This window comes from Oncorhynchus mykiss, chromosome 24 (genome assembly GCF_057628025.1).
Source record: "Oncorhynchus mykiss isolate SJ-2025 chromosome 24, ASM5762802v1, whole genome shotgun sequence".
Taxonomy (NCBI): Eukaryota; Metazoa; Chordata; class Actinopteri; order Salmoniformes; family Salmonidae; genus Oncorhynchus; species Oncorhynchus mykiss.
The window spans coordinates 7,461,164-7,597,523 of NC_143045.1; the positions used below are offsets into that span (position 1 = coordinate 7,461,164).

General features: G+C 43.5%; 2 protein-coding genes across 4 annotated transcripts; both read right to left on the reverse strand.

Annotated features, from left to right (window-relative positions):
• Positions 1 to 7,297: 7,297 nt before the first annotated feature.
• Positions 7,298 to 77,948, reverse strand: LOC110503601 (RNA-binding protein Nova-1). Of its 2 annotated transcripts, XM_036961329.2 has the most exons (5): positions 76,661 to 77,948; positions 74,716 to 74,790; positions 65,450 to 65,593; positions 37,140 to 37,306; positions 7,298 to 12,787 (listed from the first exon to the last, which is right to left on the reverse strand). In XM_036961329.2, the coding sequence occupies exons 1-5, from the start codon at positions 76,815 to 76,817 to the stop codon at positions 11,759 to 11,761; spliced, it is 1,572 nt and encodes a 523-aa protein (XP_036817224.1). In that variant the 5' UTR covers positions 76,818 to 77,948; the 3' UTR covers positions 7,298 to 11,758. The 2 variants fall into 2 exon arrangements, with proteins under 2 accessions (XP_036817224.1, XP_036817225.1); XM_036961330.2 differs by lacking the exon at positions 74,716 to 74,790 and having other exon boundaries at positions 76,661 to 77,550.
• An 11,751-nt stretch (positions 77,949 to 89,699) lies between these two features.
• On the reverse strand, positions 89,700 to 120,221 carry LOC110503602 (G protein-coupled receptor 4-like). Of its 2 annotated transcripts, XM_021582018.3 has the most exons (3): positions 119,670 to 120,042; positions 112,275 to 112,452; positions 89,700 to 91,887 (listed from the first exon to the last, which is right to left on the reverse strand). In XM_021582018.3, the coding sequence occupies exon 3, from the start codon at positions 91,387 to 91,389 to the stop codon at positions 90,244 to 90,246; it is 1,146 nt and encodes a 381-aa protein (XP_021437693.3). In that variant the 5' UTR covers positions 91,390 to 91,887; positions 112,275 to 112,452; positions 119,670 to 120,042; the 3' UTR covers positions 89,700 to 90,243. The 2 variants fall into 2 exon arrangements, with proteins under 2 accessions (XP_021437693.3, XP_021437692.3); XM_021582017.3 differs by lacking the exon at positions 112,275 to 112,452 and having other exon boundaries at positions 119,670 to 120,221.
• Positions 120,222 to 136,360: the final 16,139 nt, after the last annotated feature.

Below are 136,360 nucleotides of genomic sequence, written 5' to 3' on the forward strand. Positions count from 1 at the left end.
CGTGCCATTGGAACACAGTAGTGATGGTTGCCGATAACGGGTCCCTGTACGCCTATGTAGATATTCCATAAAAAATCTTTCAAAAACAAGGACATTTCTGTGACCCCAAACTTTTGAACGGTGGTGTATATGTGAATTTGTTGAGCTTCACAATCAATTTTAAAGACCTTGGATGATTTGGACATGATGAGTGAAAAATGCTAATACTGGTCCCATGACTGGAATGGGATTTGTGCCACAAATTCTAAAACGTAGAGCATGTATTGCTGTCATACTTTGTCCATAGACTGCATACAGGGTAAGGAAACCAATGTGTAATGTTGTAATTTGGGTGAACAATCCCTTTTAGGTTCAGTCATTCTCCATTAATCTCATAACTTACCTCCTTTCAGTTCATTGACGCTCTGGAATGACTACAAAGCTATCAAGGAGACAAAACAAACACATCTACTGCAGTGCCTAACAAAAGGTGCATCAAAGTTCTGACATTGCTCTATTACGAAAGCTCAGGGGCTCATTACAACTTTTGGCTTCATATTGTACCATAACGTTATTTTAGCTGCCTTACAAATTGCCTCGATTTAATGACTCTGCTTCATTCTGAACCTTGGAGGTACTTCTTTAATGTATGGAAGGTTTGTGAGACAGGTTTGGTTTTCAGACCATGCCGTGAATGTTGATAAACCTGGGGACTCTGCTGTGCTGCAGGTCAATAAACCAATAGCCAATGCATGGAGAGGTCTAAGCCCATTGGCCAGAAGTTGCTTGGATCTGCCTACATCCACAGATCCTGATAGGTTGGCTGTGGAGACATGGTGAATGCGGGGGGTGGTGTTTGCTGGCTGGATGAACTGGTTGGTGCACAGTGATAGTGGGAGGATGAAAATGTCAAAGAGCAACATAGCCTCCATCTTGATTGTGTCATTTCTATTGTATTGGGTGTACTGGATGAGGTGAGACGAGTCCCAACCTTTCCGATCGTCTCATAACCTCTGATTGCTATGCTGCTTGTTCAGCAAAAGCATGGTAATGTCCAACATTGTCATTCATGTCCTCCTTAAATACCTAAACCTTTTTGAAATATTATTTCTGCCTCGGGTAAACATGTGTGTTTGTGAAACACCGCAATATCATGTGCAACGTTGTTTTACAGGACAAGGGGTGTTTAACTTACCTCTTTTGGGGTTTGGTTATAGTAAGAACTGTATTCTGTCCAATATCAACTGTTTTTCAAGCACCTCTTTGAGTATTAACATGGTAAACCATTGTGTGGGCCTTGATGAATTAATTAGTAAGACTAATGATGTCTACCTGACAATTAGCTTCAATGGTTTATTTGACCCATTATTACCATGTACAAATGAACAAAACCGTTACAACATTTTGCATTCATTGGTCCAAAACCTCTCCTGATGGTGACATTAACACGGACACCAATGTTTGTTTTATTATTAGCGTCTAAATGTTGCACTAATTTGACAATGTACCATCCATTCTAACAGTTCAAAAAAAGATGTTTTCATTGCAAAAAATAGTAACATGCAATGACTCATAATTACATTAACTCATGTCACACAAATTGTTGTTGAAATGTCATCATTTTGCAATACGTATAATTTTTTTTTGTCCTACACATTCCTTTTCAACAGCGTTGGTCTCATTTAGGTTGTAAACAATACAGCATTTGCTTGCTCCTTTAAGTGGGTGCACATCATCCCTCAGAATAATTGCTAAGCAACCATTAACATGAGCATTGGAAATCATCGTCGTCTTTGGGCTCCATAGAAATCATTAGGGCAGAATAAAGTGGGACAACCGCAGAAGGCAGGATATAAAGGGAGATCAAGAAGATACCCTGAGAATCACTATTTCTCTGTCTGTCTATCCTCTTGTTTTTAGACGAATGGGCCTGGCCCCGGCAGCTAGAGAGGATGGTTGAGTATCATGTGGGAAGCAGGTTGACTGGCAACGTGCTCCTTTTGGAAACATGGAGGAGACATGTTAATGTGGATCTGGTCGAGTAGTATGTTATCGATGGAGAACATCACATGGTGCTGGCGTGTGGTAGGGGATGACTCAGGGATAGGGTAGTGGTGGAGAGTGGTTGGGTGGGAGGGTTATGAACGATAGAGTCGGCTCAGGTCACATGATGAAGTTCCAGCTATAACGTCAGGGGATTCCATTGGTGAATGGAAGCCCTCCAGGTTTTAGCTTTGGTGGACATTGGACAGAACACCCACCCACCAAGGTTCAGACAGCAGCCTTTCCATTCACACACTCTCTCCCTCATACACACACACACACACGCACTCACATACACACACGCCACTCATACCATATGGCCCCGCCCCCAGACCAAGCACATGGTTTCAGGCACAAACTTGCAATGTGTTACTTGGATGAGACTGAGTGTAGTGGGAGGTGAAGAATAAGACAACAGAAGACAGGTGATGCTAAAATGAACATTTATAATGACTGTTGTTGCTGTCGGAAAAGAATAATCCTTAAAAAAAGATTAAATATATATTAGCACTAGATTGCTGACTTCACTGGTAATCCACAAGTCAATAAACACAGCTCACTACTTTTTTAAACTTTTTTTTTTTACAAACACAATGCTACAATTACATTAAATATTCAATACTCTTTAAGTCAGTTAATGAATGGTGTTAAAAGCAACCACTAAAATACTAAAAAACAAAACAATAATTCACCTTTCCAGTCATTCCCTTTTTCTTGTTGTGTTGTCATTTATTAATAGTATATAATAGGTTGAAAATAAATAGCTCATGAAGTGTTATCAGAAAATGAGGCTGGCAGCATAAAGCATTGTGAGTGGAGCCCAAAGCTAAGCAATGATATGGTCAGTCCAGTCTAGCTGTGTCAAATGAATACTTTCAGTCTTCTTCGATCTACTAAACCCACTGACCGAGATATGTCTCAGTTGGCACTACGGGCACCTTTGTCATGTTGGCATTTACATTCAGCAACGCCCACCTACAATATGCCCAATTAACATAATCGTAGTTATAAACGATATCACTTTTACTCTATTGCACTAAAGAGGGCTCAACTTCCTTTTTGTGGTTTGGGAGCGACACAGGTTTTCCCTAGTCTTGTGTGTCCCACATCTAGTGTAAGGTGCCGAGTCTAGCAAGTTCTCCACATTGATATGTTCTTCCAACTACCAAGCATTTACAATAACTACGACTCACACTAAGCAAAACGAAACCACCAACGAATACAGCTACGGTAGCAAATGTAAACAATTCTATCATGAGGATGATTTTCAGCTCCAGAACTGAATTCTCTTTTGCGTTTTTACATCCTTTTATCTAAGTGGAGCTAGCATGGAAATAAACAACAACAAATACAGCAGGTCACACCAATGTCAATACAACAAGCTACTGTAGCAGAACAAATGAGTAGATGTATGGGGTGCCTCTTTCTTTTCCTCTTTCCACTAGGTGGGTTTTATGCTGCCGGCCCCATTCTGTTGAACACGCCTCTCTTTACAGCTCAACAAAATCTGACAAAAATATTTACAATGAGAGAAAAAATGAAATTGTGGAGAAACAGTTGTTTAGTTTTTTGTTGTTGTTGTTTGTCTGTATTTTTTTGTGTGGATGATTTTTCATTCTTTATCTCTGAGAATTGCCCCAGTGATGAGAAACAAGCAAAAAAAAATCCAATCATTTCAACTAGAATTGCACAGTCTCAAATAGTTTTGGTGATGGAATGGAGATTTAAGTCCAAACAGTTTGATGAACATAGAAGGGGAGGAAGAAGGTCAATAAAGTTCATGAGGGGTGAAAAGTTCAAAGTTCAGAAGACAGAGGATGGCTGCGCAGCTGACGATTACACTCCTCACACCATTCTGAGTGTGGTTTAATGTTAAAGAAAAAGAATCGTCATTAGAAATGGATTTTTTTATTTTTTTTTCCCATCGAAAATCAAATGGAGAGACTTGGGGAGTGAGGAGAGTGACAAGTGCCCCCAACACTATGGCACACAATCAATGATGTCCTGGAGGTTGAAGAGATGGTAGAGAATTAGGAAAAGCAGTTTATGAGAGGTAGCCAGCCTTTACCGGGTTAATCCAGGTCTGCTTTTAGCTCAGGGTTTTTTGATCTGTTTCTTTTGGGTAATGTTGAGGCGTCATGACTGACATCATGTTATGGAGGAACATGCTGGCTTCATGGGTGCGTCCAATGGATGTCCAACATACAAGAAAACTCAAAAAGTTTGGAATGGTACTGTTTTTGTTTGGCACTCGGGAGAAACTCGAGGAGGAGGAGGAGGAGGAGGAGGAGGAGGGGTTTGGTGGTGTGGCGGGATCGGAGCAGAAGTGTGGGGGAGTGGTTGGAAAAGGGGGGCAGTGAAAGTGCAAAAAGGAGAAAAGGGGGAGTAAACAGGGTACATATGAATGGCATTTTGTTATAATTGGTCTAGGTTAGAGAGCGTAGTACAAATAAAAAACAGGAAAACAATAAAGAGGAACTGAACAGTGATATGACAAATGCAGTCTAAAATTGCTGGTGCTTCGATGGGGTACAAGCTCAAGAGTGGGACCCTGGGTTCCGTGAATGTCTGGCTAAGGGTGGTGGGAGTGGGTGTGAGCGAGGAGGGCGGGGGTTGGGGCATTGTGAGGTTTTGGAGTTGAGCACTAATAGCCACACACCTACTGAAAAGCAATGATGTCACCTACAGCAGGTGAACCATAAGTTTGCATTCCTCTGCACATCACAAAACAGATCTGTTCACCCAGCGACATGGAGACGACACCACGATGCTGACCTACTGCAGACACACAGACACGGGAGAGCCAGACAATAGCACATGCACAGCTGTACAATAAGGTACTACACTAATGCACAAACCCCCATCTCAGCTTACTCTACAGGGCTATACAGTATACCTCATGCTGACATTGTATTGCAACTGAGGCATCGCTAGGAACAGGAATGTCAATTTGGTTAAAGTTTAGACTGAGTGTCCCTTTTTGACACTGTTATTAAAAGCTTCAGAAATATACATAAGTCCAAATTCTGTGTTAAGTGAGGAAAAGCTATGTTTTCTTGTGGCTGACCAGCTTTTGTCATTTACAATCCCATTTTGAGCATGCCAACACCATTCGGTTGTCTAATGGTGAAACTGAATGACAGTTGGGCAATGGACAACATGGGGAATATTGGCAATATATACAGTGCCTTGCGAAAGTATTCGGCCCCTTTGAACTTTGCGACCTTTTGCCACATTTCAGGCTTCAAACATAAAGATATAAAACTGTATTTTTTTTGTGAAGAATCAACAACAAGTGGGACACAATCATGAAGTGGAACGACATTTATTGGATATTTCAAACTTTTTTAACAAATCAAAAACGGAAAAATTGGGCGTGCAAAATTATTCAGATTTCCCAAGCTTTAAACATCCCAAGGAGCACTGTGCAAGCGATAATATTGAAATGGAAGGAGTATCAGACCACTGCAAATCTACCAAGACCTGGCCGTCCCTCTAAACTTTCAGCTCATACAAGGAGAAGACTGATCAGAGATGCAGCCAAGAGGCCCATGATCACTCTGGATGAACTGCAGAGATCTACAGCTGAGGTGGGAGACTCTGTCCATAGGACAACAATCAGTCGTATATTGCACAAATCTGGCCTTTATGGAAGAGTGGCAAGAAGAAAGCCATTTCTTAAAGATATCCATAAAAAGTGTCATTTAAAGTTTGCCACAAGCCACCTGGGAGACACACCAAACATGTGGAAGAAGGTGCTCTGGTCAGATGAAACCAAAATGGAACTTTTTGGCAACAATGCAAAACGTTATGTTTGGCGTAAAAGCAACACGGCTGAACACACCATCCCCACTGTCAAACATGGTGGTGGCAGCATCATGGTTTGGGCCTGCTTTTCTTCAGCAGGGACAGGGAAGATGGTTAAAATTGATGGGAAGATGGATGGAGCCAAATACAGGACCATTCTGGAAGAAAACCTGATGGAGTCTGCAAAAGACCTGAGACTGGGACGGAGATTTGTCTTCCAACAAGACAATGATCCAAAACATAAAGCAAAATCTACAATGGAATGGTTCAAAAATAAACATATCCAGGTGTTAGAATGGCCAAGTCAAAGTCCAGACCTGAATCCAATCGCGAATCTGTGGAAAGAACTGAAAACGGCTGTTCACAAATGCTCTCCATCCAACCTCACTGAGCTCGAGCTGTTTTGCAAGGAGGAATGGGAAAACATTTCAGTCTCTCGATGTGCAAAACTGATAGAGACAAACCCCAAGCGACTTACAGCTGTAATCGCAGCAAAAGGTGGCGCTACTAAGTATTAACTTAAGGGGGCTGAATAATTTTGCACGCCCAATTTTTCAGTTTTTGATTTGTTAAAAAAGTTTGAAATATCCAATAAATGTCGTTCCACTTCATGATTGTGTCCCACTTGTTGTTGATTCTTCACAAAAAAATACAGTTTTATATCTTTACGTTTGAAGCCTGAAATGTGGCAAAAGGTTGCAAAGTTCAAGGGGGCCGAATACTTTCGCAAGGCACTGTATATGTTTTGTCGTAGAAAGTGTAATTATGTAATGAGACCAAATTCAGTGATTATAGAGTCAAACACACTTTTGTCCCAAATTCTGGAGAGAGACCCAGGATTTTGAGAAATACAAAAGCTGAACAGCAACAGAGTGTGAAAAATCATGGTGCCTAGGCACATCAAAATACTTTTCCTAGTTTCCTTTCAGGAGATGGGGGTTTAAATGAGAAAGTTGTCTAAATGAGAAATATAAAGTGCATATTTACATCAAGACAAGAGATCAAACTCAGAGGGAGCCGAAAGGGTAAACAGATGGTTAGAATGACACTAGGGCCAGATCTGGCCTTACCTGATGTTAGTTATTCACACAAAACACATGGACACTCAAGCCCTGAAGTCATGATCGAAGAGTGATATGCAAACTTATGCAGAGGTGAGTACACTCCTGGACAATATATCCATATCTATGTAAAAAGCATTCAAATTCATTCAGGATTAAATAACTCAGTTTTAGAGTGTTAGTAAAAGAAGCACAACCAGCAAAAAAAAAAAATTGCTTCATGTTTGATTAAATGTTTGTTCCTATCTCTCTAAGAATGTTTTAATGCCTAGACGAAGTTCTCACAAAATACTCATCCAGTCATACAATCTAATTATATTGTGGCCTTGCTCTACTGGACGATGTCCCTGCATGTTCTTAGTGAAAACAACACAGGTTTGAAATTGTGTCACTGAAAATGAAAAGGCTTTTCCATTGTTGGCATGCAACGATTTGTCTTCAAAATGAAGAATACACACCGGGCCAAAAATGTTGTAGGATATTTTTTTTCTAACATTTTTTTTGTTGTCCACGCTTCACTTTGATATCATGCAATATAGACGTGCAAAAAAGATAACATCTATCTCCACAAAATACATTTTCAGAACTATAAAAGGCTGTATTAAGAATGTTAATATCATGTGTATCATTAACCATGCTAATCTATCTCTACGTTGATTCTTCTGGCCCCGGAGTCTAAGTACTGTAATATTCAAGGAATTCTGGATTACTAGCTAACAAGATGGCTCCCTTCCTCCACAATCCCTTATTTCATGTCATATGGTAAGTAAAGGGGGAATTAAAAGTTGAACTAAAAAAAAAAAAAATTCAGCGATTTTTACTCAACAACAAAAAAGTCACTTGTACCATTTCCTTCTATTTACAATTATAAATATGGTTCGTTTGGCACTTATCACATTTTTTTTCTTATAAAAGTATGTTTCCTTTCATGTAATGTTTTTTAAATCACGCGCATTTTCAGTTTCAGTCTTTAAAGATCTATTTTGGCACAGGTTTATTTGTTGAGTTTGTCTTTACAGTAATTATTATCTTATCAGCATGTATAGCATTTAGTACACCTCTGGGAACTACAACATCCTGCTAAACGACCAATCAGATATGTTTTAACTTTATTTTTAGTACATCACTTATTAAATAGCAGCAATTTCACAAATAAAAAAAAAATCGTAATTATGTAAATCTATTCAACATCTAGGTAAATCCTAAGCTTTTACAACGGACAGAACGAAAAGACAATATAAGGACAACATGCTACTACGTATATTGCTTCCAGTACTCATCACATTTTATCTAGATCCCCTAAATTACAAACCAGCCAAAAATGGACACCCTAAAACCCCATCAACATGGGGTAATTTTGCTGAATTAGATAAAAAGATAAGCCGTGCTTTGACAAACTTTGTTGGCACCTTCCCGTGATCTCCAACTACAGGTATTTGATATTGTTCTATTTGATATCATTCACATTGATTTGTCACAGTTGTAGTATCGCTGATATCCAGTAATTTCTGTCATTTCTTAATGATTTCAACAAGCAGTATTTCCCTTATTCTACTCGCAATCTATGTAAATGTGTTTATGAATGTACTGTATGTATCTGGGCATGTGTACCAAATGTAGCATAATGTTTTCACTCCTATCACTAACATACAGAATAAGATATGGTTTCAAACCACTGGCCAGGGGATTGACAGAATGAAGTCAGATAGTAGCTCTCTCTCTCTTAGTTGCCTGGTTGCAGGTTCTCTTTCTTACTTCCACTGCCACCTACTAATTTGTTCTCACTGCTGCTGGTAAAATGGTCACTAACTAGACTCTAATGCTCAGCTCTACAACCAAGGGAACTCTGTCCTCTCTACCCTCATAGCATTAAGAGACTCAGACAGTCATTGTTTTGGAGTAGTTGTGGTCTGGAAGGGCAAGCAGACATGCATCGCAACACCAGACACTATCACCCATGGAGAGATGTGAGAGGGGGGCTCTGGGTTGATGTGTAAGAATGGGGTGCACGGAGGTACAAGGGTTGGGGGGGTGAGGAAAGTGGATGGTATTAGATGGAAATAAAGAAGCCTCCTTACCAATCTGTCGAGATACGCGCTTCACTGTCGCTCCAATAGACAATAGAGAAAACGTTCCAATGGCGAATACTAGTGAGAGCTCACCATTGGATAGATTTCCTTTACATTACAATGTCTAAATGCCCAATTGGGGAGATAGGTTCCCAAAGATACCCACAGACCAAGTTAGATTCCCCCCCCCCTCCTTTGGCATTTTAGAAGTAATCACATTTAGGTTAGCCCGCCATTTTCAGTTAGCTAACAGAATACATCAATTTCAACTGTTTATGAAAACAGCAAATATGAAAAGGGAAGTCGGACGATTAGATTATCTTAAAAAAAAGAGCAACCCGGTCAAAATTGGGATAAAACTCCACATACCTCCCAACTGTTGTCTTTGAATAGCAAAAGCTGAACATGCACACCTACCACTCCCCCCCCCCCCCCCTCCCCAATCCCATCCTCCAAATAGAGACCGTTTCTACAACCACATTACTTTCAATGCCAAACTGAGTCAAAGCGCATCCAAAGCCTCAATCCAGGATCCCGGTCTCAGCGTAGTGTTTAGAAACATGAATACTCTTTCCTCGTCTTGCATGTCTAACTGAGAACTGATATTGTATGCAAATAGAGTTTTGTTCATGAGATATGATTACCGTAGTTGCCTGGTATTTTCATGTGTACATTTTCCCTGACATAATAATAACAACGCATATGCCTGTGACCAAGCTCCTACAGCACACAGCCCTGACCTCATGGGCAGAGAAAAAAGATACCCACACTTCACAGTGCATTAAGATGGACTTCAGTGTACTCAGATTGCAAAAAAAAAAAAACAAGGTAAAACAAACCAAAACATCTTTAGCAGCTTATAGGTTAGTGGGTAGTATCCATTGCAGGGAGTGTGTAGTGGGAGGTCCCTACAGTTTTCCAAAATCAGAATAACCCACAACCATTAGACTTGTAGTTAACGCCCAACAGACCGTACGTACCACCTTACATTCCCCCCGTTCATCGTGGACAGAAGAACACTGCTTGATAAGAGCAAGTATTAGGGAAAACTACTTCTAAATATGAACTACCTTGAAATAGATCTGTTTGCAATGAGACGGGGCCTGGCAATCTGGTTGGACCCTAGTGAGATCGTTCCAACTATCAACTTTCTCATCTTCAGTGTTTGCATTTTTCAGTAGTATGTACGTATCCTGGCGGGGCCACCACCTCTAGGTTCTAAGTCCTCTTGTTCCTAGTGTCTCGCCTGGCCTGTCTAGACAGTTAGAGTTAGAGTGCCACAGGCAGAAGAGCAGCGCTCGCTGGATATCTCAGTGGAGACGGCTATGGCCCTCCAGTCCCAACAACACTTTGGCTTTTCACAATGTTGAGGGACACAGGCTAAGCTGGAGAGAGAGGAGATAAATCTGAGCTCACACAACATTGAAACAACTTCGAGGGTTGACGTTATTAGAGAACTTCGTTCCTGCAAGAATGTGAACGCTGCTCTTGGGCCCGTTGCGCAAGTGGCATTTTTCATTGTGCAGCTATGTATGTATATAGAGACTAGTCTGCTTGATTTCACCGTAATCTGCCATGTAGATATGTTATAATCCTTTTTAGCACTGAAATGGGAGTGTTTGTGTGTGTGTGTGTGTGTGTGTGTGTTTTAATGTGAATATTTACTGTCCTGCTCTTTGCTGGATATCAAAGCTAACCCTTCCTCTTCATCACTGTAGTGGTCCCTACGGCGCAGTTTTTACTGGACTTAAATAAGACATACTGTATATTACACTACGTGACATACTATTAAATCCACTTAAATTAAACAAATCAAATCAAAAATAGTCTTTACATTCATGTCAACCTGAATTCACAGATTTAAAAAAAACAAGGAAAATACCGAACTTTATGGGTGAAATCATATGAATAAATAATGATGATGATATCTATAATAATCTTAATAATAATCATAATATCAGACTGCAAACCTTGTTGAGAAAAATGCCCCAACCTCTATATGTACTCTTGCGCTATGCTAGAATTCTGACCCAATGAGATGCACCACGCGTCTCTGCCTTCGTCCTACATACGAAACACGAGCATCCCATATATAAATACGGAGCGTGGCATAGCATGCATCTGGCTAAATCAGAACCTAAGGCGCGAGGCAATAGGGATAGGAGGGCACATCTCTCAACCTCCTTTGCCCAAAACAGGGGGGGGGTCTGTGAGAGGGGCGAGGGATGGGGGAAAGGAGGGGGATGTCATCAACTACAGGGATTTTCCTTAGATCTCAAACCAAGCACTTGTTAGGGGGAGGGGGAGGGGGGCAGGGTAAGGGACAAATTGAAACTGAAGGCAAATCTGAAGAAAAAAAATCTGTGAGCTACACAGGAATGGGGGTGGGGGTGGGGAAGGGGCTGATTCCATGGGGGTCGGCCCCCAGTACCCCCACCGCCCCCCTTTTCCAAACTGCAGCGCGGCAGCATGCCAGTTTAAAATCGCATTCACCACTGTCCGGAGAATACCCAAACAAACAAAAGAACAAAAAAACAAAACAATAAAAAATCCCGAAAGATCAAGACTTAAGTAATAAAACCGTATTTACATTTTACACCTTATTTTCATTTGTATTCCGCATTACACTTTCTCCTCTCTCCGAGCAAATTCTTTGCGTCACATCATTTTTACAATACTGAAACACGAAAAAACGTGTGAACGATTCCTTCCAACATTCTTGCTCTCCTCTCCCTTTCTCTCTCACTTTGCATTACTCCCCAAGCCCCCACTCGTTTTCCTCCATTCCATTCCCTTTTTCTAGCCCACCTTCTGTGGGTTGGTGGCGCGCACACCCTGCTCATACGTGATCCGTTGGCTGATCAGATACTGAGCTGCCTGCGTTGACGCCGGAGAGCCGGTTATGGTAACTTTACGGTTCCGGGTGCCGGGAATGAACTCTCCCTTTTTGGAGATCTGGATCCGGGCTCCAGTCAGCTCCTGGTACTCCACTAGCGTTTTCCCTCCTTTCCCCAAGATGGCTCCTACCAGGTTTTCGGGAACAGCGATCTCCACCACGTCCTTGGCCCCCTCCTGCATCTGCTTCTCAGTGGCCATCAGGGATTGTGCCATCAGCGGGGATGAGGCGCTCAGGTAGCCGTTGGTGGCCCCAGTGGCCGCGGCCAGCGAGCCCAGGGTGAAGCCTCCCAGGGAGGCGGCCTGGTGGCCTGCGCTGGTGGAGGCATCGCTGGCGTAGGATGCCAGGAGGTTTGCAGCGGCAGCCGCGGCGGGGTTAGCGCTAGCCGCTACGGCGGCCAGGACTCCTGAGGCTGCCGCGGGGTTGAGCCCCAGGCCCAGGGAGTTGGTGTTGTAGCCGTAGCTGGCTAACGTGTTGAGGGCCGAGGTGATGGTCAGGAGGTCGTTGCCTGAGAAGCTGGGACCCATGGTGGTGGGGAAGCCGCCCATACTCTGCATGGTGGCCTGACCCAGGAGGCTGGAGGCTGTGGCAGCGGCGGCAGCAGCAGCAGCGGGGTTCACCTCGGCTGAGTTGGCGTAGGGGGAGCCGGTGGGGTTAGAGTTGGCCACAGGGCCAGAGATGTTGGAGTAGCTGATGTTGAGGCAGCTGCTGCTCTGGGGGTCCTCCTGAATCTTCTGAACAATGATCTCCACGGCTTTACGGTTCTGCTCGGGTTCTCCGCTAATGGTGACCACGCGCTCCTGCAGGTTGATGCCCTCAGGTTTTTGGGAGAGCTGCACCCAGGCGCCTGACTGCTCCATGACGGCCTTGACTGTGGCTCCACCTTTACCAATGATCAGACCTGCTGTGCTGTTTGGTACTATCAGCTTGGCCTGGGGAGAGGAGCAGAGAGAGAAGACATAGAGATGGTTACTGCACTGATTTCACACTGCCTTAACATTGTATCTCTACATGACAGAAGTGTGATATCAATTGAATAGAGGAAGGGACTGGGCGAGGGAACGGAATAAAATAGATAACCAAGATAATAACTTGAAACAACCCAGAACAATAGAGAAGGGCGTAAGATAACAAACAAAGAGTGCGAATAGGGAGTATGTTAGAAATAACTGGCAGACAGAGAAAAAGAGAGTGAATCGAGCTTGAAATAAAGGGGGCTAGAAAAAGGGAATAGAAGTATAAAAATGGTTATATTCTCCAGATCTTTTTTCAATGCTGTAGCATAGGGGAGAAATAAGAGTGAGCTGTTTTTACTCCTTCGACAAACATTGCAACATTGACAGAGAGAGAGAGTAGTTTCTGGACAAAAAAAATAGGGAGAGAGAAAGAGTGTATTTTTCCCCCTTTGTTTCCGAGCTGTGAATCCATTATAAAGAGGCTCCTGGTGAAAAGCATCTACTCCCAGGGGTCAGTGTTACCATGGAAACAGCTCCAACATTCAAGGGGTACTGAAAAGGAGTTGAAGCGATGCGTAGCAACTAGACCCCCCCCCCCACCTCCACCCGAATTCACACAAGCGTGCCCACACACACATATACACCCTAAATAATTCTCGATACAACTATGTATATACACGTACTGTATACACAGTATACACACTCACATAAACACAGATATTAAAACATATGCACGCCTTCACTGTCCTTTGTCATTCAACATTAGAAAAAAGGTGCCAGCTGGGGAGAGTGAGGAGGCGGATTCTTTTTCTTTCTTAATAAGTATGTACTTGATAAGGGCCACAAACAATTTATGACGCATTAAATGTGCTGTAGTGGTATTTTGAACAAGGGTAGTTTTGCACCAAAGCCAGTCACACAATGTTACAAATGAACCTACTACGCGAGGATGATCAATGAGAGGAGTCTCACAGGGATGCTAATGGTTACCTACAATCTGTCCATGTCGTGCGATGTGGAAACAGTTACAAAACTCTTTTTTTTATTTGAATATTTGAAAATCCATCTTGAAATGGTGAAAGAAGAAAAGCAAGTGAGTGTTGGTCGGAGGACAAGGGAAAGAAAGGAAGGAACAAAGAGAGAGAGAGTGTGTGTGTGTGTACAGGGGAAGTATGGGGCTAGTAATTAGCATGGCCTCCATGTTTTTCGCACTGGGTGGCTGGATTTGATCTTTACACTTTCTCAATGTTCGCTGCAGTCCTTCTAAAGACATCAACATTTCTTTACAGAGGCGCTGCTGTGACCTTGATTCTGTAGCCTTGCTGGCCGTGGTACACTGCAGTGAATTTACATAGAAATGGGAAATTAACAGAAGGCAGGGACAGAGAGAGATCAAGACTTGACTTCAAACTATTAAATATAAAATATTATTTTTGAGTATTTGTAGTAAAGTATTTTATTCAGATATTTATTTGTGACAGTGACGGAGAATAATCATGCATTGGAATTGAGGAATTGTTTTGGTTTAGTCCCCATATGGATAAGTGCCATCTAAATTGGTCATCCAGTTTCTCACAACCCATTTTTACCACATTCCCCCTAATTTTCATACAAATGTGTGTGGTTCAATGTTGAGGCAAAAATATTTCACTCTTTTTCACAAAGCACGCATTAGAGATGGGTTTGAGGATCAAAACACCTGAGTGGGGGAGAAAGAGGTGAAGATTCTCCTCTTTTTCACAAAGCACGCATTAGAGATGGGTTTGAGGATCAAAACACCTGAGTGGGGGAGAAAGAGGTGAAGATTCTCCTCTTTTTCACAAAGCACGCATTAGAGATGGGTTTGAGGATCAAAACACCTGAGTGGGGGAGAAAGAGGTGAAGATTCTCCTCTTTTTCACAAAGCACGCATTAGAGATGGGTTTGAGGATCAAAACACCTGAGTGGGGGAGAAAGAGGTGAAGATTCTCCTCTTTTTCACAAAGCACGCATTAGAGATGGGTTTGAGGATCAAAACACCTGAGTGGGGGAGAAAGAGGTGAAGATTCTCCTCTTTTTCACAAAGCACGCATTAGAGATGGGTTTGAGGATCAAAACACCTGAGTGGGGGAGAAAGAGGTGAAGATTCTCCTCTTTTTCACAAAGCACGCATTAGAGATGGGTTTGAGGATCAAAACACCTGAGTGGGGGAGAAAGAGGTGAAGATTCTCCTCTTTTTCACAAAGCACGCATTAGAGATGGGTTTGAGGATCAAAACACCTGAGTGGGGGAGAAAGAGGTGAAGATTCTCCTCTTTTTCACAAAGCACGCATTAGAGATGGGTTTGAGGATCAAAACACCTGAGTGGGGGAGAAAGAGGTGAAGATTCTCCTCTTTTTCACAAAGCACGCATTAGAGATGGGTTTGAGGATCAAAACACCTGAGTGGGGGAGAAAGAGGTGAAGATTCTCCTCTTTTTCACAAAGCACGCATTAGAGATGGGTTTGAGGATCAAAACACCTGAGTGGGGGAGAAAGAGGTGAAGATTCTCCTCTTTTTCACAAAGCACGCATTAGAGATGGGTTTGAGGATCAAAACACCTGAGTGGGGGAGAAAGAGGTGAAGATTCTCCTCTTTTTCACAAAGCACGCATTAGAGATGGGTTTGAGGATCAAAACACCTGAGTGGGGGAGAAAGAGGTGAAGATTCTCCTCTTTTTCACAAAGCACGCATTAGAGATGGGTTTGAGGATCAAAACACCTGAGTGGGGGAGAAAGAGGTGAAGATTCTCCTCTTTTTCACAAAGCACGCATTAGAGATGGGTTTGAGGATCAAAACACCTGAGTGGGGGAGAAAGAGGTGAAGATTCTCCTCTTTTTCACAAAGCACGCATTAGAGATGGGTTTGAGGATCAAAACACCTGAGTGGGGGAGAAAGAGGTGAAGATTCTCCTCTTTTTCACAAAGCACGCATTAGAGATGGGTTTGAGGATCAAAACACCTGAGTGGGGGAGAAAGAGGTGAAGATTCTCCTCTTTTTCACAAAGCACGCATTAGAGATGGGTTTGAGGATCAAAACACCTGAGTGGGGGAGAAAGAGGTGAAGATTCTCCTCTTTTTCACAAAGCACGCATTAGAGATGGGTTTGAGGATCAAAACACCTGAGTGGGGGAGAAAGAGGTGAAGATTCTCCTCTTTTTCACAAAGCACGCATTAGAGATGGGTTTGAGGATCAAAACACCTGAGTGGGGGAGAAAGAGGTGAAGATTCTCCTCTTTTTCACAAAGCACGCATTAGAGATGGGTTTGAGGATCAAAACACCTGAGTGGGGGAGAAAGAGGTGAAGATTCTCCTCTTTTTCACAAAGCACGCATTAGAGATGGGTTTGAGGATCAAAACACCTGAGTGGGGGAGAAAGAGGTGAAGATTCTCCTCTTTTTCACAAAGCACGCATTAGAGATGGGTTTGAGGATCAAAACACCTGAGTGGGGGAGAAAGAGGTGAAGATTCTCCTCTTTTTCACAAAGCACGCATTAGAGATGGGTTTGAGGATCAAAACACCTGAGTGGGGGAGAAAGAGGTGAAGATTCTCCTCTTTTTCACAAAGCACGCATTAGAGATGGGTTTGAGGATCAAAACACCTGAGTGGGGGAGAAAGAGGTGAAGATTCTCCTCTTTTTCACAAAGCACGCATTAGAGATGGGTTTGAGGATCAAAACACCTGAGTGGGGGAGAAAGAGGTGAAGATTCTCCTCTTTTTCACAAAGCACGCATTAGAGATGGGTTTGAGGATCAAAACACCTGAGTGGGGGAGAAAGAGGTGAAGATTCTCCTCTTTTTCACAAAGCACGCATTAGAGATGGGTTTGAGGATCAAAACACCTGAGTGGGGGAGAAAGAGGTGAAGATTCTCCTCTTTTTCACAAAGCACGCATTAGAGATGGGTTTGAGGATCAAAACACCTGAGTGGGGGAGAAAGAGGTGAAGATTCTCCTCTTTTTCACAAAGCACGCATTAGAGATGGGTTTGAGGATCAAAACACCTGAGTGGGGGAGAAAGAGGTGAAGATTCTCCTCTTTTTCACAAAGCACGCATTAGAGATGGGTTTGAGGATCAAAACACCTGAGTGGGGGAGAAAGAGGTGAAGATTCTCCTCTTTTTCACAAAGCACGCATTAGAGATGGGTTTGAGGATCAAAACACCTGAGTGGGGGAGAAAGAGGTGAAGATTCTCCTCTTTTTCACAAAGCACGCATTAGAGATGGGTTTGAGGATCAAAACACCTGAGTGGGGGAGAAAGAGGTGAAGATTCTCCTCTTTTTCACAAAGCACGCATTAGAGATGGGTTTGAGGATCAAAACACCTGAGTGGGGGAGAAAGAGGTGAAGATTCTCCTCTTTTTCACAAAGCACGCATTAGAGATGGGTTTGAGGATCAAAACACCTGAGTGGGGGAGAAAGAGGTGAAGATTCTCCTCTTTTTCACAAAGCACGCATTAGAGATGGGTTTGAGGATCAAAACACCTGAGTGGGGGAGAAAGAGGTGAAGATTCTCCTCTTTTTCACAAAGCACGCATTAGAGATGGGTTTGAGGATCAAAACACCTGAGTGGGGGAGAAAGAGGTGAAGATTCTCCTCTTTTTCACAAAGCACGCATTAGAGATGGGTTTGAGGATCAAAACACCTGAGTGGGGGAGAAAGAGGTGAAGATTCTCCTCTTTTTCACAAAGCACGCATTAGAGATGGGTTTGAGGATCAAAACACCTGAGTGGGGGAGAAAGAGGTGAAGATTCTCCTCTTTTTCACAAAGCACGCATTAGAGATGGGTTTGAGGATCAAAACACCTGAGTGGGGGAGAAAGAGGTGAAGATTCTCCTCTTTTTCACAAAGCACGCATTAGAGATGGGTTTGAGGATCAAAACACCTGAGTGGGGGAGAAAGAGGTGAAGATTCTCCTCTTTTTCACAAAGCACGCATTAGAGATGGGTTTGAGGATCAAAACACCTGAGTGGGGGAGAAAGAGGTGAAGATTCTCCTCTTTTTCACAAAGCACGCATTAGAGATGGGTTTGAGGATCAAAACACCTGAGTGGGGGAGAAAGAGGTGAAGATTCTCCTCTTTTTCACAAAGCACGCATTAGAGATGGGTTTGAGGATCAAAACACCTGAGTGGGGGAGAAAGAGGTGAAGATTCTCCTAAGAATTATTTTCATCTTCTGCATTGCACATACGCACGCACGCACGCACGCCCACACCCACACCCACACACACACACACACACACACACACACACACACACACAGCTTTTGCATGATGTTGGATTGGATGTGTAATGATTCAGTTGGGACTTGCCTCCTAAAGATTAGAAGCAGCGGAATAAATAGCTGAATAGTGCGATGTATAAAACCCATTACTGCTAATGATGAGTCTCTAGGACCACATTCAGCTCTTTAATATTTAATAGATGTTCAAAATTGTAATTGTCTTTCTCTCATAAGTCCTTTACCCCACATGCACTGTTTCGAAAGCATTCCTTTTTTTGTTCCTGGTTGCCGTTGAGTTTCCCTCGCTATGTCAGGTTTGGCCATTTTAATCTAAAGTAATCGTCCTCATCCCCAAGAGTTATAGCTGACAATCAGATTTTTTTGTGTGTGTTTTTTTTTTATGAAGGGGAGAACATTTGGCCTGTGCGTCGGAGCAAGCTGATTAAAATGTAGGCTCTTTAGAGTGTGGTAAGAATAGAGCAACGTCGGTGGATACGCCAGGCTAAGTTTGCTGAATGTGTCTTAATGCAGGAAGACTGAGAATGAAGCCTCCTACCTCTTCCTTCAAAGACAGAGAGCAAGAGAGAGAGAGAGAGAGAGAGTGAGAGAGGGGGGAGGAGGGGGGGGGGGTTGTGAAGGAGGATTGGGAGAGGGTATGGGGAGAGGCGAGAGAGAAAGCGAAGATGAGAGAGACCTGCTGCTGTTTCATCAGCCGTGGCTAGTCGTTCATTAGGTACTGTGGGTTGGGGTGTGGGGCGGGAATAGGGGTGAGGAAGGAGGTTGGGGCTGCGCTCATGGGGACCAGGGATGGGGACCATAATAGCCACGGAGGGTGCTGAGCCATGGAAATATGTTTGAACCAGTTTTCGGAGATAACAAACATGAAAGCAAACAAACAAACAAACCACAGAAGTTAACAAGGCCCGTAGCCATCAAAGAGATAAAACCGCGTTGTTTGCTAGGCTGCCGCCGCCCCCGATATAGAAACCACTTATTTTTTCGGTTCCAGGTTTCCATCAAGTCCATAGCTTGACAGAATGTATTGCTGTAGCAGTACTACACACCCACTGTTCATCACCCCCCTCTCCTGGTTTCTCTCGCCATGCTCAGGGATACTGAGAGTCTCAGCTCATGTCATCTCTATGTCAAGGGCTAAGGCTAAACCTAAACCCCCCCCATAGTATTGTTTCAGCAAGGAGCCCAAAGGGTGTTATTGTCTGTGGATGCCAGAACCACACCCCACCCTCCTCTGCCCTCCCCAGCACCCCCCCCCCCCCCCCAGTTACGTACGTGTGGGGACACGGAGCAACTGTTTCCCCCTGCTCCCTCTGTCCATCCTTTAGACGGGACCTGATCCGTGAGCAGAGGGCTGTTTGTACTTTGAAGTTCTAAGCACCAGACTTTAGGTTAATCGCCTGTCTCCTGATCCCCGGGCTTAGCCGCTCCTCTCTGCCTCGTCTGCCTCTCAGTGTGTGGCTCTCTCTCCGAGGCTGGGGGGAGGGGGGGGGGACCTGCTTAAAAATAACACAGAAGCATCACGCTGCAGCCGACCGGCCGCTCCGCTCCAAAGGTTGACAAGAACGGTCCCGAGTGATGGACCTTCTTCAGCCCACCGCTCACGCACAATCCAAATCAAATGATGAAATTTTAAAAAAGAATGCGCGCCTAGAACGATCGCTGTTGCATGAACTCTGGGCCGATAGCCTGATGTAAAAAATAGTCTTTTTTTTTGTTTTTTTGTGGCCGTAAGGATTATCCCTGGTGGTCATCTCATCCCATCCCTGTGTCAGTAATGTCAATCCACTCATTCTCCCTCCATTTCACTGCCTATCACACTAAGAAAGCTGCATTTAGACACGCTGGTGATATGAAGGGAGTGTGTGACTTTCTTTCTTTCTGATGACATAGACAAACACAATAGGGTGGAACTGATATCTAAACAGAGAGATACAGTATTTGAGGGGAGGACTTAAAGTGGAACAGACAGCGTTTAAGCTACTTTGCAGATATGAAACAAACAGACAATCATAATATTAGTCAAAAATATCAAATTCCCAGTTTATGCTACAAAACCAACTTCATAAGAGGTTGAGAGAATAGATTGGATGCAGTTCAAAGCATGATTTAGTGCCTTCAGACAGTATTCAGATCCCTTGACATTTTCCACATTTTGTTACCTTACAGCGTTATTCTAAAATGGATTAAATATATAAAAAAGCAATCTCAGCAATCTACACAGAATATGCCACAATGACAAAGCGTAACCAGGTTTTTAGAAAATGTTGCAAATATATTAAGAATACAAAACAGAAATACATTATTTACATAAGTATTCAGACCCTTTGCAATGAGACTCGAAATTGAGCTCAGATGCATCTTGTTTCCATTCATCATCCTTGAGATGGAGTCCACCTGTGGTAAATTCAATTGATTGGACATTATTTGGAAAGGCACACACCTGTCTATATAAGGTCCCACAGTTGACAGCGCATGTCAGAGCAAAAACCAAGCCATGAGGTCGAAGGAATTGTCCGTAGAGCTCTGAGACAGGATTGTGTCGGGGCATAGATCTGGGGAAGGACACCAAAAAATGTCTGCATCATTGAAGGTCCCCAAGAATACACTGGCCTCCATCATTCTTAAATGGAAGAAGTTTGGAACCACGAAGACTTCCTAGAGCTGGCCGCTCAGCCAAATTGAGCAATCGGGGAAGAAGGGCCTTGGTCAGAGAGGTAATGTTATGCGGTGAGTGAGGACCCAAAAGCGGTTTAACATAAACAGAGTTTCTTTAATAACGAAACACACGTAGGCTCAGATGGACAGGCAGATTCCGACAGGACAGGACAAGGTAAAGCAAACACGACGATAGTCTGGTTCTGGCATGAGATACACAAACGAGAATCCGACAAAGACAGAAGCAGAAACAGAGAGAGATATAGAGACCTAATCAGAGGGAAAAAGGGAACAGGTGGGAAAAGGGGTGAACGAGGTAGTCAGAGAAGACAAGGAACAGCTGGGGGAAAGAGGGGAAGAAAAGGTAACCTAGTACGACCAGCAGAGGGAGACAGGGTGAAGAGAAAGGACAGAAACAAGACACAACATGACAATACATGACAGTACCCCCCCACTCACCGAGCGCCTCCTGGCGCACTCGAGGAGGAAACCTGGCGGCAACGGAGGAAATCATCGATCAGCGAACGGTCCAGCACGTCCCGAGAGGGAACCCAACTCCTCTCCTCAGGACCGTACCCCTCCCAATCCACTAGGTACTGATGACCACGGCCCCGAGGACGCATGTCCAAAATCTTACGGACCCTGTAGATAGGTGCGCCCTCGACAAGGATGGGGGGGGGGGGGGGAAGACGAGCGGGGGCGCGAAGAACGGGCTTAACACAGGAGACATGGAAGACCGGGTGGACGCGACGAAGATATCGCGGAAGAAGAAGTCGCACTGCGACAGGATTAATGATCTGAGAAATACGGAACGGACCAATGAACCGCGGGGTCAACTTGCGAGAAGCCGTCTTAAGGGGAAGGTTCTGAGTGGAGAGCCAAACTCTCTGACCGCGACAATATCTAGGACTCTTAGTTCTACGCTTATTAGCAGCTCTCACAGTCTGCGCCCTATAACGGCAAAGTGCAGACCTGACCCTCTTCCAGGTGCGCTCGCAACGTTGGACAAAAGCCTGAGCGGAGGGGACGCTGGACTCGAACTGAGATGAGAACAGCGGAGGCTGGTACCCGAGGCTACTCTGAAAAGGAGATAGCCCGGTCGCAGACGAAGGAAGCGAGTTGTGGGCGTATTCTGCCCAGGGGAGCTGTTCTGACCAAGACGCAGGGTTACGAAAAGAAAGACTGCGTAAGATGCGACCAATAGTCTGATTGGCCCGTTCTGCTTGACCGTTAGACTGGGGGTGAAAGCCGGAAGAGAGACTGACGGAAGCCCCAATCAAACGGCAAAACTCCCTCCAAAATTGAGACGTGAATTGCGGACCTCTGTCCGAAACGACGTCTGACGGAAGGCCATGAATTCTGAAAACATTCTCGATGATGATTTGTGCCGTCTCTTTAGCAGAAGGAAGCTTAGCAAGGGGAATAAAATGAGCCGCCTTAGAGAACCTATCGACAACCGTAAGAATAACAGTCTTCCCCGCTGACGAAGGCAGTCCGGTGATAAAATCTAAGGCGATGTGAGACCACGGTCGAGAGGGAATGGGAAGCGGCCTGAGACGGCCGGCAGGAGGGGAGTTACCGGACTTAGTCTGCGCGCAGACCGAACAAGCAGCCACGAAACGACGCGTGTCATGCTCCCGGGTGGGCCACCAAAAACGCTGGCGAATGGAAGCAAGCGTACCCCGAACGCCAGGGTGGCCGGCTAACTTGGCAGAGTGAGCCCACTGAAGAACGGCCAGACGAGTAGGAACGGGAACGAAAAGAAGGTTCCTAGGACAAGCGCGCGGCGACGGAGTGTGAGTGAGTGCTTGCTTTACCTGCCTCTCAATTCCCCAGACAGTCAACCCGACAACACGCCCCTCAGGGAGAATCCCCTCGGGGTCAGTGGAGGCTACTGAAGAACTGAAGAGACGAGATAAAGCATCAGGCTTGGTGTTCTTAGAGCCCGGACGATAAGAAATCACGAACTCGAAACGAGCGAAAAACAGCGCCCAACGAGCCTGACGCGCATTAAGTCGTTTGGCAGAACGGATGTACTCAAGGTTCCTATGGTCAGTCCAAACGACAAAAGGAACGGTCGCCCCCTCCAACCACTGTCGCCATTCGCCTAGGGCTAAGCGGATGGCGAGCAGCTCGCGGTTTCCCACATCATAGTTACGTTCCGACGGCGACAGGCGATGAGAAAAATACGCGCAAGGGTGGACCTTGTCATCAGAGGGGGAGCGCTGAGAAAGAATGGCTCCCACGCCCACCTCTGACGCGTCAACCTCGACAACGAACTGTCTAGAGACGTCAGGTGTAACAAGGATAGGTGCGGATGTAAAACGATTCTTGAGGAGATCAAAAGCTCCCTGGGCGGAAACGGACCACTTAAAGCACGTCTTGACAGAAGTAAGGGCTGTGAGAGGGGCTGCCACCTGACCGAAATTACGGATGAAACGACGATAGAAATTCGCGAAGCCGAGAAAGCGCTGCAACTCGACGCGTGACTTAGGGACGGGCCAATCAATGACAGCTTGGACCTTAGCGGGATCCATCTTAATGCCTTCAGCGGAAATAACAGAACCGAGAAATGTGACGGAGGAGGCGTGAAAAGTGCACTTCTCAGCCTTCACAAAAAGACAATTCTCTAAAAGGCGCTGGAGGACACGTCGAACGTGCTGAACATGAATCTGGAGTGACGGTGAAAAAATCAGGATATCGTCAAGGTAAACGAAGACAAAGATGTTCAGCATGTCTCTCAGGACATCATTGACTAATGCCTGAAAAACAGCTGGAGCGTTAGCGAGGCCGAAAGGAAGAACCCGGTATTCAAAGTGCCCTAACGGAGTGTTAAACGCCGTCTTCCACTCGTCCCCCTCCCTGATGCGCACGAGATGGTAAGCGTTACGAAGGTCCAACTTAGTGAAAAACCTGGCTCCCTGCAGGATCTCGAAGGCTGAAGACATAAGAGGAAGCGGATAACGATTCTTCACTGTTATGTCATTCAGCCCTCGATAATCTATGCAGGGGCGCAGAGACCCGTCCTTCTTCTTGACAAAAAAAAACCCCGCTCCGGCGGGAGAGGAGGAGGGGACTATGGTACCGGCGTCAAGAGCTACAGACAAATAATCTTCGAGAGCCTTACGTTCGGGAGCCGACAGAGAGTATAGTCTACCCCGGGGGGGAGTGGTTCCCGGAAGGAGATCAATACTACAATCATACGACCGGTGTGGAGGAAGAGAGGTGGCCCTGGCCCGACTGAACACCGTGCGCAGATCGTGATATTCCTCCGGCACCCCTGTCAAATCACCAGGCTCCTCCTGTGAAGAAGAGACAGAGGAAACAGGAGGGATAGCAGACATTAAACATTTCACATGACAAGAGACGTTCCAGGAGAGGATAGAATTACTAGACCAATTAATAGAAGGATTATGACAAACTAGCCAGGGATGGCCCAAAACAACAGGTGTAAAAGGTGAACGAAAAATTAAAAAAGAAATGGTTTCGCTATGATTACCAGAGACAGTGAGGGTTAAAGGTAGCGTCTCACGCTGAATCCTGGGGAGAGGACTACCATCCAAAGCGAACAAGGCCGTGGGCTCCCTTAACTGTCTGAGAGGAATGTCATGTTCCCGAGCCCAGGTCTCGTCCATAAAACAGCCCTCCGCCCCAGAGTCTATTAAGGCACTGCAGGAAGCTGACGAACCGGTCCAGCGTAGATGGACCGACAAGGTAGTGCAGGATCTTGAAGGAGAGACAGGAGTAGTAGCGCTCACCAGTAGCCCTCCGCTTACTGATGAGCTCTGGCTTTTACTGGACATGAAGTGACAAAATGACCAGCGGAACCGCAATAGAGACAGAGGCGGTTGGTGATTCTCCGTTCCCTCTCCTTAGTCGAGATGCGGATACCTCCCAGCTGCATAGGCTCAGCACCCGAGCCGGTAGAGGAAGATGGTAGTGATGCGGAGAGGGGGGCAACGGAGAACGTGAGCTCCTTTCCACGAGCTCGGTGACGAAGATCAACCCGCCGCTCTATGCGAATAGCGAGTTCAATCAAGGAATCCACGCTGGAAGGAACCTCCCGGGAGAGAATCTCATCCTTTACCTCCGCGCGGAGACCCTCCAGAAAACGAGCGAGCAAAGCCGGCTCGTTCCAGTCACTGGAGGCAGCAAGAGTGCGAAACTCAATAGAGTAGTCTGTTATGGATCGATTACCTTGACATAGGGAAGACAGGACCCTGGAAGCTTCCTCCCCAAAAACAGAACGATCAAAAACCCGTATCATCTCCTCCTTAAAGTCCTGATACTGGTTAGTACACTCAGCCCTTGCCTCCCAGATTGCCGTGCCCCACTCACGAGCCCGTCCAGTAAGGAGAGATATGACGTAGGCGATACGAGCTGTGCTCCTGGAGTAAGTGTTGGGCTGGAGAGAAAACACAATATCACACTGGGTGAGGAACGAGCGGCATTCAGTGGGCTCCCCAGAGTAACACGGCGGGTTATTGATTCTGGGCTCCGGAGATTCGAAAGCCCTGGAAGTGGCCGGTGGATCGAGGCGGAGATGGTGAACCTGTTCTGTGAGGTTGGAGACTTGGGCGGCCAGGGTCTCAACGGCATGTCGAGCAGCAGACAATTCCTGCTCGTGTCTGCCTAGCATCGCTCCCTGGATCTCGACGGCAGAGTGGAGAGGATCCGAAGTCGCTGGGTCCATTCTTGGTCGGATTCTTCTGTTATGCGGTGAGTGAGGACCCAAAAGCGGTTTAACATAAACAGAGTTTCTTTAATAACGAAACACACGTAGGCTCAGATGGACAGGCAGATTCCGACAGGACAGGACAAGGTAAAGCAAACACGACGATAGTCTGGTTCTGGCATGAGATACACAAACGAGAATCCGACAAAGACAGAAGCAGAAACAGAGAGAGATATAGAGACCTAATCAGAGGGAAAAAGGGAACAGGTGGGAAAAGGGGTGAACGAGGTAGTCAGAGAAGACAAGGAACAGCTGGGGGAAAGAGGGGAAGAAAAGGTAACCTAGTACGACCAGCAGAGGGAGACAGGGTGAAGAGAAAGGACAGAAACAAGACACAACATGACAATACATGACAGGTAACCAAGAATCAAGAGCTCTGTAGTTCCTCTGTGGAGGTGGGAGAACCTTCCAGAAGCACAAACATCTCTGCAGCACTCCACCAATCAGGCCTTTATGGTAGAGTGGCCAGACGGAAGCCACTCCTTCGTAAAAGGCAAAAGACAGCCCTCGTGGATTTTGCCAAAAGGCACCTAAAGACCCTCAGGCCATGAAAAACAAGATTCGCTGGTCTGATGAAACCAGAGAATTTGGCCTGAATGCTCAGCTTCACGTCTGGTGGAAACCTGGTACCATCCCTACGGTAAAGTATGGTGTCTCATCATGCTGTGGGGATGTTTTCAGCAGCAGGGACTGGGAGACTAGTCAGGATCGAGGCAAATATGAATGGAGCAAAGTACAGAGATCCTTGTTGAAAACCTGCTCCAGAACAATCAGGTTGTCAGACTAGGGTGAAGGTTCACCTTTGAACAGGACAACAACCCTAAGCACACAGTCAAGACAAGGCAGGAGTATCTCCTGGACAAGTCTCTGAATGTCCTTGAGTGGCCCCGGACTTGAACCTGATCAAACATATTTGGAGAGACCTAAAAATAGCTGTGCAGCAATGTTCCCCATCCAACCAGAGAGAGCTTCAGAAGATCTGCAGAGAAGAATCGGAGAAACTCCCCGAACACAGGTTTGCCAAGTTTGTCTTATCATACCCAAGAAGACTCGAGACTGTAAATTCTGCCAAAGGTGCTTCAACAAAGTACTGAGTAAAGGGCCTGAATACTTATGTAAATGTCATATTTCCGTTTTTTTAATTTATAATAAATTAGCAAAAATGTCCTAAAACCTGTTTTTGCTTTGTCACTATGGGGTATTGTGTGTAGATTGATGAGGGGGAAAAAAGGATTTAATCAATTTTAGAATTAGGCTGTAACATAACAAAATGTGGAAAAAGTCAAGGGGTCTGAATACTTTCCAAAGGCACTGTAATTCACCAATATATTTCTTGGTAGTCCAAAAAATATTGCTATCAGGTTGTAAATCACAGCTGGCCTGATACATTGTTTGCTGCCTCCACCCATTCAGGATGCACTGTTTTAGTTTCAACTAGTCAATATTTTGAACAAATACAGACTGGGAATATCAATACAATCAAACTAGCAAAGGCAATGATCCCAAGTCAGTCGTAACATGGCTAATAGGCTAGCGCACATGTGTCAAGGCCCTCGGGCCAAATATGATACACAAGCGATTATAAATGAGTCAACCGTTGAGTCATGAAGTATTTACAGCCTGGTGCGTGCGCTCACATAGGTGAATTCGACTTCAATTGCGCTGGTTTCATGTGTCCTGTTTACAGCATGCAGCAGAGGGGAAATGTGCAGACACATGCCACAGTCCTAGCTAGGCTACTAAAATGTTGCAGTCTGGCATCGTTTTTTAACGCTTGACAATGAATAACCAAAAAAACAAAACATGCAACAAAACACCATGCAAAGGAGAAACATGTTGGCCTGTTACAGCAACATTTGAGCAGTAGCCTAGGCTGGCTACTCAACTACATTGCATGTGGAGTGCACCATACAACAATGATGCATTCAACATCACCAGTGATACATGCAGCGCATTTTAAAAAAATTAAAAAACATGTTCCATGTTTAAATATGTTGTTTAAACGTTACAACAACCTATAGCTACGTTTTTGTTATTTGGAGTTATTAAATACTTTTCGATTAGGGTCGCAGCATATTATGCACATCTGCAAGCATAGCAGCAAAGGCTGGACAAATACTATTTATCTCTTTTGTTTTAATATGTTAAAATTCTATATACATGTGGACATTATAAAGGGCCATATCTTTTTGAATAAAACATTGGCCCGCAAATTCGTTGTTTTTCAATACGGCCAGTGCGCCCCTGGGCTAGCGTATCTATTCATTTTGCTAGCTATTTTAGCGAGCTAAAAACATGGAGCCTAACGTTTGCCAGCTAGCTGCTGGGAGGAGTGGGTTATTGACTGACTTTTCCCCTTCATATTATTGTCGGTGGTTGACAGCTAAAGATTCAGGTTTCATTTCATTTGGTTGGCTACCAAAGAAATGTGAATCGCTTTACTAGCTAGCTAGCTATGCTGAACTTGATCGACTGTTATCCACAGTTAGCATATCTCTTTGTTGTCAAATAGATTTTGCATCAAGGGTTTTGTCGGGTTTGAGAACTAGGTAGGACGGAAGATGGCGGAAACCAAGGTTTTGTTTGAAACTGCTTGTAAGTCGAGTGAAGCTAATAGTACAGGAAGTGAGAATGAGTGGGTTACAGCGGCAAAGAGAAAGGGAGACAAGACAAGTAAAGCTATGTTGGAAAATAGGAAACCACTAGACTCGTTTTTGGTCGAAGTCAGGGTTTTGGGTCAATGCTACTAGGGAAATACGTTTAATGTCTCTTAAAAAAATCTGTCATGTGTGGAGTCGGTGAGAGTCACAATAAGTGGTCTTGTTTACTTTTTTGTGTGTGTCTGCGGTGCAGAAGAAGCGTGTTTTAAGACTCAAAAAGATATCGGAGTGGGAATGTCGTAGCATGGTGCCTATCAAGGGGGTTATTTCTGAGGTGGCACAAGAAATAAAGGCAGAGGATTTAACTGAAGACATCGATGGAGTGGTTGATGCACATCGACTGACCTGTATGGTGGACGGAGGAAAAAAAAAAAACTTCATACATGCTACTGTTCTTTGATGAAGCGTTTCTCCCTTCTCATATAAAGTTAGGATTCATGCGATACCCTGTAAGAGCTTTTGTGCACAAGCCTCTTCAGTGTCATGAATGTCAAATATTTGGTCATGTGTCAATTGTGTGCAGAAGGGAAGAATATCATATGCCAGATGAAAGGAAATGCTGCAACTGTGGAGGTGAACATGTGCCTGAATTCTTGGGGTGCCCTGTTAGGGTGAAGGAGAATGAGGTGGCAAGGGTAAGGAGTGCCCTGTTAGGGTGAATGAGAATGAGGTGGCAAGGGTAAGGAGTGCCCTGTTTACTGCAGTGTCTATTAAATGTCCAAACGCACGACCGCTCTCCCAGTCTATATTGCTATAGAAATTTCACAAATGCCATACTAGACGTCATTCCCAGACATTCTATGCATTTATGAAACCGCTGAAATGACCATATCTAAGTGCTCGTGTGTCAGAAAATGTTAAAAAAATATATATATATATTCTTCATGGGGGTGTATATGAACAGATTTTAATAAGACTTCATGTTGCTAAAAGTTCCACTTTAACTATATTAAGAAAGCAGTGAATTTGATATGGATTGTGATCTAAAATAGGATCTTAATTACATTATTTGGATCAGTATATTCACATATACTCTAATGTACAGTACATGAACATATGCATGTGTGTTGCACACCAACTTTGCTCAGATTCGTGGCTGGCTCTGACCCCAAACCTGGGCCCTCGATCATGCATTAAGTGACCTCATGAGGCCTGCCATCTAACAAGTGCTGATGAGGGCAAAAATAGCCTGTCCTTGTGGGGCTGAGGTGGGGCCACGTCCGTCCAACCGAGAGGAGCCTCAGTGTGCTGCTGAGCCGGGCTGATGGGCTGCTCCACCAGGACATGTTCACTCACAGACCCTAACACGCTGTGACAACATGGAGCGGTTAAGAGAGAGAGAGAGAGGACTGAGAGGAAGACCTTCTCCTTCCAGTTCCAACGGAAACAGGGCTGATGCTGTGTTCAGGCTTTTAGCCTTGGAAGTACCATTCAGCCTTAAGTAATACAACACCACTGTCCACTTAGCCCCCTCAAGGCTTTCATTAACAGGAGAATCCTGAGCTGGTAGAGGATTTGAAGTCACTAGGGAATGGCAGCGTGTTTTGAGGCTGGGCTGGGAAGCCCATGTCAAACACTAGCCAACCAGAGGAGGCGATGGATGACACGTTCAGAAATGTTGGCGACCACAATCTTATCGGATTGTTTGTACAGACATCTCCTCTCACAGTGGATTACAATAACTCAGAACCCTGGTGTGCTACTGGGAAGGAAAGTTGCTCTTTTCTCACGCATATTTAATAAAAGGGGATTAGTAATGAATTGTTCTAGTATCCATGGCAACTGCTGACCTCCATCCTCCATCTTGGTCCCATTCCCAGTCCAAGCCTTGCAGACAGACATTAAATTGTGGCTACACATTTATTAATTAAAAAAAATGACAATACAAAATATACACATACAAACAGCATACAGACGCACACAAACATCAATGACATCACACCTGCCCAGACCCACCTGCTCACACCCCCATCCCCAGCACCCGCATCACTCTCCACCACATGGCCTCAAACTGCACCATTTTGTTTCTCTCCACGCCCACGTACTTTCAACATTTAGATAATAAATAAAGCATTTGAACTTTCCATTGTGTTAACGATTGAGGATTGGTTAATTTCCCGTTTTTAAGTATACGTTTAGGCTATACATTTAAAATGCTGGACATATCACATACACACACATACAAATACAAAATGAACACCAGACGTTAGTGTCGCTTCCACAAACGCCTGATCTAAACCTGATCTAATATTCCTCTCCACACATACTGTAAAGCAGCAGATGGATAAAAGTGTAATTCATAAACATAAAACACTCTCCTTCAAAGGACCTCTCCCGCCCAACTACACACACGCATGGAAGCACGCTTCACACACACATCCATACACAGTGGCAAATGCGTCCTTCCTTCCTAAGAGATTTAACCCAACATTAACGGGTGCACATCCTTGTCAAACAACAAATATATTGTAGTGCCTCTCTCCGCCGGCTTTCCTACGAATGGGATCGATACTTGGCGGAGGAAGTGACCTTTTCCTGAGCCAGCTGATGCATCTGAAGGTTAAAAACGGCATTAAACTATTTTCTGCTGGCCATCGGTCCTCCTGAGACAAGGCTGGAGAGCGAGGGAGGGGGGGGTGGAGGGTTGTTGGACAGGTTGCACTGCTCTGTTTTCTTTTTTCATACCTTACAGCGATTTTCCCTGATGTAGCTTTTAATTTAGGAGACGAACGGTCCACTCTGCTTGCGCTAGGCCCGGTTGTATGGATTAGCCGGCGCTGTGTGCTGTTCCAATGAGAACCGTTATTAGATACAGGATGCTGGTTAATGAAATAGACTGGGCTTGGTGGTGTTGCGGAGGTTGGGCTGAAACGGCGCAGCCACTTAAAGCAATCACTTACAGTGATGTCATTACAATGAAAGAGAACCTCTGCGTCACCACAGAGCGAGGGAGCATTTTAAGAGTTGAGGTTTATGGCTCACTAAAGCTTTTGAGAGATTAGGCCAAAGAAAGATAGTTTACTGCGTAGCATCTTCATGGTCGCTTAAATGTTAATTTTCTGAACCGTTAAGAATATAAATGTTACTGTTTCTGACCCACAAGAGAAAGATCTAACTTTCAATCCCTAAAGAACTAAATCCCTAAAACACAATTCCTTGTAATTGAACACCCAACCTCAGTTACAATACCAGTCAAAAGTTACTCATTTGCAGGGTTTTGTTGATTTTTACTATTTTATACATTATAGAATAATAGTGAAGACATCAAAACTATGAAATAATACATATGGAATCCTGTAGTAACTAAAGAAGTGTTAAACAAATTGAAATATGAGATTCTTCAAAGTAGCCACCCTTTGCCTTGATGACAGCTTTGCACACTATTGGCATTCTCTCAACAGGCTTCATGAGGTAGTCACCTGGAATGCATTTCAATTAACAGGTGAGCCAATCAGTTGAGTTGGGACAAGGTAGGGGTGATATACAGAGGTTAGCCCTATTTGGTAAAATACCAAGTCCATATTATGGCAAGAACAGCTCAAATAAGCAATGAGAAACGACAGTCCATCATTACTGACATGAAGGTCAGTCAATGTGGAAAATGTCAAGAACTTATAAAGTTTCTTCAAGTGCAGTTGCAAAAACCATCAAGCACAATGATGAAACTGGCTCTCATGAGGATTGCCACAGGAAAGGAAGACCCAGCGTTACCTCTGCTGCAGAGGACAGGTTCACTAGAGTTAACTGCACCTCAGATTGCAGCCCAAATAAATGCTTCACAGAGTTCAAGTAACAATCACATCTTAACATCAACTGCAGAGCAAAGGAAAAGCAGCCAACAAGTGCTCAGCATATGTGGGAACTCCTTCAAGATTTTTGGAAAAGCATTCCTCATGAAGCTAGTTGAGAGAAAGCCAAGAGTTTTCAAAGCTGTCATCAAGGTAAAGGGTGGCTGCTTTGCAGAATATTAAATATAAAATATATTTTGATTTGTTTAACACTTTTTTGGTTACTAAATTATTCCATATGTGTTATTTCATAGTATTGATGTCTTCACTATTATTCTACAATGTAGAAAATAGTAAAAATAAAGGAAAACCCTTGAATGAGTAGGTGGAACAACACACATTTGAGAGAAATTCCTTATTCCACATTTCCACTCACTCACATCTAACTCGAAGTTAACCTGACTCCCGAATTCCAATACATTTTTAGGCTACTTTCTGTGTGGCCAGGGCAATAACAGGAAGTAGGAAGCAGGTGTTCCTGCATGGGGTGAAAGGTCACAGGAAACTGCGGTTGGCCAGAGGAAATCTGGAGGGCGGATTCTGAAAACATTTGAGACCAAAGGCAGTGGGGCACAGCTCAAAGTTGACACAACTCACTGTCATTGTGTTATTGTAGACGTCACAGTCTTGCCATAGTGGGCAGTTGTTGCCTTGCAATGCCAGATCAGATCAACGTTAGCTAGCATAACAATGCTATTTAGCATTTCAGCTAAATTAGTCATGTATTAGCCTAGGTATCAGTTTTAGTACTGAATGTTGCTCCATGTTAAGTGAGATTCAGTGTCAGTGGGTGTGGTGTGGATGCTTTTTGTGCCTGCCTGTCTGTCTGTCCTGAGTGAAAGATTTGGATTTGATTGAGTTAGGTGTTTGCTGCCTGTGCTCCTACTTGTCCCGTCTCCATTTGGCTGGTGGAGATTAGCGGCTGTAGCTTATAGAGAGCCAGGCTGGCAGCTGTTGCTTAACATGACTTCACATCTTATCTTACATCTCTCACTCACTCTGCTCCCTGGGGAAACCAATAATGAGACACATGCCACGACAGCTGTGCTCGTGACAACAACCAGGACAAAAAAATAACCACAGACACACACACAACCAAAATAGGCTCTGAAAGCGCATGCGTTTTGCCTTTGAGTTGAGTATGGAGTATGGAAGTCCATTCATCAGAAGACCTCCCTTCTCACTTGTTGTTTTGGTTACAACCGTTGTCTGAGCAATGTCGACCATGCTCTGCAGAGTCTAGAGTAGGGTATGGACCATTGGAGTTTGGAGAATAGCTTACGTTACTAATAGCCCAGCAACCAACAGGCTACACTGTCTGTCTCTGTGTATCTCAAACACAGAATCATTCCAAACAACACTCTCAAACTCATTATTATTAACAGTTAAAGAGAGGCACAGGAATCATTTCTGTCTAAAATAACTGCCCTTTATCTGATGCCATAGGAGCTGTTCCTTTTTCCGGCTTCTCCATCAATCCATCGTTCACTCAAAAGCTTAAAGCAAAGAATCACCCATTTTGAATGTTCTATCAATTCCCGGGGTCATTTCATGTTTTCATGGTACATCTGAGCTTATTGCCATTCAAGCAGGCAGAAATACAGCTGGTATGTCAACTTTTGCATCGAGATGCACAAAAACCACATACCATTCAAAATGAGTGAATCTTTACTTTAAATACTGGTTTGTGTATAAGAGTGCATTAGTTTCGATATACAGTTGAAGTCGGAAGTTTACATACACCTTAGCCAAATACATTTAAACTCAGTTTTTCACAATTCCTGACATTTAATCCTACTAAATATTCCCTCTTTTAGGTCAGATAGGATCACCACTTTATTTTAAGAATGTGAAATGTCAGAATAATTGTAACGGTATTCGTCGTCTGAAGATGAGGAATCATCGGACCAAAGCGCAGCGTGGTAAGTGTTCATGCTTCCTTTATTAAAACTGAACACTATAACAAAATAACAAAGGGAATAACCGAAACAGTCCTAAAAAGGTGGAAAACATTAAACAGAAATGAACTACCCACAAAAACCCTGTGGGAAAAAGCTACCCAAGTATGGTTCCCAATCAGAGACAACGATAGACAGTTGTCCCTGATTGAGAACCATCCCCGGCCAAAACAAAGAAATACAAAAACATCACATTCCCAGTGGGTCAGAAGTTTACATACACTCAATTAGTATTTGGCAGCATTGCATTTAAATTGTTTAACTTGGGTCAAATGTTTCGGGTAGCCATCCACAAGCTTCCCACAATAACTTGGCTGAATTTTGGCACATTCCTCCAGACAGAGCTGGTGCAGCTGAGTCAGGTTTGTGGTCCTCCTTGCTCGCACCCGCTTTTTCAGTTCTGCCCACAAATGTTCAATTGGATTGAGGTCAAGGCTTTGTGATGGCCACTCCAATACCTTGACTTTGTTGTCCTTAAGCCATTTTGCAGCAAAGTTGGAAGTATGCTAGGGGTCATCGCCCATTTGGAAGACCCATTTGCGACCAAGCTTTAACTTCCTGACTGATGTCTTGAGATGTTGCTTCAATATATCCACAGAATTTTCCTCCCTCATGATGCCATCTAGTTTGTGAAGTGCACCAGTCCCTCCTGCAGCAAAGCACCCACAACATGATGATGCCACCCCTGTGCTTCACGGTTGGGATGGTGTTCTTCGGGCCTGCAAGCCTCCCCCTTTTTCCTCCAAACATAACCATGGTCATTATGGCCAAACAGTTCTATTTTTTTTCATCAGACCAGAGGACATTTCTCCAAAAAGTGCGATCTTTGTCTCCATGTGCAGTTGCAAACAGTAGTCTGGCTTTTTTATGGCGGTTTTGGAGCAGTGGCTTCTTCCTTGCTGAGTGGCCTTTCAGGTTATGTCGATATAGGACTTCTTTTACTGTGGATATAGATACTTTTGTACCTGTTTCCTCCTTTGCTGTTGTTCTGGGATTGATTTCAAAAGTACGTTCATCGCTACGAGACAGAACACATCTCCTTCCTGAGTGGTATGACAGCTGCGTGGTCCCATGGTGTTTATACTTGTGTACTATTGTTTATACAGATGAACGTCGTACCTTCAGGCATTTGGAAATTGCTCCCAAGGATGAACCAGACTTGTGGAGATCTACAATTTTTTTCTGAGTTCTTGGCTGATTTCTTTTGATTTTCCCATGATGTCAAGCAAAAAGGCACTGAGTTTGAAGGTAGGCCTTGAAATACATCCACATGTACAACTCCAATTGACTCAAATTATGTCAATTAGCCGATCAGAAGCTTCTAAAGCCATGACACAATTTTCTGGAATTTTCCAAGCTGTTTAAAGGCACAGTCAAATTAGTGTATGTAAACTTCTGACCCACTAGAATTGTGATACAGTGAATTATAAGTGAAATTATCTGTCTGTAAACAATTGTTGGAAAAATGACTTGTGTCATGCACAAAGTAGATGTCCTAACCGACTTGCCAAAACTATAGTTTGTTAACAAGAAATATGTGGAGTGGTTGAACAAAGAGTTTTAATGACTCCAACATAAGTGTTTGTAAACTTCCGACCTCAACTGTATACTATATGTGTTTGTTCCTAGGATACGTGTGTGAGTGCATGTGTGTGCCCGTATAATGTGCGTGTAAGTGTATATTATGCATAAATTCCTGACTATTCCAGAACCGCAGTGTTCACTCTGCAGTAACTTTTTCCCAGTGGAGTATTCTTTGCCTAGCAGACGTGTGTAACTTCTCTGATAAATCCTATAATTATACACATTAATAATCAGGCTGGCCTCGCGGCAGAAGGAGCAGGAGCCGCCATCGGCAGGCCCGCGTATTGTGTTCCACAAATAAATTTAGGTTATGGCCTGCCATCACTGAGTCTGCTCAGTAAGCACGAAAGGGACAATGCCGCGAGGGATTAGCACAGCACAGATACCAGAAAATAACTAAAGTTCTGAATTATGAATACCCAACATGTGCTCTTTGTCCTAAGAGGTAATTGAATTAACGGGACGATAAATAGAATGTTGGGGTCAATGTTGCAGCTGAAAACAATGCAGGTCCTCCCCGAACAATCAATGGGGTGTAATCATCAAGTGACCATAAGTGATAATCACTTAAAGAGATTGGGAGGGGGAATCAATGGCGTGGCTAACTGAGCCTGTTCTGTGTTGGTATGAACTGGTGGACTCTGAAAGGCCAAACAATAGAGTTATACATGACAAAATACAGTGACAATTTGTCTTGTCATTTTCATTCGATAGTGCTGCCATGGTTGATTTTAAAGGAAGTGGAAGGGGAGAGAGGGTGATGGAAGGAGCAAATCATCTGGATAGAATGCCGCAGCAAAAATGAGCTGAAAGTCTCAGCCCTGATGTGGGACAATGTGGATTTTGGAGGATGGCCTTTTTCACTTCTAACACCTCATCTATGTGTTTTAGCTGGACAACACTTATGAGCCACACTTCCTTTGCGGTGCTGGTGGAGCTTCCTTCCAGACCCTGGTCTGTGTGATAGCTGGTGACAGGTTGAGGGTAGTGAGGCTAGCCATCCATTGTTAATGTCACATGTGTGGGTTTAAGGGGGCCTATCTGGAAGAGCAAGAAACCCCACACCCCAGACGCCATATCCTGTCTGGGTGGATTATATCACAGCCGGAGGATGTCTCTTTCTGTCTGTTTACATGGAAGCTGGGAACACTCCCTCGAGCCTCGTGCAGACACAAAATCAGAGCTTGGCCACAAACTTACACTGAAAACATTTATTAGATTGGCCGTTCTTCGAAAGACAAATAATCATGACTTCCACCCCTTGTTGTGAGATGGTAGCAGCCAACACATAGACAATGGGGTGAGGCTATATACAAACTAATGACTGGGATTAGAATCATCCATTTTGGTATGACTAGCTCAGGGGTCAACATTTTGGCTCAACTACCGCAATGACGCTCCTCCATAACGGTTCGGTCCAGGATTGTCAGTTTGCTAAATCATATTCAAACCTACCTACCCCAACACACATCTACAACCACACACTCACGTGCAAACGCACACAGGCACTTTCATTGCCTCAGTTGGGATAAAATAGGTACAAAAACACGTGGAAAAATCCCTTTTACATTCACTATTCACTCTCAGGTTGAACTCTCATTTTGTCCAGGGAGAGAATGTAGTCTCAGTCTCAACACTAGAGGGTCTTGAGAGAAAAGAAGCAGGGGTTGGGATCATGGTAATGGGCTTCACCTGTTTGATGCGGTCAGGGTTGACGGTGGTCTGTGGCTGCATTACGCTGACCGGTTCGGATTTCTGGGTGCTCTGCGGCATCTCCCGCACCTTTTCAGCGATGAAGTTATGGACTCCATTCAGAGCTTCCACTGTCCCCTGGATCAGACACACCCGCTCTGTCGTGCCTGGAGAACAGACGGAAACACATACAGAACATGACTTACTAACTTAAGGCTTTTGGTTCCTATAAAGAACACTGGTTGTTGACAAATACATACAGAACATATGCAACTTTAATTAATGGTAATGTACTCTCATTACCAATCAAGCATCTCGAGAGAATGTCATTTTATGGGGATGTGTAAGGCCTAATAAAACATAAAAAAACCACACAACACACAATACTGTATTATTGACTGTATGTTTGTTTTACTCCATGTGTAACTCTGTGTCGTTGTATGTGTCGAACTGCTTTGCTTTATCTTGGCCAGGTCGCAATTGTAAATGAGAACTTGTTCTCAACTTGCCTACCTGGTTAAATAAAGGTGAAATAAAATAAATAAATAAAAATCAGTATGTGTATTTCTTTAATGTCCAGTGACTCCCTCTTTTCCCAGATTTCAAAAGTTTCACTTCTGGTCTTTCCCAAGATGGCGGTCAACATAGGAATTGGTTAATAATATTTGCCATCCAATAAAATACAACCGTGTACGTTCTAACTACAGCCTCTTCTAATTGGTTCCCCTTAGCAGACAGTATCTATGCAGTGACTCAATGTAGTTTGTTTCTATGAGCATTAAATGTAGCTATTGTGCAGATTGTTTGCCGTTTCCTGACTTTCACATCTCCCATCTGTGAAAGTCATATCAGTAACGCCTGGTCAAATTCCATCAGTAACGTCATACAGAGTCAGCAGGATGAATACAGCCTGGTCCCAGATCTGTTTTGTACTGTTTTGCCAACTCCTATTGTCATTGTCATGTCACATTGACCATATAGGAGTTGGGTATACATCACAAACAGACATGGGGCTAGGCTAGGAATGTCAGGTCATTTGAAATGTACACAGTGGTGATATACCTAATGAAGCCTGTTAGGCAAAATGATTGCTACCGAGTAATTAACATCACCCCAGGTCAAACTGTGCTTACAGAAATACAGCAGATTAAGGAAGCTATATGCACTGGTCCTCTATATATATTTAGGGGGTGATGTTAATTAGTCCCATATCTGTTAGTGATGTATACCCAACTCATATATATATATATACTAGGAGTCCGTCTGCTACATTCATCCTCAACCATTTGGTATCACTATTGCATGTCTACAACCATGATTAGCAGGGAGAAAAAAATGTTTAAAATGTCCACATGGCCACATCTGTTCAGTGTTACACTGTACTGTGATCCCACGACAGGATGAAGTTGTGAGCACAGCTGAAAAAACAGCCACACGGCTATGGAGTGTCTTGTTATCCGGAGCGTGGGCTACAGTACATGATGACTAGTGTGGGACAGGGAGTCTACTGAAAGACTCCGTATTGGAACTAATTCGATAGTAACACGAGTCATTGACTGGTCTGACATTGGAGTCTCCCTCTGGAGGGGAATTGGACAATGAAAGGGTTTATTTACAATGTCGACCTCTGCATTACCAGCACTATACAGTAAGCACTTAATTTTTAAGTCCAGATTCTATCAGTCTGGCTACAGACCTTGGTTAATTATGTTCCTCTACTGCCGTTATCAGGTGCATTGGCGCCACGCATCCAAGACAAACACAACTTCTCTCTGTGTAAATATATCATCACCATTCTCTCTGAACATGAGTGTGTTTAGACCATGAAAGGAAAACAACCCGCCTAAAAGCCCTCATAATGTGGCAGAAACTAGGCCAGTCCCAAACCGAGCCGTCTCCCTCTCTCTCTCCCTTCCTACCTCTTTTTCTCCCTCCCTCTCTCTTCTGTTAGGGCCGGACTGAAATCTGTCCTTATCGCCTCCGACCAGTCGCAGCTTCCTGCTTCACGCTTTCCCTCCATTGTTTTCTTGGGCCAATGGGGTTGAGTTTGGCCCTGCGCAGTACCAGTTGTGGCGAGCTATTAATACAGGGACATTTAGGAATTTCAGACTATGGGTTGGGGTGAAGAGCATCTGTGAGTTTCTGACAACTGGTATCCCAGGGGTAATCTGGGCCCAAAAAAATCAGCCAGTGTATTATTAGGGCAGATATGGCCATTGTCTTGGCATGGGGATGTGGGTAAGGGGGGTGGGGAGGGGAGGGCAGACTGGTTAAGCAGCAGCAAAGGCCATCCTATCAAATTGTACCCTTTTTTGCAACACTTTTTCTGTATTTCAATTGTACACAGGAGGTCATTTCTATAGATAGACTGTCTGTCTGAGGTTTGATATTCAGCAGCACAGTTGAACATTACTAGTTAGATGAAGGCCTAGGAAAGCGATGACTATTGTAATGTAGCTAAAGGGGAAAAGTGTTTGTGTGTGTGTGTGTGTCTGTTGAAGCACCTTTGGCAGCAATTACAGCCTTGAGTCTTCTTGTATGTGTGTGAGTGTGTGTGGTGGGGGTGGGGTACATGGGGTAACCCTGCCCGAGAAGTGACACTGTTTGACAAAGCCTTTCTCTGTTATGTTGACATTTCCCACAGTGCTCACAGAGCATGCTCAGTTGGCAGTCCCATCACCACTGCTCTGACACCACTGCTCTACCTGGTTACTGCTATAGTCAGTTACTATGGTAGGGAATCCCCTTGTTTCATCCCAATCAAAAGCACAAAAGACCGCTTCCTCTTGGGGCTAGGGGGCAGAATTTTCATTTTTGGATAAATAGCCTGCCCAATTTTAACTTCCTGCTACTCATGCCAAGAATATAAGATATGCATATTGTTCATAAATTTGGATAGAAAACACTCTGAAGTTTCTAAAACTGTTTGTATCATGTCTGTGTGTATAACATAACTTATGTAGCAGGCAAAACCCAGAGGACTAACTGTTCAGATTTTTTTTCTCTCTCTCTGTTCCCTGAGTTGTCATTGCCCAGGGATATTTCAGTTCCTACCGCTTCCACTGGATGTCACCAGTCTTTGGAATTTGGTTGAGGTTATTCCTTTGTGCAATGAAGAAGTAGGCCAACTAGGAACTGGGTACACTGTTGAGAGTTGCGCAAGACGTAAAAGGTATCGCTGGTTTGTTTTCATTCCGGTATTGAACACAGAAAGACCCGTCTACAATTTGATCGATTATTAACGTATAAAAATACCTAAAGTTGTAATACGAAAGTAGTTTGAAATATTTTGGCAAAGTTTATAGGCAACTTTTGAAATATTTTGTAGTGACGTTGCGTTTATTGGCAGCTGTTATTTTCTGGATCAAACGCGTCAAATAAATGGACATTTTGGATATATATGGACGGAATTAATCGAACAAAAGGACCAATTGTGATGTTTATGGGACATATTGGAGCGCCAACAAAAGAAGCTCGTCAAAGGTAATGCATGTTTTATATTTTATTTCAGCGTTTTGTGTAGCGCCTGCAGGGTTGAAATATGCTACCCTCTTTGTTTACTGTTGTGCTATCATCAGATAATAGCTTCTTAAGCTTTCGCCGAAAAGCATTTTAAAAATCTAACATGTTGGCTGGATTCACACTGAGTGTAGCTTTAATTGTGTTTCTTACATGTGTGATTTAACGAAAGTTTGAATTTTATAGTATTTTATTTGAATCTGGCGCTCTGCATTTTCCCTGGCAATTGGCCAGTTGAGACATTTGCATCCCGCCTATCCCAAATTAAAAGTAAGTTGTATTTTCTTATTTACTGTGTGGCCAGGATTTCCTTCTACAATAATCTGAACCTGAAATGAATGAAAATAGGAATACAACTGAACTGTTCATAGGCATTATAGGGAACGGGTAAAATATCTTCTTCAAATGTGGCCCGATGAACCACGTGTTGGAGCCTTTGGCCTGACACAAGTCATTGAGAAGCCCTTCATGTGGTAGATGGGATGGCCTGGCTACGATAATTCAGCTCAGCAACAACTGCCATGCTGAGAGCGATGGGCCATTTCAAGAGCAGTTGTTTTTATGGAATCATTAATTGTGTGACTCATTCATTCCCTGCACGAATGGGCAGAGAGGGGAGCTGCTGAGAGATGATGTGTGCCCTGGCCTCCCCTGCTCCCCTGTTCCCCTGCTCCTGAGAGCATGACAAGCCTTACATGCAGTAGTAGCAGAAGGGGGCAACCCTCCGCCTCCATGTCCTCCTCCACAGCTCTTACATACACACTTCTCCCAGATAGTTCTGGTGGACGTCCAATGGCAGAGCCCATCTCTGGATCACCAGGAAGTACTTGAAGATGTATTTAATTCTACCGCTTTCACTGAAATCATCCCAGTTTAATCCCTTATTCCAATTCGGAGACTTCTTGAAAACAATCCAGGATTCTATTATGGTTGGATTCACACTGGGATAACCTTAGAGAGGAAAAGCCTGATAAATACCAATCTTAAACAGTGAGATATGGTGGGTAGGTTTAATGTAAGCTCATTAAAGGGAGCTCCTTAGGCCCTGGTTAAACCCGGTAAACTGTGTACCTTTGATCTAATAGCAGGATTATCTGCCTATGATAGGTGAGACTTTCATCCATTTGGTTTCAATGGGTTAAAAATCACCAAATAGGAAATGTGATGAGGTAGAATCACTCAGCAATGTCACATATGCTGTGTTGACACAGGTAGCCCAATTCTGATATTTTCCACTAATCAGATCAGCTCCTTTGCCAATAATCAACAAAAGACCAGAACATTTTTTTTAAAAGTTCTCTCAGACACTGAAAGTGTGTTGTTCTCATAGGTAAACAGAATGCATACTCTCAAGTATCCTTATGGTCATACTATGGTGGTAAACTATTTACAGATTACAGGTTAACTCTGAGTCACACCACAACAGTCTCCAAGGGACTGTCATTTAGAAAAGTGCTGACCACAAGCTAATACCAGCCTAGCAGAGAGAGATTTATTGATTGACAGGGCACTGAACCCATAGAAATGACCATGGCCGCCTCAATAACCAATTAAATTGGTTTTAATGGCTTAACGACCGGGGACAAAGGACGCAGGGCTATCTGTCTCAGCAGACAGGGGGACACTGTAGCAGAATACTCTGCCTGCCTGCCTGTTCTGACTAGGTTTTGGAACATGAACTCTAACCCGTGGAAGGGGTTACAGATGTTTCCTGGCTTTATGACCATCAGAGAGAGAGAGACAGAGAAAGAAAGAGATTGTGTGAGAGAGAGTCAACGAGGATGACTGAGAGAGGGGGGAGAATATAAAAACAGGCTTCAGCCTTCCTCCGTGACTCGTATTTTCCTGTCCGCCCATCGCGGCTCACTTGATTGCACTTTTGAAACAGATGGAGCCCCTGAGAGTCGGGGGCTCATTGTCTATAGGCTTGGAGCCGGAGCCCTACTCACCAGGGACAGGGGACTCCAGGGACCCTATGCAGTGTGTTTATGTGTGTTTTGTTATAGAGAAGGGGGTTTGGTTCAGTCCAGACCCATGATTATTCCTCATAGTCACCCAGGCAACCAGCAGGTCCCCCGAAAATATTGCAGGGCAGCTGTTGCCTGTTGGGTGACGTAATGTGTTATTATTTAAAAAAGGAGAGGTTGCATGTGAGGAGACTGCACTGGATGTGGACGTTGCATGTAAGGAGACTGCACTGGATGTGGACGTTGCATGTAAGGAGACTGCACTGGATGTGGACGTTGCATGTAAGGAGACTGCACTGGATGTGGACGTTGCATGTGAGGAGACTGCACTGGATGTGGACGTTGCATGTAAGGAGACTGCACTGGATGTGGACGTTGCATGTGAGGAGACTGCACTGGATGTGGACGTTGCATGTAAGGAGACTGCACTGGATGTGGACGTTGCATGTGAGGAGACTGCACTGGATGTGGACGTTGCATGTGAGGAGACAGCACTGGATGTGGACGTTGCATGTAAGGAGACAGCACTGGATGTGGACGTTGCATGTGAGGAGACTGCACTGGATGTGGACGTTGCATGTGCTTATGCAATCATGAACAGTAAGGGAGGAGGGGGTGGGGGTCAAGGAAACTTGGCAAATGGTCTCTGTCAAAAATCACTTTATGTCTTTTGAATGTGCTCATGTCAGCCATGAGAGAGAGAGAGAGAGAGAGAGAGAGAGAGAGAGAGAGAGAGAGAGAGAGAGAGAGAGAGAGAGAGAGAGAGAGAGAGAGAGAGAGAGAGAGAGAGAGAGAGAGAGAGAGAGAGAGAGAGAGAGAGAGAGAGAGAGAGAGAGAGAAAAAAAAAACACCCACAACGATCGAAAAAAAACACCCACAACGATCGAAAAAAAACACAACGATCTGCAGCAGTCTGCAACCACTGAGTCTGAGGGCCAGGTTGGGCCGGTGTACAGCCAAGGAACGCATTTAGGTCATTTAGGAAACCATATGAAAACTGAGTGTTAGTGTGGACAACGGGCCTGCAGCCTACTAGAGGAATTACGTACATGTAACAGCAAATCAGCAAACGATTCACAGCCTCCTTCTCCTCAGCCTTGCAACGATTGAGTGCACCAGAGGAAGTATAAGAAAGTCTCAAAAGAATAACTAAAGGACTTGGAAGAAACAGTAACTTCCTCTATAGTGATGTCACTCTTTTGAGTGGGTCCAGGGCTTTCTCCCCCCCCCCCCCCCCCCCCCTTTCCTCAGTTCGACTTCAGCCAGCAAGAATGGCGTTGTCATGGTTATGGGGCCCATGCCGTGCAAACAGCTGAAGGAAGCCGTGTTTGCTCCCTCCGCTGGTCTGCCCTTCATCTCCTCTCACACGCTCTCCTTCACCCTCCCAAGGCCCTCTATCACACCCCTCTGAGACCTTCCAGCTAGTAGAGAGTACACAGAAGAGAGGGGGGAGAGAGAAGATATGGGGGGAGAGAGGGGGGAGGGGTCGGGAAATGAGGGGTGTTACCCAGAGAAAAATCTATTTTGCCAGGTTGCTGTAAGGACTCTTGGAAGTGGATGTTTCTATGGACAGTTGTCACACTTTCTTCCTTTTCAATTTCAAACAGGTCTAACTGCATGTTAACATGGCCACAGAGCCAGGGTAGGGAGATGTGTCGAACCAGCCTTGTTTGGCTGTGTAGCGAGGAGCAACGTGTTTACTATGGAGATGATTTCAAGTGACTGATACTACTAACATCCTAAAACATATGACCCACAATACACAAAGACACAAGGACAAGCACACACACACACATGCACACACAAGCTGCACATGCACACGTCCAAAAGCATACCCACAGAGGACTATATATACAGCCATAATCACCAGACATTCACTCTGCTTAACACACATATACCAGCCTGCAGACACACAGAGCAAGAAAGGAATCACACACACCACACACACACGGACACACACATAGCTAGAAAATATGCTCTCTTCCAGCTAAACCGTGCACATTGGAAACACACAGAAACAGAGTTACAAATACACATTTCAGCAGCTCATTTGTCGTCTCAGGGCTTGTGTGGTAACTGGACCTCGTGTAAATTCCTGGTCAGCCCAGATGAATCTAACGGTGACTGATTGCCAGCCGCATTGGGCTCGAATGGAGGGAGGAGGAGATGAGATGAGAGGAGGAGGGGGCGCTGGAGCGCTCTGAAACCCTGTCTCATCAACCCCTGGGCCGGGCTGTACTGCACAGACGGCCCTAATTATGATACACCCACATTCCCCGTCTCACACACACACACAACCCCCACTATGAATAATGAAGCAGCTACTCTTGGCTCGTGGGTGATGGAGAGGAGTGAGAGGAGGAGGGAGGGAGGAAGCGAGGGAGGGAGGTTTGGAAGAATGAGGGTAGGGGGGAGAGAGGAGAAGAGAGGCTTTTGACTGAAGGAGCAGGCAGCATGCTGCCCTCCCTCACTGAACATCACCCCCCCCCCCCCCCCCCCCCCCAGCCCTCCCTCTCCTCAACCCCTCACCACAGCTAGGTTACAGAGGTGTCCCTCAAATCTCCTCTACCACAGATCACACTTGAGAGGTGTACGGGGACCCTGCTGCACTGCCATGTCATCTGAGTCAGCTAAACCACTGTGCTGATTACCTCAGAATCTTTACAACCACAACAGGAGGATAGATGACAAAGTGTCTGTCCTGCTTTTCTACTTGGATTCTATTATGTTGAATTGACTATTTGACTTCCCACCCTAACTATCCCTCTAGTACCCTGCTAGGGTGTTTGTGTGTGTGTGTGTGTGTGTGTGTGTGTGCGTGTGTGTGTGTGTGTGTGTTTGAGGAGGGCAGGAATGGAGGTCTGTGTTTAGACTGGCTGCAGTGGCCCGGGGTTTTAGGTAGCATTAAGGTTGACTGTGACCTTCCCTGCAGTGGGCCTGGGCTCCAGGGTCAACCAGCCCATGGTGGCTCCTGTCAGTGGAACAAGACGGGGGCCTGGTGAAGCCTTCACTCTGGGGATGGGGTGGGGGCAGCTGAAGGCGGTGGATAAGGGACCTAAGCCTCTAACCCTCCCACCCCAAATGCTCCCTGTCCTCAACTCTTTTGAGCACCCGTTAAGAACAACTCCCCTTTGACGGTATTGGGTATCGCCCAACTGCCAGGCGGAGGCCTGGTTACCGCACACCTGTCCCCGCTCACCCTGCATCCGTCAAAGTTGTCTAAACATCCCCCTGGTCTGGTCTGGTCTGGAGGATGGCCAGACTGTGTCAGCTGGCATCAACCGCCCCACCCTGCCCCCGCCCAATCTCTAAACCCTAAAATACCCCCCAAATCCATCTCTGTACCCGTTGTCCCTCTGACTGTCTCCTGCCCCTGTATGTCAGCTGCCTCCCTCCCTCCCCACAGTTACTCACCCTCCCATGCCACCCTCCTTCCTCCTTCCTCTATCCTCCACCCGGTCGTGTGGCTCCTCTGCTGAGCTGCAGGGTTTATTGGGACGGTTGCTCAACTTTACCTCCGTTTTCACGACTTTATAGACTGCTCTAATCCTGCCGCTGCTTCTCTCCCCTTATCGCCCTGCTAGCACCCCCCCCCCATCCCTCTAAATGTAACCCCATCACTGCCCCACACATGCACGCACACACACAGAAACACACACCCTGGCAAGACTGCACTGCCCCTCCCCTCGACTGCCAACAACATCTCTCCTCCTCCACCTCTTCTTCTCCAGCTCTTCTTCTCCAGCTCTTCTTCTCCAGCTCTTCTTCTCCAGTTCTTCTTCTCCACCACACCTTCTCCACCTCTTCTTCTCCAGCTCTTCTTCTCCAGCCTTCTTCTCCACCTCTTCTTTTCCACCTTTTCTTCCCCACCACACCTTCTCCACCTCTTCTTTTCCACCTTTTCTTCCCCACCACACCTTCTCTACCTCTTCTTCTCCAGCTCTTCTTCTCCAGCTCTTCTTCTCCAGTTCTTCTTCTCCAGCTCTTCTTCTCCACCACACCTTCTCCACCTCTTCTTATCCAGCTCTTCTTCTCCAGCTCTTTTTCTCTACCTCTTCTTCTCCAGCACTTCTTCTCCACCACACCTTCTCCAGCCATGATGATGGAGTCCAGTGGGAGCCACAGATTGGAAACAGAGCTCTTTTCATTGTTTCCATGGGCACGTGTTGTTAGTAGTGTTGTTCCTTCTAAACTGTACTAATCTGCAACGTTTACTCAACCTTTTCCATGGAGACGGGGATGCTTGCCATTTTACATCATACACAATCTGTTCCTCATTTTATACAGCTGCAAACTGCAATGAGGCAATGGAGCCTGTGAACGGGCCTCAGCCAAATAACAGAGGCTGTGCAATCTGCACTCAGCCCTACATGGGCTGCTATCTGAAATGCACAATCACATGGAAAAAAACACATAAAACACAAGCTTGCCAATGTTGGCACATTCTTTTCACAAGCGTGTTTACTCTACACTATGTAAATACTATGAAACAAAACTTATCTATATGAATTAAGATGGCGCTGAAGAGTATGGCTAATGTTTTACATGTTGTTTGAAACTTATTTTGTACATAATGATGCTGCTACCGTCTCTTATGACCGAAAATAACTTTTGGACATCCGAACTGGGATTACTCACCACGAACTGGAAGAAGCTTTTTCCTTTAACGAGTTCGATGAGAAGGATATACTGCTCTCCTGGGAACAGGCCCAGATCCCCGTTATTTGCGTGAAGAAAAGATGGTGGAAAAGAGGACGCAGATCGGGCTGCCTTCTGAGAATCCATAGGCGAGTGAGTAAACTCCCACTGCCTTCCGTTCTACTTGCTAACATACAATAAAATAAATTAAATTAAATTGATGACCTATGATTAAGATTATCCTACCAATGGAACATTAAGAACTGTAATATCTTATGTTTCACAGAGTTGTGGCTGAACATCGACACAGATAATATAGAGCTGGAAGCATTTTCAATGCACCAGCAGAACAGAGATGCTACGTCTGGTAAGACGAGGGGTGGAGGTGTGTGTCTTTTTGTCAATAACAGCTGGTGCCTGATGTCTAATATTAAATAAGTCTCTAGGTATTGCTCGCCTGAGGTAGAGTACCTTATGATAAGCTGTAGACCACACTATCTACCAAGAGAGTTCTGATCTATATTATTCGAAGCCGTCTATTTACCACCACAGACCGATGCTGGCACTAAGACTGCACTCAACCAACTTTATAAGGCCATAACCAAACAAGAAAATGCTCATCCAGAAGACGCAATGCAGGCAAACTTAAATCAGTTTTACCAAATTTGTACCAGTATGTCACATGTGCAACCAGAGGAAAAAACACTCTGGACTACCTTTATTCCACACACAGAGATGCATTCAAAGTTTTCCCTGCACTCCATTTGGAAAATCTGACCATAATTCTATCCTGCTGATTCCTGCTTACAAGCAAGAACTAAAGCAAGATGCACTAATGACTTGCTCAATACGGAAGTGGTCAGATGACATGGATGCTACGCTACAGGTCTGTTTTGCTAGCACAGACTGGAATATGTTCCGGGATTCATCCAATGGCATTGTGGAGTATACCACCTCAGTCATCGGCTTCATCAATAAGTGCATCGACGACGTCGTCCCTCACAGTGACCGTATGTACATATATCCCAACCAGAAGCCATGGATTACAGGCAACATCCGCATCGAGCTAAAGGCTAGAGCTGCCTCTTTCAAGGAGCGGGACACTAATCTGGACGCTTATAAGAAATCCCGCTATGCCCTCAGACAAACCATCAAACAAGCAAAGCGTCAATACAGGATTAAGACTGAATCCTACTACACCGGCTCTGACGCTCGTCGGACGTGGCATGGATTGAAAACTATTACGGACAACAAAAGGAAACCCAGAAGCGAGCTGCCCAGTGATGCGACCCTACCAGACAAGCTAAATGCCTTTCATGCTCACTTCGAGGCAAGCAACACTGAAGCATGCACGAGAGCACTAGTTGTTCTGGATGCCTGTGTGATAATGCTCTCGGTAACCGATGTGAGCAAGACCTTTAAACAGGTCAACATTCAAAAAGCCGCAAAGCCAGATTACCAGGACATGTACTCAAAGCATGCGCGGACCAACTGGCAAGTGTCTTCACTGACATTTTCAACCTCTCCCTGAGTCTGTAATACCCACATGTTCCAAGCACACCACCAAAGTCCCTGTGCCCAAGGAAGTGAAGATAACCTGCCTAAATGATTAACGCCCCATAGCACTCACGTCGGTAGCAATGAAGTGCTTTGAAAGGCTGGTCATGGCTCACATCAACATCAACATCCTCCTGGATATCCTAGTCGCACTCCAATTCGCATACTGCCCCAACAGATCCACAGATGACGCAATCTCACTCCACATGGCCCTTTCCAACCTGGACAATAGGAACACCTATGTGAGAATGCTGTTCATTGACTACAGCTCAGTGTTCAACACCATAGTGCCCACGAAGCTCATCACTAAGCTAAGGACCCTGGGACTAAACTCCTCGCTCTGCAACTGGATCCTAGACTTCCTGACGGGCCGCCTCCAGGTGGAAATGGTAGGCAACAACACGTCTGCCACTCTGATCCTCAAAACTGGGGCCGCTCAGGGGTGTGTACTTAGTCCCCTACAGTACTCCATGTTCACCCGCGACTGTGTGGCCAAACACGACTCCAACACTATCATTACAGTGCCTTGCAAAAGTATTCATCCCCTTGCCGTTTTTCCTATTTTGTTGCATTACAACCTGTAATATACATTTATTTTTATTTGGATTTCATGTAATGGACATACACAAAATAGTCCAAATTGGTGAAATTAAATGAAAAAAATGACTTGTTTCAAAAAATTCTACAAAATAAAAATGGAAAAGTGGTGCGTGCATATGTATCCACCCTCTTTGCTATGAAGCCCCTAAATAAGATCTGGTGCAACCAATTACCTTCAGAAGTCACATAATTTGTTATTTAAAGTTGACCTGTGTGCAATCTAAGTGTCACATGATCTGTCACATGATCTCAGTATATACACCTGTTCTGAAAGGCCCCAGAGTCTGCAACACCACTAAGCAAGAGGCAACACCAAGCAAGCGGCACCAGGAAGACCAAGGAGCTCTCCAAACAGGTCAGCGACAAAGTTGTGGAGAAGTACAGATTAGGGTTGGGTTCTAAAAAATATCAGAAACTTTGAACATCCCACAAAGCACCATTAAATCCATTATTAAAAATGGAAAGAATTTGGCATCACAGCAAATCTGCCAAGAGAGGGCCGCCCACCAAAACTCACAGACCAGGTAAGGAGGGAATTAATCAGAGAGGCAACAAAGAGACCACTTAAAGAAAAAATAAAAGCAAACACATTTGGTGTTCACCAAAAGGCTTGTGGGAGACACCCCAAACATATGGAAGAAGGTACTCTGGTCAGATGAGACTAAAATTGAGCTTTTTGGCCAACAAGGAAAACGCCATGTCTGGCGCAAACCCAACACATCTCATCACCCCAAGAACAACATCCCCACAGTGAAGCATGGTGGTGGCAGCATCATGCTGTGGGATGTTTTTCATCAGCAGGGACTGGGAAACTGGTCAGAATTGAAGGAATGATGAATGGCGCTAAATACAGGGAAATTCTTGAGGGAAACCTGTTTCAGTCTTCTAGAGATTTGAGACTGTGACGGAGGTTCACCTTCCAGCAGGACAATGACGCTAAGCATACTGCTAAAGCAATACTCGAGTGGTTTAAGGGAAAACATTTACAGTGCCTTGCGAAAGTATTCGGCCCCCTTGAACTTTGCGACCTTTTGCCACATTTCAGGCTTCAAACATAAAGATATAAAACTGTATTTTTTTGTGAAGAATCAACAACAAGTGGGACACAATCATGAAGTGGAACGACATTTATTGGATATTTCAAACTTTTTTAACAAATCAAAAACTGAAAAATTGGGCGTGCAAAATTATTCAGCCCCCTTAAGTTAATACTTTGTAGCGCCACCTTTTGCTGCGATTACAGCTGTAAGTCGCTTGGGGTATGTCTCTATCAGTTTTGCACATCGAGAGACTGAAATTTTTTCCCATTCCCCATTGCAAAACAGCTCGAGCTCAGTGAGGTTGGATGGAGAGCATTTGTGAACAGCAGTTTTCAGTTCTTTCCACAGATTCTCGATTGGATTCAGGTCTGGACTTTGACTTGGCCATTCTAACACCTGGATATGTTTATTTTTGAACCATTCCATTGTAGATTTTGCTTTATGTTTTGGATCATTGTCTTGTTGGAAGACAAATCTCCGTCCCAGTCTCAGGTCTTTTGCAGACTCCATTCTTCCAGAATGGTCCTGTATTTGGCTCCATCCATCTTCCCATCAATTTTAACCATCTTCCCTGTCCCTGCTGAAGAAAAGCAGGCCCAAACCATGATGCTGCCACCACCATGTTTGACAGTGGGTATGGTGTGTGAGCTGTGTTGCTTTTACGCCAAACATAACGTTTTGCATTGTTGCCAAAAAGTTCAATTTTGGTTTCATCTGACCAGAGCACCTTCTTCCACATGTTTGGTGTGTCTCCCAGGTGGCTTGTGGCAAACTTTAAATGACACTTTTTATGGATATCTTTAAGAAATGGCTTTCTTCTTGCCACTCTTCCATAAAGGCCAGATTTGTGCAATATACGACTGATTGTTGTCCTATGGACAGAGTCTCCCACCTCAGCTGTAGATCTCTGTAGTTCATCCAGAGTGATCATGGGCCTCTTGGCTGCATCTCTGATCAGTCTTCTCCTTGTATGAGCTGAAAGTTTAGAGGGACGGCCAGGTCTTGGTAGATTTGCAGTGGTCTGATACTCCTTCCATTTCAATATTATCGCTTGCACAGTGCTCCTTGGGATGTTTAAAGCTTGGGAAATCTTTTTGTATCCAAATCCGGCTTTAAACTTCTTCACAACAGTATCTCGGACCTGCCTGGTGTGTTCCTTGTTCTTCATGATGCTCTCTGCGCTTTTAACGGACCTCTGAGACTATCACAGTGCAGGTGCATTGATACGGAGACTTGATTACACACAGGTGGATTGTATTTATCATCATGAGTCATTTAGGTCAACATTGGATCATTCAGAGATCCTCACTGAACTTCTGGAGAGAGTTTGCTGCACTGAAAGTAAAGGGGCTGAATAATTTTGCACGCCCAATTTTTCAGTTTTTGATTTGTTAAGAAAGTTTGAAATATCCAATAAATGTCGTTCCACTTCATGATTGTGTCCCACTTGTTGTTGATTCTTCACAAAAAAATACAGTTTTATATCTTTATGTTTGAAGCCTGAAATGTGGCAAAAGGTCGCAAAGTTCAAGGGGGCCGAATACTTTCGCAAGGCACTGTAAATGTCTTAAAGTGGCCTCGTCAAAGCCTAGACTTCAATCCAATTGAGAATCTGTGGTATGACTTAAAGATTGCTGTACACTAGTGGAACCCATCCAACTTGAAGGAGCTGGAGCAGTTTTGCCTTGAAGAATGGGCAAATATCCTAGTGGCTAGATGTGCCAAGCTTACGGAGACATACCCCAAGAGACTTGCAGTTGTAATTGCTGCAAAAGGTGGCTCTACAAATGATTGACTTTGGGGTGGGTGAATAGTTATGCATGCTCAAATGTTCTGTTTTTTGTCATATTTCTTGCTTGTTTCACAGGAAAAATATTTTGCATCTTCAAAGTGGTAGGCATGTTGTGTAAATCAAATGACACAAACCCCCCAAAAATATATTTTAACTCTAGGTTGTAAGGCAACAAAATAGGAAAAATGCCAAGGTGGGTGAATACTTTTGCAAGCCACTGTAAGTTTGCTGACGACACAACAGTGATAGGCCTGATCACCGACAACGATGAGACAGCCTATAGGGAGGAGGTCAGAGAACTGTCCGTGTGGTGCCAGGACAACAACCTCTCCCTCAATGTGAGCAAGACAAAGGAGCTGTTCGTGGACTATAGGAAAAGGCGGGCCGAACCGGCCCCCATCAACATCAACAGGGCTGTAGTGGAGCGGATCGATCACCAACGAACTATCATGGTCCAAACACACAAATACAGTTGTGAAGAGGGCACTACAAAACCTTTCCCCCTCAGGAGACTGAAAATATTTGGCATGGGTCCCCAGATCCTCAAAAAGTTCTACAGCTGCACCTCTGGTTGCATTGCCGCCTGGTAAGGCAACCGCTCGGCATCTGACCGTAAGGCGCTGCAGAGGGTAGTGGGTACCCCCAGTACATCACTGGGGCCAAGCTTCCTGCCATCCAGGACCTATATAATAGGCGGTGTCAGAGGAAAGCCCATAAAATTTACCTCAACTAACCTGTCCCCCTGCACACTGACTCGGTACCGGTACCGGTGTTACTTGTAATTATTTTTGTAATTATTTTTTTACTTTAGTTAATTTGGTAAATACTTTCTTAAACTCTTCTTGAACTGCACTGTTGGTTAAGGGCTTGTAAGTAAGCATTTCACGGTAAGGTCTACACTTGTTGTACTCGGCGCATGTGACAAATAAAGGTTGCCTTGATTTGAGTGCACTCTCGCTCTCTCCTAAACACACAGACTGTCACACTCACTGGAGTGTCAAATAGACAGCTACGTGTCAGTCAATATGTTGTGAAATATTTAAACAACCTCATGGTACAGGCAGGACTGCATGTGTTAGAAACCATGGAAAGAATTCTCAAGTGGAGAACACTACTAGTAAAGATTCTACAGCTGAATGCTGTATGTGGATCTGTGGATCAGACATGTTTCCTTTCGAATGTGGTTCAGCATGAGAACGCCAAAGACTTGAGTTTAAAAAAAGTAAGGAACTTGTATGTCGGCCCTGTATTAAAGAACATAAATGGTTAAAGAAAAGTGTGATAAATAAAAACATACCAATTTCATTTAAGGACCAAAAAACTGACAGCTGTGCCATATAAATTGCAAAATAGTTGGGAAGAGATTTTCGATGTACCCATTCCACGGCACATGGTTTATGAATTGATACGCAAAACAACGCCGGATTCAAAACTTCAAATTTTTCAATATAAATGACTACAAAATTCTTGCAACTAATAGAATGTTATATATATATATGGGGGATACAATCTTCCCAGCTCTGCAGATTCTGCTGTGAGGAGGCAGAGTCAATAGATCATTTATTTTGGTATTGTCCATATGTATCTCATTTTTGGTCACAGGTCCAGGAATGGCTGAAGAATTGCAACATTTGCCTAGAACTAACACTACAGATAGCAATACTGGGTGATTTGAAAAGCCAAGGTCAATCAATCAATAATATAATAATTATTTTAGCAAAAATGTTTATTTTTAATTTACAATCTGTAGAAGCTATGATAATAGGAAGGTTCAGTTCTTTTGTGAAGCATCACAGCACAGTTGAAAAATATATGGCAAATGGAAATCCGAAATGGATGATGTTGATAGACAGATGGGAGGGGTTGAGTGGAGCTGAAGGGTGGGACTAATAACAAGATAAACAATGTAGGGCATAAGGGATCTGTAGAATGTATATAGGTTTGGAGCTTTTGTGAAATAGCATAGTTACAAATAGAAATCAAACTGGATGGACATCAGAAATAGAGGAAGGACTAAGAACAAACAAGAGAGAACTATTGTAAAGTAGACTGTGTCTGTAGAGTGTGTATAAGATGTATGGATTGAAGGTAGAAGCAGAAGTGTTTATTAGTTTACTCCAATTGGGGGATCGGCGGAAGGGTTTGCGGGGAATAATAATAAAGGTATATTCTTTAAAAAAGTATGTATGTCTATATAGGTATGTGTATGTATATATGTGTATATATATGCATGCGTGTATGGATATATATATATTTACCCAAAAAATATGGGGGATTGGATATGATGCAGACAATTACATTGGAAGCAACATTCTTTCCGCAATATCTGATCCACCCTCCAAAAAAAATAAAAATAAATTTAAAAAAAGACTTGAGTTTATGGTTCAAGGAGAGTCATAGGGGCTTTTCCCAGGAACTGTGGGGGTTTGTCATGGTTAAAATGCTGCCTTCCTACCTCTCTCTCCCCTTTCTCTCTCTTTGCCTGTTGGCAGACGGACAGACGATCCCCTGTCCCCTCACATCCCGGGTAGAGGTGTAAGGCGCTATAGCGCGCGGCTCTAGAAAGAGCCTCTGAAAAGCAGCCTTCTCCTCTCCTCTCGCACCTGCCAGGAAGAGGAGGGGTGGGGGGGCTGAAGGCTGGGATTGCACGTGGGGCCCATGGGCGAACCTGGCCTGAGCTACCTCTTGTACCTCTAAAGACATAATCGGCAGGACTATAATTACGCAGAGGAGAGCGTCTGACTCAACTAACAAAATGCATAGGAGGACACCATTCCTACTTCGTTCATTCCCCTTCTCTCTCCTTTCAACTCTACCTCTTTCTACGGATCTCTTTTACTCTCTTTCTCTCTCTCTTTCTCTCTCTCTTTCTCTCTCTCTCTCTCTCTCTCTCTCTTTCTCTCTCTCTCTCCCTGTCTGATTTATGGGAGCAGTATCCCCTTTCAGTCTGTCTTTTTGGGGGGTGTTTGTGTGGTTCCAACAGCGGAGTGAGAAAATAGCAATTAGCTATCAGCAAAACAACAATTAGCAATGTCTTTAGTGACTAACGGGATCAAGGTTTCACCCGTCTTTACTTATGCAGTGGAGCTGAGGCTGCTGCTCTAGGAGTGACATGAAAAACTCACTCACAGTAAAGCATCCTCATCCATCCATGATGTCATTATCATTCATCAAAACCATATGGCGTTGGATGGCTATGATTTCAACTCCCCCAAAAAATGATGTGTTTCATAAACAGCCTCACCAATTCATGCACTGCAAACATGCACTGCAAACACTGTTTCCATATATCTCCCCCAACATCATAAATCATCATATAGTGTATTTCTGGTTAGAGTTGATAAAAACGGTCTAAAATGATCATCTAGAGTGTATCATGCAAGAGAAGAACAAGACCCCAGAATGTAGACGCCACCCATCATCAGACGCAGGTCAAGGGTTATAAAACCCATCAAGCTCTCATCACAAGCCCTCTCAGGGCTCCAGCAGCCATGTGACAATGGTTACGGCTGTCTCATGACGTGGCTGGACACCAACTGTACTGACCCCAGCCAACACACCCACAGCCCTGCTCCCCTGCCCTGTTGCCCCGTAACGAGAACCCTCTGTAGGGTCACAGTTAATTAGCGCTCCCCGTTCTGCCGCAATTAAAGCGAGAGTGCAGATTGTGTGTTGAAGGGGCCGTTCCAACAACTAATGGCTTTGGGGACCGACCAACCGAAGGGGAAATTAATCACAGAGAGGGGGTGAGGATATAGGGGGTTGGGGTGTGAAGGGGGGAGCTTTTCACTGGAGATTAGAGATAATGGAAGGACAGGGGGCGGAGCTAGAGGCAGCTGTGGAACCTCGTCTTTTTCTAGGGGGGAGATGGGGGGGTATGGGGGGCAAGTAGGAAGGGGCACAGGGGGAGCTTTGTCCCCATGTAAGAGATTAGGTCTGTAAAGAAGGAGGAAAAATCCTCTACCGGGCCAGCTCTCTTTTTCAATGAACTTCTTTGTCAGTGCTCACCTTCCATTTCAAAGGGAATGCAACCTCCACACAAAGCAGCGCTCCATTGTCAGGCAGTAAAAGTGCAGCATGCTCCTTTATGACCTTCCACTTCTTCCTCCTTTCCTTAGACAGAGTCTCCACCCACGGCAAGGACACTAGGAGATTCAGAACCTTGCATCTAACCATCCCCCATTCTGCAACGGGAGATATCTCCATGGCAACCGTAAACGCGAAGTGTCATTGTTGTGAGTAGAGGTCGACCGATTATGATTTTTCAACGCCGATACCGATTATTGGAGGACCAAAAAAAAAGGCGATACCGATTAATCGGCCGATTTTTATTTATTTATTTGTAATAATGACAATCACAACAATACTGAATGAACACTTATTTTAACTTAATATAATACATCAATAAAATCAATTTAGCTTCAAGTAAATACTGAAACATGTTCAATTTGGTTTAAATAATGCAAAAACAAAGTGTTGGAGAAGAAAGTAAAAGTGCAATATGTGCTATGTAAGAAAGCTAACGTTTCAGTTCCTTGCTCAGAACATGACAACATATGAAAGCTGGTGGTTCCTTTTAACATGAGTCTTCAATATTCCCAGGTAAGAAGTTTTAGGTTGTAGTTATTATAGGAATTATAGGACTATTTCCCTCTACACCATTTGTATTTCATTAACCTTTGACTATTAGATGTTCTTATAGGCACTTTAGTATTGCCAGTGTAACAGTATAGCTTCCGTCCCTCTCCTCGCTCCTCCCTGGGCTCGAACCAGCAACACAACGACAACAGCCACCTTCGAAGCAGCGTTACCCATGCAGAGCAAGGGGAACAACTACTAGAAGGCTCAGAGCAAGTGACGTTTGAAACGCTATTCGTGCACGCTAACTAGCTAGCCATTTCACTTCGGTTACACCAACCTCATCTTGGGAGTTGATAGGCTTGAAGTCATAAACAGCGCAATGCTTGACGCAAAACGAAGAGCTGCTGGCAAAACGCAAAGAAAGTGCTGTTTGAATTCATGTTTATGCGCCTGCTTCTGCCTACCACCGCTCAGTCAGATACTTAGATACTTGTATGCTTGTATGCTCAGTCAGATTATATGCAACGCAGGATACTCTAGATAATATCTAGTAATATCATCAACAATGAGTAGTCAACTAGTGATTATGATTGATTGTTTTTTATAAGATAAGTTTAATGCTAGCTAAACTTACCTTGGCTTACTGCATTCGCGTAACACTCCTTGTGGAGTGCAACGAGAGAGAGGCAGGTTGTTATTGCGTTGGACTAGTTAACTGTAAGGTTGCAAGATTGGGTCCCCCCGAGCTGACAAGGTGAAAATTTGTTGTTCTGCCCCTGGACGAGGCAGTTAACCCACCATTCCTAGGCCGTCATTGAAAATAAGAATGTGTTCTTAACTGACTTGCCTAGTTAAATAAAGGTATATAAAAAATAAATAAATAGACAAATCGGCGCCCAAAAATACCGATTTCCGATTGTTATGAAAACTTGAAATTGGCCCTAATTAATCGGCCATTCCGATTAATCGGTCGACCTCTAGTTGTGAGTGTGCAATCACAGGAGACTGTGCTCGGGGCCCAATGTTGTTGAATCCAAAAAGGCATCGAAACAATCCAGTTCTGTTCTCAAGGAAGTACTTGAATAAAAGGTGTTGTGTTTTTACTTCCCATCCTTTCCCGAGCGCACAGAAACGACTGTTCGCTACCCATTGGTTCCCTGAATCTGTGCGCCCTCGATGTGAGTCGAACAACGGAGAGCTGCAGATGAGCTGCGCAGCCGCATTCCCACTTCACTCTCCTCTCCTCTAGCAGAGACACAAGGCCAGAAGTGACAGACATCTTCCTCTTCCTGCTACACCTGCTGGGGCGGGGAAGGAAGAGGAGGGGGAGGAGGGAGAGGGCGAGGGGAGGAGGAGGGGAGAGGGCTCTGTTGCTTGGGGAACTGTCACTTTCATTCCGATCACCAAGGCAACCGGGTGTGCAGCGCAGTCCCAAAAAACCCGCTTTGTTTTGGGAGTTGGAGTACGAGGGGCGTGTTGTCTCCTGCTTTGTACCTCGAGAACACCGTACACACGTATACACACCCAAGCATGCATGCGCACCAGTGGAGGCTTCTGAGGGGAGGACGGCTCATAATAATGGCTGAAACGGAGCATATGGAATGGCATCAAACACATGAAACCATGTATTTGATACCATTCGACTAATTCCGCACCAGCCATTACCAGAAGCCCGTCCTCCCAAATGAAGGCACCACCAACCTCCTGTGCTCGAACACAGGCAGTCGCTCTCTGTCTCCCTTTCAGCTCTCTAATATATCACAATTCTTCCAATATCATCCCATCCGCTCAATTCAGATCACAAAGCAAGTCAATTGTGGTGGTGATTCAGACATCTCAGTGGGTATGGCTGAGCTTTGTGACAACGTTTCAGGAGAGAACATGTCAAGTCCTCTCTCCTCTCCCTAATTCGACTCTGTTATTGAAGCCAGAATGTTTGTTGTCTCCTATACTGTCACTCATGGCGTGTTCCACAGTAACATTTCCCCCCCCCCCCCCCACCTCTTTTTGTCTGAAGAGGCAAACCTTGTTGCTTAGCCAAGCAAACCTAAATAAAGACCACTGACTTTTCTGATAAACTCACAGAAATGATGCAGCCGATGACAAGATGAGAAGAGATAGGCAAGCGGTTGTCTGTTGTCCATCAACTATATTCTGCTGACTTCAGCAGGGTTGTACACAACAACAACATATATTGTGATTATATCAAATCATACTCATGGCATTGACAAGACATGGAGAGTGAGTTGCATTATTTGATTAACTGCTAGGATAGTACAATGAGTTAGAAAGCCTGGATTTGTATCTCCTTAGATAATAGATTTCAGTGGAGGCTGGTGGGAGGAGCAATAGCAGGCCAGGCTCATTGTAATGACTGGAATGGAATCAGTGGAACAGAGTCAAACGTGGTTTCCATATGTTTGATCTGTTTGATACGGTTTCATGTATTCCATTCCAGCCGTTACAATGAGCCTGTCCTCCTATAGCTCCTCCCACCAGCCTCCACTGGTAGAATTACTGTAGCTATCAAACTTACACGACACAATCAAACATGAGCTCAAGCTAGCAACCAAACAAATGCATTACATTCCAAAACTGATACAACTGTAGTCCAGTTCTAAAGGCCTGCCTGCACACACACCACACACGCCACACCACACACCACGCACGCTACACCACACCACACACACCACACACCACACACGGTGTGACATGACCCTCTTGATGCAGATGGGAGACCAACTCGCTCACCCTTTCCCCCACCCTTGAGGGGCTGAGCGGTCACAATGTCAAAGACTCTATTGTCATTAATAGTGGCCCACCACTCTCTATTGTCCCTGACAGTTTGGGGCCATCATTGACCATTCAAACCACTGGATATTCAGTCCACTGGATATTCAAATCACTGCATATTCAATCTATTGGATATTGCTTTCCTTCATCCCTCTCTCTTTCACTCTCTCATTCCCTTTCTCCCTCCCATTCTCTCTGTTCCCCCAATCTGTCACATACACATTTCCACCTCTAATTAACGCACACCTCTCTCCTTCCACTTTCACTTCATCCCTTTCATACAGCTTCTCTCTCAGAAACCTCATCCATTCATACAGCTTCTCTCTCAGAAACCTCTTCCACTCATACAGCTTCTCTCTCAGAAACATCATCCACTCATACAGCTTCTCTCTCAGAAACCTCATTCATTCATACAGCTACTTACTCAAAAACAAAAAACCCAGAGCCATATCTTTACTTGTGCCTTCAACCATAGATATGAATATACCTACATCAACACCGTCCAACAAACAGGCTCTAGTGCAGATTAGTCCTATGTAGGTCTGGGCCTCTTTAGGCCAGGCAGTAGCAGTTGTTGCATAGTCCCAGAGAGGAGACAGCACAGCTGGGGCAGAGCTTTGTCATGCCAGCACAAAGGAATGATTGAGGCGGGCTATTTTCGACTCCCCTCGTACATAATCGGCCTGTAACAAAAGCCCCCGTCCCTCTCTGCCAGCCAGCCCGGCTACAGCCAATCCCAGGATAGCTCTGGTCTGTCTACAGTGCCGGCAACCACAGAGGTGTATTCTGATTGGTTGCCAGGTCTGATGGTGTTGTGATTGGCAGGTGCCTTGTGGAGTGGGATTCACAGGGTCAGATATCCCCCATTTAGACACAGTAAAGGATCCTATTCAAAGATTCTTAAAATAAATTAGATAATGACTGGATTCACTGTCCCCTGCATTCTTTTCCCGGAGAGAATATTTGAAAAATGAGCTTTAAACAAGTCTTGTTGCATGACTTTAAAAAAAAATGACCTTGTTTCATGACATAAAATTTCAGCTGGAATGATGCCCCCCATTTGTTTTTTATTCAAGCACTTTCATGAAAACATTGCTCTTTTTTAACTCTAACTTAGGTGTGAGTTATCGGACTAACTGGCTGTGGTGGCGCAGGGGGAGTCTGGGGGGATATGAGTAACTGTGTGATAAAACTCACCGGGTGGAAAAAGATGACTGCCTCTCTTCCCTTAGCCTTTCTCTGCACACTTAGTCACAGTTCTCATTTCCAGAAGTAAACACAGACTTAGGCCTGTTAGATCAACGGAGGTTATGCAGTGATTGGGTTGTCGGGGGGGGGGGGGGGGGGGGGGGTTGATAGTCAGAGTGTAGGGGGTTGATGACAATCATATTTCACCATGCAGGAAGCAGGCGGGCATGGTGTAGTACACTGCAGACCCTACTCCCACTCCCGGCACAATTGATCTGTGGGATATATTGGTGGAAGTATATTTATGGCCGGTCCCAGTTTTCTCTTTTTTATTATTATATCTGATTAAAAAGCTGGAGCACATGGAGCCGGCAAAGCTCCAGCACCCTAGAGACTGAAGAGATCAGGGAGAGAGAGAACAAAGGATACAAGATGAATGAGAGATCAAAACAGTGAGGAGACTTGGAAGACGAAAGAGAGAGAGGTAGCTAATGAGAGAGAGAGAGAGCGAGAGAGAAAGCAAGAGAGGGAGAGAGAGAGAGAGAGAGAGAGAGAGAGAGCGCGCACGAGAGAGAGCTGCAAAATTGGATAGCTGCAAAGGGTAGGAGGGAAGAAGAGAGATTGGGGTGAATGCATGTGGGTATACATGTCTGCAGGTAGCTACAATGTCCTGCACTCCACTCTGGATGTGGCTATTAGATTGATTAGCCATGCCTTTCTTGGCTGGGCAGGGTGATTGATGTGGCCTGACACAGGCTGTAGCAGAGGTGAGTGAAGCCTCGGGGTTAGTTACACAAGTCAGCTGGGTGATGGAGTGGACCAGGAAGCGTACAAAATGTCCAGCAAACTGAATACGTCGCAAAAATAGCTGTCGTCAATAAAGGCCACCTTGATAATCCCAGAAAACCATACAAATCAAAACAATAACCTGGTGAAGATAATGTGGATGATGAGGCTGATAAGTAGTAGTTTAATCATCATCATTCTAATCCTCCCTGTGCTCCTGTGTGCTCCTGTGTGTGCAGCCTGCCTGTGACGTGACAGGCCCCATGGTGGCATGGTAGGCTGCGCAGTGATCGCTCAGGCACTGACTGGCACCGAGGAATTATTCAGCCAGTCGGCCATTCGTTGACTTGACGGTGACGTCACACATGATGGAAAACAAAAACAAAGCCAGTGGGATCAGGGGGACCTTCTCTGTCCCCACGGTGACGCGGGACACCCTGTCACCAGCCTGTGATCCTCTACGGCTGGCGACACTGTCACTACTGGTGCTCAACAAAGACCCTCTACATACTAGGCTGACATGCACACAGGCACTGAGTATAGCTAGATAGCATTGACCTAGCATCAGCCATGTGCTGTGGATTTTATGATATTGTTTTAAAATGGAGATGGAGTGTATTAAAATGAGAATTGCTGCTTTTGTGGAGGCTGCTGAGGGGGAGGACGGCTCATAATAATGGCTGGAATGGAGCAAATGGAATGGCATCAAATCATTTGTTTGATGTATTTGCTACCATTCCACCATTCCGCTCCAGCCATTACCACAAGCCCGTCCTCCCCAATTAAGGTGCCACCAACCTCCTGTGAGCTGTACATGTATGCCAGTGGCATAATGTTGGGAATGGTGGATATGGGAACATTTTCTATGTTTTCTAAAAGTAATCAATGACAGAAATCATTAACAGTTCATGGCACAGCTATCTCAGCCCAATCAAACTGGCCTGTCTCTAGGTGTGAGTTCACAGAGAATAACTTCAAAAGACAGTCAAAATAGTGGTATCCTTCTACCATTAGCCCCATCCCATATCTAACTACTCCCCTGGACAGCATCACTTCCTGGAATAAAACTACTTCCTGGAACATGGCTGACCGGAAATGAAAAGGGAGAGTGCAGTCTAGATAATGACAACCTAACTTCATATTAATAGTGAAGGTCTTGGTTAGGCAGCACAGCACATCAAACTATACATTCATCACAATATTTCTGAAATTCAGTCAGAATCAACATAATAATAATTGTATTTAGATGATATACTGAATTAACTGAATAACTGAATTAAACCACAGACGGTAAAAATGATTCAATCTAGAAAATAGACCGTAAATGAAAACAAACAGGAAACTCATTTCAGCCAGACGAGTTGGATACGCAATATTGCGGCTTTTCATCTTTCAGTCAAAAAGCTTATAGCCTAAGCGGCTCGGAAGGGAAAAATCAGTGATGTTGATAATGCTTTGAGAGGGGGGTTGGCTAGGTATTAAATCCTGAAATATGCAATCATGGCAGAGGATTAAGACAAAGCTTCAATATGGTGCCACGCTCCAACGATACGGAGGGACAGGGGAAGATCAGTGAGCGGTTGGTCGGGACAAACTAAACGTGGAGGGAGTCCACGTTTAGGAACACAAACGACAAGACGGGGGGGGGGGGGGGACTGTCTCTCACTTAAAAGGAGAGTTCTTTATTCTTCCACCATCACCTTTGAGCCCCATTAAACCGTCCCTGTGGTGATGTCATACTGGGAGGCCATCCTAAGGGATGGGATGTCACAGGGGCAAACATTTGTAGGTGGTAACCTGTAGGTGGGTTCATGGGTCAAAGACATGTTAAGGCTGTGGTCTTTATGAACCATGTGTTCATAAGCATTTGTATCTCCCAAATTTGACGCAAAATGGTCCTCATATTAAAGGTGGGAAGAGACGCTCACCACCGTTCTCTTGACCTACTTACAGTCTCTGGAGACAGTAGACAGCTTCCAAAGACTGGAGAGGTGACCCAGAACAAGTAAGCTCATCACCTGGATGATAATTGGACTGGAAAACACCTAGCTATCTTCTTGTATTCCTTAGCCGGTATCTAACATATGAAAGTGAACGAGCATATAGCGCCTTGAGGCTAATTGCCATCTGAGGGCATGACATTAGAAATGTTGATGTTGACTTTCTTAATCCGTTTCTGGCATTTCTCAAACTTCAATATCACATAGAGCATGAGAAAGAGAAGCCTGATCATTTCCAATTGCACTCTGGATGCGATAGCTAATGCCTTAATATCTTTATTCCACTTGTGATCCCCAAAGAAAGAGTAATGGATGACACGAGTGGCTGCAGCATCCTTTACCTTCTCTCCCTATAGGCCCAGACACCTGCAGGTATGAGCAATGATGCTGTCATACAGAGATTTTTTTTTTTAAATCTACATTTTTTTTCAGCCCTTGTAAAATAGAGCAGCGGGCCTCCACTCTGCCGACGCAAGGTCGCAGTAAAATATGGTCGCTACTTTCCAGTAAATGTCGCAGGGGCCTATATTTGCAAGGGGCTGTATCTAATAAATCTTGGCTCCTATAATAATGAATGGTTGCCTGTCTTGGCCCAATACTGCTGTGGCCAACTAATTGGTTGGCAATGAAATGCTGGTGAGGCACTATCCCAGGATGAATTGAAGGAGCACGTCTTGTGCTGTGGGACAGAGTCTCAAGCACTACACAGCCATTCCTTCTGGCTTGACTCTACTTTTCCCCCCATCATTCCCCACGGCACCCACCTTGCCCAGCGCCTACCTCCGTGCCCCCCTGGTGAAACCCCAGACGGGACATCGCAGCAGGTGGACCTTTTGATTTGTCAGCCAGGAAGAGCAGTGCCGGTGCTCATTTGCATACAGATGCCTCCTTCAGTGCAGAGGAAGGACACCCCCCCCCCCCCCCCTTACACAGTTCCTCTATACCCCCCACCTCCACCCCCCCCCCCCCCCGCACTCCCCCCAAGACGACAGAAAAGGGCCTTTACAGCCATCTCTTTCATTTTCTTTATTTTCTTTCCCTTTCACTCTTTGCCTCCCTCTTTCTGTGACCCTTTTCAATCTCTATCTCAACAAGGCCTTTCTCAACATCAGATCACTGGTTACTGCCAATTCCAATAAGGGAGGAGGGTTTGGGATGTTTTGGGGAGTCGAGGGTGGTGGGGATCTCGCACCTTGCATCTGCTCTAGCTGGCTGGAGTATGGGGTCTTCAGTCCCAGGGAGAGGAGATACAACAGAGATGGCCTGTTCTGTTGAAAGGGCTAGCAGTAGAAGGATGTACAGATTGCACCTTCTCCCATTTCACATGTCCAGACAAGAATCCCATTGAGTGCGATAGAGATATAACATGTACAGCGATTGGTTCGTCTCATAATTTCAATGTATCCCTTCCTGCCTGTAAAGTTCAGAGCAAATTCTCATCGAGCACACAAGCTGCTTCACTGACAGGCTGGGCACACAGCTGAGGCGCATCTCATGTGTCTAGCCGTGCAAAAACGTCATGTCATGAGGGAATTAAGAGTTTTGGCAAATACAATTTCACCTTTAACTAACCCTTTAATCCTGTATCTGTGGCGAACTTGACTCTGTGTTCACTCGCATGTCCCTATGTGATCCACGGCTGCATGAGCCCTGACAGAGGCCATGTCTGTTACCCAGTGGAATCAGGTTCCAGACACAACACGTCTGGGAAAGGGGAAGCCTCTTTGAGGGGCAGAGGTCAATAAATAAATACATATAGGAGACTCCTGAAATAAGCTCATTTATGTTGAAAGATCTCTAAAATACAACGTCATTGATTGAAATATAGAGGTGGTCAATGAGCACTCACCAGGGTAGAAGTCTTTGGATTTGGACAGTTTGATGGTGGCGCCGGTCTCTTTCTGCAGCTGGACGATGGTCTGTCCTCCCTTGCCAATGATAGAGCCGGCCGCATAGCTGGGGATCAGCACCTTCAGGAAGTACTCACCTTCCTCTGCAGGCAGGAAACGGAAAAATAAATTGAGAATGTACTACACTAGGTGATCAATCTACCTATACTAAAATCACACAGCCACTATCATCCATCTCTGTTTTGTACAGTCCCCCCACCCCCACCCCCCCTTCTCCCCCTCAACCTATCCATTCATCCTTCAGGCATCCTTAAACTCTACAGAAAATCATCTTAGTGCATGATTAGATTATGACGACAATCCACAACAACTATCCTCTTTCTATGCATTTACAGCCGTAAATCATTTCACAAATTGATTTAATCTCATTTTAGCGTTTCACAGAAGTATCTGCTCTTTGTCATCATCTTGGCAGACCGTTATTAATAAAGGGCTATGGGATTTGTTAAATCTAATCAAATAGATGTAATGCTTTTGGAAACACACTCACACATTGCATAACCATACTCCCATATTTATACCATCTACCCCCTACAGTCTGGTTTCCATAAATGTCCCTTACACTTTGGCCAGTTTCAAAACTACTGTACACATAACAGGGAAAACTTGTACACTGCTCTCCCGCCCACCCTCCTTGGATATAGGACAAAACAAGAAGACACACAGGCTACTGTAGTAGGAACACAACTGAAACATCAAAAGCTTGAAGACATGAAGGCGTTGCTTCAAAGTGGGCAAATGGGGGGTTTAGCAGCAGAGAGGAAACAAAGCTACCCACCCCCTTTCTGAAACAAAAGTGCCTTTGTTCTGTATGGCGATGGCTACCTGCCTGCTGAAGCGTCCACATGCTTCCTATCCAAAACAGTTCAGTGATTGGTCAACAGTAGGGATTCTTCAATTAAGTGTTTGTTGCCATTCAACGATAGACGACTCATTTTCATGAAAATCTTTTCACTTGAGAAATTCTGCACCAAACATCCTAGTTAGATGTAAAATTGCGCGACTAAGATCTCCAAAATGAATGACTAGTTTGAGGAAGTGTATACTGGCTATGGCATCTCAAGATGGAGAAACTTTTATATTGTCGCTTTTTTCTAGTTTTTCAAGTGGTCGAGCACACTCACATACCTAGGCGCCAGCCGAACCGAAGCATGCGGAAGCCTTAAGCAAGCAACCGGCCATAGCCTCTTCCCTGACAGGGACTTTAAGGTCTATAGCGTCTTGCCTGACTGTGACTTTAAGGTCTATAGCGTCTTGCCTAACAGGGACTTTAAGGTCTATAGCGTCTTGCCTGACAGGGACTTTAAGGTCTATAGCCTCTTCCCTGACAGGGACTTTAAGTTCTATAGCCTCTTGCCCTCTTGCCTGACTGTGACTTTAAGGTCTATAGCCTCTTGCCTGACTGTGACTTTAAGGTCTATAGCCTCTTGCCTGACTGTGACTTTAAGGTCTATAGCCTCTTGCCTGACTGTGACTTTAAGGTCTATAGCCTCTTCCCTACCTGGGACTTTAACCCTATACTGGCTATGGCATCTCAAGATGGAGAAACTTTTATATTGTCGCTTTTTTCTAGTTTTTCAAGTGGTCGAGCACACTCACATACCTAGGCGCCAGCCGAACCGAAGCATGCGGAAGCCTTAAGCAAGCAACCGGCCATAGCCTCTTCCCTGACAGGGACTTTAAGGTCTATAGCGTCTTGCCTGACTGTGACTTTAAGGTCTATAGCGTCTTGCCTAACAGGGACTTTAAGGTCTATAGCGTCTTGCCTGACAGGGACTTTAAGGTCTATAGCCTCTTCCCTGACAGGGACTTTAAGTTCTATAGCCTCTTGCCCTCTTGCCTGACTGTGACTTTAAGGTCTATAGCCTCTTGCCTGACTGTGACTTTAAGGTCTATAGCCTCTTGCCTGACTGTGACTTTAAGGTCTATAGCCTCTTGCCTGACTGTGACTTTAAGGTCTATAGCCTCTTCCCTACCTGGGACTTTAACCCTATACTGGCTATGGCATCTCAAGATGGAGAAACTTTTATATTGTCGCTTTTTTCTAGTTTTTCAAGTGGTCGAGCACACTCACATACCTAGGCGCCAGCCGAACCGAAGCATGCGGAAGCCTTAAGCAAGCAACCGGCCATAGCCTCTTCCCTGACAGGGACTTTAAGGTCTATAGCGTCTTGCCTGACTGTGACTTTAAGGTCTATAGCGTCTTGCCTAACAGGGACTTTAAGGTCTATAGCGTCTTGCCTGACAGGGACTTTAAGGTCTATAGCCTCTTCCCTGACAGGGACTTTAAGTTCTATAGCCTCTTGCCCTCTTGCCTGACTGTGACTTTAAGGTCTATAGCCTCTTGCCTGACTGTGACTTTAAGGTCTATAGCCTCTTGCCTGACTGTGACTTTAAGGTCTATAGCCTCTTGCCTGACTGTGACTTTAAGGTCTATAGCCTCTTCCCTACCTGGGACTTTAACCCTCAAACTACCGACTTGGGTCATTTGACCTCAAAGGCATACTTTTGACCATATCCCAAATGTGTTTTATTCTATTCTTATTTTTAATTTTATGAATTTGTCAATCAACTTTTTCTTAATAAATCTAAATAATTGTTTAATATGGACTTTAAATTTTTTTAAGTTATCCATGCCACCAGAGGGTGGAGGGGGAGCAGTATCAGTGATTTTGACCAGATAGACAGATCATCTGTAGAGATACAGCTCCCCATGTACTCACCTAAAATGGTACTTTCTTTATATCACGTATCGTATGACACTGTACAAAACCCCCCCCAAAAAACGTATTTTTGTGAATATAAAAATCTGCCAATGGTATACAAAGTCTGCCAATGGTGTAAATACTTGATAGAACTGTAATACAGAAATCCGATATGTTCTGAATCCCTTCAACCCTGAGTTACCCTGAATCCCTTCAACTCAACCCTGAGTTACCGTCCCCCGGGTTTTAGCTTCAATTCAAATCTAGCACACCTGACTCTAATAACGAGCTAGTTGATAAACTGAAGCAGGTTAGTTACAACAGGGATTGAAAGGAAAACCGACCGAAGAGTAGCTCTCCAGGAACTGGGTTGGAGATCCCTGTTCTAGGGCAAATCTAAAAAACAATTTATTTGGTTTCTCCAGAGACATAATATTAAGCTAGACAAATCCTCAGAAGGTGGAGGGGGACCTGTTGGAGTGATCTTAACCTGATAGACAGATCACCTGCAAAAATGGAGCACCTTATGTACTTGGCTATGGTTATAACATGTAACTAGGTATGACCGTGTACAAAATCTAAATGACCTTAGACATATGCTTAGTTGCATTCAAAACAGCTCATAAAAGTATGTCAGTGGTATGAATGCTTGGTAGAATTACAACACAGAAACCAGCTAGCTCCCCTCTGAAAGTACACATAGTGCTGTATTGGTGTGTATTCTCTGAAAAATAGTTATTTAACATTTTAAAAGAATGTTATATAAATACCAGAATTCCTTTAATACTCTACAATATTCTATATTTGTGCAACTTGTTATGGTTTTTTGGTTGCTATAACATTTATTTTGAAGTGACTTGAGGATTCGGGTATGCTTTATGAAGCATCCTGCCAGAGGCCCTACCACTCCCATTGTTTCACTAGCAGTAATGCTAATGCTGGCTGTGGGGTATGTAAATGAGGAAAACTAAGCCATATGTCTCTCAGGATCAATAGGTGAATTCAATTTTGTCCCAAAAATGTAGCATATTTCAAATTTTGGTGTACTGACAGACATTTTTTGCCACAAATATGACACAATTAATATTTACTTAACTGAATGATACTACAATCAAATTATGGTAAATCTGCTTTTCAGTGTTCATGTGGATGTGTATAACGCCATTTTTTATTTAAGTTTTACAGATGCTAATGAACTGTACATTTTCTAAAATAATAGTCTGTTTTGGTAAAAAAAAAAAAAATATCTGAAAATAATAAAGTTGTTATTTTTCTATGAATGTTGCTTTTTCCAATAGTTTCTTCTTGGGGTCAAAATGACCCAAGTTGGTAATACGCGTATGTAAAATATGTTGGTAGTTTGAAGGGTTAAGGTGACATTGTATCCCAGTGTCTCAACCAGTCCTCTCCTCCTCTCTTAATATTCCACCACAAGTAATCCAGGTTGCCTCCCCCAAGGCGGCAGATATAAATAGGATTATTATTACGAGGGCATGGTTTTGTGTCACTTCACGACACACATGCACTGTTGATGTGCAAGCTACGCTATGGATGGAACATGCCATAATACCTGTTCCATACTAACGCAACAGAAATCAATCCACTGTGCAAGATGTGGAGAAGGTGGTGGGGGGGGGGTCATGAGTTGTGACACAATTGCCTTTTGAGTGATTGCTTATAATGACGGCTACACTCACACTTTGACTTGAGTCGCAATAAAATAGCAACATCTCTTGTATTGATGACTTAGCATGTGTTCAGGAGTGTCATGCTATTTCTAACGAAGAACACTGAATACCTTATAGAGCGTTGATTGAGGGAGATGGTGAGAGGGGTGCAGGCAGGCAGACATAAGAGGTTTTTGGCCTAGCTGGGGGAATCAGCAGCTAATTAAGAGAGTTCATTATCTTTCATCAAAACACTCACTGGTCCTGCTATAATCTCATTAATCGATGCACCCCCATTTGTTGTGTTTTCTGTGACTGTTTGTTTGTGGATGGCAGTGTGTGTGTGTGTGTGTGTGTGTGTGTGTGTGTGTCTGTGTGTGTGTCTGTGTGTGTGTGTGTCTGTGTGTCTGTGTGTGTGTGTGTGTGTGTGTGTGTGTGTGTGTGTGTGTGTGTGTGTGTATGTGTGTGTGTGTGTGTGTGTGTGTGTGTGTGTGTGTGTGTGTGTGTGTGTGTGTGTGTGTGTGTGTGTGTGTGTGCAAAGAGTCTGTTTGTTAGAAATATCATTTTCTCAGCACTGCTGTTCTCCTCAGCATTCTCCAAATCATAAAATTGCACCATTGGCACCATCTGGGACCTGGTCTGTTGAACCCACCCAAGGGTGATGTACAGAGAGCGCTTTACACAAGGAGGAAATACGATACTTTCCGTTCTAACTGGGAGTAAGGTCATAGCAATGAAATCATGCATAGAGCTGGGATGGCCTTTTAAAGCAAGTTACAGAATTGTTTTCTCCCACACAGCAATGTCTGACAGTAAACCTGCTTGCACTGAGTATAAGAAACAGCAGAACTGCCTGCGTTCTGCATTGACCCAGATTCCCAATAAAGCCAAGACTGACCTCGTTTTGATTGGGATGGGTCTACTTTTAACCAGCCTCAATTAATAATGGAATGAATAAATAATATCAAACACAAACGGGTTCTGCTGCTGCATATGAACCCTCATACAAACTACACCATACAAGTTCACAACACACACAAATACAACAAATACACACACAGACAGGTGGACATACATACATACATACATACTGTATATCCATATAAACATCTCATAAACAGTAAACACACGCCTTTCATACACAGTGGGTCACTTTTATACATAGAAATTATTTCTAATTGTCTCTGTCTTTAATAATTTGTTATACAGATTTGCCTGTATCATGGCTAGTCCCAGTTGCTCAGATGATAAACCTGCATGCAGCCCGTACTAATCAAGCACGATGACTGCGCACAGTTGCTCGGCTACTCCTGTCTAGACAAGCACACATTCTACATCGATCTCTGATAGGTAAAAATAAAACCACTTGCCCTGTCAGATATATTTCCCAGGCGCTGTCAGAAAATAGCCAAGTCAGGCTAGGGCACAAGATCCTCAGATTGAATTAGTATGTTTTGTGAGAAGAGGCTTCATGCTGAACTGTTGTGGGTTTTAAATAATTGTCTGATACATCCCAGTGAGGACTGTGGATGGATTGATTTAAATGAGCATAGACCTGAAAGAGATGTGATCCGCCCTGAGCAGATGTTAGGCATCAGGATTGTGGTTCCTGGTTGCCAAGGGTCTTTGTTTTCTTTCCTCTCACACAACAAAAACAGGGACACATCCCAGCAGTTACAATTTCTGCCGGAACACAGTCATTTCCCCTCACTTGTCATTGCATAAGACTCAAAGGGATACGTCAAGATATTGGCAATGAGGCCCTTTATCTACTTGTGGATACCATTTTTATGTCTCTGTGAGCAGTTTGAAGGAAGTTGCTAACTAGTGCTAGCGCAATTGCTAACTAGCATTAGCGCAATGACTGGAAGCCTATGGATATCTGCTAGCATGCTAGTTAGCATTGGCTTGCAAAACTACCTCTGGCTTCCTTCTTATTGGACACAGAAAGATGAAAAGGGTATCCATTAGTTCCTCTGACTGGGGATGTGCCCCTTTAATGGAGGAAAATCAGTCACCTATTCTGTGTGTGTGTGTTTTTATGCATGTTTGTGTATGCATGCATATGTGTGTTTTAGAGAAATGCTTCCAACTCACCACTCCCAATGTGCTCTATTGGGAAAACAACAAAGTGAGCCAGCTAGGTCACGATGCATCCCGCATGTCTTACTCCTAGTATGCTTGGCGTTGGATCAGTGTCATTCGTTCAAGTGTGTGTGTGTGTCATTATGTGTGTATGTAATGTACAATAAACAATAAATAATGAACAGGCATCTGACATAATAAACTAGTTTGTAAACACAGCAAATCCGTTGCTAGGGGCTCCCAGGAGTCCTGGAGCCCAGAATAGGCTCCATCAGCCTGGACGGTTCAAATCTGGAGATCTGGTGTCGGCGGCTGGTTGGGATTCTGGGCTAGGCTAAAGCAATGAGGTGTTGGAAAAATGCAATTCACTTAAGCTGGGGAGATTGTGTGGGGGAGCGGGCCTTGGTCTCACCCTCCACTCCTTTTGTTCAAGTTAAATCTCCAAACCAGTTAGTGGACAACCACCTGTCTTGGTTCTATATGGGAGCTACTCTGAGTCAACCCTAGAACATGAATAAGACAAAATAAAAAAGTATTTCACATCTGTAGCCATTCTGTTGTCTGGGAGTGTTTTCAAGGTCACCAGTTAATCTGTATGAACCTCCTAGTGGCTGTCCTCTGTTTCTTATGTAGCCATGCGCTTAATGTGTTTCGGTTTGGTCTAACCCGTGTGTAGCTTTTTCAAAATGTCCCCCCTTCTAGTGTCTACTTTTGAGCCTTTCCGGACACGGCTATCTGAACTATGCTAATGCCCATACTGAGTGGCGCTCCTTCTCCAGCGCGTGAGTGTGTGAAAGGCGCTGTGCATTGTTCGTCGAGCACGGCTGTTTCGAGAGGGGGCTAGATCTTCCCCTCTGCATCGCTCTTTTCATCACTCTCATCCATATTCATCGCGAAGCCTCTCTTCCACTCAGCAACCTGCTGGAGGAGACAGGCGACTCCTGCGTCCAATTGTAAGCCACCATTTCACCCGCCCCAACTCAAACCCCGCCCTATACAATGGGATTTTTTTTTATTTGACGCAGTGCTTAAAAAAAAAAAACTGATGATGAAGAAGAAGCAGCTCCCCCTTCATGTTCATGGTAATCGATGGGCAGACACGGCTGCATGCGGTTGCTGGGGGTAGGTAGTCAATGGCAGCTGGCGAATGATGAGGAGGTGGGTGGAGGTGGAGAAGAGGGAGCAGTTGTGATGGGCTGAAGGAGAGTAATGATTAGCATGGATGGAGAGAAAGAGAACGCCGTGCTGCCTAGAAACGCTCAGCTGAAAAACAGCTATGCCGCAGAGAAGTGTTTCGGCTACAACAGCCCGGGCTAACACACACTGGGTGGCTACGAGATTGGTAGGCGATGGGCAAAGCTTATATTTGCTCTTTGTTCATGGTGCTCCTTCAACATCATTGACAGATCAATTTGCAAATGTTTATGCAAAGCCTCTATAAAAACCAGCTGTGCTCCCTTTTGGGGGTTTTTCACTCTGTGAAAGTGTGACGCATTCTCCTCAGCACCAACGGTTTGATCCAAGGAAGGTAAGTCACTTAAGCATGCGTGAGAGGCGCTCAGCTCCGGAGGGGAAAGCAACACAAAACACTAGCGATGCGATCGATAACATCAAAGGCCCTGTCCTATAGACCGATGGCTCAGTGCTGTGTATGGTATCTGCCAGAGGGGGGAGGGTTGGGGAATCATCACCCCCCCCCCCCTCCCATCATTAGCTCGTCTGGGTCCTCGTCATCTTTGCACCCCCTCTCTGTCCCCCCTCCCCGGACTTATTCCCAGTCTCCTCACGTCATTTGGCAAGGCCATTAGAAGGCCTCCTCACCACTATCCACTAAAGACACTTTGGTGCCAGTCCATCCATTTACAAAATGACTTCAACATATCTTATTATAGTGGACAGAGGGGAATATAATGTATTTATTTATAAGAGGGGAGTTGGGCTGAAGACCTATCTTAATATGCGTCCCATGGGTATGCAGTGGGAGCAAGTCAAGCATCTGGATTGTAAAATAAATCAAACCAGGTCAGTGACTTTTCCCCTGATAAGAATGTCACCTTTATGTAACATATAATCATGATTCACAGCCTTTACAGGCTACAGCACAAAGCACTCTCAGACAAAGATGAACATTCAGTAAAGTAGACAATATTTAGAGAACACAACATTCATTGAGGTTGAACTATGTCTAATCCACTTTATCATCATTCCCAATCAATCCCCCTTTTAACAATTTCATGCAAAAGGAATGAAGGTGATCATGTTAATTATGAAATTATAAACAACCAATTGAATATACACAATATATGCAATAGATATGCAAATATTATAAATATGATAACTTGTTTAATTCCACAAATATGAATAGCATGGCAAAATAAGCATGGCAGTTTAACATGAAAATGGATGCTATGGACATAGTTATATAAAACTTAAAACATATGCCTACATTTGTTTTGCAGATGATATGCTTATAATCCAAGCTTCCATGATAGTCCATTTACATAAGATGCTTATGAATTGAGATATCTTTAGCTCAATAAAAGATGTAGGCCGAAAATGTGAAATCAGATTGAAAGGTTTTCCAAAATAGTTTCAGAAAAGATTGGGTTATTGTAGCCTGCAGACTATTGTTTGCCTTTCTTTAGGAACTATTCATGTCACTGTCAAACTGCTATAGTAATATTGTAATTTAGTAAGCGAATAGCAAAAGAAAGTAGAATAATAACAAAATCAAAGTGTCTCTCTTACCATGTGCCTCAGAGTGTGATTCCTGGTGAGGGAATACAATGCCTTCAGTTTCAAAAAGGGGCTGCAGGAAGGCCACTATACAGGAAGAGGAAGCACATTGTGTGTGTGTGGCAAAACTAATGTTATCACAAATGATTATGAGGTACTGTACCCCCCTGTAACTAGCTTCAATGTCCTGAAGTACTGGTTCTGTTCAACCACAAACAACCTGCACACGAGGCCTGTTGATTAAGCTATTGGGCTCCAATATGGACAGGCCGCCAGCTAGCCTACATATAGTATCAATGGTTGCTCTGCTATAGAACACAGTCAATCACTTTGGGGTATTATGATCACGAGAGTATTGTTTAGAAAGGTCTCAGTAAAGCTTTTAGTTAACCATTTCTAAATGTTTGTGTGTGACGCAAATATTAAAACATCAAGCTATTGAAGTGGTTGGTAACACTGAACTCGATATAACCGACTGCTATAACGATTTACTGCTTTTTAAGCATGCCTTTATAATGTATTCTTATCGAGCTTGTATCTTTCCAGGATATTGCTCTTTATATAATTTCAGAGAAAGCAACTCCAATGTGTAAACAAAAACAACCTCATTGAGTAGATGCGTGTGTGTAAATATTTTGACTGGGCGTCTGTTGACTACAATACTCCATGGGAAAGTGTGGCCACTGTACTCTAGCTGTTCTCGTAATCACAGACATTTCATTTGGTCAAATGGATGAGATGTGTGTGTTGGTAATGTCTCCCAAGAGTGCTGCATGGTTTTTAGATATGTGCAGCTGTGCATCGATTCCTTTTAACAAAGCTGTCTCACTTAATTTCCTTGACAGTGTTTAATCATCGCAAGGCGTTATGGGAAATCACTTTTTTGGTCACTATAGGCTTATTTCTGGTTGTAAAAAATATAATGATATTGTTATGTGTGTGGTAGGTAGGTGTGCCACACTAAAATAGCTATTCTAAAACTTTTTTTTTTTTTACCTTCAAAAATGTTTTGTAGGCCTATCAAAAGTAAAGTAAATACTAATGATATAGTAATAATGCCAGTAGAGGATGATAATCCTTGGTGCATGATAGCATGTAAACAAAAAACAAATGGTGATTACCTACGGTGACATCCATGTTTGCTCCAACCAGTGAACATAATCATGATTGGAATGTATTCAATGGCAACGTAGCCTTTCTTTTAATGAGCGTTGCAGTATTTTTAATGCTACAATGACAATGATGCATAAGCAGTGACTGCATAATAGCAGATGACAATGTTGCACTGAAATGGCGACATGTACTGTAAGCTCCTTTATTAAGGCCTACTAATAATGGTGTCTGCATGAATGTTACTGTCTTCTTGAGCAATTGCACGCAAAGAGACTAGAGTAGCATAGCCTATGTGACAGATTATCGACTATCACACGATGACCCGTCACAAAGCAAGGGATGTGAGCGCGGTCAACAATGGAATGTTTTTCAGTTATTTGTAGTTTCGAGACTGTTCTGTTATTTTGGACATCCACAATTTCCTTTGCGTAAAACTCCAAATAGGTGAAATAAAATATGAATGAAAAACCCCTTTTAGGTTCAAGATAGCACCTTTTTTTCTAAGAGTGTACATGAGACCTGAGGGTTCCCTCCAAATCAGCACCCTCTCACTCACCCCCTTCATTGTACTCATTCCATCAACACAAAGGATTTTCCTTATTTTGTAAATAGATGCAATGAAAAAAAGACTACAACAAGATGCAATATATTTCAAATGTTGTTTTATACATGACTAAATAACACTAGTTTTAGTGTTGTGTTGAGCCATGCTACACATCAAGATGATAATCAGACAATCAACCTGCCATCCTTTCCCTTTTTCGGTGCTACCCCAGTGTGCGCATAAGGATAACCTGGATTCACACATTCGAGATAATCCCTCGCATCCCCATCTTTTACTTACCTCCCGTGTTTGTGCGTTTAGTGCTGCTAGCCTCGGTTGGGGTCTCCAGTGGCCTTTTACGCGAATCAGGGGGATCCGACTCCATGTGCGGCTGTTGATTGTGATGGTGAGGATTCAAGAAAATCCCGTTTTGTTGTACTGCCCCGCCGGCCATCATTTTAAAAGTAGGTTGGGTGAAAATGCGTTTATCCCTTTATGCAACGTAGCCGATTGAAAAAAATGTATTTAAATAGACGAAGCGATTCAAAAATCGAAAATGCGTATATTCTTGCGAATGAAATATCTTGCGCGTTCTCCTCGCCTTTTCAGAGAACACCGAGACGCTACGCAGAGTATGGGTTATTTGTTCTAACGGAGGAAGACGATGCTTGCGCTGCGTATGGAACGTAACCTCAACAAAAATCCAATGAACAGATAAATTATGTCCCGTTCCAGATACTATAAACGTGTTGTAGAAAGTATGCTAATTTAATCTTCCATTAATTTCTTCATATGTGTTATTTCACTCCACTGCAATATTCCTATCAGGCAATGGAGAACGATGGCGCTCCTCTCTGTATTGCGGTTAGGCAATGGTCAACAAAATAAAAGATGAAAACAAAAATATACAGACGACAAAAGAGGTTAAATAAATAAAGGGAAAGGAAAAGTGCTGAAATAAAAATATGGTGTTCTATCCGGTCGTCCTGTCGTGCATGAAGACACCCTGCAGTCGATGTTGGAGGGCAAGAGGTGGGTTTTCAGGAGGGTCCAAAGGGAAGAGAATGCCGAGAATGGATACAAAGCTAGAGGGAGATGCGAATTGTTTGTAGTCTCTCAGGAAAGATGCTGCAATCGTTCGTTCAGAGCATCCCTTCGCTGACTGACTGTAGGAGCGCAGGGTATCGGGTGACGTCACGAGGATCAGAATCATCCCTGTCAAATGTTGAGAAAACGAGCCGCCCCTCTCGAAACGCGATTGGATGAACTGATTTTCTCCGGCAAACAGAGTATAAAATAAATGTCACATGATAAAGAAAGAGGAGGTGTCGGGGACAACTAGGTCAATGCTAGAAGGGATACAGATTTTGTCAAATTAACGTCAAAAGTTGATTTTTTTTTGTTGTGCATTTTAGCTAACCCTAACTCTTTTCCTAAACTTAACCTAATTATCCTAACCTGCTACGTTAATTATCCTAACCTGCTGCGTAAGTTCTCCTAACTTGCTATGAAATGTCAAATCTGAGAAAAGCTGTATCCCATCTAGTGAAAATCGGACAACTAACCAAGGGTCGATGCACAGGAAGATGTACAGGAAGATGTAAATCTAGGCTGATTTGGAGCCGTAACTTCTAACGGCGCTCCACAGTGCCTCATTCACTGGAATTCTTATCGTGCACATTTTATGAAAATAAAAAACAGCCACGATGAAATGGCTTAGTCAGAGATTACTATTATTATTATTATTATTATTATTATTACCATTAATAATACATTAGCCTATTAGGGTAGGCATAATTATTATGTTATTCGCCTATGTTATAGTGTAGACCTACAGCCTATAATTGCCATAACAGGGTTGACTAAATATTTATACATAATTACACCCCTTAACAGATTCTAAAATAAACCTTTTTCAAAAACTGCTCTACCTATAGGAAAGGAAACTTGGAAGTATTTAGTAGGCTACTTACTACCTGTGTGGAATCCAGCCATCTCCGTGTGGAAGAAACCAAATGGAGGTGATCCTCCGTGCGCGCGAACACTCCGAGCCGGGCTTTACTGCCTCTGTCACACACATACACACTTGCCGGCACACACCCTCTCTCCCTGTCCCTGTCCAGTCCTAGACAGATGCTGAGCGCCCCTCGTGCTCCTCTAGATTCTCGTCAAGGTGACATTACGTCGACCGTGGCCTACACACAAGCAGGGATCTCACACGATTTCACATTGCTGTGAAATTCTCAGCCTTGAGCCATCTCGGTTTTCTCCGAGAATACGCCGCTTGATGTGTAGAAATACGTGGCAAATCCAAGGCAGATGTATAAAAACACTTTATTGGACCGCCAGAGTTCGGATAAGAAACAATTGCGCAGTATCCTACTTTTTTCAGCCCATGTTGTGGACCTATACTGTTCAGCTATCTTTTTAGTGGTTGCCTGCTACAGTAATATCGAAAATATAAAGTAGCCTAGCCCATAAACTATTTTTACAATGAGGCATAGTAAGAACATTCTTTGGGTTTTATAAGGCAGGATGTATAGGAGCTAACAGCTGTTGTAGCCAAGATTATTCTGAAGCTATCTGGGTGTAAAGTTTCCTAGATTGCTTAATAAAAAATGTAGGATACTATTTGTACCTGTTGCTAGAAAGGCTGATTATTCAGGCGATGCACAGCACAACATATGATATGCATGTATGATATGAAATATGACAAGGTTTCAATTGGTTCCTCATCGCAGGGGCGGACTGGCACCAGAAATCGGTTCTGGCATTTCTAACACACTGGACCATTTCCCCCCCTTGAGGCCCACACAATGGCCCATTTTCTTCCCCTTGAGGGACCCACACCAGAATATTTAACTCCTTGAGGCCCCCATTATTAGCCAGAAAATTATAATTTTGCTTCAATGAAAATGAGGGAGTTGGGGTATACACACACACACAAGCTATGGAACTGCAGTTCTCTCTGATTACCAAGGAGAAAGAAAAGCACTCTTTACAACTGTGACCCTCTGGCATTATTCAAAACTCTGGACTGTCTAGGCAGGCAGGGACTATAGCTGAGCCCAGGGCCTGCCCTAGGCATAGGCGACATAAGCGGTCACTTAGGGCCCCCGTCGAAGCTCTCATCCACTGCAAATGTACTTTCTATACCTGTGATATGTTGTTGTCCCAACTAGCTATTTTAAGATGAATGCACTAACTTTAAGTCTGCTAAATTACAAAAATGTCACTCCTCTCCATGCAAAATGTGTAGAATTGCAGGAAACTTGTTTTAAAACGGCAACATTTTCTCTACGCTCCATTGCAAAATGTGTAGAACAGCAGGAAATCAACTTTCAAAATTAAATCTCTCCACTTTAAAGCGGCAGGGCACTAAAATATTTTGGCCGCTAGGTGGGAGGCCCCCCAACCAGGGACCCTAAAAGGCTAGGGCCGGCCCTGTCTGACCCTACTGAATCGCAGATGGAGCCTGTCCGATTGGCTCCCCATGTGGTAACTAGGGTGAGGAAGCAAGATTGGTCTGTGAATATACACCAGTTATGTTTTCTCATTATTGTTTTTTATTTAGTTTTTTAGACAAAGAAAATCCAAATGATATGCTGTAGACTTTTGATTTTGACACACAGGTTTCAAACAATAATGTAATATCAATCAAATAAATCACGTTTTATATGTGTCCGCACATTTTAAGTCATAGGTCACAATAGAAGTCCCCCTAAAGAAGAGTGTCAGGCCACAATGCCATGAGAGCACAGCAGGTCCAATAGAGGGGCAGATGAGACTGGAAGTATCTTTAACATAGCATGGTCTGGTACAAAGGCTCCTCTGAGAAGGGGAGAATAATAGAGATAAGAAATATGCAATAAGGAAAAGCAAAATGCTGTGTACAAGGAGGACAACATAAATACCAAAACAAGTGCAAACATTGGACAAGGCAATTAGAACGATAGTAAACTATCAGGAGGTTGATAGAGATCGTTCATGTAACAATGGCAACTAGATCCAATGCCACCATTAAAATAACTATTTTTTTCAGAGCGATTTGGCACGTATTATGTGTAGGTAAAGCCACCAATCTCAGAATTTTCCCATCAAAGCATTGGATTCATCTGGTAATTTTGGACAGATGGCCCGGGGTAAACCCCTCCATTCCAGCAATATGGGTTTATGAGCTTTCACATAAACCCATGTGGCTCTCCTTCTGTGCTAGAAGTAAAAGGCTAAAGCCAAGCTTGATGTAGACCAGCAGCGGATGATTCTCCATGCATAACCCCCATCCCATTGTTTGGAGGGATCCCCATCTGCCCCCTCCTACATGGTGTTGGGACTACTGTTCCCTCCTGACCTGCAGCATGAAAGGAGCCGGTCAAATATCCACATCTGGTGTGATCATCTTTATGTTATTCAAGTCTCCAGTATGTACTTTTATTATTTATTATCATAATTATTATTAATAATAATAATTGTATTATTCAACTACATGAAAATTAGGTCCAAGTTGTATGCAAGAGTTTTATTATTAAATCACATTGTTATTTACTGTTATGTTTTGTAGATATATTTCATATTTTTTCTGGATCCTTGATCCAAAAAATAACTGTTAGAATCTACAAACCCTCATCATTTTGCATTATAGGCCTATCCACATTGTGATTGGTGAAAGTAAAAGTAGGCTATGAGAGAGGTGGAACTAGGATAATTATAAAATGTCACCACCTAGTGGTTAAACTGACACAGTTTATTCTACAGCTAAACTACTCTAGATACAGTATGTAGCAGCATCTAGTTGCAGTCCCCGACAAACATGGCCCCTGGCTAATGTTAAGTATTTTAGGCTACTAAAACTACTGCTACATTTTTGTAAGATCTATTCAAAGTACAGGTTCTAGGCCCATGTATAGGGAACATTCAGATATTTGAAAAAAACAAGCTTAGTTTATTAAAGGTTAGAGGTTTAGGTTTGCTTGTTTGAACCAGGTTAAGGCTACAGTAAAACACATTGACACAAGTACGCAAATATCTCAGTTCCTTTCACTGGATGGCTCTATCACTTTCAAAATGTTGCAGTGCTCGCAGACTACTAATCTTGGACACTTGATTAAGATGCTTGATTAAGTTCTGAGACATGTTAGAAAATGTACAAACAAGAATAGTGACGTCTCCCCCGTCTCAACGGAAACTCTCAGCCAGTATCTGAAAAGTCCCCCCCCCCCAAAGTTCAGAAAATTCCAGTGCCTGCAAAATCATTATTTGTCCAAATGATCAGTAAGGAAAAATTGTGATTTGTCAAATGGTCAATAACACTGATATAGAGAAACAAACATACCTCCTGAACAGATTTGACCACACCCCAAACAATTGCTCACCTGAGTGTTGCACCTGAAGAGATCTAAGAGGTGCTTTTACGGTTAGTGCTATCCTGGATCCTGGGACGTCCCTACCCTTACCCTAACCATAACCTTAACCATAACATTAGCGTTACTTAAAGGTGCAGTATACAGAAATCTCCCCGCCATTTCTTGGTTGCTAAAAGTCTAAAAGTTCACCTAACTTCAGTTTATGTGACCGAACAAGCAGTAATTGTGTAGATACTCATTGTACCATCTAAATATTGTATTTTCAGCTGTTTGAAGCTGGTGTACAAAACCTAAAGTAAAAGACCCAAAAACTAAACTTATAAATGGATGCATTGAAGTAGCGCAAGTAGAACATATATACCGCTTGTTAGACTTGCTTTCTATGAGAATGGCAGATCTATAACTTATATTTCTATGTGAATTTGGTCGGGTTGCCAAAAAAAGTGACATATTTCAGCTGTAAAGGCATAGCGCAGTCAAACTGAATTTTCCAGTGTTTAATATAAACCACTATGAGGTTGGAATAACACTGTAAAATTGTGAAAATTATGACAATGCCCTTATAGTGTAAGAGCTGTTTGAAAAGACCGCCTGCAATTTCTGCTGTTTTGGTGGGATGGGGTTGTGGCCTGCCTCCTGCCTATTGACATCACCCGTCAGTAAATTAGTTAATAGACCAATAAAGAGAGTTCCAAATCTTTATGCTAATAACAGCTAGTTTTCAGTTTCCCCTCCTCACTTAGACCACTCCCAGTCCTAGCAAAATTATTTATTGAGAAATTGCTCTTTGCTATTAAAAAGCTATTTTTGTTTCGTTTTGATCATTTTAATAGAAAGAAATCACAGTAATATACTTAATTGTTACACAGAAAGGATTTGATATTGATACACAAACAGCTGCATTGGACCTTTAACAGATTTACATTTCAACTTCAGTGGGTTGATGGTCAGAGTTGAGACATCCTAAGGATTCCATTTAGACATTTTCCATGTGTTTATACATGTACTTTCTGCATGCCCACCACTAATTAAGGTCCCTTGTGAAACACTGACCAAAACATTTGTTCTGCCACAGTTTTATTACCACAGAAGCACTAGACCACTATTTAGTGTGATTTAATTTAATAGTTTTGACAAATTTGAGGGATATTTATCATTGACTTCTCCCTGGATTTATTGTGTGGCAGTAGCTGCGCTGGTAAAGATAATGATGCAGACTAGGCAGAAGCTGGAAAATGTAGAAAGGTGCACATGATTGTACACTAGGTGGCGTTCTTGTGTCTTTACCTTTATCCATTTTAAATTGTTCTACAGCAACAGCTGTGTACTTGTGGTACAAGGCCAATTGTGATACATCAACACCTATAAAACATACTGAACTTTGTGTATTTGTTGTATACTGCCAAAGTGTTGTTTTCTTTTCATCATCTAGTTTAGGGACAACACTATAAGCAAGTAATTTCTAGATGTTCCTAATACACCTTTAGAGGTATTGGTCGCTAAAGGCATTGATTCATGCTTATCGTACATTTGTACATATATTTGTATATACATGTATATTTTAAGTGTGGTCTGTTCTTGCCTGTCTAGCACAGAGGCATTGTCCCCCACAGTGGATGTTGGTACATGTGATATGTTGATGGAAGACAAATAGACACGATATTCTTTTACCACTCTGTGTTTATTTTTCCAACGTTATTTTCTGTTTGGATTGTGTGTGGGGAAAATGATCCCTGGTTCAATGCAGAATTAGGCAACCCTCGTCTCTGTCTTGGTGTCTGGGTGCCTTGCATTCGCAGGCCCATCACTGGGGCCACATCCTCATTGGCTTCTTCATCTTCATTTTCCGCACAATAATAAAGGATGAACAGGAGTGAAGCTCCCAAGTGAAACCCGTTCTGACACGTTGATTTTGGGGCAGAAGTCCTGCTGATTTTACAGTGGTGAGTTTTTGTTGTTGTTTTAGTCCACTCTTTGGGTACCAATCACTACACCAGTGTTTCTAAAATAAATTCAGCTCGAGACCCAAATCAGAAATGGACCATCCTTCTGGGACACAAATCGTCCTCCAACTACCCAAATTAAGAATAAATCATTGTGATTAATAGATGGATTCTTATAGCTCACCGCCCACCACTCACATGCCCAGGGCCCACTTTGGTTCCCTACCCATAGCCTACGAACACCTGTACTAGACAATCAATGATGTTTGTTCCCCACGAGACACTGAAGCCTATTCCACTTCCTCAAAATCCCCAGAATGAAGATAACTCAAGAAATCTGTAGTAAATTTTGTAGTTGAGCAATTTGGTGCAGTATTTCACAAGTAAAAAAATGTGCCACATGTTTTAGTGTCGCAATTTGGTGCAGTATTTGTCAAGTAGAATTTTTTTGCAACATGTCTGTTAACAAAGTCGTAGTTGCTGGGCAGGTCTGTCTCATGGTCTAAGCTATTGGATAGAGCGCAATCACCGCAGCTATTCACCCCATATTTGTGGGCAAATGGACATCATGGACATCATCCCAGCCTTCATTTACCCATTGTGACGCACATATGTTCTAAACTCTGTTTTAGACCAGCTTTTCAAAGAGATTTGTTGTTTTTAAAGGCAGTTGCTCTTTATTAAGGCCGTGCAGTGCATGATGCTTGGCAGGAAATAATTACAGCAACGCTAAGAGGTCATTCACATTGCCATGTACTGTGCGCTGAAGAGATTGTCAAGAGGACTTACAGGGGCTTACATTTTGAAATTCACTTTTGACATACATTTAGGCATACGAGCCAACTTCCAAAGCAAACCTGTTGATGAAAGTACCTTATGTCACAACAGTAAAACAGTCTGACCATTTCTTTGTTTAGGGATTTAGGCCTGTCGCTTGTACGCTTCGCCATCATCCACCATTCACCCTCTCTCGCTCTCTCTCTCTCTCTCTCTCCCTCTGTCTGTCTCTCAGGCTCCCCACTGGTGCAGAACACGGAGTTCTTGGAGGGTGTGTTTACAGAGAGGATGGGAATGCGGGAAACATAACCGCATCCTGAATCTGTCTCTGTCTCCCCTGGTCCCCCTGGACTCAACACTGCGGGACCAGCTGGAATCCTGTCTCCTCGGTGACCCAACAGTGTAACGAACCACGAGCCATCACCATGACGATGACACCAGCAGGAAGTGGGATGCGTGCAGCCTACACTTTGTTGCTCAGTTGGTAGAGCACAGCACTTCTAACACCAGGATAGTGGTTTTGATTCCCGGGACCACCCATATGTAAAATATATGCACGCGTGCCTGTAACTCACTTTTGGATAAACGCGTCTGCTAAGTGGCACATTATTATTATTATATTGTTATATTATTACACTCCAGATGTCCATGTGGCAGAACCCTTTGAAGAACCCTTTGTGTTCCAAGTTTAAGCTTCTGTGGAAAGGGTTCTACATGGAACCCAAAAGGGTTCTTCAAGGGGTTCTACCATGGGGATAGTCCAGTGGGGAACAGTTAGGGCCTTCTATGCCTAAGGCCTAAGGATTTATAAAATAATTGTAGTTTTAAAATGTAAATGTCCTTTTCATTTCTATGTTATCTTTTCAATAATATTTCAATGATTCAAGATTATATTATTATTTTCAATGATATTCTGATCTAATCTCTTTAGTTTGTTGAAGAGAAAAAAAAGATTGAATCAGGATTTTTTAGGGGGCGGTCTCTGGGGTGGTAAATCTGGCTAGCTAAGTGAGCCATTGGCTAGGCCCTCAGAAGTTAGATTGAAGTTGTCTGCCATTCAAATGTATTAGGGCAGAAGTGACTCGAAGGAGTCGGAGGTTCACTCCAAAAACTCTAGTCTGCACTCAACTCCGCGGATGTAATATTGTGGTGTTGAGATATACTGTACTTGGCTAGGATAACACCTACTGCAGCCAGTAGCTAGCTAGACTGTGGGAAAACTACTACTCGATATGGCGCAGTGACCTGTCGGCCTTTGAGAAGGTGGACGATTCCATACGTTTTTGTCCAGTCCCACCCATTACAAGTCCAAATGTGATTGGTTAATTCCACTCTCACTCCAAAATTCTGCCCTAATAAAGTTGAATGGCAGATGCCTTCCATCTACAGTACAGTGACTTCAGAAAGTATTCATACACCTTGACTTACTCCACATTTTTTTGTGTTACAGCCTGAAATAAAAATGGAATACATTTTTTTTGTTCTCACCCATCTGCACACAATACCCCATTTTCATTTTTTTCATTAATTTGCCAACATTTCTAAAAATACATTTCCACTTTGACATTATGGCATTATTGTGTGTAGGCCAGTGATACAACAACTCAATTTAATCAATTTTCAGGCTGTGACACAACAAAATGTGGAAAAAGTAAAGGGGTGTGAATACTTTTTGAAGGCACTGTAGCTTCTGTTAGTCTAGCCAATGGCTGACTTAGCTAGCTTGTGTTTTTGTATTCTTACGATTGGGACCTACTCTCTTATTATGTCCGCATGAATGTGTTGCTTATTCTTTAACATCACGCTGTGTTTGACTGCTGTCAAGTGCGCTCTCCTACATGGAGAGCGCTGCATATTACGGACGTTGTCCGTTCAGCATCACAAGACTGTCACACTCACATCCTTTGATGTGTCACTGTTGTCGCTTTTGGTGATGGTGGGATAGTGATGGCGTTAGGCTACCACAGGTTGTGTAAGCAGTGTGGTTGTTGTTGCTGGTAGCATTATCCGTGCGGATGCCATCTCGGTGTGAGTGGCAGTCCGAAGCACGGCTCAGCCTCAGGCCTGTTCGATTCAGTTGGGCGCATTGATACGTGATGCTACGTTTCTGTAATTTCTCTTGATTTTTGAGTTTGGTACATGTAGTAAAAAAAATAATAATCCCCCCACTGAAGGCCTAGGTCCAATAGCCATGGGTCGCCATTGCGCAAAACCCTTTTAGGTTCTAGGTAGGACCTTTTTTCTAAAAGTGTAGTGTCTGTCCTGATTTTAAATAGCTTCAAAGTTATATGCTAATGCTATTCTACATTTGCACAAAATTATATTACATTTTGCCCATTCAGTGCAGTAGGTAATTTAATAGGAACCACCAAACTAGATCACAATGAAATAATTAAGCAGTTTGTATTACTGGGTAAAGGATCCATTCTGATACAGTGCATGTTATATAAATAGAAAAATACATTTTCTTTCATATGAATACAAAACCTTAGGTTCAAATGTTTTACATCTGGTGAAAACAACCAAGTTTCCATAAATACAGCCTGTTATCTTTTGCCAGTATGCTCTCAACAGCACGTGTTGGGAAGCAAACCTGTGTGTTTTACAGAGGATATCACAACATACTGTGGTAAAGAAAATGATGGTTGTGTGAATTGAAAAAGCCAGCACAATGAGACAGTAATTACATACAGTAAGAGGTTATCTGTAGCTCTGCATGAAAATTCACAATATTACACGTCACTGCTTTAAATGTACCCACTGTGTATCATTGTGACACAGTAAACAGATTTTCATATGGGGGCCAACTATATTTTTTTCAGAGAAAAATGACTTAATTCCATGTTGAGACCAACAGCACGGGGAAAACACACACTAAATGTAGTGTTGACTTTGACACAACACCCTAAAAGGGCCTTGGACCATTTAGCATGACATCATGAAGGAAAGCAAAAACAGACATTGTTTTCACATTTTCCTGATTACAATCCTATCAGGCACACCTCTGACCAACCTGGACTGAAATGAGTATGATATGTCACATTTGGTATGGTATGTATTAATTTGTGGATCCATTTCATATGATATGTTATGAATTGCAATTCGTACAATATGTTACAAATTTGCAATACGTATTATATGTTATGAATTCCCATTTGTTGTGGCTAACGTTAGCTAGGTGGCTAACACTAATGTTAGCTAGGTGGCTAACGTTAGCTAGGCTAGGGGTTAGGGTTAAGGTTAGCTTTAGCTAACATGCTAAGTAGTTGCAAAGTAGCTAAAATATACTAAGTGGTTGTTGCTAATTAGCTAAAATACTCAAGTTGTCCGTGATAAGATTCAAACATGTAACCTTTGGTTTGCTAGACGTTCACATTATATGGCAACCCATCCACGTCAACCAACCACCCTCCTTTTGTTTGCGGGCTCTATTTCTTTTATGGCGACTTTTATTCTTCGGCCCTGCGCCCCACTAAAGGATGTGCGTTTGATGACACTTTAATACCATACCAAACATAAAATATTATACTAATTTGAGTGGCCAGGATTTTCGTTTGCTATGTTATGACTAGTCTATGAGACCAGGCTGCTCTGACAGTGTGTCCTACTGTACCATACAAATTAATGGGTTCATTTGGGTAAAATCTTACAGTAATTTCAAGCTTGGGTTCCTCAGAGAGTAATATAGTATACCAATTATCATATGCATGACAATCCCAAATACAGTAGTAACACAAAGATCAGTATTCACAGTGTTAGTTATTTCTGATTGATATAGGACAACTGGGGTACACTGACACCTTGTCTTACCACTGAGGATATCAATCAAATGAAATGCCTCTGTAGATTGTGTTTTATTTTGTATCAGTGTCCAGCCAGTGATTTGATTTGTGGGAAATGTCAAATGAGATTTAAATTCTGAATAAACATGGGTTTGTGATGCCAATGAATTAATTAGCAGTGGAAGTTTCTGCATCTTGTGTTTTATCTGTAGGTTGGCAGGGGGCATTGGAGAGACCTGTTTGTGGTAAAATGATTTGAAAGCAATGCAGCGGGATTCGTTCGGCCAATTCTCAGCGGTGCTCACTAAAGCAAGGGGTGGGCTTGTCATGCTAAGATTACGCAAGTGTAATAATAAGGAAATGACTGTTTCGGTTACAGCATGGCCATTATTACATCTGATTAAGTGGCCTACGCCAATAACAACAACAAACATCAGTGGAATGGAATAGTCTAAGGCTGGGATATTTTACTGGTCGTTCGTTCCCGGAGTATTTTTGTGACAAGAGCTCCTTTAGAAATAACATTTTGTACAGACTCCAGACAAACCTAGTGTATGTCACTTGCTTACACCTCCTCCTGAACTTTCCACAATTAGGTGATTCAAAATCCATTTTAAAACATAGCTTAATCTAATTTAAACACTCATTCGCATTTCCATATTGACTTAACAAAGTAGGTCACCAGGCTCACTTTAAACCCATTAATATCAATGAAAACATAACCTGCCTCTCGGAGATAAGACACCCATTGTATTTGAACTATTGACCTTAATCATTTCCATGTCATTGAGCAAAACCATTAAAACCATGGAGGCAGAGTGAGAGGCTGCAGATGGCCTCAATCTGATCTGGGAAACATTTGACTGGCAGAGCTGTGATCACATCTGATTAGGAATCTCACTGGCTCATTAGCAGGTAAGCAGTGGTGATGAGGGTGATAGCTGCCTTGCCCTGCTTACTTTAAATAGACACATCATGTAGTTCTTCCAATGCCAATGTAGCGTGGACCTGGCGCTTTTACTTTGTATTTTATTTCACCTTTATTTAACTCGCTCTGTACTGTTACCATTAGGAGGAGTTATGTCTCCCTGACATCTCAAGAACACCCACCCTCTGCATGCAACAATGTGACAGTCCCATCAGCCAGTGGAATTACCCATCATCCTCACATCAGGGAATGGTATTGCAGTGTGAATGTCATTATGTGTGATTTCCAAATATGACAGACAAGACACAAGAAATGTTGATGGGGACATTAATCTTAAGTGTTTGTTTTTCTATCTATTCAAATAGGCACCAACTGCAAGACAATGAACATTGAAGAAAGACAGCGACACAACACTGTTATCGGGCCCATGGTCAACACACTAATGCTTTTACGGCAACACCTCAACCATACAGTTGAACCCCCGACTTCGGTTTCCTGACATGATATTTGTTCAATGTACCGTTACAGCAGACACAACACAGTTGAAACGATGATACACTTCATTTATTTCCCAGTGAAATTGTCGAACACAAACACGTAGCATTGTGCTTCACTCTCCGGCTGACAGAACACATTTAGGATTTTTGGAGCTGTTACAATGCATCTGGAGGCTCATTGAAAGAGAAATGTAAACATGTCAAATCCATTGTTAGATAACTCTGTCCCACCCAGAACACATACCTACAATAGATGACGAGGTGGCGAAAGACACAGTTTGATGGCAAACATCCTTTCACGTTGCATCACATCACATCTATGCGACTGAACTTAGTGTGGTCTTTCTTACTGTCGTCACAATGTACTCGTGGTCAATCATGATATGATTATTTTCATCTGTATCAAACACATTTCAATCGCAGTTTACCATTTGAGGTACATAATGAGGTGTCATCCCCAAAACTGATAAAAAATTTCACATGAGAATTCTAAAATCTCCCCCTCGTTCTATTCTACATAAACGGAATCATCCCCCACTTCCACATAGTCTTGTGTTTTCTCATATCCGCCCATTGCGGATCAGGATGGCTGTTCATTTCTTAACACCGAGTATGGTCATCTGAAGACACTCCTCTTTGAGGGCCACCAGCTCTGTCTTGTAGGTGCTGGCCTTGACCTCGCTGTACAGGCCCAGCTGCTTCTTGGTGGACAGTGGTGTCTCCAAGGTGACAGAGCCAGCTGTCAGTGCATCAGCTGGCGCGGGCGAGTTCCGCTTGAAGACCCCCAGCAGGGTGGTGAGCGCGTGACCGACGTCATGGCGTGCGCCCTCGTTAACAAAACAGTAGAGGATGGGGTCAGCCACACAGTTCAGGCTGGTGAGCGCCAGTGCCACATGGTAGGCTGCAAACAGGTCCTCCTCTGCGCCACAGTCGCAGGGCTTCTGGAGGAAGAGGATGCTGCGACACAGCAGGAGCACGTGGTATGGCCCGAAGCATAGCAATACGATCAGGATTAGGCTCAGCGCCAGGCGCTTGATCTTGGCCTTCTCGTGGCACTCCGTGGACACATTGCCACGCACCGCCCGCAGAATGCCCCGGTACGCACCCAGCATGAGCAGCCAGGGAACCAGGAAACCCAGAAAGGTCCGGTAAAGGTTCATGCCCGCCACCCAGTCTTGCATGGGGTACTTCTCGAAGCAGAAGGTGTGGTTGAAACGGTCCTGGAAGAGCTCGTCGTGGAAGAGGGGTGCAGAGTTGGCCACTATCTCGATGGTCCACACCACGGAACTGACCAGCACGGCGGTTTTGACCCTCCGGACCTTGGCGAACTTGAGCGGGTAGGCCACGGCCAGGTATCGGTCGATGGAGATGCAGCAGAGGAAGGCGATGCTGACGTAGATGTTGGTGTAGAAAATGAATCCAAACAGCTTGCAGGAATTCTGGCCGTGAATCCAGTCGTCGTGCTGGAGGAAGTAGTCGATCCATAGGGGCAGGGTGCCGATGTAGAGGAGGTCAGCCACGGAGAGGTTGATCAAGTAGATGCCCAGCTCATTTTTCTGCTTCACCTGCAAGTAAGCCGCCCAAAGAGCCATGCAGTTGGTGGGCAGGCCCAGGACGATGACAATGATGTACAGCGTAGGCTGGAAGTACTGGTCAATCTTTGAGTCCACATTGCAGAAAGAAATGTTGCACATTGTCCTCATATTCTGTAGGTGCATTGTTATTTTGACACTAAGCATTTGCAGGGTCAGGACAATCCGACATGTTGTTGTTAATGAGAAGGGAAGAGGGAAAACGACATTCCGTACAGTGACGTTTCCTTCTTGTTGAGTAATTCCTTATATCCAGGCCTGAAAGCAGACATTTTCTCCAGGCGGGCTTCACATGTCAAACAGCCGTCTCCCATTTCACAGTTGGGTCCCACACCTTTTTCAGAGGAAGAAGACAAGAGAAAAAAAAAGTGGTGAAATAAAACCCCTCTTATTGACAAAGAGCCAGGCCACCACAAGGACCTCATAAATCTTGGAGAGACTATTGTCCGGCGTCTGTCGCTAGCTGTAGAGAGGTGGGTGGGGAGGATGATGGGGTGAAGGGGGAGGACCGGGCCACTGTGTGCTGGATGAGAGCTCTTCAAAGGCCAAACACACACACTTCCTCCAAGAGAGTCACTGACGATCCGTGCCACGCACACAGCAGCAGCAGGCGATCTGTTAACTCAGGCCTCAGGCTCTGCCCACCTGAAACAGAAGAAAGGAGAGCGTGTGAGATATTGGAATTGGCAAGGCACACTTCGTTTGAGTTTTCCAACCCAGTCAGTTTTTCACATAGAGTTCATGTTTATGCACTTGGAGTGAATTGTCAGATCCATTAAATTCTCAAGTTACTCTATATAAACTTTCTGCTGCCTATTGTTTTTGGTATATAGTTAAACGTTGAACTTCCAATACTCCTCACCTCTCTGCTTGTTTTCATGTTGTTTTCAAGCCATTATTTCTTAGGTCATTCCGGTCTTTCTCAGTTTCGTATGTTTTTACTCATAGTGTATGCTTTACACAATAATATAATTACAGTGGGGCAAAAAAGTATTTAGGCAGCCACCAATTGTGCAAGTTCTCCCACTTAAAAAGATGAGACCGGCCTGTAATTGTCATCCTAGGTACACTTCAACTATGACAGACAAAATGAGAAAAAAAAATCCAGAAAATCACATTGTGGGATTTTTAATGAATTTATTTGCAAATTATGGTGAAAAATAAGTATTTGGTCAATAACAAAAGTTTATCTCAATACTTTGTTATATACCCTTTGTTGGCAATGACATAGGTCAAACGTTTTCTGTAGATCTTCACAAGGTTTTCACACACTGTTGCTGGTATTTTGGCCCATTCCTCCATGCAGATCTCCTCTAGAGCAGTGATATTTTGGGGCTGTTGCTGGGCAACACGGACTATCAACTCCCTCCAAAGATTTTCTATGGGGTTGAGATCTGGAGACTGGCTAGGCCACTCCAGGACCTTGAAACACTTCTTACGAAACCACTCCTTCATTGCCCATTGCGGTGTGTTTGGGATCATTGTCATGCTGAAAGACCCAGCCACGTTTCATCTTCAATGCCCTTGCTGGTGGAAGGAGGTTTTCACTCAAAATCTCACGATACATGGCCCCATTCATTCTTTCCTTTACACAGATCAGTCATCCTGGTGCCTTTGCAGAAAAACAGCCCCAAAGCATGATGTTTCCACCCCCATGCTTCACAGTAGGTATGGTGTTCTTTGGATGCAACTCAGCATTCTTTGTCCTCCAAACACAACGAGTTGAGTTTTTACCAAAAAGTTCTATTTTGGTTTCATCTGACCATATGACATTCTCCCAATCTTCTTCTGGATCATCCAAATGCTCTCTAGCAAACTTCAGACGGTCCTGGACATGTACTGGCTTAAGCAGGGGGACACGTCTTGCACTGCAGGATTTGAGTCCCTGGCGACGTAATGTGTTACTGATGGTAGGCTTTGTTACTTTGGTCCCAACTCTCTGCAGGTCATTCACTAGGTCCCCCCGTGTGGATCTGGGATTTTTGCTCACCGTTCTTGTGATCATTTTGACACCACGGGGTGAGATCTTGCGTGGAGCCCCAGATCGAGGGAGATTATCAGTGGTCTTGTATGTCTTCCATTTCCTAATAATTGCTCCCACAGTTGATTTCTTCAAACCAAGCTGTTTACCTATTGCAGATTCAGTCTTCCCAGGCTGGTGTAGGTCTACAATTTTGTTTCTGGTGTCCTTTGACAGCTCTTTGGTCTTGGCCATAGTGGAGTTTGGAGTGTGACTGTTTGAGGTTGTGGACAGGTGTATTTTATACTGATAACAAATTCAAACAGGTGCCATTATTACAGGTAACGAGTGGAGGACAGAGGAGCCTCTTAAAGAAGAAGTTACAGGTCTGTGAGAGCCAGAAATCATGCTTGTTTGTAGGTGACCAAATACTTATTTTCCACCATAATTTGCAAATAAATAAATTAAAAATCCTACAATGTGATTTTCTGGATTTTTTCCCCTCATTTTGTCTGTCATAGTTGAAGTGTACCTATGTTGAAAGTTACAGGCCTCTCTCATCTTTTTAAGTTGGAGAACTTGCACAATTGGTGGCTGACTAAATACTTTTTTGCCCCACTGTACATACCTGATACGAAAGTGTACTTTTCTATTGACAACACAGCACTCAACACAGCCACATTCCAAGTTCCTCCTTCTTGAAAAGAAATACAGATGGACACGAGGGACAGCCCTGTCTTATCCACGTGTCATGATTGGTTCAATTAGTCCCAATTCTGGAAACTAAACCAATCACCGGTAGCATAATATTCAGTAGTGAACAGTAGTTCACTACTGAAGTAGGCCCCGAAAGATACCAGGCTAGTCTTTGTAGTGAAAGGAAGGACGGCCACTCTTATGGTGACCTTGTTGAATACAGTTCAACGGGAACACTCCTATTGATATACAGGGTCACAAAACACGTAGTCAGCAAGCCATAATAAAAAGTGGTTAGCGTTACGGCTCCCGTAAGTACCCACAATAGGACAGATACAAATGACACAGTCATGGTGACGAGAGACCAATAATGTAAATCGTTCTCGTCAGTTTGCAAGTACGACCGTGTGTTCTAGGTACATTTATCCCTGGGAATACCCCCTAATGACTAGGGCACGGAAAAGTAAAGGACAGGACATGTTAATAATTCAACATAATTCTAGTGTATCCAGGGCACAGCATGGTGTAATTCCACTATGTGTTGTATCAAGGTGTCATTTTCCTATCACCATTCAATTATAGGCAAAACAAAAATGGTTGGTTTTCTTGTGGAATTACACAGCATGCTTATAGCGATTACACCCTAACCGTCATACTTGCATTGTAAAATGATGTCAAGAATTTCCCCTCTGATTATTGATTTATCTACCTCGGGGAGGAGCAGTGGAGAGGTGCTGAGTAGCAGAGATAGGCTAGGGTAATGCTGTAAGGAAAGATAATGCAAGTAGACTTCAATTCATCCACAGAAATGTCTAATGACACTTGCATACATCAGCGCCAGCACTAATATTATGACGGCGGGATTTTACAGCCTGCGCTGTTGGGGTTATTTTCATTTTCACAGATTTAAAGCTTATGTGGATCTGGTTTCTTCCCAGGAAAAAATTAACACTGACACTGAAGAATGTGGTTTGTGCCTACTGTCAATTTCAGATGCCTATCTCAGAGTGTTTGCATATGCGAGGGAGGAATCTTAACACTGCAATGTCAACTACAAGATAATGTAGTTGTGATCTATACCTGACCCTGAGACAAACTGGACTTAACATGCTTGATATTGGGTTGACTTTGAAGTTAATCATGCACAGGTCTTTCTATTAATGCTCACCCTGGTGATTTTACATTTGTACATTATTTGCCTGGGTATATTCATTTTCTGTACTTAGACTGTGTTGACAACTCTTCCTTCATGGCTCAGTGACCACACTGATGATATCATCATACCTGCGCTAGTCTTTTGAAGGTTGTAGGCGTACTGACAACATTCATCAGGTTCAACGTCTTCCAACAGTTTGCTTTGGCGTACAAGCCTCAGCCTGTATAATATAACTCATCCGAAGGGTGTTTGTTTTGTCCTGTGTCCTCCTACCTGGTCAGTCGAGCCCAGAGGCCTGCCTGGCTGGATGACTCTTGGAATTGTGCCCTGTCTAAACCTGTGCCATTTTGGACGTTATGCTAGCCAGTGGTTTGTGAGGGCTTGACATTGTTGCCCACACAGCCTATAGATTCCAGTGGGAGCAGCAGGGAGAACTAGGGGAGCCTGTGCTAACCTGGAACACATTGTGCAACAAAGCGTGGCGTTTGATCAGCTGCCAGCTAGGATTATCGAAGCCCCACCACACAAAGCCCACCACTTTGGCTGTCGCGCCCAGCACCCCCGCCCAATGCATTCACCCTTCACTCCCATAAATGTGCTTAGCCCACACTTTTTTCTCACTCCTACAAATGTCATTTCCGTTCAACTGATTTTGGTCTGTAGGTCTTTTGTTTACTTTTGTTTCAGAGATTTCCATTGTCAATGGGGGTATATACGTTGGATGTCTTTCCCTGGGTATACTCAGCTATAGTTTGCATGAGAGTGTGCCCTTATACCATAATACAGTGGGTAACTGAAACTAATTGAAAACATTGATGAATGATGGATCCCAACTTAACTAATTTCACAAAGTCATTGTGAGCAACTACCACGATCTTGGCGCCACCTTTGTGTAGAAGTTATCATGACGTCCTAACTCACACCAGAGTGCTGTTGGTCTGTGCCATTGTACCCTGGTAATTGGGGCACATGTAGGTCACCCTCTATAATGAATGAATAATAGACCAGACTTTTCCATAGAACCAGCATAACAGGTCTCAAAGCGTGATTAAGTACAAGTGCTCTAACGAGGAGCTCTAACATTACAGGAACTTCCCAGTGAGTATTTCTGGATGTCTAGCGGTTTAACCATGAGCTAAAGCTGATGGACCTAACATAGTGAGAAAGCGCTCACTCAGACACAAGACAGTGTGTTCAGGAGAATCGGAAACTAGCTGGCGGTTAGCCAAACAGTCACTTTGACTATGAAACACTGGGAGTAAAAGTACTACGACTAACAATTCAACGCATAACACAACACAAGTAAATCCAGGACAAAGGAACCTAGACGCGGTCTTCTTAATCTTAACCCATTAGACTCTATACTGTACCATCATGAACTAGTGATTTTGATATATACATAGCCACAGGAAAAACACTAGGATACAGTCTATTGAGATTATTTGGTGAGCTTTGTTGAACTAATCCTTATGCCAATGAAAACAGAGCTTGCACAGCATTGAACTTACTAAACACATAGGCCTTAGTTTGTTTCTTTATTAAATGTAGGTTAGTGGATGTTACAAACCCCTTACTCCCAGCAGTCTGGGGGGGAGGGAAACGAGACCCGTAACACATCTTATGCAAATCACAAAAGTGAAAAGGAACTGTGAGAACTAAAAGAAATCCACAGACAACCTAAACCTACCGTCAAACACTTTAGGTTTATTGTCAAACACACGGTTATGGGGTGTGGGAAAAAGGGTCTGAGCTGAACGGATCAGTCATCCAAAAAACCCTAAGCCAGTCTTACTGGGTAAAGAACAGCTAGCTAACTAACCAATAAGATACAGTCGGTGGTCCGCTCAGTACTAACTAGGGTATTTAGACAAAGTTTTCCTACGGGTAATGTATGCCCATGGGCGACTTTGCATGGTATCCCCTTTTCCCACCAACAAACAAACAGCCATACACCACAGCAATACACACTCACATGATAACGGACAATATGAGATGTAGGCTCAAACAAAAGAGCGATAGCTCCAGCGACAACTGATTGTGTTTCTTTTAAACCAGGGGAAATGGAAAAGGAGCAGGTGCGACTTCAGTTTGGTGACTGCCACCTGTGACTAGGGCAGAAGGAGAGAAAACAAACACACAGGATACCTGTATCCGTAACACTCCCATCCTTAAAAGAGCAACCCGATAAGGATTGCGACCAAAGAATTTACAACGAATACTAACAAGTTCAACAAGCAAAGGCAGCCTAACGAGACATACAAAAATCATACATTTTTAAACACGAGACAAAGCATCTGCCAAGACATTTTCAGAACCCTTTTTGTGGTGGATCTCCAAATTATAATTCTGTACAATAAGCGCCCAACGCATAAGGCGCTGGTTCTGGTTGTACATCCGGTGGAGAAACACTAAGGGGTTATGATCAGTATATACTATCACTGGTAGGACACTGGAACCAATATATACTTCAAAGTATTGCAGAGCTAACAACAAAGCTAGAGCTTCTTGTTCGATGGTTGCATAGTTAGCCTGACATTTGTTAAACTTTCGAGAAAAATAACAAACAGGATGATTCACTCCACTCTTGTCCTGCTGCAGTAGAACAGCACCAGCACCTCTGGCACTAGCATCTACCTCAAGTTTGAACGGTCGTTCAAAATCCAGAGCAGCAAGTACAGGGGTATTACATAAGAGTGCTTTAGCAGTATCAAAAGCTACCTGACAATCAGGGGACCACTCAAATGATCTAGCCGGACTGAGCAAATCGGTCAATAGAGCAGTTACCGCAGAGAAATATTTACAGAAACTACGGCAGTAGCCAACCATCCCTAAAAAGCAGCGTAGCTCTTGTCTGGTGGTAGGTGTGCGGAATGCAGTTATAGCCAAGACCTTGCCAACCTGTCGATGGCCGACCTCTTTGCCGAGGTAGGTAACCAGGCCTTCCCAAACTCGCATTTTGCCAAGTTCAGGGTTAGAGAAGCAGCTGCTAAACGCTCACATACTACCCTTAGAGAGTTAACATGATCTGACCACTCAGACTAATAAATCACTAGATCATCAAGGTAGGCACTACAATTGGGAACGCCAGCTAATACGGAGTTAACCAGTCGTTGGAAAGTGGCTGGTGCATACCGCATCCCAAAAGCCATGACAGAGTATTGCAGGAAGTTGTCTGGGTTTACAAAGGCAGAAATATCAGAAGCTCGTGAGGTTAACGGAACAAGCCAGTAACCTTTTAAGAGGTCTAACTTAGTTACATAAGTAGCAGCAACAACAGTGTCGATACAGTCCAACACATTTGTGCGAGTAGGAACGTCATTAAAGAGACATGGAAAACTGTGTAGTAGCCTCACAATATTGTCGGCCTGTCCGTCTGTTAAATGAACCAGAGAGAGAGAGAGAGAGAGAGAGAGAGACAGCAGCATTCCTGAGTTGGGCAATCTAACGCACTGCTGCTGAGTATTGCGCAACTCTAATCCATCTCCATCAACATCATTAATATGACAGCCCACTATCATAGCAGCAGAAGCAGAGGAGACAGCAGTACCTGCTGCTGTTTTTGAACTAACTGGGTGATGGCTCAGGTGTGGTATGCTTTCAACATGTTAATGTGGCACACACGAGATTGGCATTTTCTATCAGGAGTTTGAAGCACATAATCAGTTTCACTTAATTTATTTTCAATTATATAAGGACCAGAGAAACAATCTGACAGTGAAGACCCTGGAACATGCAATAACACCAGAACTTGGTCACCTGGCTGTAGTGGACGAGAAACAGCCTGTTTATCATAGTATCTTTTCATACTCCTCTGTGAGGAAGACAGAGCTTCCTTTGCGAGAGCACATGCTACTAGATGCCTACTGGATAACTTATTTGTATTGCTTTTAATCTTTTTAAATGAATATCTTATTAACACTTTGTTCTAGCTAGCTATTTGTGTAGGTAGCTATCAAGTAAACCCAATGATGTGTAGGTGTAGGCGCTCACGAAAGTGACTAACGTAGTCCAACACATTCTCATCTCCAGCACACAACTCGACAAAAACTGTTCTTTAAGGACTTTCATTGGTCCTCTCACTGTGTGACTAACCACTAGTTCAGCCGGGTTGAACCCTAGGGACTCCTGTACAGTTTCACGAGCAGCAAACAAAATTAGAGGAACTCCCTCATCCCAATCTTTCTCAGATTCCAAACAATATTTACGTAGCAGAGACTTCAGTGTCTGATGCCAACGTTCAAGCGCACCCTGAGACTCTGGGTGATATGCACTTGACACAGTGCATAATTGACAAGGATTATAACACCTGCTTGAAGAGTTTTGATAGGAAATTGGTACCCTGATCAGTGTGTACCACCTTAGGTAAACCAAATGTTGTGAAGAATTTCATTAAGGCTTTACTCACTACCGGAGCTGTAATCCTTAGCAGAGGAATGGCCTCGGGGTATCTTGTTGCCATACACATAACTGTTAACAAAAACTGGTTACCCGATTTTGTCTTCGGTAACGGTCCAACACAATCAACCACCACATGTTCAAATGGTTCACCTATGACAGGTATTGGACAAAGAGGAGCAGGAGGAATAACCTGATTTGGTTTTCCTGTTATCTGACATGTGTGGTATGTCTGACAGAACTGAGCCACATCTTGTTTTAAACCTGGCCAAAAGAAATGTCGAAGGACCCGATCATAAGTCTTGGTGATTCCAAAATGACCGGTGATCATGAGCAAGGCATAACACATTTTGTCGAAAGGCTGTAGGAATCACTATTTGGTAAACAGCATTCCAATCTCCGCCCGCGTCAACATGGGATGTCCATTTACGCATGAGGAGATTACCATCAATGAAGTAAACCAATTTCTTCTGCACCTCTTCCCATGAGACAACCCTAGAAAAACATTTAGCAAGTCTGTTGTCAACCTTTTGGTTAGCAATCAGCTGCTCACGAGTGACTGGTAACTGTATTGCATCAGCAATAAGTTCAATATCCTTCGATTCTTCCCTGTGCTGTTTGTCAGAGGGGATCAGCTTCCCAGAGGTAGCACAGAACCCATCCTCTTGATCAAACTCTTTGAACAGAACAGTGTTTGACAAATCTATCACGTCACCCACTTGTCGTGCCTGAGCACGAGTGACATCACAAGCGGGGAACACGTGGATAATTCTGTGCCAGCTCATTGGAGAGAGAGCGGTCACTTTTATCCAATACTTCCAATACGGGTACTACCTTTCCTCCAGCAATATCGTTACCCATTATAAAGGTCACACTTTTTACTGGCAACATAGGATGTACCCCCACTCTGAATATTCCACTGATTAACTCAGAGTGTACACTCACAAAGTGCAATGGCACTGGGACAAAACCCATTTCATTACCCTGAACTAACACACTGAAACCACAGTAGGTATTGTCGGAGAAGGGAAGGGCAACAATCAGACAATATAAATGACTGCGCCGTACCAGTATCTCTAAGGATTTTAACCGGACACTGAGACGCTTCGTCATTCGTTAGGGAACACACAACTCAAAAACGAACGGCTCATAACGGGGACTGAGACTTTCAAAATACATTTACCCTAAGGCACCCGTTTCGTTTCAGACCTCACAACTGTACGAATTAGCCCAACACCTGTTGGCGGCTTGGCACGAAGAGGCATTCCTTGTTTGCGTTTTAGCAGGAAGCAATCATTAATCACATGTCCCATCTTATGACAATAGAAACAGGGACGCTCATTTTTCTGGCGTGCTTGATGTACTGCTGACCGAGTAAGGCTACAAGTAGGTAATTCAGTGGCTCTACTCTCAGTATGATCCGCAAACACTCTTGTGCGTCAACACAAACTCGTCTGCCAACACAGACGCTTCTGACAGGGAGGATACTTTCTGTTCGTTTAGGTAAACTACAATGCGTTCGGGTAAGCAATTTTTAAACTCTTCCAATAAGATTAACTCCCGGAGAGAGTTGAAATCAGTTACCATGCTAGCCGCATGCCATTTATCAAACACATTTCCCTGGTCTCTAGTAAATTCCACATAAGTCTGAGTAGAATACTTTCTATGAGACCTAAATCTGTCGGTATGCCTCAGGAACAAGCTCATAGGCGCGAAGAACAGTAGCTTTGACCACTTCATAATTCAAACTGTCTTCAAGAGGTAGCGCTGACAAACCCTTTTGAGCTTTACCAGTTAATTTACACTGAAGTAATAGGCACCATACGGCTTCAGGCCATTTCAATGCTATGGCTTTAAATTCAAAACACAAAAATAGGAGTCAACCTCTGACTCTTTGAACAAAGGTACCAAAGGTACCAAGGCAATCTGCCTACTAATGTCAAAAGTGTTGGAAGACACAGTGGGTGGTCCGCCCAGTTCTAACTAGGGTATTTAGACAAAGTTTTCCTACGGGTAATGTATGCCCATGGGCAACTTGGCTTGGTATCCCCTTTTCCCACAAACAAACAAACAGCCATACACCACAGCAATACTTACTAAGATGATAATAGACAATTTGAGATGTAGGCTCAAAAACAAAACAGCGATAGCTCCAGAAACAACTGATTGGGTTTCTTTGAAACCAAGAGAAAGGGGATGTGATTGGGTAAGGGAAAAGGAGCAGTGTCTTCAGATTGGCGACTGATGACTGCTACCTGTGACTAGGGCAGAAGGAGAGATAACAAATACACACAGGACACCTGTATCCGTAACAGTGGACCATTAGCTTCAGGTTAGTCAGGAGTCACACAGCTGAAGCACCAGCAGCCTCCATACCTCTGTGTGTTATTTCTTTGAAACATATCAGATAACTGTGATTTATTGTTCACAGTTATATCTATTTGACCAACCTTCATACGTTTCATAATGGTGACTTTCGCTCTATAGATTCAACGACAGTCGCCATTTTACCGCACATGAATAAGTGCATTTGTGCAACTGAATTAGCCGTGTCCCCTGGCCAATATTCAAACGGCATGTAATACTTAAAACTGCCAGACACGGTTAAAACTGAAAACCATTTACTATAATATAATATATATAATAATATAAGAATTTTAATCTATTTCCAGCTCGGAAGAAATTGTCAGTGTTGCTTGGATTGGGACAGGAAACACAAGGATGTGAGTCTCATTCAGACGGTTCTATCGGCTGTCCAAGCCGCACCGCAACCACTCAAACTATTCCTTGTCTGATAGAAAAGTAACCCTTTTGGTGAACCCTATGACGAACGGACAATTGAGAAGCTAGGGCCACAATAGACAGTTCATAATCGATTTACATTCCTTTGGCCTATGACATTTTCATAGGGAAACTTTGAGATTGTAATAAACTTCTAAAGAATATATTCTTTAGTGACATAGTGACAAGTGACATAGTAAATACACTCCAGGTAATATATGCTTCAGCACAGATCTGAGATCAGTTTTTCCTACTCCTTACCTCAATAGTAGTGACGACCTCACACCAGATCAGTGCGGATAAGCAATCTATACCATCGCCATACTGACCCAACATTACTTAATATTAGCAATGGTAAGGATGGTTGTTCCCTCCCTGTAACATAACCAGTTGGACAAGTGACATTACCAATTGGACAGTGTCGCAGGCATTCACAAGTCTGTGTTTTGGACAGGTCGTCCCAGTTGGACGGCCCAGTTGGTCCCAGTTTAATAATGAGCGTAAACACATAGGCCTCCTGATGGCCTCGGCGAGGACCCCTCTCTGTCAACTCTCTGAGGTCGGGTGGGAAAGACCCTGCGTTATCGAATCAGCTGCACAACAATAAACACAGTAGGGATGGTGATCACGAACCTGGCAGTGTTTCAATCAACCACCAGCAATGCCCGGGAGAGAGTGAGGCGCTTCTGTTTCCCCCTCACTTAACGAGAGGGAGAGAGGGAGAGAGAGAGAGAGAGAGAGAGAGATGGGTCTAAAATTGAGCTGCATGATTATTCATTCATTAGGGCAGATCAGTGAGAGGATACTACGAGAAGGCTTGGCAGGTCTCCTAAACAGACAACAAACAGAGGGGTCAGCTAAGGGTTATTTGTGTTGGACTGAATGCATAGAGCACAGGGAAAGGTCAAAGGGATCATGTCGTCTGCAACTCCCTGACTCTGGTCTCTGAAGAACTTGGGACTTTTACTTTGTATTCTAATGGGAATGCATTCATTGGCAGTTCCACAAGTGTGAATAACACATGGGCTCATCAGATAGTTATGATTGTGAGACGATAATTATTCAAATAATCAAAGCACACAAAATATCAATGTTAAAAACAATGTAAAAAAATAAAATAATAAATGTACATTATTCTAGTATGTGTAATTTCCTCCCCAAATACATACTTGATTACCCACTGGTTGGGCAGGGGGTCTAGAGGACCTACAAGGTTTGCCACAAAAAAATGTTTTATTGAAAAAGTTTTTTAAGGACAAAATTGCTAATCTTCTCCCTTTCCTGAAAATCCCACCCCTGTTAATTAATTGACAGGCCTGAAACCCTATCAACCCTGTGACTCACATATATCCTGCTCCACCCCTGACAATCCCACCCACAGTGATAGATGTGGCCACTGTCTGTAACTTATTTAGAATTCAAGGCACACTTAACTTCTCTCAGCAGCATACACATTTGATGCCACAAGAGTAGAAATGGCTTAATTGGTCGATATTACTTACCAAGCCAAGCAGAGTTGTTTCATCGAGATACAAATATCAAAAAAACAAATCAAATCAAACATTTCCCGTGCATACAGGCACAGCTACTGGGCATGCAGTTTCCTGTAAATGTGCAGCCTTTGGTAGGCTGATGGAAGGGCAAGCCACACAGAGGCAGAGGCTGCGATACAGAAAAGCAGACACGATGGTTCATACAGGCAACGTGAAAGGATCCAATGAATTTGCTTGGGGTGCACGCAGCTAAAATGATATGCGACAACACCCTGAGTGCATCTGACATTAACAACGATACAAATGTAACAACAGCACACGAGTGCTTTCTAACTGCACGGAAGCAAAACAGTGGCGTGCGGGAGTGAAGCAAAAACTTTAGAGGGGTCAAAACATCTTGAGAAGACGGGGGAGGGAGTGCAAAATGCAATCTGTTAATTATTATATCATATATACAACATTTGAATACATACTAGCTCAAAACATTACAAATCATTGAAAATGACCAATTACCCAATTAATGTTCATTTTCTGGTAAAAAAAAAGAAGAAGAGGGTGTAACAAAAACCCAATTTTTCACCCAACATGATGTGGACTCAACACGAAAAATACATTGAATTTTAAGTAAGTCATCAACCAGTATTGTTTTCATCTCATTTCAACCAGCGTTGTAAACATTGAAATTAGGGTACAACCTCAACTTAAATAGACTTAACCGGTTGTTATATCAATCTAATTTCAACATAATCATCAGAACCATGTATACATTTAAATTTCAATGAAAATCCCACAGAAATGTACAAAATATTTTCATCCTACTGTATATTCAATATAGCCTATATTGGGGTGTTTGAGATTATGTTGAACTTTGAATAACATTGAATAGTTAAAAGTAACTCCTCTAACTCAAATAAAATATGTTTAATCAAATATGATATTCTACATACTGTCAACCACCCCAATATACACGGAGTATACCAAACATTCAGAAAACCTTCCTAATATTGAGTCCCCCCTACACCTTTGCCCTCAGAACAGCCTAAATTCGTTGGGGCATGGACTCTACAAGGTGTCAAAAGCGTTCCACAGGGATGTTGGCCCATGTTGACTCCAATGCTTCCGACAGTTGTGTTAAGTTGGCGGCTGGATGTCCATTGAGTGGTGGACCATTTTTGATACACACAGGAAACTTGAGTGTGAAAAACCCAGCAGCGTTGCAGTTCTTGACACTAACCAGTGCACCTGGCACCTACTAGCATACCCCGTTCAAAGGCACTTAAATATTTTGTCATGCCCATTCACCCTCTGAATGACACACATACACAATCCATGTCTCAATTGTCTCAAGGCTTAGAATTCCTTCTTTCAATTGTCTCCTCCCCTTCATCTTCACTGATTGAAGTGGGTTTAACAAGTGACATCAGTAAGGGATCATAGTTTTCACCTGGATTCAACTGGTCAGTCTTTGTCATCAATAGAGCAGGTGTTCTTAATGTTTTGTATACTCAGTGTATATTGAATATAGGATGAAACAGAAAAGAAAAAAGTTACGTTTCTATGTGGAATTTTCAACGCAATTTCAACGTATACATAGTTCTGATGATTATGTTGAAATTAGATTGATGTAACAACATGTTAGTCCGGTTAAGTCAATGTTTCTAAGTTGACATTTTAACCTAATTTCAATGTTTACAACGCTGGTTGAAATGAGATGAAAACAGTGCTGGATGATATGGCTTTTTTTCTAATCCCAATGTATTTTCCACGTTGATTCCACGTCACAATACGTCGACAAATTACGCTGAAACAACGTGTGTGCCTTGTGGGTAGGAAATGGGTAGGAAGGGGGTAGGAAATGACGTGACATAACTCAAGCTAGCAGCTGCCGCTGACGTAATAACTGGGGGAGTGGAAAAATAATATCTAACCAACAGAATACAGACGCTGCCACTCATTCGTCTAGCTATGAATCACATCTTTTTCATCAAAAGAAATGAAAGTCGAAAGATAAGAATCTTCTTTAGAGGGATTTACTTGCCTCACTGATTCTAAACCCACAGGATGCAGCTGTACACTAGGGCTACACATGGCCATCTCAAGTCCAGCTGCCATTGGAAATAGTTATTGTGACATCACAACATACAGTATACTGTACAAGATGAAACCTTGATGAGGGTAGCATAGCTGTCAAACTGTTGGTATCTATTACATGTGTTGCTTAGGAGCCATCAGAGTGCGTGGGTGTTATTTTCTTAATGTACTGTACCATAACACAGCAATGCTATCTACAGAATGTGGATAAGAGTTGAGATCTTCTTTAGGTTCAACACATTCGAGCTCATATGTTGTTGTGCTCTCCGGGGAATCTTGCTCTTCCAGCTGGTGGAGAGGCCACACTATCTATGCTGAGTCTCTGGTGTCACACAATGTCCTGTGCCGAACTCAACTGAACCAGAGCTAGCTGACTCTCGAGGGCATCTGTTTTCAACTGTCTCGGTCACCACTGTTTGGAGTATGTTTGGCAGAGGCCAAACTCAGATGTGAAGATACAGGCACTTTGTGTGGCCGTACTGGCCTGGTGATGGTTTTGAAGTGATCTAATGTTCACCTTTTTGCAACGGTCAACACAGCATCTGTTCAAATGAAGAACTGCTCACAGCACGTAGTTTGGTTTGTCACAAGGAAGCAGTGCAGGGCACAACTCTACAAGACCCACAATGAATAGATGTTCACATTCAAATGATTCATATAATGACAAATTCGACTTGGCCTTTATCAGGGCTGTGTAAGGTAACAGGAAGTGTAATATATAATGTGCCATGTTCAGATTCTCAACAAAAATCCTTTAAAAGGCCCAGTGCAGTCCTTGTATGTGTCCACACTACGGAGGTTGGAATAATACTGGGAAATTGCGAAAATTGTGATAATGCCCTTTTAGTGTAAGAGCTGTTTGAAAAGACAGCCTGAAATTTCAACCTGTTTAGGTGGGACTGAGTTTTGGCCTGCCTGGTGACATCATCAGGGGGTAAACTATAACATTTGATTTGATTTGAAATTAGTTAATAGACCAATAAGAGAGTTCCAAACCTCTCTGCCAATAACAGAGAGTTTTCAGTTTCCCCTCCCCACTCAGACCACTCCCAGACAGTCCCAGCAAAATTCTTGCTTCAGAAATTGCTCTTCGCTAAGAAGCTATTTCAGTTTATTTTAAAACATTTTTTTTTAATTGAAAACAATCACAGTAAAGTACTTAATTGTTAGCCAGAATGTTTTAATATATTTAATAGCTTTTTTTTAGACAGTGATAGTCAGAAATGGAGGCTACATTTTAATTGGATTTAACCAGGCAAGTCAGTTTAGAACAAACTCTTACTTACAATGACGGGGAAACATATAGAGAGGAAGGACTGAGACGGGATTCATACCCACGTCGCCAGTGGTGTACGGTCTAGAGGGCTAACCACTAGGGCAGACTCCGGCACAAAAGCATTCCTTTCTGAACGTATAGGACTCATCAGAGTACATTACACGGCCAAACAAACCGCAACGGTGGTAACAGAGTCATGACCAACAAATAGGTGGCACAACAAGCAATCCAAACTTAGTACGGTGGGCAAGAGATAGTTATCATAATTATCATCACTCACTCTGACCGCACTGTCTTTAAGTATGAGTCGTTGAATGTCATAAGACCAAAGCTTTGTGTGTGCATGTGTGTGTGTGTGTGTGCGTGCGTGCTTGCGTGCGTGTGTGTGTGTTTGTCTTTTCTATCAAAGATGAGGTGGTTGCTGAAAATATTAAGATAAAAAGTGCCCCAAACCCAACCCGGAGCAAGAAAATTCAATTTAGCGAGGAACAGCGAGAGGGAGATGGATAAGGGGCGCTAAAACCAGGTCAGGAACACATTCATTACCCAGTCTCTACTCTTCTGACAAAAACAATGCTCTACTTTACAGAGGCTGGCCTTTTGATCGTGGTCTCATCTGTTTCTTTCTGTTTCATCCGACTCACTGATCAGCTGAAACGTGGGCTCGATAGGGTCGTCAAAAATACGTCTTTCATGTGCATGAGATCCTGTTTCTATTATAAGATCATAGGAAGCAACATGTTTGCTGCTCAACAGACACCCTGGTTTCAGTTCCTATTTCATCGATGTAGTGCAGCTCAGAATGGGCGTTGGAGGCATGACGACACAGTAGACCATTACAGCCTTGCTAACCATAGGGGTAGTCGAGGTGTCAGGGCAGTTATCACCGTCTAGACTATGTGGTGTGCTCAGTCGTCGACATGCACCTAGCCCCCTAATTAGGATTATGTCGGGATTTTGTCTTGGTAAAGGTCATAAGAGCAAACATACACATCTCCCATGCAGAGGACACACACACAAACTTAGTTCACCATATGTCACACTTTGGCTCACCTAGGTTACTACAGTACCTATGAAACACAATGATATATATATATATATATATATATATATATATATATATATATATATATATATATATATATATATATATATACAGTGGGGAGAACAAGTATTTGATACACTGCCAATTTTGCAGGTTTTCCTACTTACAAAGCATGTAGAGGTCTGTAATTTTTATCATAGGTACACTTCAACTGTGAGAGACGGAATCTAAAACAAAAATACAGAAAATCACATTGTATGATTCTTAAGAAATTAATTAGCATTTTATTGCATGACATAAGTATTTGATACATCAGAAAAGCAGAACTAAAATTTTGGTACAGAAACCTTTGTTTGCAATTACAGAGATCATACGTTTCCTGTAGTTCTTGACCAGGTTTGCACACCTAGATTCCGTCTCTCACAGTTGAAGTGTACCTATGATAAAAATTACAGACCTCTACATGCTTTGTAAGTAGGAAAACCTGCAAAATCGGCAGTGTATCAAATACTTGTTCTCCCCACTATATATTATTATGACTTTTTCTGCCCAATTTCGTGATATCCAAGGGTAGTTAAGATCCTGTCTAATCGCTGCAACTCTCTTAAAACACTGCTTGCTTAAACGGAAGCCAGCCACACCAATGTGTGCTACTGTTTATTATCTATCCTGTTGATTGTACATATCTACCTCAATTACCTCGTACCCCTGCACATCAACTTGGTACTGGTACCCTGTGTATACAGCCATGTTATCATTACTCATTGAGTATTTACATTTGAAGTTGGAAGTTTACATACCCTTATGTTGGAGTCATTAAAACCCGTTTTTCAACCACTGCACAAATTTCTTGTTAACAAACTATCGTTTTGGCAAGTCGGTTAGGACATCTACTTTGTGAATGACACAAGTCATTTTTCAAAAAATTGCTTACAATTGCTTAATTCACTTATAATTCACTGTATCACAATTCCAGTGGGTCAAAAGTTGACATGCACTAAGCTGACTGTGCCTGTAAACAGCTTGGAAAATTCCAGAAAATGATATCATGGCTTTATAAGCTTCTGATCGGCTAACTGACATAATTTGAGTCAATTGGAGGTGTACCTGTGGATGTATTTCAAGGCCTACCTTCAAACTCATTGCCTCTTTGCTTGACATCATGGAAAAATCAAAAGAAATCAGCCAAGACCTCAGAAAAATAATTGTTGATCTCCACAAGTCTGGTTCATCCTTGGGAGCAATTTCCAAACGCCTAAAGGTACCACGTTCATCTGTACAAGCAATAGTACACAAGTATAAACACCATGGGACCAGGCAGCCGTCATACCGCTCAGGAAGGAGACGCGTTCTGTCTCCTAGAGATGAACGTACTTTGGTGTGAAAAGTGCAAATCAATCCCAGAACAACAGCAAAGGACCTTGTGAAGATGCTGGAGGAAACAGGTACAAAAGTATCTATATTCACAGTAAAACAAGTCCTATATCAACATAACCTGAAAGGCTGCTCAGCAAGGAAGAAGCCACTGATCCAAAACCACCATACAAAAGCCAGACTATGGTTTGCAACTGCACATGGGGACAAAGATCATACTTTTTGGAGAAATGTCCTCTGGTCTGATGAAGCAAAAATATAATTGTTTGGCCATAATGACCATCGCTATGTTTGGAGGAAAAAGGGGGAGGCTTGCAAGCCGAAGAACACCATCCCAACCATGATGCACGGGGGTGGCAGCATCATGTTGTGGAAGTGCTTTGCTGCAGGAAGGACTGGTGAACTTCACAAAATAGATAGCATCATGAAGCAGGAAAATTATGTGGATATATTGAAGCAACATCTCAAGACATCAGCAAAGTCAAGGTATTGGAGTGGCCATCACAAAGCCCTGATCTCAATCCTATAGAAATTTGTGGGCAGAACTGAAAAAGCGTGTGCGAGCAAGGAGGCCTACAAACCTGACTCAGTTACACCAGCTCTGTCAGCAAGAATTAGCCAAAATTCACCCAACTTATTGTGGGAAGCCCCTGGAAGGCTACCCGAAACGTTCTATCATTTCTCTACTATCTCGAACGCTGACCTGTGTTTGGATGGTGGCCATCTGTTCTTTCATACCATGACAAAGTCTGTCAATTTAAAGTGACCGACACATTGTTAAATAAAGGTTTAATAAGAGGTCAGCTACCCATTCATCCCATTCCACAGACATTATGATCTGAAATACTGTACTGTCCATGAGATGAAGGGCAAGTTCAGCTGCCATCCCCCTTGGCCCCCATGTTTGCAGTGCAAACCATTGCAGCACAGTGTCCTTAGCTCCCTGCATCACCCCTGTGACTTAATACAGCCTGTGACTGATGAGGGAGAGCCCAGCCCGTGTGCGGTGTCAGCTGCAGCAACCTTCACTTGGCCCTAAGCAGAGAGCAGGTATTTAATCCTGGCCTAGCAGGCTGCTCATTTCACGCTCGGCTGGAGAGCCAACGTCAGGTCTCTCTATAAAGCCCTGGGCAGGCTTCCTGCAGGGAAAATTAATGACTTCAATAAAAATGCCGCATTTTCCATTCAAATTCCCACTGGAGGGTTTTATTGGCTGAGCCTTAATTTGGTCCAATCAGCTTGTTGTGCCGGAAATGAATTATTGCGTGTTGGACTGTGGCCACACTCTGAGCTGCAGACCCTTTGAGGTTCTTACAAGACAACTGACATATCACCCTTTCCTCTCTCTGAGGTAGGATGCTGAAGTACCAGCCAGCTCCAGGGACACACCGGGGCATTCAAGATGCCACAGATCCCACAGAAGAATCTGTGGGATTTTTGTAAACGCCAGCACTTTATGAGTTTGAGTAATCACAGCTGAAAGCTGCTTTTGTTTGAGTCTGAATTCAGGCTTTGAAATCCTCCCGGAGCCAAAGTCCCACTAGTAACTGTTATCAGCCTGCTGGTTGACAGGCTTGAAGTGGCAGCAGACCCAGAGTACACAGGGGAAGAATGCCACTGACACTTCCTAAACAAATAAAACGGCTGCCCTGCCAGAGGAAATACATGGTGGTACTACAAGGCGAATGCCAGAGTGCAAATAGATCACTTCGATGAAGAGAGGTCTGGCTCTGGGGGTATGGGTGCCGCCGGGGATTTGTCAGTCCCTGTGTACCTTCCTGTTCTGTCAAACTTAGTTTAGTTTAGTTATTAGTACTATCCTGGGGGAAACAAGCAGCATGTCATGAGGTCATAAAAGGTCAAACCAAACTAAATGATTGCAGATCAAAGCTCTAATTCATACTGTTTGTGTAAAGTCCTTTCTCATAATGCTGGTGACCAGGGCCAGGCATTCAGGCGGCTGGATAGAGAATGAAACCTAATGAGACATGACCGTAATACACAGACTATGGTGCTGTTGTGGGTTGATGAGCACGGTGCTCCCTAGTTCGTGTGTGTGTGTTGTCTGCGTGTGCATTAGTAACCCGCTGTGTGATCCCCATGGGAGCTCTTAACCAGAATGAGCTTTATATTACAAAAAAGGAAGTGCGGGAAGGGTGCCCAAATTAACCCAACATTACTTGATTAACGGTCAAGAATACAAGTCCCCAACAAGCTTTCCTCTGTCCTCACAGCGAGAAAATAGGGGTGAGAAAGGACACATTTTGTTTACTGTTTAAAAAGGTGGAAAGAGGCCTAGCCAACCATAAAAGGTTTATGTGAAGTGCCAGAGAATCTGAGGCAGTACTAACTCAAGTTGGCATGTTTTGCTATGTGTGTTTTTCCCATCTTTTGTTTAAAACACCACTCAAAGTCAGGAAATCCTCCAGTTTACAAGCAGCGTTCCCCATGCCAGTGAATATGAAAGAAAAGCAACCTCTTGACAGGAAGGATAGTCCGCAGCCCCTTTAGAAATGGTCCCTCAATTTTTTTAGATAGATTAGATATTTTCCACCATCATTTTTCACCCAAACGAAACCAACCCTTTTGCTATGCCAACCCATTGCCCCTCACATTCCCAATACAAATCATGTTTGTCACAACAGCACTCATGGACAAAGTACCCTGGATCTATGACTGCACTTTCCAAACCACGGAAGAAGAAATCTTCCTCCTCTAACCCCGAGGCTTTCTTCCCATATGATATTTCATCCACATGCACTTACATTTTCAGAGTGCTGTGTAATCGATGGCCTGCAGATTAGGAAAAGTGCTGGTAGCAGGTGCACACAGAGTGCAGACGACTCGGAGGCTTGTATTCCCTCTCTGATGTCTTTGTGAAAGTGCTGCCAACCTGACGCCATCTCGAAATGCTTGTTGTCTATGAAGTCACCATCCGTGTTTCTGTAAACACAATGTATTCTGTCACAGCGTTCCTCTCTTGTGAAGCTGCTTCTTTGTTCTAGCGGGTCATTGGAGACACGTGTTTAAATCTTTACACAAAGGTGTACAGAGACACGGTCAAAGAGGTTTTGAAATATCTGTTAGTATTGTTTCTTACATGGTAATCCCGTTTACATAACACATCTGAGACACTGAGACAGACTGTACAGTTCAATCAAGCAAGTAATTTTCAAACATTTCCCAAAATGCAATTCACAGGAAAACACTGTTCTAAACAGTGAACCTAATGCGAGCGATTCCATTTGTGACAGAGATGAAAATCTCAGTTTGAAACTTACAAAGATGGGGATTCTAAAAACTAACATGGCACTAGGATTGTGCCTTTGGCTTCTGGACAACTGAAGAAAGTTGATATGAAAACCAATAGAACAGTAGAGAAACGATGGTTAATGGCATGAAGGTTGGATTTTCACTAGGCTACTTTGAAGTAAGGTAAGAAATGCCTCATTATTTGAAGTAAAGTAAAACGTTCAGGTTTCAAACAATTATACTGCGTCAAGCTCATGTTGCAAAGTGGTGGGTGACCCGCTGATAGCCGCCTACTGTTGACTATAGCCTGTGTGCAGTCGAATGACAAATGGGATGGGTGCTTAAATTACAAGCACCTCTTAAATCGTGGCCATCAAAACAGTTTTTAACACGCAATTGCATTTAGAATAGTTATTTGTTGCGCAGTGCACAATGACTGGGCTTATAAAAACACGTGTCACTCCAATACCAGCGGACAGGTAATAGTCTTCTCCTCAAACTAGGCTCTGTACAGTACGTATGCTGTATGTATGCTGTGTGCGTGTGATAAATAAGATACATGACGACTAACTAAAATACCATTTAGTGGCCAATTTAATGCCACTAAATCACGCAAATGCACCTATAAACCGATATGCATGAGCGGTCAAGCGTATTTTGGGGCCGATTAACGGTTAACCGTTAACACCCCTAATCCCAATGTTAATAGAGTCAGTTCAGCATTAATTACTTTTCTGAACAGAGCAAGCTGAAATGGAATAGACCCCTACCAAGGTACTAAACCTGGGATGTCAGAAACAGCAGCAAAGGTCATTAAGCCTGAAAACCAGAATGAAACATTTGAAATTCTATAATATGAAAAATCGGACTTAAAAATTTAAATAAGGCATGGTATTGGTCACAGCTGTCACAAAGCAAAACTAAAAAAAAACAGATGGGCATAAGGAGGCTAGTCCTTTAATATTTGAATATACAAATATTTTCTTTGTTGCTTTACCAAAAGAACACAAACAAGCATGGGAGATGTAACTAGATGGATTGTGTCAATGTAAATTCCAGTTAGCTTTATGAGGGATGGTGATATGCCTGAACAATGGGAAGATGTTTTCCCTCTAAAGCATTTGGAGCTTTTACAGTAGCATATGTGACTCACCACCTGGAATCGGTCTTATGTAGCAACTTTGTGTTTTTTTTACATTGGATAAAAGTAGAGACTCAGCACTACAAAATGGTATATCATACACTATATTTTTGAGGAACAATGGGAAAGCAATTCTGCTTTGAAAGTTGATAGACTTGTAAACTCACTTTTGAAAAAATGGCCTTTGAATGTTTTGGTATCTAGTGAAGAGCTCTTCTTTGTCTACACCCATTCAGCATCGTTCACACCCTCTTAAGCTTTAGCCCTACCCATCTCATTCAGTGTTCAGAGTGCACGCTTGACGCTCTGGCCTTCCACAAGAGACCTGAAAACATGTCAAAAGCCTTTTCATGGCATATTCTCAGTGGAACGTCTACCTCAGTGGCCTGCACAACAAATTAGAGACTACAGTCCAATGGCAACACCTAAGCAGGCAATCCAGCTCTGCCTGGAAAACCATATTCAATTAGACCAAGCTGTGGTTGGGCCGGCTGAGGCTCCCCGCTCGTTATTTGGTGATAACCACTTCACTTGTCAAGCTATTAAATTTCTGCACTGTGCAGAAATCATTCCGCAATTTCCTGGTTTCTAAAATTTGAATAGTTCACCTAATATCAATTTATGTGACAAAACAAGAAAGTATAGTGTAGAGAAGCAGGGCAGCAGGGTAGCCTAGTGGTTAGAGCATTGGACTAGTAACCGGAAGGTTGCAAGTTCAAATCCCCGAGGTGACAAGTTACAAAATAAGAATTTGTTCTTAACTGACTTGCCTAGTTAAATAAAGATAATAATAATTGTATCATCTAAACTGCTGTGAAATATATTTTCCATAACTACAAATATTGTATTTTCAGCTGGTGTACAAAAGTAAAAGTCGCAAAAATGAAAGCATAGAAATAGCACACATAGAACAGCTCTACCACTTCTTAGACTTACTTTCCATGACAATGACAGATCTATTACATATATTTCTATGTGAACATGTTCAGGTCACCCAAAAAGTTACATATTGCAGCTTTAAGTGTCCATGCTTATCACACGTCCCCCTTGTGAGACTGTGAGCAATCAAGTGGCTCTAGCTTGGCTAGAATAAACATCTGAGCGCTTCCCCCTTCTCTGAGGACCCAGCCCCAGAGAGAAAGGCCTGCAAGCAGGCAGGCAGAGGCAGGAGGACTAGCTACTGAATGAACCCTCATAAGTGGTTGACCTGGAAGAGATCAACCACCAGTCATTGTGTGTGGACATGATTTAATATGATTCCATGAAAACACAGTCAATGAGGCGGTAAAACCCTCCCTAGCTCCGTTTCAGTGGGTACAGTGCACTACAGTAGGTACAGTGCCAGCATACAACCCAATACAAAGTGAGTGCATAAGGAGAGTACTGTACTATAACGCATCAAGTTAAAGGGACAGCATTTTTAGATATTTAGATATTTGTTTCCAGTCTATGGACAAGGAGTGACTGTAACATTGATCCCACAATGCTCATGCTGCTCATTGTTTGCAGTGGCTAGTGTAGCTAAACCAAAGTGTGGATTGCAGACATTTGTTGTCCATACACCACTTTCAAGGTGAGGAAACTAATGTAAAAAATAAAATTAAAAAATCTAAATTGCTGATCTATCCCTTTTTAAGCTGGGATTTGAAAGGACGTAAAATATTAAACGTATTAGGTATTGGGGAGAGTATCAGTGGCGTGTATTCATGGTTGCCAAGGGAAGCCAGGCTTCCCAAAAAATGTACCAATAACTTGTTTTATTAAGTAATTTAGCGTTCGTCTCTCTGTGTCTCATAATTGTCCTTCAATTTGCAAGAGGCTGAATGTATCTCACAGGGGAAAGCATCTGAGCGAGCAAAACAGCGCCCCTCTGTCTCTGTAGCCCAATTAACCTGTTAGAGCTCTAGGGGCGCTATTTCATTTTTGGATAAAAAACGTTCCCGTTTTAAGCGCGATATTTTGTCACAAAAAGATGCTCGACTATGCATATTCTTGACAGTTCTGGAAAGAAAACACTCTGAAGTTTCAGAATCTGCAAAGATTTTGTCTGTAAGTGCCCCAGAACTCATTCTACAGGCGAAACCAAGATGATGCATCAACCAGGAATTAGCAGAATTTCTGAAGCTCTGTTTTCCAGTGTCTCCTTATATGGCTGTGATTGCGCAAGGAATGAGCCTACACTTTCTGTCGTTCGCCCAAGGTCTTAGCAGCATTGTGACGTATTTGTAGGCATATCATTGGAAGATTGACCATAAGAGACTACATTTTCCAAGTGTCCGCCTGGTGTCCTGCGTCGAATTCGGTGCGCAATTGCCAGCTGCTTCTACTTTACCATTTGATTCAGGGGAGAAAGCATGTGTCCAAGAACGATGTATCAATGAAGAGATATGTGAAAAACACCTTGATGATTGATTCTAAACAACGTTTGCCATGTTTTCAGTCGATATTATGGAGTTAATTTGGAAAAAAGTTTGCGTTTTGAGGACTGAATTTTCAGATTTTTTTTGGTAGCCAAATGTGATGTATAAAACGGAGCTATTTCTAATACACAAGGAATCTTTTTGGAAAAACTGAGCATCTGCTATCTAACTGAGAGTATCCTCATTGAAAACATCAGAAGTTCTTCAAAGGTAAATGATTTTATTTGAAGGCTTTTATGTTTTTGTTAATGTTGCGTGCTGGATGCTAACGCTAATGCTAACGCTAAATGCTAACGCGAAATGCTAACGCTAGCTAGCTACTTTTACACAAATGATTGTTTTCCTATGGTTGAGAAGCATATTTTGAAAATCTGAGATGACAGTGTTGTTTACAAAAGGCTAAGCTTGAGAGATGGCATATTTATTTCATTTCATTTGCGATTTTCATAAATAGTTAACGTTGTGTTATGCTAATGAGCTTGCTGATAGATTTACACAATCCTGGATACAGGGGTTTTTGGTTAACCTTTCTGATCTCCCCATCCCGGATCCGGGATCGTGAATACAGACTCAAGCTCATTACCATAACGCAACGTTAACTATTCATGAAAATCGCAAATGAAATGAAATAAATATGCTAGCTCTCAAGCTTAGCCTTTTGTTAACAACACTGTCATCTCAGATTTTCAAAATATGCTTCTCAACCATTGCAAAACAAGCATTTGTGTAACAGTATTGATGGCTAACGTAGCATTTAGCATTAGCATTCAGCTGGCAACATTTACATAAAAAAACAGAAAAGCATTCAAATAAAATAATTTACCTTTGAAGAACTTCAGATGTTTTCAATGAGGAGACTCTCAGATAGCAAATGTTCAGTTTTTCCTGAAAGATTATTTGTTTAGGACAAATCGCTCCGTTTTCTGCGTCACGTTTAGCTATGAAAAAACCCCTGTATCCAGGATTGTGTAAATCTATCAGCAAGCTCATTAGCATTAGCAAATGAAATGAAATAAATATGCCATCTCTCAAGCTTAGCCTTTTGTAAACAACACTGTCATCTCAGATTTTCAAAATATGCTTCTCAACCATAGGAAAACAATCATTTGTGTAAAAGTAGCTAGCTAGCGTTAGCATTTCGCGTTAGCATTTAGCGTTAGCATTAGCATCCAGCACGCAACATTAACAAAAACATAAAAGCCTTCAAATAAAATCATTTACCTTTGAAGAACTTCTGATGTTTTCAATGAGGATACTCTCAGTTAGATAGCAGATGCTCAGTTTTTCCAAAAAGATTCCTTGTGTATTAGAAATAGCTCCGTTTTATACATCACATTTGGCTACCAAAAAAAATCTGAAAATTCAGTCCTCAAAACGCAAACTTTTTTCCAAATTAACTCCATAATATCGACTGAAAACATGGCAAACGTTGTTTAGAATCAATCATCAAGGTGTTTTTCACATATCTCTTCATTGATACATCGTTCTTGGACACATGCTTTCTCCCCTGAATCAAATGGTAAAGTAGAAGCAGCTGGCAATTGCGCACCGAATTCGACGCAGGACACCAGGCGGACACTTGGAAAATGTAGTCTCTTATGGTCAATCTTCCAATGATATGCCTACAAATACGTCACAATGCTGCTAAGACCTTGGGCGAACGACAGAAAGTGTAGGCTCATTCCTTGCGCAATCACAGCCATATAAGGAGACAATGGAAAACAGAGCTTCAGAAATTCTGCTAATTCCTGGTTGATGCATCATCTTGGTTTGGCCTGTAGAATGAGTTCTGGGGCACTTACAGACAAAATATTTGCAGATTCTGAAACTTCAGAGTGTTTTCTTTCCAAAACTGTCAAGAATATGCATAGTCGAGCATCTTTTCGTGACAAAATATCGCGCTTAAAACGGGAACGTTTTTTATCCAAAAATGAAATAGCGCCCCTAGAGCTCTAACAGGTTAACAGTGCCAAGGGTAGCCAGTTTGGATTTGGTTTTACACCAATCACATCACATCAAAAGCCAAACGTTATTGACAGAAAAAAAACTTTTGTTGTTGCATCTCGATATGTTGTTGTCTTCCAGTGGGCACATACACATCTAGCAAACCAATGTTGTGAGTTTGAATCTCATAACGGACACATTTAGCATTGTAGCTAATTAGCCACTTTTCAACAACTTACTACTTTTAGCTACATATAATACGAATTGTAATTCGTAACATATCATACGAAATGGGTGATGGACATCCACAAATGAATACATACCATACGAAATGTAACATATCATACAAAATAATACGAAATGCTCTGAGACCAGGTTGCAGATAGCGTCGGGTAACTAACTAACTGTATGCTTTGTGGACTCCACCAGACAGATGTTGCTCTCTGTTTTTGTGATGAAACAAAGGTGTGGCTTATGAACTAACAGGTTCTCGAGCAAAGAACGCACATATCACAACACGTAGGGTGTAATATGGCTTTTTTATGGCTTGGCTTCCCCACTGATTTTACCCACGCATCGCTACTGGTTAGTATATACCTGTAAAGGCCTAGAATGTTTGAATAAATGGCTTATAAAAGCACTGGAAGTGAGCAACAGTTAATTGCAGCGGTTTGGTAAGACGACACCGTCTAAAAGCCAGGGTAAATAATTCCAGAGCTTTTAGCAAACCACACTGTGAGTCTTGAAGGTCAGTAGCTCACTCCGTTAAAGGGTAATCGTTTCTCCTTGTTCAGAAATGGGCATTAGTTGAATACAATACAGAGTTTTTAATCGGTGAGATTCTGCTGTAAATACTACAACCATCAATGCAGCCAATGAGCAGTTTGAAAGAGGAACAGACGTTACATTGTGCTGAATGTTTACAGAAAAGACCCCCAATGTGCATTGGACTTGACTCAATTAATACATTAATAATGGAATTTTTTTTGGTATAGCAGGAGAGCAATTCACTTAAGGACGTGCTATCAATTAACTGCTTTTGCTACTGTTAAATAAGTGGGAGCGGTAGAGATAGTAAAACCTTCAAATAAAGTTACTATAAATGCTGCCAATATAGTAGTTTCCTTTTCACGTTTCACTAGACCCATCAACAATTGCAAATGTTATCTTATCAGGAATTCACACTATTACGTTACTTTCGATAGGTCTACCCAAAATATATATAGATAGATAGAAAACAGAGAGATCTATTAAAATAAAAAGGCAATGATAAATGTAATGATGGTACAAAACATACGCCTAAAATAAATGCCCATCCTCAAGCAGGTGATAACAGGAGCGCGCACTTCTAAAGTCTAAATTGGCATTTATAGTTTACAATAAATACACGGTGGAACACTTACATTCAGGTAGGTTCGGTGTCAATTTACCTCCACGACATTGTCTATAGTACAACTGATTCGTTGAGGAAACTGTGTAATCCTCACTCCGTATTCCTCCGAGAGAGAGTCCGGAGCTGTGTCGAATTCTTCTTTGCTCACCTTGTAGATGGCGCCACTGGTACACTGCACTCGCGCTACGCGTCTGCAATCTGCACATTGTAGTCTATCTGACAGAATGCTTCATATTTGCCATCAGTTGTTTATCGGACATTGCATTTCTTTAACTTCTGTGGAAAACCCCAAAAAGTAATTGAGAGGGGAAATAGAGAGTAAGAGCGAGAGAGCGCGAGAACGAGTGCGTGCTTATATGAGAGAGCGTGCCTGCGTGTGTGAGACAGAGAAAGATAGATAGAGAGATTCAATTGCTGCCATGAACAGGACATCAATTATTGTAAAGTAATGGTCAACACCAAAACAGGGATCCAGTGTGAAATGAAACCTGTTGAAATAATGGCCAGTCTTTCTGTACATCACACTAAAAGGCCTCCATCCTAGCAACAACAAAGTCATTACAGACCAATGAAAGAGCCATTTTCCTCATTTTATGGTGCATAGCTCCATTTCAGGGAAATTCATCATGGGGGGAGGGGAGAGTAGGTTTACAGGATGACTAACCTTTTTGTTAACCTTTCACCCGCTGATAAAGTATATTCCAGGGGCACAATTTTCACTGGGGACTGGGGTCATGTCCCTCCCACATTCTGAAATTGCATTTAAGTCACCCACAGTGTTATCATTGCAATGTGATACAAAAATTGGCAACGGTGTGCTTTAAGACCATGCGATGCCTCCGAGCTGTCTGGTAGGCTGTTTGGAGTGTTCAGCTGACTGGATATAGGATGGTCTGACACCAAAGAGCGGGCTGACATGCTGTATGAAGGAAAAACTTCTGGATGGCTGGCTGGACCAGCATGGGAGAGTTGAGCATAGTTCAGAGTGTATGTGTTTCGCTCTTTCACGAGTTGTAAAAGAAAGCAGAGCAGAGACTGGCTACTCTTTTTAGTTTAATGATGTAGCTGGCAAGGTAACTTCTGTTGAACTTAACAGAAAAAAGCGAAACTCGTGTTTATTCGCAGTGCTAAACTAGTATTGTAACTGACATGTAATGTTAGCTAATGTTTCATCCCCTCTCCACTGAAGTGAATGAATAAGCTACGCTATCTTGTAGCTACCACAGCCAGGTCAGCTCTAGCCTCTAATTATCTGTCAGATAGTAATAATAGCCGCCTCATATCGCTATCTAAGAGCTGTTGTTTGTACGGAAATGTTTTCTAGCCTTTTTTGTTCCGTTTCAGAAGTTAATTAACTTGGCTAGCTTTCGCCAGTTGATGTAGCATTAAAGAGAGCTGGTCAAAAATGGGCTAAAATTAGCAATTATTTTTCTCTCAATCACACTAAACCTGAATCAAACGATGAAACCACCGGCCAAATGATTGAAGATTGATATTCTGATGATTTTTCAGTGCAGTGTTAGTTTAATTAGTCAGTATGGCAATGTAAGGTTATTGATCTGTCAGTTTCCCTAGCTAATTCCCTACTTTTCACACAGTAATAAACAGCTCTAACATTACTGCTCCCACTGGCTGTCTGTCCAACTCCTACCTGCTACTGCAAGAACTGGTCCCAATCCCAACCACAGTCCCACAATGTTATTTTAGGCGTATGTGACGCAGCTCACTTGCCGGCCATAGTTCCAGCAATTTTGCACCCCATAGGCAATATCAAACGCTCAAAAATAACTTCGGAAATAGATTCAATTACCAGAGATTCTCACATGGCCCTTATATTGCTTTTATTGGGCTATGTCAGCCAATATGATAGATGTCGTTTGAAGAGAGCAGAGTTGAAGAGACTTGCACTTTCTCTTGAGCTATTTTTCTAGCCTACCTGTTAGGAGTGGGAAGATTTTCAGATGGAGAAATATGGGTGATCAATATTCTGTCATACTTCTAGGCAATATAGTAAACTATAGCCTAATCATAGACCTATAGGAAGTACATTTCCTTGGAAAGATAACTGCCCGTGCCTCCGTCCATGTATAGGCTATAGCCTACTCTATTTAATTGAGACCACAAGCGCACCTGATCTCACAGGTATGACTACTGAACTGAAAGCAGGAAGAATGATAGCAACACTTGCTACGTTTTGCATGGGCCTATTGGATATAGCCTACCTATAAGGAGGACGATTTGCACGCAGAGACAAATAAAATGGGTAATCAATTTTAATCAAAAATGAAAAGGCACAGTGGTCGCTCACCATAGTAGCCTAACCTATGTGCGCGTTGTGCCTTTTCCTTTTCAATGATGATTACATTTTTTGATTGCACTTTGACTCACATTGGTGAGTTCCCTCCACTTCTTTCCATTATCCATATTTATTTACAGACACTGTAGTAAACTACAGTCTAATCATATTATTTTTCATATTTTTTATTATTATATATTTTTTTATTGAATATTTAAAACATACAATATACTTGCAGTGAAGCCGCTTAACAACTACATCATATTAGTCATCTAACAGCCTCCCATCCTGTAAGGGCGTTCGTCTGTAGGAGGAAGAGAAGCGGACCAAAGCGCAGCGTGGTGGTTATTCATGTTTTAATAAATCACTACACATGAACAAACTAACAAAAACAAGAAATGTGAAAACGCAAAACAGTCCTATCCTGTGACAACAAACACAGTGACAGGAACAATCACCCACAAACACACAGTGAAACCCAGGCTACCTAAGTATGATTCTCAATCAGAGACAACTAATGACACCTGCCTCTGATTGAGAACCATACTAGGCCGAAAACATAGAAATGCCCCAAAACATAGAAAAACAAACATAGACTGCCCACCCAACTCACGCCCTGACCATACTAAATAAATACAAAACAACAGAAATAGAGGTCAGAACGTGACAGTACCCCCCCCCAAAGGTGCGGACTCCGGCCGCAAAACCTTGACCTATAGGGGAGGGTCTGGGTGGGCGTCTGTCCGCGGTGGCGGCTCTGGCGCGGGACGCGGACCCCACTTCACCATTGTCTTAGTCCGCCTTATTGTCCGCCTCCCTGGCTTACTCACCATGACCACCCCTCTCAATGACCCCACTGGACAGAGGGGCTGCTCGGGACAGAGGGGCAGCTCGGGACAGAGGTGAAGCAGCTGCTCGGGACAGAGGGACAACTGCTCGGGACAGAGGGACAACTGCTCGGGACAGAGGGGCGATAGCAGCTCGGGACAGAGGGGCGATAGCAGCTCGGGACAGAGGGGCGATAGCAGCTCGGGACAGAGGGGCGGCAGCAGCTTGGGACAGAGGGGCGACAGCTGCTCTGGACAGAGGGGCAGTTGCTCGGGCGGCCCCTGGCTGACTGACGGCACTGGCGGCCCCTGGCTTACTTGCGGCCCCTGGCTGACTGGCGGCACTGGCGGCCCCTGGCTTACTGGCGGCCCCTGGCTTACTGGCGGCACTGACGGCCCCTGGCTGACTGGCGGCACTGGCGGCCCCTGGCTGACTGGCGGCACTGGCGGCCCCTGGCTGACTGGCGGCACTGGCGGCCCCTGGCTGACTGGCGGCACTGGCGGTCCCTGGCTGACTGGCGGCACTGGCGGCCCCTGGCTGACTGGCGGCACTGGCGGCCCCTGGCTGACTGGCGGCACTGGCGGCCCCTGGCTGACGGGCGGCACTGGCGGCCCCTGGCTGACGGGCGGCACTGGCGGCTCCTGGCAGACGGGCGGCACTGGCGGCTCCGGGCAGACGGGCGGCGCTGGGCAGACGGGCGGCGCTGGCGGCGCTGGGCAGACGGGCGGCGTTGGCGGCGCTGGGCAGACGGGAAGCTCAGCTGGCGCTGGGCAGACGGGAAGCTCAGCTGGCGCTGGGCAGACGGGAAGCTCAGCTGGCGCTGGGCAGACGGGAAGCTCCGGCAACGCTGGAGAAAAGGAAGGCCCTGGTAGCGCCGGAGAGGCGGGAGACTCCGGCAGCGGCGCCGGACAGGCGGGAGGCTCCGGCAGCGGCGCCGGACAGGCGGGAGGCTCCGGCAGCGGCGCCGGACAGGCGGGAGGCTCCGGCAGAGGCGCCGGACAGGCGGGAGGCTCCGGCAGAGGCGCCGGACAGGCGGGAGGCTCCGACAGCGCTGGAGAGGAGGAAGCCCCTGTAAGGATGGGCCGGAGAGACAGCCTGGTACGGGGGGCTGCCACCGGAGGGCTGGTGCGTGGAGGTGGTGACGGATAGACCGGACCGTGAAGGCGTACTGGAGATCTTGAGGGCAGGGCTGGCACCAACCGCCCTGGCTGGATCTTCACCCTAGCCCGGCAGATGTGGGGAGCTGGGATGTAGCGCACTGGGCTAAGCACGCGTACTGGGGACACCGTGCGCACAACTGCATAACACGGTGCCTGACCAGCACCACGCCCGCCACAGTTAGCACTGCTAGGAGCACTGTAGTGCTGAGATGGCACAGGACGTGCAAGGCTAGGGAGATGCACAGGAGGCCTGGTGCGTGAGGCTGGCACAGTCTTCACCAGACCCCTCGCACGCACCTCAGGATGAGTATGGAGAGCTGACCCCGGTGCCATTAAATCCCTGACACGCTCCGTCGGGCGAATGTCGTGCCTCATGCACCAAACCAGCAAGTCCCTCATATCACTCTCCTCCAATTTCCCCATTAACTCCTTCACAGTCTCTGCTTCGCTCACCTCCAACACCAGCTCTGGTTCTGAGCTCCTCCTTGGCTCCTCACGATAAACGGGGAGAGTTGGCTCAGGTCTGACTCCTGACTCTGCCACACTCCCCCTGTGCCCCCCCCCCAATAAATTTTTGGGGGTGACTCTCGGGCTTCTGTCCGCGCCGCCGTGCTTGCTTCTCAGAATGCCGCCTCTCTGCTTTTGCTGCCTCCAGCTCGGCCTTGGGGCGGCAATATTCTCCTGGCTTAGCCCAGGGTCCTTTCCCGTCGAGGATTTCCTCCCATGTCCAGAATTCCTTACTACGTATCTCCTGCAGCCGCTGTTGCTTCTCCTGCTGCTCCTGCCTGTTGACACGCTGCTTGGTCCTGTTGTGGTGGGTGATTCTGTAACGGCGTTCGTCTGTAGGAGGAGGAGAAGCGGACCAAAGCGCAGCGTGGTGGTTGTTCATTGTATTTTATTCACGACACTATACATGAACAAACTAACGAAAAAACAAGAAACGTGAGAACTCAAAACCTAATACAGCCTATCTGGTGAATACTACACAAAGACAGGAACAATCACTCACAAACACACAGTGAAACCCAGGCTACCTAAGTATGATTCTCAATCAGAGACAACTAATGACACCTGCCTCTGATTGAGAACCATACTAGGCCGAAAACATAGAAATGCCCCAAAACATAGAAAAACAAACAGACTGCCCACCCAACTCACGCCCTGACCATACTAAATAAATACAAAACAGAAATAGAGGTCAGAACGTGACACATCCAGAGCGACACACAAAAGCAACCAGGGTCAACACCCTGCTCAAGAAGCAACAAGGATCAACGCCCTGCTCAAGAAGCAACCAGGGTCAACGCCCTGCTCAAAGGCACGTTGACAGATCTCCCACAAGGTCAAAAATGGGGACCCGGCCCAAGCTCCCAACCGCCAGGCCAGTAGCCCTCCAAGATCCCCCCCCCCCCCCCCACAGTTCCCCAAGAGCTGCCCCTCAACCATCCAAACCCCCACCCACAGACACTCCCCCTGAGAAAAAAATGATAAATAAAATAATTCCACCCCCCCCCATGCACCAACAAAATGTGCAAAAGAGAAAAAAGACAAAGGAAAATAGAAAACAACATTGCAAAAGACATCAAGGACAACATAAATCATAACAGAAAGGCAAACTGAATATGTTTGAATGCATGTGTAACAGTATAGACTTTACGTCTGTCCCCTCGCCCCGTTACCCATCGCTCCACAAAAGCCACGGCCCTTGCAGAGCAAGGGGAACCACTACTTCAAGGGCTCAAAGCGAGTGACATCACCGATTGAAACACTACCAGCGCGCACCACCGCTAACTAGCTAGCCATTTCACATCCGTTACACATGTATGGCACTATTGGTCACCTACAAACAAGCAAGATTTCTGGCTCTCACAGACCTGTACATTCTTCTTTAATTAAGAGGCTCCTCTGTCCTCCACTCATTACCTGTATTAATGGCACCTGTTTGAACTTGTTATCAGTATAAAAGACACCTGTCCACAACCTCAAACAGTCACACTCCAAACTCCACTATGGCCAAGACCAAAGAGCTGTCAAAGGACACTAGAAACAAAATTGTAGACCTGCACCAGGCTGGGAAGACTGAATCTGTAATAGGTAAGCAGCTTGGTTTGAAGAAATCAACTGTGGGAGGAAATGGAAGACATACAAGACCACTGATAATCTCCCTCGATCTGGGGCTCCACGCAAGATCTCACCCCGTGGGGTCAAAATGATCACAAGAACGGTGAGCAAAAATCCCAGAACCACACGGGGGACCTAGTAAATGACCTGCAGAGAGCTGGGACCAAAGTAACAAAGCCTACCATCAGTAACACACTACGTCGCCAGGGACTCAAATCCTGCAGTGCCAGATGTGTCTCCCTGCTTAAGCCAGTACATGTCCAGGCCCGTCTGAAGTTTGCTAGAGAGCATTTGGATGATCCATTTCGTCTGTCATAGTTGAAGTGTACCTATGATGAAAATTACAGGCCTCTCTCATCTTTTTAAATGGGGGAGAACTTGCACAATTGGTGGCTGACTAAATACTTTTTTGCCCCACTGTGTCTTTCAGCTATGCTGTGATGTTTAACATACAATTTCAATCTATCTAATCGAATAGAATCCACAGATTGCGAGTTGAAGATAAATACTTTTACTAAGAGTATTAGTACATAAGTAATTGACTGACCCGGTCTCTCTAATCATATTTAAGTTAATTTCATGTTCAAGTTAACTGCCACTTGATTCTCCGTCCATGTAGGCACCCACACTAGAGAGAACACACATACTAGGCACACTTGAACTCTCACGCCCAGCTAGGAGAGGTAGGCTACTGAAGTTGAAGCAGTGAATTCTGAGTGTGTGAATAATGCAAAAAATATGTACTTTTAATACAATAGGTAGGCTAACACATACAAAGCAGACAGAGGACCATTTCCAAATAATCTGTGGGACAACAAAAATAATGTCATCCCAAAGTCGTCTGTCTGATCGCCCGATCTCTGTCAAGGCCTGCAGGCATCCCGTGGGAATGCAGCCCTCTAGTGCAGTCAGTACACAACATCTGATCCTGTCTTAGCAGGATCAGATGTTGACAGTGGTCCCAGCAGGGTCAGAAAGCCAGGGAAGACCAGTCCACGGAGCTCAGGTGAATTTTGCAGTATGCCTGTAATAACAATATCAGTGAATGATACAAAGTTCCATCTTGAATTGATGGGTAGACCTACAGTAGCTACAAATCAAATTGTATTAGTTACACAAATTGTATTAGTCACATTGTGTATCTTGGTGGCCTTTTGGTTGTTTGCTTTGGCACCTTTCAACACCCTGCATTATCACATTCATGCATGCAAAACACTCACTTACACTACTGATTACTGATTACACACACCATTGTAAATTGTACTTAATTTACTTTATTTAATAAATATATATTTTGTTACTCCTTATCTCCACGTTGTCTCCCTTTTGTTACGGGCTTTGAGCCGATTCGTGACAAGATAAAAGTAACAAGTAATTAAAGAGCAGCAGTGAAAATACAATACCGTGACTATATACAGGGGGGTACTGATACAGAGTCAATTTGCGGGGGCACCGGTTATTTGAGGTAGTATGTACATGTTGGTAACGTTATTAAAGTGACAATGCGTAGATGATAACAGAGAGTAGCAGTGTAAGGAGGGGGTGAGAGGGGGGGGGCACTTCAAATAGTCTGGGTAGTCATTTGACTAGATGTTCGGGAGTCTAATGACTTGGGGATAGAAGCTGTTTAGAAGCCTCTTGGACCTGGACCTGGACTTGGCGCTCCGGTACCTATGACTAGGGTGGCTGGAGTCTTTGACAATGTTTAGGGCCTTCCTCTGACACCGCCTGATATAGAGGTGCCGGATGGCAGGAAGCTTGGCCCCAGTGATGTACTGGGCCGTTCGCACCACCCTCTATAGTGCCTTGCGGTCGGAGGCTGAGCAGTTGCCATACCAGGCTGTGATGCACCCAGTCAGGATGCTCTCGATGGTGCAGATGTAGAACCTTTTGAGGATCTGAGGACCCATGACAAATTTTTTCAGTCTCCTGAGGGGGAATAGGTTTTGTTGTGCCCTCTTCACGACTGTCTTTGTGTGCTTGGACCATGTTAGTTTGTTGATGTAGACACAAAGGAACCTGAAGCTCTCAACCTGCTCCACTGCAGCCCCGTCGAGGAGAATGGGGGCGTTCTCAGTTTTCTTTTTCCTGTAGTCCACAATTATCTCCTTTGTCTTGATCACGTTGAGGGAGAGGTTGTTGTCTGGCACTACATGCTGTCTCGTCATTATTGGAGATCAGGCCTACCACTGTGTCATCGGCAAATTGAATGACGGTGTTGGAGTCGTGCCTCGCCGTGCAGTCATGAGTGAACAGGTTGTACAGGAGGGGACTGAGCACACAATGAATAGCATTCTCACATAGGTGTTTTGTCTAGGTGGGAAAGGGCATTATGGAGTGCAATGGAGTTTGCATCATCTGTGGATCTGTACAGGACAGCAGTTTAAAGCTACAGTCTGGGATCTGGGAATAATGGTAATTTCTAATATTGAACCATTGATTCTATTATTGTATAATATTTCTAAATGTACACCAATGTAATTCTTTATCATGCCTCATTTTAGGAGGATCAGATGGCGACAGGGATCTCAGCAGGGTCAGGTGGCTAGGGCAGGCCATGGAAGGGAAATACATTTTTGCAGACACAACACTTTATTCTCTCTGTGCAGCAAAACACTGGACAAGCCAGATAATGTTTTAAGGCAGTCTGACAAACCTCCACAGTTGATATCCAAACTGTATCAAGGTTTGATAAAAGCTTTTCTCGATGACACAAAACAAAAACATGTAAAACTAAAATGTGAGGAGACCTGGTATAAGCTATGGATGATGATGATGAATGGATACAGATATGTTTGAATGCCAAGTCATGTTCATATAATCTCAGACATAAATTACTGTCGTTTAAGGCCATCCATAGAACGTACTATATGCCAGTGAAACTGAAATACGTGCAGTCATGTCATTCCATATACAACCCCAAAGGGATATATTTGCATATGTTATGCATATGTTCTTTTATCTCAGCATGTCCACAGATTCTCCCTTCTGTCACGCCGTGGTCAAAGTATTTTGTGTTTATTTTCATTTATTTGGTCAGGCCAGGGTGTGGCATGGGTTTTTGTATGTGGTGTGTTGGGATTGTAGCTTAGTGGGGTGTTCTAGTGAAGTCTATGGCTGTCTGAAGTGGTTCTCAATCAGAGGCAGGTGTTTATCGTTGTCTCTGATTGGGAACCATATTTAGGCAGCCATATTCTTTGGGTGTTTCGTGGGTGATTGTCCTTAGTATCCTGATGTCCTTGTTCTGTGTTAGTTTACACAAGTATAGGCCGTTTCGGTTTTCATTACGTTTATTGTTTTTGTAGTGTTTGTGTTTAGTGTGTTTGTCATTAAACATGAATCGCAATCTACATGCCGCATTTTGGTCCGATCCTTGCTACACCTCCTCGTCCGAGGAGGAGATAGAAGAAAGCCGTTACACCTTCTCTCTGTTTTTGTTTGCTTGGAAACGTTGATACTGGAAACTTATCTGAGGAAACTGTGTAACCAAGCATTTATAGCGGCTAAGAAGTGCATTTCCATTAATTGGAAGGTTGGTTATCCTCCCACAATGTCAAGTTATGTATCACTAGATTTGATTTATTACACGTTTAAGGGTATACTGGGCAACTTTCATAAGGTCTGGATTAGAGGTCGACCGATTAATCGGAATGGCCGATTCTCCCATCTACACAGAGGAATTCTGGAGGTCTGTCAGAGTTACCATTGGGTTCTTGGTTACCTCCCTGACCAAGGGAGGTCCCCCAATTGCTCAGCTTTAGGAAGAGTCTTGGTGGTTCCAAACTTCTTCCATTTAAGAATGATAGAGGCCACTGTCTTCTTGAGGACTTTCAATTCTGCAGAAATGTTTTGGTATCCTTCCCCAGATCTGTGTCTCGACACAATCCTGTCTCGTAGCTCTACGGACTATTCCTTCGACCTCATGGCTTGGTTTTTCCTCCGACATGCGTTGTCAACTGTGGGACCTTATATAGACAGGTGTGTGCCTTTCTAAATCATGTCCAATCAATTGAATTTACCACAGGTGGACTCCAATCAAGTTGTAGAAACATCTCAAGGATGATCAAAGGAAATAGGATGCGCCTGAGCTCAATTTCGAGTCTCATAGCAAAGGGTCTGAACACTTATGTAAATAAGGTGTTTTTTAAATGTATTTTTAACGCATTTGCAAAAATTTCTAAAAAACATTTTTCACTTCATTATGGGGTATTGTGTGTAGATTGTTAAGAAAAACAAATATTTTCATCAATATTAGAATAAGGCTGTAGCGTAACAAAATGTGGAAATAGTCAAGGGGTCTGAATACTTTCTGAATGCACCGTACCTCAGAGAAGATAAGTGCTGTTACCGTCACAGCCAAGATGGGGTGGATCCCGGGGCATAGTTGTGAATGACAACAGTACTTCATATTCATAATATTGAAACATTTATAGGTTCACCTCAAAAGTGGGATACTTCAAATAAGCTGTTATACCAGCACTCTATGTAATGAGAGAGAAAGAGAGAGTGAGAGTGATAGTGATTCAATTGCAGCCATGAACAAGATATAAATGATTGAAAAGTAATGGTCAACACCATAAGAGGGATTCCATGTGAAATGAAACCTGCTGAAATCACGGCCCATCTTTCTCTACATCACACTAAAAGGTCTCTATCCTAGCAACAACAGAGTCATTCCAGTCCATTAAAAGAGCTACCTTCCTCATTTTACGGTGCATAGCACCCATTTCAGAGAGATTCATCATGTGTTACACCAGATGAACTCGAGAGGGAGAGAGAATGAGAGAGAGAGAGTGTACCCCACTATGCCTTGCCGACCCACTACCGTGGCAAATGGAATGTGTCAAATGCACAGCACAAACAGCTCTGATCAAACCAAACCTCCAAAGAGACACGGAGACAGATCGCCTAGGGCGATTAGAATCTACGGGAGAGATAAAGGCAAGGGGTTTGTCAAATGCAGGCCTGGAGTCATAGTAACCCACCTACAGTAGCCTATGGAGCAACGCATTGTAGCGTGTACAGATTTCCACATCAGATCAAATACTTCTTTGCTAGATTAAAGTTTTTCCACCGTAAAAAAAAACAACATTGTTTTCTATATTCTATGAGCTCCTCCTACCAAGTCCCCCAGTATGTTCTGGACATGAGTCAAGACTGTGACAGGAGGAGGACATTGTGTCCATGCTAAAATAAATAATAATAATCCACTTACCGGTATCCATTTTTAGTTCACACACAATACAACAGTGTAGCCTACAACAGTTACTACTGACACTACTACTACTATTACTCAGAGCTCAGGCATGGGCTGATTTCAGCACTAGAACAATCTCCACCAAGAGGTTTTAGGGGATCTCAGATCTGGTTCGCTCTCAACAGAGTTCAGAATGCGCAGCCATTCAATCCTGTAAAAGCCTGAACTTTATACCGTTACAAGCACTGGGCCAAGCAGTAAACAAATGTCGGGGACTGCAGAGCTTCAAGGCACTGCAGGATATACACTGAGTGTACAAAATATTAAGAACTCCTGCTCATTCCATGACATAGACTGACCAGGTGAGTCCAGGTGAAAGCTATGATCCCTTACTGATGTCACTTGTTAAATCCACTTCAATCAGTGTATATGAAAGGCAGGAGTCAGGATAATGAAGTATTGTTATCCCTTGAGACAATTGAGACATGGATTGTGTATGTGTGCCATTCAGAGGGTGAATGGGCAAGACAAAATATTTAAGTGCCTTTGAACAGGGTATGGTAGTATGTGCCAGGCACACCGGTTTGCGTCAAGAACTGCAACGCTGCTGGGCTTTTCAACAGTCCCGTGTGTATCAAAAATGGTCCACCACCCAGCTGACACCCAGCCAACTTGACACGACTGTGGGAAGCATTGGAGTCAACATGGGCCAGCATCCCTGTGGAACGCTTTCAACACCTTGAGGAGTCCATGCACAACAAATTGAGGCTGTTCTGAGGGCAAAAGTGGGTGCAACTCAATATTAGGAAAATGTTCCTAATGTTTTGTCCACTCAGTGTACATCATGCACGAGTTAGCAGCCATTTAATACAGAAACATCAACATTCCAATTCAAAAGCACGCCTGTGCATATATGGATCCCCTGTAGTGTCAATTAATTATTGTTATGGACATACATTCCTAGCTGTGTCTTTTTGTCTTGGCAAGGTGTTTGACCCAGGCTAAATCCAGGCTCTTTTTTTTAGTACAATTTTCCAGTAGCACATATAGTAAACAAAATGTTGGATAGAACACTGCTGCATCACCATGCTTTAATGATGCTGTAGTCTCTTGTAAAGAGATAATAGCCTTTACTGACCATGACTTCATAACATAGGCCGACTGCTATGATTGATTAATAAAAAGTTTGCATAATTAAAATAGTAGTATCTGGATATGTGAAATATTCCCAGAGAGGAGACTGGTACATGTATTCTGGAGAGAAATTAGCCTCTGTTTCCTGTCATTTTGTACTGGGCAGAGCTCAGGTCTATTGAAGAGGTCATAAATACTATATCCAGTCTACACAGGTAGAATGTTTCACAGAGGTCACAGGGAGAATTATTTACACATCAATTTGGTAATGATTTACATTAACTGTATAAGGAAGCATTCATTAGGCATCTATAAGCACACCATGAATATGTCATTAATGAAGCGTAAAGCTTTCCACATTTAAAGGGACTTTTTCACCCAGGCAGGTTTCTACAAACTGTCACGCCCTGATCTGTTTCGGCTGTCCTTGTGCTTGTCTCCACCCCCCTCCATGTGCCGCCCATCTTCCCCAGTATCCCCTGGGTACTTATACCTGTGTTCTCTGTTTGTCTGTTGCCAGTTCGTCTTGTTTGTCAAGTCAACCAGCGGTTTGTCTCAGCTCCTGTTTTTCCACAGTCTCTCTTTTTCTCGCTCCCCTGGTTTTGACCTTTGCCTGTCCTGACTCTGAGCCCGCCTGCCTGACCACTGCCTGCCCCTGAGCCTCCCTATCGTCCTGTGCCTTTGCATCTACTCTGGATTACCGACCTCTGCCTGACCTGACCCTGAGCCTGCCTGCCGTCCTGTGCCTTTGCCACTACTCTGGATTATCGACCCCTGCCTGCCTTGACCTGCCATTTGCCTGCCCCTGTTGCTGTAATAAACATTTTTACTTCAACACAGTTTGCATTTGGGTCTTACCTGAAACGTGATAAACATTACCTAAGGATTTACGTATATTTCCTACCTGTATATCCTGAAGCATACATTACCCATCTATATACTACATATAAACATGAAATTATTGTTACATGGAGGATTAAAGCCTGAAACATAGAGAAGGGTATTTTTCACCCAGGGCAGGTATCTTTCCCACATGATGACAACAACATTCCAGCTTACAGTATATGATGTGGAAATACAGTGGGGTCTGAAATTTGTCAAAGATCATACCACCAGACATGCTAGGTTAGCATGTCTTGGGGGTATGATCTTTGACCCTCTGTAACTTTCTCACTCATCATTATTCACAATTCATTCAGGATTATTCATAATCATGGTGGCATCCACATTTACGTAAAAGCGTTTAGTAACTGTCACGCCCTGGTCTTAGTATTTTGTGTTATCTTTATTATTTTGGTCAGGCCAGGGTGTGACATGGGTTAATTATGTGGTGTGTTTTGTCTTGGGGTTTTGTAGGTATTGGGATTGTGGTATAGTGGGGTTGTCTAGAAAAGTCTATGGTTGCCTGAAGTGGTTCTCAATCAGAGGCAGGTGTTTATCGTTGTCTCTGATTGGGAACCATATTTAGGCAGCCATATTCTTTGAGTGTTTCATGGGTGATTGTTCCTGTCTCTGTGTTTGTTTGCACCAGATAGGCTGTTTAGGTTTTCACATTACGTTTATTGTTTGTATTGTTCGTGTTTATCTTTTTATTAAACATGAATCGAAATAACCACGCTGCATTTTGATCCCTGCTACACCTCCTCTTCAGAGGAAGAGGAGAAAGAAAACCGTAACAGTAACAAATTATATACTTATTTCCAATAAAAAGGACTCCAAAATTACAGAATATAATTTACTATTCATTTCTATTGGGCATAAAATAATCTGAAACACAACCAAAACAAACTGCAAATGCATCCAACAAGTTTGTAGAGTCACAATCTTGATGTAGTCATTGCGTGCTAGGAATATGGGACAAAATACTAAACAATCAATCATTTTGACCCCTACCTTGTTAAACAAAATGTCTATCTCAGCGCAATTGAATTAGTATCAAATAGTATAACTTGCCAATTTTTTGGAGCGTACAATATAGCTCAGTATTTGAATGATTTACTTCATACCGTCATTATTGCTCATCTTTATAAAGGCTGTCAATTTTGGACCCAACTGTAGACTTTTCATCTCAGTGTTCACTCGGGTGTTGTAGAAACTGCATCTGCCCACATGACCTGTGAGTCTACATTGTGATGGTGAGAGATCCAATTAGTCTTTCATCCAGTCTGCTGGGATGTCAGGGCTATAAAGTAGAAGAGAGAATGTTTATGGGCACCTAAGTTAGGGAACATCTATAATTCACAAGCGAGCCATAAATGGAAAAGAAATCCCAGTGTATCTCTTCTGTATATCCAGCTGGAGATTGATTCATAATGGCCGACATAAATACTGCACACAAGACCAGAGACTGGAAGGTGGAAGGTGATCAATTAAATGGTCCTCGTTGAGAGTGAAAGGGAGATGGCTTCTCTACAGTGTGGTGGGCTATGGGAACACAGTGTGTTCAGAAGCATGGTAAACAGACTCAGCACGGGCTAGACGTGTGTCAAAGAGTCAAATAGATGTCAAGCGTCATTTTATGTTATGTGGGAGACCCAAGTCAAACTCTTCCACCCGCTGCGGTTTTACTTGGAATCTGTTTTGGCCTATCTGCTTATTTTCTGTCCTGAATCACCATCTCTAAGGGGTAAACATCAACAGTTATTCCCACTTTCCTACTAAAAATATGTACTTTGTTTTAAGAGGATTCATTCCATTCCAATTATATTTATACACAGAGATCCAAAAATGTATATAAAATCAGAAGTATTCTGGTCTTGAATGGTTCAAGAGATAACCCGATTAATGATTCCTCCGAATTGGCTATCGACTTGAATTACTACTGGGCATCCAATGGGCACCACACTTTATAGATCTTGATATTGGACTGGAGCCATAACCCCCTTGTGGCCATTCTTAGGTCTACAAATGTTAACCCATCAATTCATCAGACAGACACCTTGCGGTGAGATTTAAAAGAAACCTTCTAGAAAGAATTCAAAAGAAACACAGACAAGCCAATTGCAGCGAATTGAGACAAAAGGTGTAGCATTTCATTTGTATTCTTATATTTGTATGTCTACATTTCTAGATTTGGAATCTTGCCTAAACCTGTAATATGTTATGTTTATCAGAGACTTAAGTATTATAGCTAAATATGGATAAATATGTTGGTAATGAGTCCGAGGCATCCTTCTGTCTTTGAGCCCATGGTCCTGACAGAAAAAAAACAGCTCAGATTTATTTACACTGCAAAAAGTTCAAAATGTAAGCAATCTTAGAGTAATAAAATATTTAAAATTAGTGGGAGGAAGGTGGGGTGAGTTCTTACCATGAAAAATTATTTTAACCCTACAAAGGCGAGTAATTTATAAATACGAGTAATTTATCTAATTAAGATATTTTAAGATTTTCTACCTTAAATGGCCAATGTAAAATATCTTAAAATATCCTGAAATAAAATAAACTACTTGTTTTACTTGATTCCGACATATGATAAGCATCAGGCACTTCAAAACATTTAGACCTACTTTATGGTAAGCCAATTTATTCAAAATTACCAAATCATAATTTATACCACAAAGAATATCATTTTTGTCATCAACCTTAGAGAGAATTTCAAAGGGGAGAGATGGGGTAAATGATCTACACTTTCTATTACTGAAGTTGTTCTAGTTTGAGCCTGGGCTTTAATCTTCGAGTGAAAACCCAGCAAAAGCCACTCAACAAGCGACTGCTCGGCACTTGCTGCTGGGAGTCTCATCCGCCTAATTCCACTCGAGAAATGTCAGCAATATGGTTTCGTATCCCCCAAGAAGTCGATATTATTACCGCCACCCCCCAACCTCAGTGACTGAGGACCAGGGAGGGAGCCACTTGAGGCAGCCCGGAAAGAGGCAGAATAGTGTTCCCACACACCAGGGCTTCGACACAGCCACCGCAGCATCAAAGCTATGCACTTCCTCTTTGAAGATTAAAATCCGCTA

Bases quoted from the DNA above. Each gene is read 5' to 3' on its own strand.
- LOC110503601 (XM_036961329.2), bottom strand. From the start codon at position 76,817: ATGATGGCCGGCGGGGCAGTACAACAAAACGGGATTTTCTTGAATCCT. The intron at 74,791-76,660 runs GTAAGTAAAAGA...CTTCCTGTATAG, and splicing joins TAAACGCACAAACACGGGAG to TGGCCTTCCTGCAGCCCCTT. The intron at 37,307-65,449 runs GTGAGTGCTCAT...TCTGTTCTCCAG, and splicing joins ATCCAAAGACTTCTACCCTG to GCACGACAGAGCGGGTGTGT.
- LOC110503602 (XM_021582017.3), bottom strand. From the start codon at position 91,389: ATGCTTAGTGTCAAAATAACAATGCACCTACAGAATATGAGGACAATG.